Below are 144,179 nucleotides of genomic sequence, written 5' to 3'. Positions count from 1 at the left end.
ATTAATCAATCAATCAACTAATCATTTCGGCGGTACTTGTATAAACTGTCGGGTAGGTTTTGTGTGCAAAAATCCTAATTTATAAAGTGTAAGAACTAAAGCTGTCAAATAATTGTAGTGAAGTAAAAAGTACAATATTTCCCTCTGAGATGTAGCGGAGTGGAAGTATAAAGTGGCGTGAAAAGAAAAGACTCAAGTAAAGTACCTCAAATTTGTACTAAAGTACAGTACTTGAGTAAGTGTAGTTACTTTCCACCACTGTCAGGCTAAACAGGGTTAGATGAGGAGACAGAGCTGCTGTGTTGTTGTCCCCGAGTCAGATAGTAGTTGAATTAATTTAATCAATTAAAAACAGCTTGCCTAATTTGTTTTAAGTGGCTGAGAAAGGGATTTGCAGGATTTGATGCATCAAGATAATGTAGATAATACCTTGCAAGTTGTCAAGATAAGAAGGAAATAAAACGATCTGTGATAACGAGGCGAGAGAGGAGACAGCACGGAGGCGATGAGAGGGACTACATGCATCAGTGAAGGAGCGAGACGGACGGTGAAAGACAGGAGACGAGGCAAACCGAGAGACAAAGAGGAAGAGAGACAGAGACGGCAGCGCCAGCCATAACAGATGTTTCCATCGTTTCTGCTCCGAGCTGCTCAGTCTGCTCCAACCAGCCCTCTGGCAGCGCCTCGCTTTGAGACAGCATGTTCGGGTGCTGCGTTAGAGCCAGAAGTGTCTGTGGATTTCTATCCATGTCCTTATTTTACTATCCTTCTGAGGGCCATTTGAGTTTTATGTAAACCAACAAGAGAGGGCATTTTGGCAAAGTGGGGTCATTTGTGTCAGTCCATCTTCCCCTTCAAGCAGCTCGATCAGGGCTGGAGCTGGAGTTTAGGGTTAAAGTAATAATCTATTGCATTTGCATGTAAATTAATCAGTTGTGTTACTTTTTGATCTCTGACATAATAGCGGTTGATCCTGCGCCCTTCACAACGGCAGGGTATTTTCACCTCTACAGCCATCCTGTTGTTTGTGTACTGAAACCCAACTTTGCAACTGGTGTACCTGTATCACCTTTTTTGGTGCATAAATTCAACAGAAAAAGTCAAATCTTGTGTTTAAATGCCCAAAACAATGAAGGAATGAGAGTTTACATTGCGGAAATATTGTTAAAAATCAAAATTAGAATTAGAAAAATCAGAGTCAAATCATTTTGTGCGCCTGTAAATACTGTATATTGAGTAGAACATGTGAACAGTGAATATAACAGTGAATAACATGATCACAGATCAGAGTAGAAGGAAATAAAACTGACAATACACATAAAATAAAAGCATAATCCTGAGTAAGCGAATGGAAGTTTAGTGCCTTGCTTAAAAGCACTGTGACAGCAGTTGTTGGTAACAGTAACAGACAAATCAACCCGCTCCTAGCAGGATACAGTGAACCTCTCCAGCAACAGTTTAATCACATTTTTACAGATTCTCATTGCTGTAAATAAATGCATTTCTTTTATGCTAATTATCAGATCATTACAATGTGACATATTGTTTTGTGAATTAGTGACTCTCATTGTTTTTTCTCGCTTAAGTCGTAACAAGCCAAACATGCTATTAACTAAACAAAGGCCGTGCTGTGACCAATCAACTGCTGACTCGAATATCTCGGCTCTCAAAATTCACCTTCACGATGGTTTTAAGACACAATTTATGTGCAAATAATTTTCTAAATTCTCTGACAAAAATATTTCAACTGCACTTGCACAGTTGCAAGTATTGTCCGATCACCTTTCTAGTGTAAATCAATCAAAACTTGAACAGAAATGTACACGCATCTATTTGTGAAGAGACTGCTGCTTATTCAGCATGCTCAGGTGTTTGTGCAAGAGATTAAATGTTGTGCAGTGTCAGTGGGAGAGAGTAAAGGCTCAGGATGCGGGCAGGATTAACCCTTTTGAAGCTCTAATATGCATGTTTTATTTTAACATGAAGAACATAGTTTAATTGAGCTTACTCTGCATACATATTCACTCTGTGTTCCTAACGTGAAGTCGAATTGCCCCTGGGTGGAGCTGGGGGCACTGTGGGTAAAAGCAGACTGGTTCCAAAAACACAAAGCAGGAAATTAATTTCTTGTGACATTAACTTCATCTCTAATTTGGTGTCAGTAGTGTGCACAGAAACAACAGCCACAGAGCGGCACAGATTCAGTCTTTGTACTGTTTCTCCTCATCTCTGTCTGCTCTTGGTTCCTTGGATAACTAGCATAAGGCTGTCTGCCGTGAGTGCAGATCTTCAACGCCATTAGCATCACGTCACGGGCATTGACTTCCGTCTTTACCACGGTTGCACAAAGCCTTGCTGAAATGTTTCAGTTTTGAGGTGGGCATGGCAAGCTGTCTTACAAATATATAATAAAGGGCTCTATTTTTGTGAACCCGGCGATGCAGCGCAGATCGCAGTCAAGTCCGCCCTGCCCAGAAAGAAAGGATACATTATCACACATTATGGGCGTGCTGCGACACTCGTGGCCAATCACATTCGCCACTTTCACGCAGTCGCTGCCCGGTAAGAACGGATGGACTACACTGATCTACACCGTCAATAAAAACAATGTTTTTACATGAGCACGGAGGCTTCTGTAGTTAATTAGCAACAGTCGGGTACTGGCTGCACACAAATTTAACCAGCAGATCTGGCGAGCGTACTTTCGGCTTAGACAGTGGACAGTATGACTCCAATTAGAGCCTGCAGATGGAACAGATTTAAAGGGACTAATTAATGTAATGAATTGCAATGTATTAATTATTAATAAATGTATTATTAACTATTTTAATAGGTTTCTTGCATAGTAAGTTTTATTTTTATTTGCCAAATAGCATTACATTGCGGGTTCTGTTAATACAGGATTATTGTAATGTGGACACATTTTTGCAAACGGCCATTTTTTTTAATGCACTACCTCCTTTCTGGATTTTTTGTCAAAAGGTCCACTTACCAATACTTAAGTCAAAAAATCTACATTTACACACCAGGACACTCTCTGTGCATACCTGTGCCTTCTGCAGACTTTATGGTGTAAATACAATACATATCTATTTTAATTAAATATAGTATGGATGACAACAGACAAGGCGAAGCAATATTTAAGTGGGATATCGTAGAAAAGGTTTCAGTCGTAGTCGTCTGGACGCTGTTTTCAGAATCAAGACGCTTCGGCTCCCATCCGGAAGTCATTCTCAATTGTGAAAATGGTCTGAGAACTCAGAAATTTAAGCTACTCTGTGTTACATAAGCCCCGCCCTCAGGGAGGAGTCTACCTGAGTGTCTGCTGTTTACCTGCCTAGTTTCACCTGAAACTGACCTAATAGTTTCCATGATGGCCCAGTAATCAGTAATCAGGCCTATTGTTTTCTGGCTGCACCTCTCTCATCACTGTTAAGTACCTGATTAGCATGTGATTGGCTTGACCACCGTGCTAATACACTGTGATAGACTTTGGGCAGATTGAATCTCAGACCACCATTTCTGTTCAAAGAGGGGTTTTTTTTTTTTTCACAAAAATGGCTTCTTTGACTTCTTTGGTTTGTAGCTTTTAGATGCAAACGCACGGCGCTCTGTAATCCCGAGCTAGCGTGTCGTCTGTGCTGATGAAGTCTTTTGTGAAGTGGCTGTTTGGTCTCACCTGTGTACCGTTCTTTGCAGTTTTCCTCACTGCATTGAAATGAGTAAACTACATTTCTCTGTTTTTGTGTGGGCATCTTATATAAGTGGGATAAACAATAAAATGGACCCTGAATAAGGAACTTGTATAATATGTCTTATAAATATGGGTTTTAAGATAAATATTTTAAGCTGGAGAAGAATGATATTTTATCTCTACAGGGAGAAAATGGTTCATATGGTTAAACATGACTGGGCAAATGCGATCTATAGTAAACCAAAGCTGCGCACTTATTGTGAAATTAAATATGATTGAAAAAGGTTTATTTATGCTGAGATTAGAGCCGGTAAACTGTCTCTTCGATTTGAAGCGGGTCAGTGCACTGTTTTGGAAGAAGTAGTCAAATTTGTCCAGCGAGATCTGGGAGAAATATAGAATGAGTATCATTTATATTTTGAATGTCCTTTTTGTTATCTTTTGTTTGATGACATAAAGGATACATGTGAGTTGACGGATATGATGGTTGAAATGGTTGTTTGAAAAAGCGACCTTCACCTTGTCGCTTTAGTGATTTGTGACTGTAAACGATGATGTATTGTAAAGGCAGCTTACAATCCCATGAGGGACGGGCAATGAGATGGCAAGACACTTCAGTAAAATCCAATTCAATGTAGAATACATAATGGTCATTTTTATATAAACGCTGCATTTGCGTACTTAACATAGCTACAGTTTTAGTAATGTATAACTAATTAAACAACAGACGCAGTTAGTCACATAACAACAAACAGTCACACGTTTTTCACCCCGTGGCATCTGCAGAGCTGCTAACTGAAACATGATGTCTTCAGCAGCATTGAGTGTCTCCAATTTTCTGTTTTCATTTTAGAAAATGACACAGTGCACTTTGGTTGCACATTGAGTGTGCAGTTAACAGGTAAACACCCCAATAATGAGCATTCTTCCCTCCACCGGCTTAATGAACATTGCAGAGTGGAAGACAGACACATTTGTTAACGGAGTGATGGCATATGTCTGATATGTTTTTGCTTTGAACAACCTGTTTATTTTTAATTGATGTAACAGGCTGTGTTATGCATGAAATGAGTTGTGCACAAACACGGGGCACTGTGCATCCCCGAGCCTCGCTATCCATTCTGTTGGCGTCTCACAAATTAAAGCCATATCTGCTCTTTCCTCCTTCAGACGCTGCTGCTGTCAGACTTGTAATTCATTCAGTCTTAATCTTGTATTATTATGCTAATAATAAGCAATCAAAAACATTTCAACGGTAAATTGAACATGGAGAGTATTTCAATAGCAAACAATGTAACAGTGAACAGCAAATTTGGTAGCGCTGAGCTTGGGGAAACATTTGGCATGGCTGTTTCATGTTTTAAATACCACAAAGCCACAAGCTTTAAGCAGTTTTCGGTGTTGACAACATTCAGAAATGTTGATCCATGTGGCTGATCCTCAGCTTTACCAAGGAGGCTGCAAAGTTGCTCAAATTAGTGGAAGTGAAGTGAACTGTTATACCTGATATTCTCACCCAGAGAAGAGAAAGTAGTTGGGTGTTTAACCCGGCGCCATGTCATCTGTTACTGGACACGTTGTTGTTGCTGTTATCTAACCACTAGGTCATCCTGTTACCATGCAATGTATTTGTGTATGAAATATTTACTTTTATGGTAAATGTCTATAGGGCTATTACTATAGCAGGCTGACAAAAAGACAAATATTTAAAAAAGGAACATTCCAGGTATTTTGCATGCTGCACACTATGTTTGCAAAGCCCATTTACTTCAAATGACATGTACTTTACATTAGAAGTAAACATTTTGCAAATCATATAGGCCGTAACTGTATTTCATTTATTTTTGACAATACTCTTCCTGCCTTTCCAAGCAGCCATTGGTTTCCATTTATTTCTATACGTTATGAAAATAAACTTGCAGACTCTGCTAACTGCTGCAGCATTTTAATTTTTATATACCCCATGTGCAAAGTAAAAAGGGGTTTGCTGGAGGGTTTGGGGATGATGGGCAATGTGCATTTCCCGTTTCGTTGTTCATGTTGTCTCATTTCCACACAAATGTAATTAACATTCAAGGAGGTAGTCTATAGCTTGCAAAAACCCTGTTATGGTCCTTAAAGCGTGATTCAGCTTGTGTGGTTTTCCCACAAACTCCTCCAGTCTTCTGTGATTCTCCAGAGTGAGATTTCAGTTAACTTGATTCAACCTCAAAATCCTCAACCAGAGACCCAGTCTGTCTCTCAGTTTGCAAAAATTAGCCCTTGCTTACAGCTCTGTAAACAGAGCCAGAGCTAGTAAGGTCAGTGATATTATTAGCAACTCGCTGACATTTGGTTCCTATGACAAGAAACAGCAACAGCTGAAATCAACCAAAGAACAAGTTAGCCAGATATCCAGCAACATAGGACAACAAAACATCACAATAAGGCCCAGTTATGGATAAAAATAAGGGATGCCAATTAAATAAAGAACGCACTTATAATAAGGAACTTGCATCTGAACAAAGCTGCCATTGCTCAAACATCAATCAAGATTTTGTTCCTGCATGAATAGTGCATGAGCAAATGACCTCTCTGCTGTTACTGCACCACCATCAGGGGAAAGCACAAACCTCTGCTGCAAAGATCTGGGTGGAGGTCAGTGACCACGACACTAGATCACCTCATTCTGTGACTAAAGCACAATCCAACCGGTCCAGCTGGACTGTGACGGTACTGGGCAACTCCTGCATAACAGTGTAAACATAAAGCAAGACATTTATTTGAAATAGAGCATGCATATATATATATATATATATATACACAGCTGCTTCCCTTAGGAGAACTGCATTTGAGAAGTAATAAGAGAACAGATGCAAAACACTTGTTTTTCCTTGTAAGCATTGCACTTTAGCAAAAAATCACAAGTCACAAGAAAATATCAATGTTTAAAGCTGCTCTAATCAATATTTTTTTATAATAACAATGGATTAAATGACCATGTATAATGTGAGAGAGGTCACTTAAACTGAAGATATTTGTTCAGGAGTTGGTAGAGACCAAACACAGCTAAAAGAGAACGCTAACGTTTCTATGTATCGCTGGAAGAACACTTTATAGGTGATAATGTCTCAGTGTTGTGTTTACAGGTTGTTTTGCTGCCCCCAAGAGGCCAAATCTGGGATGTATGCTTATATGTTCATATGTTGAATGTGATGGGGGGGCATCCCAAAATAAATTCATAGCCTACGACAAGTTGATACATTAAAATAACAGAAATGTTATTTTCCATTTTCAGCATTAGGAAATTTGAAAAAAGATGAATCTAGTAGTCAAATAAAGCTGTCAGTCTTTAGCGGACAAATGTAAACAAAACACTGAAGATGAAATGCTGCTAAATTATTTACTATATAAATAATGTACTTTAATATACGATACTGTGCAATAAAGAGACTATGGCAGGCGTTTTGTGTCTATGTGATAGGCTTGTTGACTCCTGTTTTCTTCTGAATGTCAAACTGAAAGCATTGTGACACATAGCCGTCTCACCTAGTCTGTCACAGATATATATATATAAAAACTTTCACTATCCATTCACGTAACTTGCCCTTTTTTAAGAATCGGTCTCACATCCCATCCTAAAAGACAAATTAGGCTCAGTCCACATCCCCGTCTCACCCTCCTTCCCTCTGCGTCTCCCCACCAACTCTTTTTTCACAGCTCATCAAACCTAATCACTCTGGCGGCTTCCAGTTTTGTTAAAGAATTACAGAGTTGTGGGGCTGTAAAAACCTCTCTCCCAGATGTTCAGTTCACATGACTAGAGAAAGACAGTGGTGCTTGTGAGGTGATTGGGAGGGCGGCGCAGACTGGTACCAACTAATTAAAGAAACTCCCAGAATCCACTGGGTTTTTTTTTTTTTTGTTTGTTTTTGTTTTTCCTGGCTGGCTGAGGCAAAGCCGTGTGACCCGTAAAGAGAATGAGGCAAGTGACCCGCGAAAGACCACAGGAAATAGAGTCTGCGAGGACGGAGAAAAGAATGAGGGAGAGAGACAGACGGAGATGACAGAAACAGAAGTAGAGAGAAAAATGAAAAGGTGAGTGGGTGCGAGACAGAGAATGGGAAATTGAAGGAGGGAACGAGCGAGAAAGGCAGAGAATTAGCAGGACACAATAGTAATAATGACAGGTCACGCACTCGTGGGTGGAGATTTGTAGAGAGGGATGAGAAACAAGTAATGACTTTGGTCTGGGCTTTATTACACTGGTGGCATGAGGTCTTGTGCTGGCGTGGTCAGCGCTACACTCCGTTTAATGCAAGAGTTGGCGACCAACGCACTGACACTGGCTGAAAACTGCACTTCATCTATAATAAAGAAAGACTAAAGAAAACGCAAATAAAGGAAATGAAAAATGCAGTTTGACAGTAACAAGTAAAGTTGTTGTGGTGTATATTGTGGGTGCATACATCTGCCCAGAGATTTAAAAAAAAATAATAATGATGCATATTATGTATATTATTTAAAAGAGAGTGGGGTGAATGAAAATATACATTATAAGGTTATTTTACAAGAGCTCTAAACACAGCACCACACAGTGCTTCCCACAGGATTTCGTGAGACTGTAGTGGGTGGACCTCGGACCCTCTGTTGTATATTTTCAGGTTAAATGCATCAATCTGGTGCACTTTGAGAGCAAAATTAACTATATTAAAAAATAAAAACACACACACACAGGTTGTAGTTTTTCACGTTACACTTAAGACATTAGCAAGAAAAAGTGAAACTGATAAAGTAAGCACGATGTCCTGAAGTAATCCTTCACATTTCTGTGAGTGATTGCACCGTGTGCCATAAAAAAAACAATCATCACAAAATAACATCGGTATCTTTATCTTATCCATACTCTTATCGGCCCGGTTCTTTGTCCATACCGGTTCCTTTTTATTACTAAAGAATTGGGTTGTTTTTTGTTTTTTTTATTATTTTAAAAAAAGAATAAATTCAGAACAGGATTAGAATTGATTTATATTTTAAATATAACTAAATATTGTTTCTAGAGCAGCAACAGTGAAGTTCATAGCAGCAAAGTCGCCATAGACACTAACTAATATCTCACTGGAAACAAATCTAAAATGTCAGTAAAATAGCCAAATATTTCATATCAAAATATGAAGATCACAGCCAGTATCAGTCCTTCCTCCTCCCTCTGCTGCCGCTGTGATCACGCTTGTAGAGAGAGGACGGGCGGGTTTGTCTCGGCCAGTAGCGAGCCGCCACAGTCTAGATAATTAACGGGAAACACTGCCACAACACAATCAGGTACTTCCTGCTTATTTTTCCTAACTTGTTACATTACATTTATCCAAAGCAACTTGCAATAAGTGCATTTCAACCATGTGGATACAACCCAAATATTGCAAGAATCACGCAGTTCATCAAATACGCTGAACTGCTTCAAGTGCTGCATTTAGAAACAATAAGAGATGGAGAAAGAGCTTTTCTTTACGGGCCAAAGTGCAGTAAACAGATGAGTTTTCAGCCTGTGACGGAAGACGTGTAGAGTTTCTGCTGTCCCGATGTCAACAGGGAGCTCGTTCATTTACATCTTCATTATTAGTCCTAGTATTTATAAGTAAATAACCAGCTAAATTTTGAGCCCCTGATGGTAATTTGCAGCAGGTTTCTTAAAATACTCCGTACCGTCAGAGTGTACAGCTATGCTAGCAGCTCTGTGAGGCTGTACTGCACAGCGCTAACATCATCTTAGTTTAGCGTGTTAGCTTGCCAAAATGTACTAATTAGCACAAAAAATTAACTAGAGCTGAGCACGATGCAAATGTCCTTACCATTGCAGGTGTTTGGTCAGAAACCAAAGTGTCGGACACGTTAACATGTCGACCTGATGGCGGCGCTAGATGGAAAGTCAGAGGATCAGCAGAGTGATTACAGTTCATCCTTAGGGGAGCATGAACGATGAAGCACGTTTCATCTTAATCCATCCAATAGCTGTTGAGATATTTTAGTCTGGACCAAAGTGGTGGACCGACTGACCGTCATGACCACAGAGCCATGCCGCTGGGTAAAAATACAGTGCCGGGTTTAGACCACTTTGTAATCTCAAAAATTTCTGAATAGAAAAACGGAAAAAACAATTACCTTAACAAAAGGCGACAAAAAGAAAAATGGAGCCAAAAAAAAAAAAAGCCACTTTCCGTGTCCACGGGAAGGAGTGAAAGGGTCAGAGCCATTTAGAAATACATACGTACAAACATGTGGAATATCCCTCTGGTTTTCATGAAATTTAGAAATCAATTTAGCCACAAAACAATACATACAATATAATCATTTACGATATTATTTGATTATATTTATTGAATAAGCACTTTTGCACAGGCCTAATGTCACCTGTGTATGTCTGGTCATTTATAATAACTGATGGGAGATCATGGGTGATTTTATTCCTGTGCAAATCTGCCATGTCTCTAATTTGTGAAGGACATTTCCCACTGCATGCTGATGATGAAGTCCCCCCAGTGAAACTAATCCCCTGGGAATCAAACTCTAATTTCAGATGTAGTTTGTTTTTGGCCGTGTAATTTATTTATTTTCCCCTAGATGAACGTCTCGATGGAGTGCAGGCGGCAGCAGGATCTATGCAGACTGATTTTTAATAAACATTTTAGTGCAAAATGTAGGTTTCGCTGTTTCTGAAATTGACAAATTGTGAAATGTTTTACCATGCATCATTTTATGAAGCACCACGGGGATTTTAAGTCAGGGATTGAGAGGTAACTCTCAAATGAGGTCCACACATAATTCTGGTCTGGTTTAAGTCTCATGTTTATTTTGAATGTTATTGCAATAAAAATCGTATTTGTCCCTTTGTGGCTCAACCGAGCCAACCCAAATGACTCTGGAGCATGTTCAGTCCAGTAAAAGCACTTTAAAATGGGAGAAATGCTTGTATCTGAGGCTGTATGATAATAAAATGTCACTTATTCAGTCTGATTCAACATTACTGCCCCCCTGGCCTAACACTTAGCCTCTAGCTATGCATCAGCATTCATAATGAGGCACACTAAGGCAACCGTTTGCTCGTCACAGCTAAGTGCCTGGGAATGCGCTAGGTCAGTTTTATTTTACTGCCCTTATGCTTTGTCCATCTGACAAATACGCACAGGCAAGCACGAATACATGCATAAACTTGCATAGACAGTTACTCACACACTTTTATTACACTTGTGAGAGCTTTACACAGACTTAATTTCATTTCCTTAACTTTAACTTTAAAACCTAACCAATAAATTCCTTGCTCGTAAAACTAAAAAATTATGTCCATCCTACAAGACCCATACAAAGGAGGGATGCATTTCTTGGTTCTCTCCATTATTGTTGGAACATTTGGACCCTAAAATAAAGGAAATATTGCCTTTTCTCTTTCCCTTCCCTCATCTCTCTCCAGCCACCCTCCCTCTCAACACATAAACAGATAAAAACGCCATAAATTCACACAGCTCTCCGCAAATGAAGACATAGCCCGCTGCTCCTGCTTGCATTTGTTAAATATTAACAACATTTTGGATCACATATACAGAATCACAATAGCTGCAACAATAGCAAAAAAATAAATAAATAGCAAAACACACATTTTTTAAATAACCTCCAAAACGCATTAGAGGTTAGTTTCTGAAAGCACAATGTGGCCAGTAAATACCAGCGGTGGTTGCCAAATGTTGGTGATTGAAATGAGCAACTAACAGCACACCTGCTGGGGAGATTTCTGCACTGACACCGCAGACGCTGTCGTTGTTTGAAGGCTCTACCGCTGTAGCTTTTCTGGCTAATTCTCAAAATGGAGATCTTCAAGGGCCCACTCGGTCCTTAGGACATTATTATTTTAATGCTGCTCTGAGCAGGGGCGGCGCTAGACTCTCAGCGCAGAGGGAGCGTTCTCGAAGGAGGGGGGGGGGCCCTTCTGATAAAAGTCATTTTACTGTAAAATAGCTGATATATGCACAAGTTGTCACTTATTGAGCCAAGCAAGCCTACGTCTAAGAAAACACACAGCGAAGCCGCTTTGTTTCAGCACAGAAGACCGATTAACAAAACGGTCCGGCACCGCCGCCGACAGGCTGACAGACCGCCAGGCGCTCTGTCTCAGTACCACGTCTTTCCTACATGGGGATAACTTTAACATAAACATAAAATAGACGCGGCGGTCTACACCACTATACAAGACTGCTATTTAAATATAAGCCGTATAAAACCACAAAAAGAGGACAAAACAATGACCAACGATAAATGAAGTCTATGGACACCGTGGAGGCAACAAGTATTACTATAAACTCCACAGCCAGTGCAGCCACAAACATACACACACACATATATATATATATATATATATATATATATATATATATATATATATATATATATATATATATACACATTTATATTCTTCCAACTTTGCACTGCAACTGCTGCACAACAAATTTCCCTCTGGATAAATTAAGCTCCATCTTATCTTTTCTAACCTTAAAGCAAAGGAGAGGCTGAACCTACGATGCTAAGCTCTAGTTCAACTTCTTTGCTTTCTCAAAGCTTTATATATATATATATATATATATATATATATATATATATATATATATATACACATACATATATAAAAATAAGAGCAGTCCACTCTGCCTCTCTAAAAAGAGCTTTTAGCAGGTCTGCAGCACTATACAAGGCCTGTTCATATAAAATACACAGTCTACAGGTAGTGGCACAGACAGGTGAAGAGATGCGGTGAATGTGCACATTCTGACTGATTCCTTCATAACCAAAATGTGAGTTTAAAAAGAGTAATTATGGATGTTTCACTCACCAACTGCTGTCCCTGCTCAGCCTGCTGTAAGCCTAGCTTAGTGTAGGCTAACGTTAGTCCGCTTCCACCATCCTCCAAAACAATCCGGGTTAACGAGCTTCGTATCACGCCCCCCCCCCCCATTTTTAAAGACTTCGTACTCCTCTTCTTCATGGTGGCAAACCTGCCAACCACTTTGTCTTCGTCAGTGTTTATTTCCAGCTCAACACGCAGCAGCATTTTAGCGCCTAGCTAGATTTTCAATAAAAGAAAACACGGCACACGCGAGCGGATCAAACCGAGGCTTAGAGCCAAAATATAACACAGTGACGGCCAACATTTCCCAGCATGCCTAGTGCTGGATGAGTAGTCTGTTAAATTTGCTGTTTTATGTTTCGAAATGCAAATGTTACTTTTTGTTAGTGTTTGTAATGTGTCTGCTTAGAAGATGGTGGTTTATGTTGGTAGTTGTCACTTTGGTGCTGTGTAATATTTTGTAACCATTAGTGAGGTGGCTGTAACATTTCCTGACACGAGCTGTTTTATTAAAACTACAAGTTCCAGAATTCCAAACTTGCTAGAATTTCCATAAACGGCCATTTTGACCGTTAGAATCCAAACTCTATAATCTCTAATGATAAATTACCCAAATGGGAGATTAATGCATTTATTGTGTTAGGATATCTTTTAAAAAAAACAATTAACACCAAAACATACATTTAAAAAAAGTTTAATTATACATTTATCAATATTCATATCATCGCATATATAGTAAACCGTAATTATTGCATAAGCTTTATTCACACCAGTGTCACCGACTCCCGCTTTGCCTTCGGCCCGTCGGTGATGCCCACGCTTGTGCGCAATAAAACAATAGAATAGCGCGAAATTCACTGCGGTCAATGTGAGCGTGTATGGCCGAAATAGGTGAAAATGATCATATTTTCTTTGCCTTTTGTGTAATTTATATAAAACCTATTGTAAATATAAAATACAAACACTTTTAGGAAAAGTCAGGTACCAGCAAGATTGTATTTTTTTTATTCAACAAAGTTATTGCACATATACTTTTCAAAACGGTCGAAATGACCGTCGTGGCCGTTCTAGTGTTAAAGCGGTAGGTTAAATTAGGTAAATATTTACATTGTAATCCAATCAAAGAGTACAGTGCGTTGTAGGGATGCTATTAAAACCCACAGCACTCCACATTAGACAGACAGCAACAATAAAAGTTGACGTTAGCTAGCATCAGTGTTAGCGTAGTGTTGACCTAACCGGTGACAACACATTAGTTAAGGTTTTAATGACTACGACTGCTGGTAGTTGTTGTTTATTTATCTAACAAATTTATATAAACCACAACTGCTACAAGTTCCATTGGCTCCATGTTTGTTTTGACATTAAAATATTGTGGAAAACATACGTGCGTCAGTGCATTTGTCTAATTCTGCGTCTTCCTCAAAGGTAGATGTAGTTAGATGTGTGAATCAAACTGAAACTAAACAACAGAGGTCAGCGCTGAGGTCGAAATTACACATCAGACTTTTACCTGATGAGTCAGGGCCTTCTCAGGTTTAATAAAATATAATAACACACAATGCTATACATGTCATGTGATGATGTTAAATAATGCTAGTAAAGAAAACTGAATGTAGCATTTTCACATTTACACATTGAGTATTATGGGAATTAACTAAACTTCCTCAGCTACCACACGTAATCACTGCTCTCTGTCTGTCACACACACGCTGACGCACAAACCGAGCTGACAGTACCATAAGCTACCAAAGCTATTTGTCATTTTCACACATTTGTCATTTATGCATCTTTGCCAATTTATCACTCCTGCTGTACTTTACACTTCAGCGGCTGTTACACTGGAACGATTCTTCACCCGCGAATACTTGAAGCAGTTCCTGTTTAGTCTGCAGCCATCTTATACATACATGCTACTGAGAAGCTCCTCTGTGCTGCATTCAAAACCACTGTCAGGTCAAACGTTTCAAGTTTAAACTACACAATGTTGGAATAGCACAAGATCCGGTTGTAAAAGTGGACCTCAAACCTGTAGCTGAGGTGTGTGAACAGAAGAAATGGGAGACGTTGTTTGTGTTGCTTAAATGAGAGCTCTGTGTGTGTGTGTGTGTGTGTGTGTGTGTGTGTCCGCCTGTGGATTTGTGCACCCACTGAATAAACGTGGGTTTCTGGATGCATCTGTGTGTGAAGGTAGGGGTGTGTGTACGTGTCTCTCTGTGCATAACAGTGGAACAGAAGAGCTGCCATCTGGTAAAGCCTCCCACCTGCTCACACTTTGGTGGTCCGCCATTGCGTGTGTGTGTGTGTGTGTGTCTGGGTGTGTGTATGTGTGAGGTAGGTAGCATCCTGGTGGTCTCCTAAATCCCTGGATCTGCCTCGGTCTGATTGAGCAGAGGCATGTGTGAGCCCATGTGCGACAAGTGTCAGAAAACTGTATGCAATGGCTTATTCTGTAAATTCCATTAATCGCAGCATCCGACTGTTGTGGAACCACCACCCACGTCAGATCACAGTTTAGCAGGAGGAGGTCATGGTCGCTGCATGGTTTTTGCTCTGAGCTTCGTACTCTCGTGCACACATCCGCAAACATCCAGTTACATAATTATGGCTGATGCACCTGTCTAAGATTTTAAACATCACAATCTGCGGTAGTGGGTTGGTGGTGTTGTCCAGGGAACTGCTGATATCGCTTTATCTGCTTCTCAGTGAGTGACACTTTCAGAGGTTTCAGAACAAAGTCACTGTCAAAATAAAGACACTGTAGTGAACCTACGTTTATTTTTTTATTACAACAGCACCAAACCATCCACATCATGAATCTGTGACTGTACCTGGTTTTGCACCGTGCTAGCTTTCCAGTGTGCTTGCTGTGGATTTCTTTCACAGTGCAAACTACTTTGTCGGAGTGCAATGGCAACTTCTTGAAGTACGAGAACCAGCAGTACACAGCAGTGTCTCTCAGGAACACAGATTCCCACCTGGAAGCTGTCTAGTACCGTCATCGTCTGACCCGTTCAGGGTTAAGGCGGCGGTAACAACGAAAGAGGGCCAATATTTATCCTGCTGGGCTGGGGATTAAACCCGCAACCTTCCGGGTCTGCTGAATACGTGTTGAAGTACAAACACCAATTATTTTAAAATGAGGCTAATGTTATCTCTCATAACTCACAGAGATGCTTTTAAGCATCCTATCCACCAGGTTGTAGCTTAAAATAGAGGAAATCGTTAGCTTTATGACACGCTTAATATAGCAAATTTTGCTAACTAGCATCATAAGCTGTCATAGTTTGAAGCTGATGGCGCTCCAACACTGTTTCTCTTCACCGATCTGTTTGTTCTCTAGTGAAGAGGCGTGTAATTCAGGGGGCTCAGATACAGTAAAGTCAGCTCGCTGTAGTTTCTGTGGTTGCCATGGTCACACAGCGAGCGGCGGCAGTAAGCTGAAAAAGTTGAACCATCAAAAACTCTGAATACGAGCTGTGCACGTTGACGAGAGCGGCAGCCGCCCTCCCTCTCCGTGTTTACAATGCGATGTGATGGGGCGAGCAACCACTCGCTGTCTGAAAGCAGCTTCACAGTACAAGTTCATGAGAAATGTTTGAAAACACAACTGGCACCTCTGACTTTGACTAATTCAACTCAGTCTCAAAATGTTGTGAAATGGCCACAAACTGAAATGCAGATAAAAAATAAATAAATTAAAAAATAACAAGGAAGACAAGCTTTCCATGCACGACGTGTTTAACACGTAAAAATATTACCTAACAGTAATTAAAACAACTATTTTCCACAAACAGAAAACATTACAAGTGTTACTAACATCACAAGCTAGTAATTAAATGCGGGTCACTGGAGGTGAAAGTAAATGTATTTGTCCTGCTCTTTCATCCTCAACACTTTCACATATTAGCTCAGTGTCAGTCTGCAGTCTGGCTCTGTCTCCATGGAATCATTTTGTGTTGAGAAACCATGTTTGTTTTAGCGCACCGAGCACAGCATTGCATTAAATGCAAAACAAACAACCAAAGCCCAGTTGGTTAAAAAATTCGAACTGCTCCCCGTCGCTGGTTGTGAATATTTCTAAATGCTAAGTGAAAATGGCCAACTGTCAGACAGGCCTGTAATGACTTGCTTGCTTCTTTCATTAACTGTCACTTTAGATTGTCAAGAATGATTCCTCTGACAGAACGTGCAGGTCAGATTAATGCGCAACTCAAGCAAACAGCCCAATAAAAGTCCTTCTGATATCATCGCTTTGTGCTGCTTATGTGATAAGATTCTTTTTGTGCTATCCGCCATAATCTCCACTCTACTGCAATAAAAGGGATTTTATTTTATGGCTGAATTGTGTTTATGCGGTTATGGTATACTTCCTGTGGTGTAAGTGTTATGGTGTCGTAAATGATGCACATCTTAGCCCTGCAGTCGGAAACACAAACAAGAAAAAAGGGGGGGATAAAGAGATAGACGGCATCATAAAGAGAAAAAGGAAAACAAACGGGGGGAGAGGCTTACGGAGAGATCAGAGGGGGAGAACGAGAGAGAGATGGATGGATAGAGAAAGAGAGGAACGAGAGGCAGGGTGATCATGACAGCAAGATACACAGGAAGAGGGGGGATGTTCAGTAGCCGCTGACCAAATGATTCATGACAAGTTAGCTCAGCACACAGACCTCTGGGGTCACCCAGGAAGATAATGGGGGAGGGAAAGGGGGGAGACGGAGACAGAGCAGAACAAAAGGAAAGAGAAATGAGAATGTGATCAGAGGAGAAAGATGGATTACCAGAGAGAGGGAGAAAATGTGAAGCAGTCGTCAGTACAAATATGGCTCAGCTGTTACAGTTTCGAGGTCACTCGGGGAAAAGCACCAGAACAGGGGGACAGCAGGTCCGTGTGTGCGAGTTAATGGAAACACTGCATTCAGAATAATCTTTGCCTTGCTAGCGGCATGGCTCCTGGGATCGCAGTGTCGGTCGGTTGGTCTGTCCGACGGTTGTTCCACCCCTTTGGTCCAGACTCAAGTACTTCAACAAGTACTGGATGGCCCTCCCCAGAATGAACTTTAATCATTTGGAGGATCCTCTTCTCCTCTAGCGCCATCATCAGGTCAAAATTTTAATTTGTCCAATCGTTTATGACCATATGTCTCAGAAACTAACGACATTCCCATCAGCCTCAGCTGTGCTATGTGTTAAGTGCTTATTAGCAAATGTTAGCATGCTAACTTGCTAAACTAGGATGGTAAACATGGTAAACATTATACCTGCTAAACATCAGCATGTTAGCATTTTCATTGTGAGCATTTAGCTCAAAGCACCGCTGTGCCTACGTTCAGCCTCACAGAGCTGCCAGCAGCGCTGCAGCCTCTTAGTCGTGTTTATTCATGAAATTAAAATCACTTATAAACTGCAGCAATTACTCAGATTTTAGAGGAAGAATTGATTGCATGACTGCAAATAAAACTGATGATTTAAATGTTTCCCCAGCCTTTTATCCCAGAATTTAAACATAATCAGACAATAATATGACAAATACATATGAAAACTAAATTATTACTTTGATGTCTTCAGTTTTTGTGATAACGTTTGCTATATATTTGGACTTACATACTGAACCACATTTCCCAAGTGTCCCTGCATGAGAACATACAGTCATTATAAGCTTGAGATGCCCTTTTGTCAGTGATGGTGTAGTGATAATAATAATAAAGCTTGGCTTTAAATATTTGGATGTGACAGTGTGCACACCATTCCTTCATGCATATTTTAGCACACCCTTAGCGAACTGAGTTTAGGTGCTTTTCACTGAGAGAGTCTGAAACAAAGACGTCCAGAGAGAGAAATGAATGGTATGTGAAGAAGCCGTGACAGATAGAAATGATGTGAGAAGAAGAGAGCGAGAGAGAGACATACACCGAAAGACAGAGCGAGGGAGGCGCCCCGACTCATCACAGAGCCCATTATCTCTGTGGAAGGAAATTGGAGTTGTGTGAAGGAGAACACACAACAGTACAGGGGGAGAAAACATCAGATCCTGCCGCTGAATGCCACCTCCCCATGTGTTGGTGGTTAACAACGACAGGTCAAGGAGAGGGTCAGTACAAACATGCCATTAGGAGGAGATAGGCAGGTTGTTTTAACAGCTAATCATCCCTCATCTCGGTCGTACTGAGAGCCAGACTGGCTGCGGTGGCATTTCCAGAGCTGCATGGTGACTGCTGCGGCTGTGTTTCACTGCACTTTGCAGAGATCACTACTATCATCCTGTGAAAAAGGAAAATATGGACTCATTCTTCACTGAGAAATCTAGCATTTAATAAAAGTGACACATGCACTGGAAAAATTATTTGCAGCTAAAATATTAGGGCGGGGCTTAAGCAACACAGAGTAGCTTATATTTCTGAGTTCTCAGACCATTTTCACAATTGAGAACGACTTCCTGGTGGGAGCCGAAACGTCTGGATTCTGAAAACAGCGTCCAGATGACTAAGACTGAAACCTTTTCTACGATAGCACAAATATTAATTAATGGTAGTGGGTTACTTATCTTCCAGTGACACCAAGATTATTAGCTGCAATTTTATTTTATCCACCAAAAAAAAGTTAGAATTAGAAATTCACGTCTTCTGTTTTAGGTATGCCACTGACATGGCTCTAAGGTGTGGCAACGTCTGTCTGTCTGTCCCAGACTGGAACATCTCAGCAACTACTGGACGGGTTGCGATGACATTTTGTAAAGACAATCTACCTGAGGAGGAACTGTAATCACTTTGATGACTAGTGCCATTATCAGGTCAAAATCCCATCAGCCTCAGCTGGCCTATACTTTGTTTATTGCTAATAAGCACACGTTACTAGCCTGGCATCGCAGAACCTCTCAGTTTATTTTCGATTTCCAAGGGGCGTTATCAGCAGGCGCAGACCAAAATGCCTCAGGACGCAATTGGATAGACCTACAACCAATCAGAGCAGCGAAACGTGTTATGCGTGACTTTTCAAATCTGCACCGGTGACGCTCCTCTGTCAGTCATCATATCGAACCTGCCCCGTATTAGACAAACGGCTGTGATTGGCCTGACAAGATCCAGGACGGGTGGAAATCTGTCTGAATGGGAGGGGGGGCAGCCTATGGCGTGAGTAGGAGACACCTTCAGAAACGATGTAATGTCACTTAAAAGTGGGGTTAGGTTTAGGGGAAAAAACACACTTTAGGCAGTGGGAAGTCATGTGACATGCAACGTAACTTTGAAGTCAACGTTAACTTTTGGTTTCACGCGGGGCACGAACCCCGGTCTCCTGGGTGCTGCTGTTGATTTTTTAAATATATTTTTCAATGCTTTGAGCATGACAACCTTAATTCCATTTAACTCCATTGTAATGGGGTGGATGTAATGGGTGCTCTCGCGGTGTTACGGCACAGTTCACGGTCACCAGCGATAGCAGACAGAGCCGATGTACGCTGAGTCACTTTACAATAAACGGTGTTGTTGACTGTTGTTATAAATATGTTTTGAACCGCTAAGAGTACTGTGTAAAGGGACTGTTATGGTGACAAAATACAGTGTAAACATTTGTTTGGGTCGTAGATAATACTGTGACGCTGAAAAGCAGCGTCATAGTATTATCTACGCTCACAGTTCAGCTCACACGTCTAAGCACAGGAAGTAACTCGTTCTTTGTGACGGATAAGAGAGCGCATACTCACAACTTCGCTCAGTCAAATGAAACAGGCTACCTGTTGTTGTCTGTTTACGTCATATTCGTTACAGCAGCAGCGGACGAAGATGTGGTTAAAGAAACTATCTGACTTGCTTTGAAGTTGAAGTGTGTCCTCCTGCAATCAAATATGTACGTTTCTCCCTCAGTCTCAAATTCCCACATCTGTCCCTCCAGCGTTGTTTTGATCTGCTGTCGTAATCAGTTTGACATTGTTTCTTTCAGCTGTGAGTTTATTTTATGCATTGTTTGCCCGCTGCTGCTGCTGGATGCGTTTTAGATAAAACACGGCTATGCCCTCTCTCTCTCTCTCTCTCTCTCTCTCTCTCTAGAGAGAGAGTCTTTGTTTCTGATAGACAGTGAGAAGCTGTGGCAGTTCAGTCTGTGGTGACACTATGCAATGGATTTTGAATGGGCTATATTTTCAACAGCTAAAGCCAGTTAAAAACACATCTGCTGGATGATGATGATGATGGTGATGATGGTGATGATAATACCTGGCTCCATTTTGTTGTGTGGTGGTATATATTTTAGTTTTTGTAGCGTAACTGGCCAGTCACAGGTAACAGCAGTGAAGTTTTAAGTAATCCAAAACAACAACAGTACATTTCAGGGTTCAGTGTCATTCTGCACTCACTGTGTTGTACCAAGGGTTAGCAGTCATACCAGGCAGAGATGAGCCATTTTATGTACATATTTATATATTTGATGTATTTAAATGAGACATATTCTTACTGCTTAACACGTATGAGCTGATTGTCACGAACTGTGGTCTTGTTTTCTATTTTAAATCTTAGTGATGCAGAAACTGTTGCACGTGCTTTTATCTCCTCACGCCTCGATTACTGTAACGGCCTGTTCACTCGTCTTAATCTAAAAACTCTGACAGACTGCAGACTGTACAGGACTCAGCTGCTCGGCTGTAAACCAGGACCGAGAGCTGCGACCACGTCACACCTGGTTCAGCCTCTTTACATCGGCTCCCTGTTGGTTTCAGGACTGATTTTAAGATCTTGTTGATTACTTTTAAGGCTCTTCATGGCTCCAGACTATATTTTAGACCTTGTAATCCCTCATGAACCTTCACGTAGTCTGAGCTCTTCGGGCAGGGGTCTCCTGTCTGTTCCTGAGTCCAGGATGGAAACTAAGGGGGACAGAGCTTTTGCCATCAGGGCCCCGAGGCTCTGGAACAACCTGCCCGAAGACATCAGGCTGTCTGAGTCAGAGTCTTCTTTAAGTCTCGTCTCAAAACACATTTTTATCTGAAAGCAGATCCTGATTTTACCTGAACTGTTTATTTTATTGCTTTTGTGTATTTTATTTCTTTATATTTCGTCATTCACTGTGGTGTTTCATGTCTCTTGTTGTGAAGCACTTTGTACTTTGTTTTATAAGTGCTCTATAAATAAAGTTTCATTGTTATTATTATTATTGTTAATGCTGCGTCATGTTTCAGAGCTGCTTGTCTCACCTGTCTGTCCTCTGCACCGACGGGGCGCTTGTTTTGCTCTCCACAGGCTGACAGTGGACAAGAGGACAGAGATCCGTTTCAACAAAAGAAAACACTGTATTTACCGCATAAAGGCGGCATACAGACCTGTGCAAAGTCTGCACAAATGTGTAACTCCATTACTAAAAATCATCGATTCAGATTATTTGCATCGAAGTCTCGTTCAATCCATATCACTACTCTACTATACAGCACACTGTGTTTCGCACGGACGGTTCTTACTGTCGCTGACGCTGTGTGATGGTGGGATTTTGACAAAAAGGAGGAAGAGAGGAAACAGAGAGGGGGGAAGAGACAGGAAGTGTCTCTGCTTCAGCATCCAGTCCGCAGAGCGACCCGACACACGGGGGATGGAGGCAGGTGGAGGCAGGTGGAGGCAGGTGGAGGCTGGTGGAGGCTGGTGGAGGCTGCATGTAACGGCTAGTTAACGACGAAAATCAGTGTGGTGGCTAGTTATGACGTCCCTGAGTTGTTAACCACAGAAAATAAAAGTGAAAGCCTGAGCTTCATTCATGTTATTGTTTCTGCCTCCAACAGAAGCCGCGAAGAAGACAGTGAGGGCTTCCTGTACTCCTGAGCTGTAGTCCGACTCAAACTTGTAGTTCTCAAACTTAAGTATATAAACCTTTTTTTTAAAAGCAAAAGCTGTTTGTTTTCTTTAAAACCCAGAACTTAAACGCACTAAATGGGTTTAGTTTGGGTTAGTATGTAATTTTAGCAATAAAAATGTTGATTTTTCTAAAAAGGAAACCAATTAGTTATTCATTTTAAGAGACCTGTCTTATTTTCTCTTTTGCATATTTACTATTGCTCTTTAATAAAGCAAAAGTATTTCTTATCCGATTACTCGATTCATCGATGGAATAATCGGTAGAATACTCGATTGCTAAAATAATCGCTAGCTGCAGCCCTGCTGACGTACAGATAACATCTCGCTCTCACGGCTAGACGCTTTGTCCCTTTTTTCCATATAGAGCCAATTTTTTTAATTAATTGCTTTCGGACTATTTAAAGAAATGTGATATTTTTTTTCTGCACCATTAATTTGCTATGGCCAGATATGATGAGCAGCTCCTACTAAACTCTAGCTGAGGTGAAGTCATGCAGTCACATCAGGATACTAAGGTATATACATGTATAGATATGTATATATTTGTATATGTATCACTAGAAGCGCATTCATGGTCCGTTGTAAAGGTTTCTGTGTGGTGTGTTGTAGCTGAGCTAATGTCAGTACGTGAGTTAGCCGTGGCCCTGCAGTTTATAAAATCCATCAAGGGAAAGAGTGCAGTCCGGTGGTGCTTCTACAGTCATTGCAAGCACAAGTCCGAACCACTGCGCCGAAACTGAGTAGAGGGTTAGCAAAAAACTAGAGTCACCTTTGCAGCTACGGCGCCGACCCGTTCTGGCCACTAGCTGACAAACACGTTAGTATTTGTACTGCTGGAGTCACTCGGTGGACGTGGGTTTCACAGGTGGGGGCGTCACCTGCCTCCAGATCAGCCAATAGCAAAATTCAATTTCAATAGCCGGGTTTCAACCAGTAGAGGGCGGTCGCTCTGCATATTGATAACACAATGTGTAGAATTCAAATACTTTGCACTGAAATGTCAAGATTTGGACCTGAATCCAGCAACAACACTACTAAATACCCACATGCATCGGTTTTCAGCTGAAAAAAGTAGTTTGGGGGTTTAGTTACACTTTAAGCTCTAAATACAGTGCAGTTAGCGGCGGGTCCATGCGTTGTGTTTGCTGCCACTGAAGAGGGATAAATGTCGTTCACGTATGCTGTCGTTTTCCGGCCGCCGCTTATCAGGCTCGCTAATGCTAACGCAGCCAGTAGCTACGAACAAAAACAACTCCTCCTGCTTTGTATTCACAATTTCACTCTCCTCCTCCATGTTTTCTCGTCACTCCCTTCTTCTGCGGCTGTTGGCAAACCAGCTTAGAGGTGCATTACCGCCACCAGCTGTCGCTCTCACGTCACCTTGCGAAGCAGCTGGATTTGCAAGATTGTGAGTTCACGGAAGAATCGCGATATCACGCGAGAATCCAGCGCTGATAGGGAACCGAATCTCATGGCTCCTTTCTGAGAGCAGGTTCTTTCGGCTCTTCATTTAGTGCCACTTCTGCTGGTCGCTGCCCAAGTTACTTTCTTATTTGTTGCAAGAAATAAATATGCAACATTCTTCATCTGCAATACATTGAAATATTGATAGTTAAAAAGTGGGAAATGTCAAGAATAACTAATAGCTGTAACAAAAATAACACCCTACTAATGAAATGGTACGGTCAATAAATAATTACAGGACTCTCAGACGGAAGCTGACTCGTTCACGACCGACACTTCACTCGCTGCCCCGAATGTATAGCAGAGACACCGAGGCAGAGCTCCAGCGGTGGAAACGGTATAAGTCTCTACTGGTTGACGCATTTCTACCGTCGCACGGTCATATCGCCCAGCCCCACACCACAGTTTGGTAATCGGCTGAACCAAACTTTCAAATCCAAGCAGACTAAGAAGCTGATTGAGAAAATGTGTTTTGTGTGCAGAGCCTTTTACTGTTCACCTCCTCCTGCGAGGCCAGCAGGACGGGGGGGGGGGACGACACTGTGTCATGGAACAGAAACTCTCGGTGAAAACAGAGTCGTGCTTCCCCCAAGAATCATAATTGGTAGTGCACCTTTATTAGGCGGCAGGGATGTTTGTGAACTTTCTCACCCTGCTCTGCAGTGGAGTGTGGTCCAGCCAGCTGAGCCCATTAGCCTTTCTGAAATAGAAGAGTGAAGTTCTGCCAGAAGGAACTGGCCAAGTAAGACCAGATGCAGACTAATGAACTGGATCTCACTACCTATAATATATATATATATATATATTATCACACATTACAGCAACCTTCTTCTGCAATTCTATGCATGAAACTGTTGTTATTGATTCACAATTGAAAGCAACAGAGCAGTCTGGCTAAAAGTGTTTGTGAATTTTGTGTACACCCAGTTAGGAGCCGCAACACTTGCCAGTTAATACCTATTTTGAACATGGCCATTTCTTTTTCTATAAATGTATTTTTGACCCTCATCAGATAAACAGCAAACTGTATCAGTACATTTTATTGCCTCTGTTTAAGCCTGTTGCTCTTTATTCGGTAGCACAATTTAGCCTGAATAGGCTTATTTTATTAGATTTGGCAATTACTGTGCGTGCTTGACGATAAAAGACGTTGATTTGCAAAAAGAAAATGCTTGCAGCTTTTTGTCAGAGCTGTCATATAGAGCGATCATGCAGCTGTGGCCTCTCTGAACCGCTGTGCTTATGTGTAAAGAGACACCTCAAAACTAACAGGTCTGAGGATGTCTTGAATTCAAACATTGTGATCTACAATACGCTTCTGTAAACATTTGCAAAGGCAGGATGTTGTTAAAGAGATGCATTCTTGGCTGTGGCTCGTGATGTTCAGCACCACTGCATCAGAGCAGCAGGGCGAGGGTTAGATTTGTTTCTGTGCTGTTTGTTAACGCATGCTGAGGCCTGATACAAAATTCAAAGTTGCCAGAGTGATTTGAATGGTAAGTGGAATGACTCCGAGGGTTGGGGAGTGTGATGATGCACGACCCGGAGATGACTTCAGGGGAAGTGAGCTTGTTCCTGGGAAGCACCGGAGCAGATATAAGAGACCACAGCGTGTGTTTACACAGCGGCCTGCGTCCCTCGGTGAAATCTCTCCCTCTCCATCTCCGTCCCCGTTGGCCTCCGGATGAGCCGACGTCCATCAAAGAGAACCGTCGAGGCTGTAAAAGATTTTCCGCCCTGTCTTTCTCTGCCCCCTTTCAAATCAAGGGTGTCGTGTCTAGGAGACAGTTTGTCAACAAACACAGATGGTGTGAAGGGAGCGATGGGGCGGAACAGGAAAAGGTACTGGTTTCAAAAGTAAGGAAAGAAGAAGAGAAGGCAGATAAATACAGGAAGGAGGAGATGTTTTGGGAAAGGACAGACATGGAGGAGAAAGAAACAAGGAATATATTGTAGCAGAAGGGACATTTTAACGAATTGAAGGATAGGCAATATATGGTAAAGAGAACAGATGTGCGGAGGCTATGAAATTATTTTCAGATCTGATTCTAAAGAGTTCACAGATGATTAGCTGGACGGAAGCTTCCCTTCAGGCCACGGCACAAATCTTTTGATTTTAATAATATCCCTCCACACTTCAGCTCCCCCGTCAGACTCAGCACTTAACACCATTTGACAAAAGCTAAAGCAGAATGGTGATTTTTGAATGTTGTGTTTATTTCAAAATCAGCCTTTTACTTTGCAAGTTAGCAACAAGAAATAACAAAAGTTAAGCCCACTGAATATCTGCACGTTGACATTTCTGACCCTTCCAGATAAAAGCAGAAGTTATCTCTGAGGTTTGGGGCAGTCCGTTTAGCACAATAAATGAAAATCACAGAAATAAGAGTGAAACGATTTGCCGTTATCAAAATGTAAAATCTGGAGCTGATGAATAGATGTCGAGGTGTTTGTTCTTGGAAATGAGAAACGACATCAGAACAGTTTTCTGATAATTTGCTAGTATTTGATCTTTGGTCAAAAGCTGCTGAAGATAATCCTCAACCACAGTGATAACATGTAATCTCTGAAACTATTATTGGCCTCAAAGAACCGTTTCAACACATTGTGGCAGCGGCACATACCCCCCAGGGCGAAACAGACTTTAAAGAAACTTTAACACCCAGCTAATTGAGTTGTAAACATATACTGCTATATTACATGTGAAAACAAATCTGGCTAGCCCAGATTTGCCGTTTAAAAAGAGACTTTTAGCACACACAACACAGAGTGGATGTGTTTGTTGTGTGGAAAGAAACAAAGAATGAGTAGTATAAAAACGTGTCAGTCCATTAACATTAAGGCAAAAGTTCAACATTTTAGGACACATGCTTATTTACCGAGAGACGGTTGAGAAGATCGATACCACTAGCTTAGCTTAGCACAAAGACTGGAAACAAAGGGAAAGAGCTAGCCTGGCTCTGGAGACAAAATCCACCTACCAGCACCTCTACAGGCTCTGGCTGTCAAACTCGTGAACACTGGAACAGTGAGGCGTTGGCGTGCTGTTTGCTGTCTTATTTGTCATTATTATGCTTGGTGTAAGAGCTGCTGCTTCTCATCATAGTCTCTGTGCATAACAGAAATCCTCACATCACCAGGCCTAACACTGTGTTGTCATGAGTCATAAGAGCGGCCTCTCTTGTCTCTGTCTAGTGCAGGCTCTGTTTGTATCTGCATATCACTGATTGTATTTTCACTGCTTTTATTCTTAATGTCTGTGCTTTCAACTATTGCCTGACTACAGATGAAAATGAGCCTTTCTGGCATGTTTTCAGAAATATTATTAATATGCACTGTCCCTGTCAAGTAAAGTAATAAACTACACCAAAGCTAAAGCTCACTAATTAACGTGTTATATCTCGTTTGTTTATTTAATACAAAATACAAAGCATAAAAACTTCAATTCGCCATTTTACCAGGGGACTATTTCCTGGCTCTGAGCTAGGGCTGCACTATTAATAATTAAATTTAAAAATATTATCGAAATTGCAATGTGGCCAAGTGCAATATCCAAATTCAGAAGCTGCAGTTTTTTACCTACAGGGACGTGCATGAAGGGACGTGCATGAAGGGACGTGCATGAAGGATGTAGGCATGATGGGGAATACAATGAAGCATTCCTGTAAGATTTCACGCTCAGTGGTTTTTACTTCTCACCGGACCGTTTGACTCAAGTGTAATAACGAGAAACAGGTTGAAAGTGATTTTCCAAATTGCTTTTTTTTACTCTTGACCACTCAAGTGGGTAGCTAGTCAGTTAGGCTAACATGTGGAAAGATCAGTTAAATATAAAACCAAAGATGCAGCTGCTAAGTCTGCCTTATGAAATCAGTTACCGCTGTTGGTTCACTATTAAATACCACACCAACAGCCCTCAACACACACACACACACACAGTATACTGTATGTAATCATCCCAATAACACATCCTTGGCAGAAGGATTGGGTAAAGGACTATTTCTGAGAAAAACTAGGAAATTGTGAAGAATAAACCAATCCACCTACATCCTATGTTTACTTACATGAAGCATTATACTGCGTAAACTGAATACACTTTAGTTTTTGTATAATACATAATTCATTTCCTTCCTAAAAAGAGAGCGAACACACTCGGATTCTTTATAGATATTTCTTTGTATACTATGTTGTGGTTGAGGTTCAGTATTCTGCAGGAGCTCATGTAACCACCCTTTGTGCTGGGCTAGTAAACTAGAGTGAAGGCTTATACACATTTTTTCATCTCCTCTAACAAGGATGCCAGTTTCCGTGTGTGTGGGTGTGTGTCTGAGGGTGTAATTAGTTTGGTATATGGGTTATCAAATGGGCACCTCCCATCACAGATGTTTCGTTAAATTAAACCCACGGCACCTCCCGAAGGCTCAGCAGTATATCCTGGTAAACCAGAACCACATCGCTGCCACTTAACTGGCACTTGGACTTACACTGTGGTGTAATTACAGTTGATGAGTCTCACTGAGGGGGGAGTTGCAATGCCACGCTACAACGTGTCTTCAAATGTTTTTAATCATGGTAACTGACCCTGTATAGGCTTGAAAGTTTGTAGTTTCCTTATTTATAGAAAATCAGCTGCGGTCAGCTTGTTAAAAAAAAAAACGAACAAAATAAAATGTCAAATCAAATCAGATGTCTATAGAAAGTTATCAAACCACTCTGCAGCTCTGTGGTCCATATGTTCCGTTCATATTCTTGCCAAAATATGACTGAAAACCTTTTTTTATCACTCCCACTGTGAGCTAACAACAACCAGAAGCTGTGTATTTTTCCGCTGTATTCAACTGACAGGTGCGGTGGCAGACTGGTTGACAGTGTGAAGCGCACGGACAAATCCCATTTCACTTGTAGCGATCCGTCTGTATACAAATAAAAGTCTGTTGCCCAGGTGTGAATCTGCATGTCAAACATTTCAATTTCCATTCCATGTAAGTTATGTCATGTTATTTTATATCTCTGTGTGACATTTTCTGCAAACGGTCACTGAGGAAAAAAAGTATGAAGCGATAACTAATCTTCATCTTTATATACTGAAGTCCATCGTGATATCTGAGCAAAACAAATCCCTGAAGAAAACCCAGGAAACCAATAACTGTTCCAAGTCCGCAGACAGCTGGCACTGTGCACCACATCAGTTGTTGGCATTGCTTGACTCATCAGGGACGCACTGTTTGGAAAATGTACATTTCTCTGTCCGGTGCAGCACATCCCTGCGCCTCGTCCTCACGTGTTGAAGGAATCGTTTGACATTTCGTGAAATAGTTATTTGCTTTCTTGCTGAAAGTTAGATGAGAAGATCAATATCACTCTCATATGTATTCGATAAATATACGACTACAGACAGCAGCCCGTTAGCTTAGCTTAGCATAGCATAAAGACTGAAAACAGGGAAACAGCTAGCCGGGATCTGTGCAAAGGTAACAAAATCTGTCTACCAGAACCTCTAAAGCACGTTATCTTAAATGCTTAATAATTACAAAGACCAAAGTGTAAAAACAACAAGTTGCAGTTTTTTTTGGGGGGGGGGGATGGGCTGGTGGAAACAGCTAGCCTTGCCCTGTCTGAAGATAAGGAAGGTGCTGGACTATTTCTTGGCCAGGAGTCCAGGAAACCTCATGTGACGAGTAGCCTTCAGGTCTTTATGATAAGCTAGGCTTATATTTGCGGTCCAGATATGAGAGTGATACTGAGCTTCTCATCCAGGGCTGGGTCGATTCAGCGACATAATCAATTGCGGAAATACGTCGATTTGCATATCGTGCGTTGAAGCGTTGCAATGGAGTATGGCTGCAAGGGAGGTTTGGGCTCTGTGTCCGCAGCCGAGTGCCTGCTTTCCCCTACGTGGACGCAAAGCACGGATTCCCCCGGAGGACAATCACAATCTCCGCTCGCTCCACCCCTCCTGAGCTGTCTACTGACAGTCGCACACCGACGTAAACGGGAGACGCTCTGCGTTTCCCTGCAGAGCGTCTCCCGTTTACGTCGGCCTGCTTATGCCGTCGTTTAGTAAAAGCTTGTCAGTGCTCGTGTTGGTGGTGACGTCATTCGGTGCCACGCTGGTTTCGATCGATTCGATCGGCACGCGGCTCAGCTGCTGCTGCTGTGAAGGCACAGGAGCAGATTAAAGTAGCTTAACACTAAAATAAGGTGGAGGATTAAGTAGAACAACTAGAAATAGGGTAAAATATTAATTTATTCTTTCAAATATTATAATATTTTCAATAGACAAATGCAGAATAATGCACTGCAGTACATACTTTGTTTTTAAGAGAAATGATTGAATATTAATGAGAATAAGTTTTTGATATTTATTTTGGGTAAATTAATTGTAGTAATAAAAATAATCTTTAGAATAATCGATAAATTAGTCGTTAGATTAATCGATTATCCAAAGAAATTGTTAGATTAATCGGTGCAGCCTAACTATTCTCATCTCAACTCTCAGCAACAAGAAATATATAAATAAATATTTGCCATAATATTTACTATTAAAAAAATCTAAAAAATCAAACAATTGCTTTAAGTGGAAGGAGCAAATGTGTGAGAAAGATACGATGTGTGATTTGTGAAGTGAAAAGAAGCTCTAGTGATGATGTGTTAGACAAACGTACAAGGATTTACAGCGTTACAAACACAGGGAAGACGTGTGAAGTGGATCTGCTTTGTGATTTAGGTTCATGTATCTGATGTGTTTTGATATAAAAACGTACTTTAAGGTTTGCATCCCGCAAGACAACCTACATGTTAGTCCTTTTACAAGCCAGCCAGTACACGCAAGAGCGAGAACCTCACCATGGGACGCGTGAATCAAAACTCTGCAGCAGCTGAGGGAGAGTGTGTGGGTGTTGTGGGGTTGATACCAAGAGGCAAGCAACAAAGACTGAGACAGAGAGACAGGGCAGGATCTGTCCTACTCTGCTCTGCAGACAGAAACGAGAGAGCTCGACAGACAGACAGACAGACAGTGACAGACGAGTCGAGGGGGTTGGAGGCTGAACAGGCAAAAATGAGCAATCTATCTGCTCTGCAGCAGCTGCTTAACATCTGCTGTGTGCCAATCAGAGCCCTGGGAACACGAGTGCTGCAGAGCAGACGAGGAGGAAGTGGGAGAAGAAGAATGCTTGAAGGCGCCTGATGAGAATGTGAGAGGGATGGAGGGTCGGAGAGAGATGGAAAGACACAAGTAGAAGAGAGGAAGAGAGAGTGTTGGAAAGTAAGGGATATTGTGAATGAGAAGAGAGAGGGAGAAAAATATTATTGAGAGTGTCGCAAAGGGGGAGAGAGAAGACTTGATGATGAGAGAGGATAATTCTCCAGAGCAGTAAACTTAATTAAAGATTTTTTTTTTTTCCGGCAGACTGACGTTGAACACTTTAGTGAATGAGAGGAGAGAAGAGGAGTGAAGTGAGGGGGAATGGGCAGGAGGCCCAGAAAGATAAAAAAGTAAAGAGAGAGAGAGATACAGAGCCAAAAAAAAGTTTAAAAGACTATGAAAAGTGTAGGTGACAAGTGAGCGCGTAATTCTGTGGATTAAAGAGACGACAGAGCAGAGAGGTGTGGCGAATTGGGGTGATGAAGTTACATGATGTGTTCATGTGGCGTTCAAGACACATGCAAGGTGTGTAGAGTTGTACAACACAGCTAACACAGGTATACAGTCCTATCACGTCTGTATTTCACCACAGTACGTTGTTAAAATAAAAGTAAAAACCAAGGCATCAACAGTAAGACAGCTGGAGAATTTAACTCCCTTTCACAAGTTTTGCCTTTGAGATTGTCCAACCTGGAATTTTCTCTTCTGTTCTCCGAGTTATTTGAATCGGGTAAATACTGGCTTACATTAGCTGCTACAAATGATGTCGATGTTACGCAGCCCCGTAGTTGCCGTGTTGGAGTTGTCAAATACTTTTGCGTTCCCTCGTAGGAGTCGTGTCACCATGCTTTCTCCCCCGCAGAGCTCTGCCAGTGCACGTAATGCACGGCCTTCTTGTTCTTTACTTTCACCTTACTTTTCCTACCTGTAATCTCAAAGGATAGACTCACCACCCAGTGGACACCCCCAACTGTGCCCTGTACGTTGTGTCATTGGTGTAAACAGCTGAAGCTAAATTCATCCTAACTTTATAACCTAATTAGGACTTTTGAATTAAGCTCTAATCCCAGTAGCAAGGCAGCCTGTCCTGTGTCTGATACACTGAATCTACTTACTAAAAAAACACATGGAACACAACTTTGCAATGCAATTCAGAACCGATGTGTGCAATCAAAGATTTCTGAGGCTGTAGTTTGTGGAGCACGAGTTTGTGTGTTTTATAGTTTACAATGTTTTGTCTCCCACTATATTTACGGGCGGCGGTTGGGGCCAAATAAAGAAGTTACAATATTCTTCTAATGTATTAGTTCATGTAATGAAGCCTTCTATAAGGTGTGTGTGTCCCTGACGCCTCGCTCCCTGATTAGGCAAGAAAAGAATGCTAAAATGTGTCTGACATTGAGAGAGCAAACAGTATGTAAATAACGGTTATGATCTCTGTGGGTGGTGCATAAAGCAGGGTGAGAAAAATAAACATCAACTTCACAGCAACACGCCCTCCTCCACCGTCGCACACAGACAGCCTCCCTCTGCCTGTCATTAAACAAGCAGAAAAACTTGGAAGCAGTCGTGCACATTTTCTGTAATGCGTATCAACGGTGGTAATCGCTTTAACTGTGACACGACTGATATTTCCATATGGACTCCAGATTTTATGCAAAGCAGCAAGAGTTTTGGCTTCATGCAACATCTAGATACAAAAGTAATACAAAAACAGTATGAAGCACCTTTTTATGTTCGAGCATTGCAGGGTTCAGGTTAGGTTATATTTGAAGTCCTGAGCGCAGTGACAGTAAACAGCTGTTTGCAAAATGTTCATCTTGGCCATCTCCAGAGCGATTCATGATTCATGATTCATGATTCATGATTCATGATTCATGATTCATGTCAGTGCTGGTGTTGTCGTGGATCTGGGGCCCGTATCATGAAGCGGGCTTAGCCAGCTATCTTTGGGCTTGACTCACAACGCTGGCTCACCTTTAACCGGGTTAGATCACCGTGGTAACCTATGCAGCACAGCTAACCTGCAGGTTAACTTCAGAGGATCAGATCACATCAGATTTGTCAACAACCTAACAAGTGACCAATCATCCTCCAGACAGGATCCTGACAGAGAGGAAAGGTTCTGAGTTTACAATAAAGTGACAGGTAACAAAGAACAATAGTTTTAATAGATCGGGAGAATCGCTTTGCTGTTCGAGGCTTTTCATGTGTCCACTCTGGTTTTAAAACAGAGCTTCTAACAAACACAGTTTACTACACTAAATACATAAAGACGATTAACGACGGCCAGCCTGATGAACAAAATCTGCTGACACTGATGAATCTGTTTGATGCAGTGTTTGATTAGCTTCACAGCCTTTTGTTATTTGATTTGCAAATCTGTCACCACACAGCAGAAGCTTGTGTTTGTACAGTGGCAACCTTCTTGATAGTTAAAGCTGAAGACAAACTCTTCAAAATCTGCAGTGCACCTTGTGGTGTTTCAGAGCAGAGATCGTTTCAGGATCACAGAATCTAATTTTACATCAACTTTCATTTAACATAAGAAACTGACATCAAATGTGTCCTTTCAGTCGGTGAAGTCAGGACGTGTGAAGAAGGTGTTGTGAGACTATGGAGGAGCAAAATGACAAAGAAACAGAGTAAACGTCTCTGAGGAGCCTGAGATAGAAGCTTTCCGAGTGCTCGGGGAACATCGGGCCCAGCGCTGCCCACCACAGGGCAATAAAGACTCTCAGTCTCCGTGTCACATCAGTAAATATTTGCAACACCAAATACATTTGGAGAGAAACATAATTTATGTTTTTTGTCAGCGTAATGAGGTTTTTGAACGTGTTCGCCATGCTGCAAAATGTTTATAGTGAACATATTTGCAAAGTGCTGCCTGAAACTGTATTTCATTTGTTTCCCCAACAGTATCCACTCTTGCAATGCACTATCTGCTCGTAGCATCTAAAGCATGATGTAATTTTTTTAGTTGGTGGTCTTGGTTTAATAGTGAAAAATTTGAGGGCTTTTGGTGCCTAAACCTAACCACCAATGGGACTCAGGATGTGGCCTCCGATGTCCGAAGTCCTGAGCTTTTTGACCACACTGTCAGAACGACTTACTTTGATCTAGCTCAAACAAGTTGAGGCAACATTTTCCAGCCATTTTCTGTAAGTTTGGTGAACTTCTTGATATCTTGACTTGGGCGAACTCAACAATATGCAGTAACCGTAAGACTACAGACTGAGTGCAGAGTCACAGAGTTCAACTTTTGTTAAAGTTAGCATGTGAATTACATCAGACTTGATTAAATTGAGCAAAATTTGCTGTAATTTGGTTGCATCAACTGTAATAGTCATTTATTTTACGTTTTTACACAATCAATTTTATTTTAAAAGGTTGTATTTGAAACATATCCTTTTAGAGCGAATTCCCCATTGGACCTGGGTGGAACTGTTATGGAAACTTGGTGATGCAGCTATCTCCTCGCTGGACTCTTTAGTTAGATTCTATAACTCAGTGTGTTTTGTCACTGAAGGTTTCTTGCGTCAGACTTGACCAGACAAAATGCAGTAGTTAAAGCATCAGAAATATCCAAGGGCTTCATCTAGTCCCCCGACAAGTAACAGGCTGTGAACAGGAAAAGTAGGTCGCTTGTGATTTCTGTAGAGTATATTTTGGTGTGTTTTCAGTCAACCTTCCTTACAACACCATACCGTAGGCGTCTCCTTCTTCTGATATTCTCTGTTTAATTTTGGGGGCCAATCCAACAGAGGAAAAGTCACTTTTTTAGGAGTTACAGAAACTGGACTGGTGGGAGGCATGCCATTTCTCAGGTTTGAAATTATAGTGAAATTACTTTTACCTACATCAGTTTTTAATGAGTATTAGAGGGGAAAAAAAGCATTTTCTTCAAAATCTAATAACCTAAATGAAGCCATATATCTGAATAACCATTTTGGTGACTCTGAGGGACCGGCAGTTGCAAGACTGGCACGTTGTTCTTCTTAATTGGGGAAACTCCAGATTTTAATTAGGCAAAGTATTGCTAGGCTTGCACAATGTCTCCTCACCTGTGAGTCTAATTACATGATGTCTTGCTCCAGGCAGCGTTTAACTTAAACACAGAACGCAGGGGGGTATATTAACAAATAGAGTCAAGATCACTCCATTTTGGCATAATACTTTATGTAAAAGGTGTTCAGGTCGCTTCCCACTACAGGAACAATACAGAGTCTCGTAGAAATAGGATAAAGGCAACAGGAATAGGTGCATGAATGAAGACGATAGACGAATCTGCCGAGCTCATGTTTCATTTGCTCTGGCAGCTGCATCTGGACCCCCTCCCATTCAAACAGATTTCCACCCGTCCTACATTCGGTCGGGCCAATCACAACCGTTTATCTAACATGGGTGTGGGGTTTTTTTATACGATGACTGACAGGGGAGCCTCACCGGTACTGATTGGAAGTCACATGTCACACATTTTGCTGCTCTGATTGGTTGATACAGCGCAAGGCACCAGGCTCACGAAACTCAGATCAAACTGCCAAACTGGGCGGTGCTGATCAGATACGAATCCAGATTCTGTTACTGCACTGCAACTATTCCCCGCCTCAAATGTTTTCAGAAACACATTTTAGTGTACTGTTTAGCTGGAATATGACAACGTTTGTGACCAGGTCGGCATTTTTTTTCCTGCTCGGAAACGGACCAAGCACCGGCCCAACTTGCACGTGTCGCTCAGCATGTTTCATTACTCCGATTGGTTGTAGGTCTATCCAATTACATCCAGAGGCATTTTGGTCTGCGCCCGTTGATAACGCCCTTGGAAATGAATTGAGAGGTTCCAGATTAATAGGCATTTGCGAATTAGTCTGGCGATGTCAGGCTAGTGTTTTATAAAGTCACCCCAAAAAAAACCACAACTCGCGATTCCGTTTTCACAGCAGGAGGCGAGCGGCGTGCGGAGGAGGCTTGTTGTTAATGATGTAGCCTATCGAAAGTGTCGAAACCAACCAGCGTGTTCACTGTTGCTTTACCTGGTCTGTGCTTGTAAAATATCCACCATGTCTTCTGATGCAATACCAGTTAACGTCTCTCTGTGTGTGTGTGTGTGTGTGCAGAGCGTGTGTGATTGTAGACCACACGCGAGAGGCAGAGCGAGGGGAAAGTAACATTTTCTATAAAATATTATAAATTAAAAAGAAACTACAATTTGATAAACAAACATAAAGTGGAAGCCCTTGAATGAGGCAACCACACTAACAAAATGGGCTAAAATAGATATAAAGCAACAAAATGATGTTTCTTACTGTCTTTCATCAGTGACATTTAAATGTCAAAAACATTTAAATTAAACAATTTTGAGATCTTGACACTGCTTGATGATATATGACCACACCATAAATATCGTCTTGCTGTAACAGAATCAGTTCAGTTCTCCTGAGATATTTAGTTTATGCTGCAGCAAATGGAGCCTCAAAATGTTTATTTACAACCCCATCTTAAACTGTATTTCACAACTGCTGTCATAGATATTTTGAAAGCAAAACAGGCATATTTATGGACCACCACCACCACAAAACCAAATTGCGACATTGGTTTATTTCGCTATTTGGAATGCTTACACAGACGCCCTTCATTATCTCACCAAGATTAAGCTGATTGTTCTAAAAACCCACCTCTCCGCTGATTTCCAAAGATTTAACTCACTTGGCGTGTGTGCTGCAGTGATAATCTTTGCATTCCCTAAATGTCCACTTTTTGAAAGGAGTTCTGCATGTATGTCGGTCTCAGGATGCTCGGAGAGTATTCACACCAGCAAACGTCTCATTTCCATCAAGGTCAGAGGAGGGCAGAAACGTAGAGCCAAAGACAAACCCATGCTTTCCCTGAAGTTTTCTCCAACTGTTGTCGAGTTCTTCCAGGGCTAGGGGCCATTCAGAGAGTTTTTCGTCGACACATGCCAGCATCTCTTGATGCCGTGCCAGCATCGCTTAGCCCCAGCCTGGCTGTGACATTCCTCCTGGCAGAACAAAGCTGCGACTCGGGCGAGATTTTCAAACATTTCTCAAAGCCCCGATGAGCAAAATTATGGCTAATTAGTCACCAGGCTGCCATGGTTTATTAGGAGTGACAATGACACTCTATAGCTGACAGCACACGTCTCTCTCTCTCACTTCTCTTACTCTCCGTGTACATCTCTTGCTCTATCCGTCACTCGCTGCCATCAGCAATGACATTACAGAAATGGAAGACATTATTGAAATAAATAATTCACCATCACATCTGTTATCTATTCACAGTAAACATTCCTCTCATCAGCATTTTGATGTGTACGCCTTATCTGTCAGCGCCTTTGACAGCGTGATAATTCTGTGCACAGCAGCCATTCAGATGTGTACGTTTTCTGTGCATTTCAACTCTCCAAAGCTTTTTAGCATGCTGTGTTCGCCAGTTGGCCTGTATGCTGCTTGACCTACATTTGGACTGGTTCAGACTAGAATTCCTCTCACAAGTGAGAAGAGAGAGAAAGAGAGAGAGAGAGTCATTGGGAGTTAATAGTGGAGTTGAAATCAAGACTGCTTTATTTAATTTCCAATATGGGTTTTTGTTCAGTTTGTTGGGTCAATGCCAACAGTCCATACTAAGAGTAATTGCAAAATGAGCAATAAAACTTCTGCCTTTGCAAATGTAGTGCTGATGCAGTTTCTTTCCCCTGTTTCTTTGGCCTCTTGTGAGCAGCGGGAACAAGCTGTAAACACAACACTGACACATCATTACCTTTTAAGTTGATGTGGCGAATGTGTTAGCAAACAGTTGCCTATTCACACACCAAGCAGATGTGGAGCAGCATTAGCATTCATTTATTTGGAGTCGGGTTTCTGGCCACATGGCAAATGTAAGTCTGATATTCACTCGCTCTGTTTTTGGTCTCTACCAGCTCCCAGCGCTGGAATGGTAATCTGTTATACTGGGCATTTTTCCGGTGGGCACCTTGGGGCTGATATAATTTACATTTTTAATATTAAAAATAAAAAAGGTATTGCTACTGACCAGCCCATAAAGCAGGGGCAGCGGCCCATTGGTTCATTTTCTATAATGATTCTAGGCTGGCCCAATCACATCTCTTACTGTGCTCTCTGTTTCTTGGGCCAGATGCCCAAAAATGTAAGATTCTAGATGTTAATGCTGCAACAATGCTGCATGTACAACAATAGACAGAGGAGCAGCAGAGGAGCAGGCAGAGGAGCAGGCAGAGGAGCAGCAGAGGAGCAGGCAGAGGATCAGCAGAGGAGCAGCAGAGGAGCAGGCAGAGGAGCAGCAGAGGTGCAGCAGAGGTGCAGGCAGAGGAGCAGCAGAGGAGCAGCAGAGGAGCAGGCAGATGAGCAGCAGAGGAGCAGGCAGAGGAGCAGCAGAGGAGCAGCAGAGGAGCAGGCAGAGGAGCAGCAGAGGTGCAGCAGAGGTGCAGGCAGAGGTGCAGGCAGAGGAGCAGCAGAGGAGCAGGCAGAGGAGCAGCAGAGGTGCAGCAGAGGAGCAGGCAGAGGAGCAGGCAGAGGAGCAGGCAGAGGATCAGCAGAGGAGCAGCAGAGGAGCAGGCAGAGGAGCAGGCAGAGGAGCAGCAGAGGTGCAGGCAGAGGTGCAGGCAGAGGTGCAGGCAGAGGAGCAGCAGAGGAGCAGGCAGAGGTGCAGGCAGAGGAGCAGCAGAGGAGCAGGCAGAGGATCAGCAGAGGAGCAGCAGAGGAGCAGGCAGAGGATCAGCAGAGGAGCAGCCAGAGGAGCAGGCAGAGGAGCAGCAGAGGAGCAGGCAGAGGATCAGCAGAGGAGCAGCAGAGGTGCAGGCAGAGGAGCAGCAGAGGTGCAGGCAGAGGAGCAGCAGAGGAGCAGCAGAGGAGCAGCAGAGGTGCAGGCAGAGGAGCAGCAGAGGAGCAGCAGAGGAGCAGGCAGAGGAGCAGCAGAGGAGCAGGCAGAGGAGCAGGCGTGTGACAGGGAAGCCGAGGTACAGAGTGAGCAGGAGTAGCATGCAGGGAAACAGGGACTCCCAGGGAGGTAGTGTGCGCGCCACGCCACGATGACAATAATGAATGCTGATGAATTAATGAGGATGATGATAAGATAACATAATCGTAACGCTATCATAAAGTGAGACCGATAGCTGCTGCCGGTGCTCACTCGGTAAGTCAATGCCAAATAGCGTAGCAAAAGATATTTGGCACTGTTTTTGTAGCCTAGCATAGTTCCGTAATGCTGTCGCACCTTCGGCTGACTATTCTAATGTTAACTAGCTAACGTTAGCGTTGGCTAAGCAGTGAGTGACCTGGTCCTGGAAATGGAAACAAGTTATCCATATACATAGATGGAGAGCTAACGTTATTCAAATTAACGCCAAGACCATCATAAAACCAAAAAATGTAAAATATAAATGTCTCTGTTTTGGTTTCTGATTTTTTTCTCCAAGGAGAACACACGTCATGTGATTTACAGATTAGATATGTATGCTGAAGCAGGGAATTGAATTTCAGGACAAACTGTAATAATGTAATTCTGTGGACTGAACAAACAATGCTAAACTAGGCCACAGAGTTAAAGGTCAAACTGAAACCAGTCAACATTGTTAGAAAACTTAACTCAAGACAAATTCCTGTGTTGCAATGACATTATGTATTTTAGAAGCTGCTAGTGTCAAAGGGAAATTCCAGTTTCCATAGTTTTCACCACTGTTACCATTGTAATATACTGTAAGTACCCATTTTTTTTTATATCATTGTTACAAACTTTTTATTTTGAAATATTCCAAATGTTGTATGCCCGCCAGGATGTGTACTCCCTTCGTATCTCTCCCTGCCTGTCTTTCTCACTCTTCTGTCCCCCTCTCGCCCCTCACTTTCGTCCTCCAGGCCCTTATAAAAACCATATTAGTTGGATGTGAGCAGCAGCAACAGCCTTTGGCGACATGTGTGGGGCTAAGGGACCTTAATTAAGAGGCCCATTTATAGTTCCTCTTGCTGGAATGGCAAAGCTGCAGCTTTCGGTTTTGACACAGCTCTGTCTGTCTATTTGAGTCATTGTCTGTCTTTCCCCATCTGTCCTTCTGTCTCCATATTGTTCTGGAGGGCCTGACTGACCTTATGAGTGGCTGTAATGAGGAGGAGAGCAGGGTCTAGACTGAATGATATACTGTTGCAGAATAAGAGTTATACTGAGCTTCAAAAGGGAAATTCACATGCCACTAAAACTGTGGCAGCAGAAATAGTCATGATAATAACAACAGGCAACAACAGGAGAGGGTTTGGAAAGTTTGGTATGAAGTGATCATGACTGGTTGAGTTGATAAGCTTGTGGCTGTTGTGTGAGTCTGAAGTCACAGCTCATGCTTTCTGGGGACTGAAATTCAAAAGGCGCTAAAAATAAAAGACAGGCTTAAGATCTCAGGTATCAAGCTCCTCTCCTGTGGAACCAGGTCCCAGTTTGGGTTCGGGAGGCAGACACCATCTCCACATTTAAGAGCAGGCTTAAGACTTTCCTCTGTGATAAAGCTTATAGTTAGGGCTGGCTCAGGTGAGTCCTGAACCATCCCTTAGTTATGCTGCTATAGGGCTAGACTGTCGGGAGACTTCCCATGATGCACCTCTTTCCTCTCTCCTCCTCTCCCTCTCCATCTGTATGCATTTTTATCCCATTACTGCATGCTACTAACTCGACATCTTCTCTCTCCCGTAGTTTTGTGCTTTCTCGTCTCTCTCCTCTCTCCTTCTGTCGCTTTCAGCAGGTATTTCTGCCTCCGGAGCTGCAGAGTCTGGATCTGTGGTTGTGGGCCACCTGCTGCCCCCGTGTTCCTGCAGAGTCTGGATCTGTGGTTGCGGGCCACCTGCTGCCCCCGTGTTCCTGCAGAGTCTGGATCTGTGGTTGCGGGCCACCTGCTGCCCCCGTGTTCCTGCAGAGTCTGGATCTGTGGTTGTGGGCCACCTGCTGCCCCCCGTGTTCCTGCAGAGTCTGGATCTGTGGTTGTGGGCCGCCTGCTGCCCCAGTGTTCCTGCTCGACAACTGCTGCTACAGTTGTTATTATTAGTCTTATTACTGTTATTATCATTATTTTTGCTATCACTATTATTATGACTTTATTCATATTAATATTACCACTACCATTACATTATTATTTTAAAATTCTAGGTGGAATTTGCATTGTGCTTCTCTCTCTCTCTCTCTGATGGCCGCTGGCCTGAGTCTGGTTCTGCCCGAAGTTTCTGCCTCTTAAAGGAAGTTTTTCCTTGCCACTGTGGCCAAGTGCTTGCTCATGGTGGGATTTGTTGGGTCTCTGTAATTAATATTTTAAAGAGTACGGTCTAGACCTGCTCTATAGAAAAAGCGCAATGAGATAACTTCTGTTGTGAACTGGCGCTATATAAATAAAACTGAATTGAACTGAAGGAGGAATGAGCCAAACACTTGTAATTTGTTGTATTATTTTACTGTGGCTGTTTGATAATTTTTAAGTTCAAAGTCAAAGTTGCTTGAAATGGATTTATTGAGCTGCTGCATTGTGCAACAGGCAGGGTGACACTCCTAACAGGTTATCATGCCATCACAGACATATTGTTCACATATTATCACATTATTATCACATTCATGCTTAATTTAGTGTCTGCAATTTTGAATTAAATATCTCAACAACTGGATTGCCATAAAATTTGGTTCAGACATTCATGTTCCCCTCAGGAAGAACTGTAATAACTTTGGTGATACTCTGACGTTTCATTAGATTAGATTAGATTAAACTTTATTGTCATTACACATGTACAAAGTACAAGGCAACGAAATGCAGTTTAGGTCTAAGCAGAAGTGCAATAAGCAAGTGAAGGATATAAAGTGTGAGCATAAATGCAGGATAGAGCAGTATTATGAAAATATTTTACAAGTGGTGCTATGGACATTATATACAGATGGCATTACTATAAACAGAAGTATACTGATGGATATGTACAGCAATGAATTGGACTGGGTAGAACAGCAGTGCAATGAATATTAAGTAGTGCAAATTATGGAAATAGTTAACAGTGCAGTAGATGAGTTATTGCAGTATTCAGTACATAGTACTGGAGTGCAAATGATGCAGTGTATGTATAAATAGATAGTCCAGTAGTGAAGTCAAGAGAACATATAATATGTAATGAACTGCAACCATCATTTCAAAAGGGGGATTTTACTTTCGTCATCCATAAACAGAATTTCATGTAGTCATACTATTTGATCTTTATATTATTTATTCTGTTAGTGCAGGTCCTAAGAAACAAGTGTCTTTTTGTGTTCAAAGACTGCAGACGTATAGACTGGGCGATATGGCAAAAAGTATGATCATGATAATTTTTTCCCCCCATATTGATCAATAGCAACATTTATCATGATATATAATTTGATAATGCTGCCAGTTTGAAGAGTATCGTGATAAACATGAACCCTGAAGAAACCAGAGGGTTCATTAGTTAAACTTTAGAATATGGTGGGGTATTTCACATAATTTCAGAGCTCACATTTCATACATTGTCAATTGATTGTATTTTAGTTTAGTATTTGGGTGAAGTATGGATTAAAGTTGCCTTGTGTGAAACAGAAGGCAGAGGCACTGAGGCATCTCACTCTTTTTTGACATTCACGTTAGGCTTGCCGCAGTAGACGGTGTTACCGGTGTTACAGTGTTACACCAATTACCTTACTTGCCCATCGTTGTTTTGCTTTTTTAAAATAGAAATAAAAATCATTTAGTTTATTTTCGCTTGTCAGCGCAAACATTCACCAAATAAAAAAAGTCTAATTTGTAAAATACTAAACGTGTTAACAATACTTAGTGGGACTATAGAGCTACAATTATAAACTAAGAGTGTCATTCTGACTTCGCCAGTAGCCTTTCAGCAGCGGTCTATAGCTATCTAACGGTTAATTAGTAACTAGTAACGGTTTCTTTATTTGTGATGCATTTGCAAAGAAACATTACAAAGCCAGCCTGTTAAACTCGGCCAGCTTGTGCTGCATCCACAACGCCTGCTTAGCTCCGTTTTCATAGCCTAGCCTATTAGATGAGCCTCTGCATGCACTGCAACTTTTCCTCAGAATGGATGTTTCCATTTGCTCGGCACAAGTAAGTAAATGAAATCATTCAAAACACAAACTACTTGTGTTCATTCGCCTATAAGTTATTGCTTAATGCCGAGCTAATTAAAACCTACTACATCCATGGTATCGCCTAACACTGCTTAGCTAGATGTTCGGCTGACTGCTGCATAATAATCTGAACATTACGTTACATAACCTTTGAAACGACCCACAACTTCACCGTGCGTGTGCACGCATTGTCGTAGGTGAGCTCCAGTACTTATAACAAATAGCACTACACATCTGTAAACTTTGTGTGAGGAAGGTGGCAGCATCTGGAAGCAACGCCTCTAATCTACACACACACACCTTCAAGCACACCACGAGAGTGAGGCTGCCAAAACGCTACACATATCGAGTGACGAATATCGTTTCTTGTAAAATGTCTGGTGTAATTGGTGTAAAGTTTATACATTGGTGGGAAAATGTCCTTATCGTGGCATCCCTAACTCACATGTACAGTATATGGAATTTAATATGTGTCATGTTATGATTCATGGGATGATGCATGGTGTCCTCAGGCACGTACAGTACAAACTATTCAAATATACAAACATGACTGAGGATGTAGTGAACAGCATATGAATTATACTAATAGCATAATGTGTATCACAATAATTTAAATGATGGAGGGTACTGTATATCCTTGGGTAGTCCCATATGTTTGCTTAAATGGGAAACAGAGAATGGAAACTCGAGTTATGACACTGACATGGATAATAAAATGTTACCATCACTGCTTTTTAATCATACACAGTATGAAATTTAATTATGAAGTTTAATGATTTATATGCTGTTCAGGGCATCCTGGGGAGTGTCTTCTTCATCCTCGGCTTGAGAGCCGGTCTGTCCTATATGATAACACCAGAATGTTGAGATAATTACATTTCTTATTTGTATTTCAGCTTGAAATCATATTAAATATATAGTTCCACAGAGACATGTCTAACCCTTCACATCCAGATCCTCACGTAGCCATTCTTTATCCCAGTTATTGAAACTCATGAACCTCACATGTGCACATTTGAATAAATCTTAGGTTTATATGACACATACATATTATTCCACACACGTAAGGGTAGCTACATTTGTATCAATGAACAAACACCACAGTTATTCATAGTCAGAAACAAAGGGTGGCAAGGATAACAAATTAGCATGGCATTACAAATATACTTAAAGGGAAATTGCATAGAATTTCAGCATTCACATGTTTTATTCAGCATGCCTCGGGGCAGTGCGGTTTGTTTATGTGAGCGAGCGTTACTGTTCCCCATAGAAACAGATAATGAAAGAGAAAGAGAGGCTGGGGAAGAGCCATGGAATTAGAAAATGTAGTAATGAAGTGTGAACAATTTGATGACTAATGCACAAGTTCAAGGAAGTTAAGTAATTTGATTGGTGTTAGAAATATGTTTAACCTCACATAACGTAAAATAATGGAGCTCACATAATACATATTGTTTGGAAATTAGGTCTGTATGAGACCTTGGGGTGAAAGTCTCAAGCTGGCGTGGTGGTTAAATATGGCCTGTAACAAGACCTGGTCAAGCCCGTCACATATATCACCTGTAATATACTGACTGTTTGACAGGGGGACCAGAAGAAGATGGCGCCGGGTCCTGGAAGTTTCGTATCACTGTACTGCTTCGTAGACTCTAGGATCAAGACTCTCAATAATCTGTGACGCTGATTATTGTTTAATGTTGCTTTGGTGTGAAAGAAAGAATATTTCAGGTTTCTTTGCCCTGGTTCAAGACACTGAATCCCTACCACTTAGAGTATTGCATCTCTGCAGCTGACTTTGGGTAGAGGCACGTAAGACGTGTCTTCATTACCAATATGGAAGAAAAAAAAGTTTCATGTCTAAGTGCATCTTGATACCATAAAGTGTGTGACACAATTTGAGTCTGTATACGATGGTAAAGCCATAGCATTAACCCCATTATCTTGACCATAAGTTATTAAAATGAGACAAGCTTTGTGCTACAACATGTCGACACGAAATAAAAGCCTCCACTTCTAATCCACAGTAACTCAGGATAATTCCTAAATCAGCAAGCTGCTAAGACTAATGAATGGACGAGTTAAAGACCCAGCGCCCATCCAATGAAGCTAAATATTACAGTTATCTCGGTATGTAATGTATGGAATAGAATATGAAACCAACAGCTCTGGGAGTAGATAGAGGGAAGATGGAGAACAGAATCTGCTGCTGAGTCTATTAGCAATTAAGAATCCCAATCTCCCTCCATTCTCCTTGAACTGTATTGGACAGCAGAGACTGTATCTCAGCATTCAATTGGTCACTGTCAGGACACTGTGAGCCTGACTGTCCAACTGAAATCAGGATGGTGCTCAATATAATGGATTCCTATTGGTTTCTGCCGGCTAGACAAATGACATTGGAGAGGGGAGAGAAATGGCTTATTGATGACTGTTTGAAATTGTGGAGTGTGAAGCCAGCCATGGTCTCTCTCTCTCATGCACACACACACACACACACACACACACACACACACACACACACACACACACACACACAGAGTTTTGGAACTTGTGAGGACATTTAATTGACTTGCATTCATTCTTTCGAGGCTTAACCCCACCCAAGAACTAGCCTTAACCCTAAAATAAATGGTTAACCTTGTGGACACAAGCCTTTTGTTCCCTATAAAGTTGCATATTGTATTGTATATTATTAGTTTTGGTACTGATCGGCAGACTTGGGCAGTGGGTGGGTATCTCTGGGTCAGCCCTGGAGTGGTTTTCCTCCTACCTCAGTTGCTGTTGGTAACTATGCATCCTCATCTGAAACTCTGTATTGTGGTGTTCCCCAAGGTTCCGTTCTGGGACCTATTCTGTTTGCCTCGTATATGCTTCCCTTCGGCAGATAATAAGGAGTTTTAAAGGTATCTCCTATCACTGCTATACACATCCTATTCAATTATGCACCCCGTTTAACCCTTAAAATGTAGCTAAATTGTTTGTTTTACATAAATGCCTAAACTCTATAAAAAATTGTAATGTAGATATTTTCCTACAGCTCAACAAGTTATGGAAGCTCTCAATTCTCTTAGATTTGTTCCTGTTTTTTCCAGCTGAGAAATATTGTTAAACTCAGGTACACCGTGTCTCAAGCTGCGATTATTCACCCTGTCATCCCATGTAGACTATTGTAACTGCCTCTCAAAACCTCCCTGGATCGTTTGCAAGTGGTCTAAAATGCTGCTGCTAAGCTTTTGACCAGGTCATCAAAAAGGTCTCATGTGACACCAGTCCTGATTAGTCTTCACTGGCTCCTCATTAAATTCAGAATTCAGTTCAAGGTTCTTGTGATCACCTAGAGAGCTCTGCATAGCCAGGCACCTGCCTACATTACTGAAACCTGATGTTACCATTAAGGTGTTTCATTCATCATTCATTCGTTTAACTATATTTTAATTGATTTATTTTGATTATGAAGCACTTTGTGACATTCTGCTCTTGAAATGTGCTATATAAATAAACTAAATTACTTACACGATGTGAAATGTCAGCGCGATCCTATAATGTGGTTCATTCTAGCAGGCTACATGCACACAATAAACACAGATGAGTACACAGATATGATTTTATATAAATCTTTCAAAAGCATGCAAGCAAAACATTTGTACTATACTTTTCAAGTATAATATCAAGCATGAATGTTGAATATTGTCCTGCCTTGTAAATAACTGATAAACAGGATCATAAACCACAGTATAGATACAGTATAAATTGATATACAAATCTTTTTTAAAAATATATTTTTTCAAATGATCGTGTTTATACGTCATCCTGAAACTAAACATTTCATTCCTTGAAAACATTTTATTGTTAGGTTTGTGCAGAGACCCACCAGAAATAAGCCTATAACCCATCATAGAGGTGCAGAAAAATAGATATTATCTTACACTGAGATATACCTCATATTTGAATTCCATACATTCAGAACAGACGTAATCAGAACTGCCATCCCACAGTTACCACTATAGAAAAGTAATAATAAAAACTGATGTTCTGTCTTCCTTTCTTATAGTACTGGGAAAGTGTTATGTATTGAGGTTTTCTTCAGAACTTGTCTTATATAAGAGACCCAGACAGGCTGATTGAAAATTGCCAAAAATACAGTGTGTTTTTATTGCATTGGCCAAACACTAGGATACACTGAATACGCTGAGTGCAGACTTTATTTCTCAGCCTCAAAACAACAGGGTTTCCACCAGCACAGGCACATCCACAAACAGACAGAGATGTGAGTTTTTAACAAATAAACTTATCAGTCCTCAAAAAGCAATATGACGACAAGAAACAAAAATAATCCACCCAAAGGAAATACCTCAAACCATATAGCTAAGATGATTTCGATACAAGCAGTCTAAAACTGCAAAAACAGTCCAAATACAACAATAATTTCTAAAAGCAATATAAAAAGTTTTAGTTCTAGTCAGACACAAAGCAAAGTAAAGCCGTGAGGCAAAGCAAAGATGCAAAGCCCGAACCCTACCATACTCCAAACCTGGTGAGCTACATCTGGGTCACAATATCAGATGTTCACGTTACAGCAGCGATTTCAACACAAGCAGAAACCCAGCTACTACATACGCCATCGTACCTGCAAGTGATTACTGAGGGCACCGAAAACGCAGTGCAGGCAGCGCAGCACACAGGAACATGTCTGAAACTGATTTTAACTTAACGACTTGAATGAACTGAACCAAACAACAGCGTCATGCTACAGCTACACAACCAGGGGAATGAACACAGACACCAGCAGCAGCAGTGCAAGAGGAAGATCAGAGCTTCTTTGGGAAGTCTTAATTTCCTGTATTGAAGTTTTATGATTTAACATAAGTTAATATTTTATAATTTTTGGTCGGATGATACAGTAAGTATCTCGCATAAATGATAAATACTAAAGTATTTGGTGTTTGGTATGATTTGGAACTTATCCTGACCAAACTTTAACCTGTCCTTTTTTTATTATCGTTAAGAAAAGCACCTTAGAGGTTGTGCAGGACTGACATTTTTTATAATAATCAGTTTGTCTGTCTTTGAATGCATGTGCTTGCTTTTCTTTGTCATGTCACTTTGTCATGTGTTGTCTGCTTCTTTAGTGTCATAGTGGCTTTACAGAACGACCTCAGGTTCATCGCAGTTTCGGAGTAGACGACTCATCCAGTTAAGTGACGATTGCTGGGAAAGAAACTTTCATTTTCACTGCCTCAAGGTGAAAAGTTGCACGCTGCAGCCCTTAAAAGGCTGGCTTATCCTTCAAGCTGCAGGTTGCTTTAGCCGAGGAGGTACTTGAGCCTGTCTTCATTGACACATTCCATATATTGCTCCTAATGAAAACGAAATCCAAAACTCCACCGCCTTATTTGTGAAGTGCTGTTGTCAGATCTCATGGCCTTGCACTCTGATGGAGCTGCAGCATTTCTAACTAATGAGTCAAGTCAGGCCCGCTGGAGCCTGTAAGCTCTCCCCAGGCTTCTGTGCTTGTATGTAATTTGCGCTGTAAACATCTCCCCATTGCTCTTGACCTTTAACACTCCAGCTGGGCTGAAGAAAATACTGCCAAGCAGAAACCATCAGCCTGCCAATTATGTTCTGACTTATACAACCGTTAATATCTGGATAAGTTCTGAGAAAGTATATTTTCTTTTGGTAGCTGAATTGCTAAGTGAGGTCTTTACAGTGTTAGATGATAAATATGTTTTCATTTAATTTCTTCTCACCAACGCTCATGCAAGGGAGAGCTACTGTAAACAGTGTTGTATTTGTTTTTGATTGCATTGGTCTATCAGTATATTTTAGATTTGACTAATATGATTATGAGTGAAACATCTGTAAAAGTGCTTCTCAATAGCATTGACATTCTATTCCACTCTATTTTAGTCATTTTTCATGTGGTTCATATGAGTTGTAATTGTAAAATTACGTTAAATTGTTACATAAGGGATAATGTACAGCGAGCCGGTCATTATTCACCCTGCTGGGGTTCATTTCGCAATAATGACACGGATACTTACTACACAAATCAATAATTTGACACCAAATATTGATTTAAAAATTATTTTAAAAAGTTTTTTCGCCACAGGACTTCTTTCTTGCGGATTGCCGTAATTGACCAATCAGAATCGAGTATTCAACAAAGCCTTGTAATAACATTAATTTTAACATTGCTGCTCAAACACAGACATTTTCTGTGACTTTCTGAAACTGACATCACGCCCACTTCACACCTGACTGGGTTTGAACTTCTCTCACAGTTTCTCACTCTTCACACAATGTAAAATAATCTAAACTCAAACGTCCAACTTCAAGCTTTCAATGTGCCTCTCATGCCTTAATTTTAACCCTGAACACCGCTTACAACATAAACAAGACTGAGCGACAGTCGTCCTAGCAGCTCTGAGGATGTTCTTAGACGCAGTGGTTCTTTGAGCTAAATGCTAACATCAGCATGCTAACACGCTCACAATGACAATGTTAACATGCTGATATTTAGCAGGTATAATGTTCACCATGTTCACCGTCTTAGTTTAACGTGTTAGCATGCTAATATTTGCTAATTAGCACCAATCACAAAGAACAGCCGAGGCTGATGGGAATGCCATTAGTTTTGCAGGTATTTGGTCATAAACCAAAGTACTGCACAAATTAACATTTGGACCTGATGATGGTGCTAGATGAAAAGTCAGAGGATCAGCAGAGTTTAGGATTCATCATCAGGGAGCCATGAACCAAAGAACTAAAAGAAGAAACTTAAAATCAATTCAGAAAGACACTTCATACTTTATGGGGTGTAAATATGTTGACACTGTGATAAATGAGATTCTCTGATGCTGGTGTGGTGTTTTTTGGCTCTTCACCCATGAGAGAGAAGGACGAATAAAAGACCTTGGCAAGAGCAGAAGACAGCTTTACTTTCTTTTGTTCCTTTTCTAACACTGCTTTACACTACATCTGTCTTCCACAGGCCTCTCCTCTTCCTTCTTTCCTTATTCTTCATTTCCCTTCTCTCTCTTCCCCTTCCTCTGCTCCTTTCATCTGTCCCCTCTGCACCGCTGCAATATGGCAAATCTCTCCCCCCCCAAAATAATTTCTCTTCTCCACAAACCTCCTCTCTTCTCCTTCCTCCTCCGCTCCTCTTCTCGTCTCATTTTGCCTCTTCCTGGCTCGACTCCTCTGATCCTGAACCCGTAGGGGGCTAACACAACCTTTGATATCAGCTCCTCTCTGTTTGACATGACTCCTTGGGGGAATGAGCGTACCCATACAGAGAGAGAGAGGAAGAAGAAGAAGAAGAAGAAGAAGAAGAAGAAGAGGGACACGAAGATCCCACTGATACTTTAAACGCCACTGTCTTTGAAAGAAATGACTTGGTCTCTGTATCTCAGTGCCCAAGGCGAGAAATGTAGCAACATGACATGACACATAGGTCACACTGCTTCAACTGGCAATATGTGTTCAGAGCAGATGAACAGAACCCGGAAAAACTCGCTATTGGAGAGAGAAGGTAGTGACAGAATGACGGATACACTTCTGTAAGAATCGTCCAATTACACTTATGCTTGTTTTCTTTGGTTCAAACCACCATAAAATGTGGCTCATATAAGTTACTCTGACATTTAATATTAAACTAGCATTTGCAAACAAACGTCACACTTGCTCATAAGGAGCTAATTTACTGGACTGTCATCTCTTTGCATAAAATTTTGGCAGCAGCCGGAACCCAACGACAATTCGCTGTAAGCTGTGTTGAGGTTTCCAATCTTGCACAACTGATAACGGTGACAAGTTTCCCATCAAGATTGTTAGTAATTTGTGAAACAATACGGGTACTTAATTTCAGACAGAGGTAGACAAAAGTGGCTGTCACTGGCTGATTTTATCAGCCTTTGCTAGCTAGCTAATCAAGCTATAGTTAGCTCCATGAGTAAATTCTGTCTCTGGCTGACTTAATGTTCTTAATGTATTCAGATTACTTGTTTTAAAACGAGAATCTTGTAAAAGGAGTCATTTGATGGCTAGATTTAAAAAAAGAACAAACTGAAAATGTAGGAAGAAGGAAAAATGTAGGACAAGACGATTATTTTGTTCTAACATAACCCTGTTTGGCTGCTTAGCTTAAATACTTGCTCGTATTTTCAAAATATTATGTTTTAATTTTGAGGCTTTTAGGAAGACTAACTGATGTGTTAAGCACCAGTAACTATCTTGGATAATACATTTGATTGCTGGAGTATGAATACAACAAAAGGACATAGCTGCTAACTTTAGCCGAAACTCTGATAGCATCCTGGACCGGCTGTAACTTTAGCGAAACCTTGATTGGTGACATAAAGAAATTCCTGAAATGAACGTCAGTCAGGCTGCAGTTTGTTCTCAGCTCACTTGAATGATTAGGCTGTTGACTGTCAGATACTAAAGTCCATTATTAAAATGTCCCTGAAACTTGTTAACCTTAACACGAATGAAGGGGTTCTTTAAGGAACCTTAGGAATCTAAACTTAATCCAAGCACATTTGATGATGGTTTTGTCACGTTCAGTTCAAAAGAGGACCCAAATGCAGGACTCAGGCAGGCAGGTTGAAGAACGAAAGACGAGTTTATTCTTTATTTAAACGGCAACACAGCGTAGAGCGGCTGAGAAGTCCAGGTAAGCAGTCCAAAAAAAGACCAACCCAAAAAATAACAGGAGACCGACAAAGGTAAAGCCACACAGGAAAATACAGGACTGACGCTAACACGCTCAACTGGTGGGGACAAACGCAGGACACGTGGTCCAACGACTCAGGTAGGGGAGACAACGAGACACAGGTGAAACCAGTAGACACAGGTGAAAACAATGAAAGCAATCAAAGACAGGAAGCAAAACTACCAGACACAAGAGGGAGGGAGAACGTTACAAAATAAAACAGGAAATAACAGGACAAAAACCCAGAACCATGACAGGTTTAGGAACATGGGTTTACCTGCATTACTGATAAAAATATACCTTTTACAACTTGGTTTTAATTGTTGTTTGTTGTTAGTTTGTGCATTAAAGACCGGCCAATTAATCTGGGAGTAAAAGCAGGTTCTAATCTTGTGTTTTATTGATTACTGACTACCATTAACATCTGGATCCCAGATTATGCATTTAAAGAGTGCATGTACTCCTTTAAGGTTAGTTACATGAGGAACCTGCAAGTCTTCTTTTCTTCCCCACAATCTTATCCAAATAATTTTAGTTTTAACATGCAATCCCCTCAGCTCTACAGAGCATTTTATCATCTTTCAGCTCATTGTTTTGGTTTTTGTCAGCCTGTGAAATCAGCTGTCATCTACAGGCAGATATTTTAAGCAAAAAAGCTCTGATAAACCAAGTGTATGCTGCCTGCCCAACCCCCACCTGGATGTCAACTTAATGCAGCTTTAAGTAACAACACAGTATAGCTGAAGGGTGGAGCGATGTCCAACACAGCATCACACCACTTTACCTCAGGTGTGTTTCTGCTGAATGACAGCCAAGTAAACCATCAGTCAGTGCTTTTAGGGTTGAGAAGGTAGTGTGAGGAAACTTACTCTGCTCAATGAGAAAGTTACATCATTCAGATAAATTACAAACAGGACACGTTTCGAAAGGTCAGTGTTACCTGATAACACAATTAGTTTCATGACGTAAGTGAGCAAACTGACCTCAATGTCAATGTCGGAGCAACACTTCTGTCCTTGACACAAGAAGATAGCATTTTATCTCAGATATATTATCACTCCCTGAAAAACAAATACACACACATATAAAATATCCAAGTAAGAATGGTTTTGGTGATACACAGGTCGAAATATGTGTAAGCATCTAGGTTAAAACGTTTTTAGACACGTAGATTACATGTAACTGCTACATTTCATTGTGTAGACAGGACCTGTTTCTGCTCAGTGAAATAGTCATCGACATGCTGTTAAAACAACATGTGCATGTTACATGTACGCTGCACCTAAATCGTTTATAGCCATGCTTGTGATTTTGCAATAAGACACCTTCAGACAGCCGCAGTATTACCATGTTGGTTATTTGATTTTATCCATGCGCACAAAATCTTCTGCATTAGACCAAAAAAGGGCAAAACATTGTAGTACGAAGAGTTCTGCATGGGTCTGAAGCGTGAGCGCCACCAAGTTTTACAGCTGAACTTCAGTTTTTTCGTCCTGACGAGTACAGCTCAGCCGGTGAATAACCTGCTGCTTTAAGTTACCATCTCATCCATTACGATGATTAACTTGTGAACATAAAGACAATAAGCAGCAATAAGTTCGCCTGCCATCAGTGTCACATGTTATACGCCTCTCCTCAGTGATAAAGCAGACCTTAAACCTCAAACAGTCACAGTGGTAAATGGACTGTACTTGTTTAGCGCCTTTCTAGTCTTCTGACCACTCAAAGCGCTTTACACTACATGTCATTCACCCCATTCACACATTCATACACTGATGGCAGGTGCCAACTGCTCATCAGCACGAAGAAGGAACTAGCTCATTCACACACATCGAAGGCACAGCCTTTGGGAGCAATTTGGGGTTCAGTTCAAGGACGCGTCCGGTTAGAGGGCGACCCGCTCTACCTCTAAGCCACAGCCGCCCCAGTGATAAAGCAGTAAGACATCAGATCACATGTTCTGACAGAAATGAGCTGCAATCTGTGAATAATTTTATCTCATAAAATGGCTGCCACACACACACCAACACATAAGCAAAGGGGTCGGAGAACAGACGAAACTGAGGTTTGACTGACTCCTCATTAAACCAGCTAAGCTACTCCAGGCATTGTTGCAAAAGATTGTAAAACTTAATTCCTATCAGACACGAGCATTACCATCTTATCTGTTGTCTTGAGCAAACGTTGGCTTAATCCCTCCCACACCTCTCGGGACAAGAGAGGAAATAAAGACCAGTACACAAGCACATACACACAGAAAAGAAAAAACAACACAGCACAGTCAAACACTGTTAACACAAAGAAATGCAAGGGCACACACACACACACAAATACATGCATGTATGAAAACAAAAACACAAGTTAATAGGTCTTGACTGGCACGTGCAACACATAAACAGTCGATGTCACACATACATTTTGGCACAAAAACACACACACTTCCTCCCTGTCTGGCAGAGCAATGTGTTACTTGGCATTCTGCAAATGTCAGAAGGATAGTGTTCACAAATTCAGCCAGGCACCTGGGAGATTACATTTTATCAACATACAAATGAGCACTGCTTCATACTACACTGGGCACTGTGACAGAATACTAACCATGGCTGAGATGATAGGAAAATGGCTGTGACATTGAATTGTGGTGCCCCTGTGTGTGTGTGTGTGTGTGGGTGTAGTATTAAACCAGTAGTGCTGTGATGTGGATGTTTGTTGCCTGCAGAGTCAATGTAGCTGAATATGAAAGTCCTGAGACCTCAGATTGAGCTCACATGGCTGCAGGACAACACATATTATTAAACTAATCTTAACACTTGAAATACAGTAGCATAGCAAACTACCGACCTCTAACAAAGCCAGGCTAGTCAGTGCTGAGTGTTAATCTTATGAAGACAACAACCAAGACCACACTAACCCTGACCAAGTGCTGTGAGTGCTGTCACTGCCCGGCTCTTAGGCTGGGACAAAAACGGGAGACACATGGGTATACTAAACAACACAGGACAAAATAATCCCGATTGTAGGGAATGGATGAGTTAAAATGCGCTGCGTGGATGTTGTGCTGTCAAAACAAAGAAAAGAAAAGCAACAATGCAGAGGTGTGTGGTGAGAGGAGACCTGCCCAAGGACTGGCTGCTGCTCTGGCTGATATGCACGGGGCACACGGGGCCCAGGTGCGTCCCATGCCGCTGATTAACCTGCCAATAGGTCTGCAGCCCCGGAGACACAGAGCACAGCAACAGCAGAGCGACCCAAGCAGCGGGGCCGTCACAGTGCCTGAACACAGCCGTAAAAATGTCCTTTTCCAGACCAACAAGAAGGCGAAAGCTGAAAAATATTTTCTGTTGTTGAGATATTTGGTAACCATTGTGCTGTTAAACATGGCGCTTCCAGGGCAACTGAAAACACACCACATGACACACCTCAAACAGTTTTAATAAAATCTTCAGTTGCTGCTTTTTTAGCCACACGAGCTGCACGGCTCTCAGGATGGCTCTGTCGGTCCAGCACTTTGGATCAGGCTGAGATTTCTCAACAACTACTGGATGGATTGCAATGAAGTTTTGTGAAGATGCTCATGGTCCCCAGAGGAAGAATCCTATAGACCGGGAACAGGATACTGTAAGGTTGTTTTTACATGATATTAGATATTGATCCGACCTAACTTTGAAAAGACATAACCCTGACATCGGGATGTGGGCGTGTCCTGTCTCCGCTTGCTAGTCAAGTTGTTGGGAAGAGACTTCTTGCATCTCAAGTGCTCAGAAGGCGGAACAGCTGGAGAGCAGACTCAGAAACGAGCGCGTGCGTGATCAGGATTGCACACTAAAATCTGATTCTGCTCTTAACGTTCGGAGTAGCGTTCGGAATTAGTTTTGTGCTCTCGCAAATCTTTTGTCGTCAGTGTACTTCAGTGGACATGAGGGGAAAATTCAAGCGGTCAATGAGGAAAGGAAGTACGGGAAGAGGAGGGAGAGGAAGTAATAATATTTGCTCATGGAACTGTTGTGAAGGTGTGAAAGTTAATCGATTGATGTTAGTAACGATGACTGCAGTACGAGCTCAGAGAGACACTGATCCCCAGAGGCTTTTTCCTGCGCGCCGCGGTGTCATGTTTGAACCACTGAGCAACTCATGAAGCAAGATGAGATATTGATGTTACTATGAGCTATTTCACAGGTATCAATATGTGATTTATTCTTTTCTGTCATACACTTCAAATATCTTTCTGTATGTGTATGTGTGTTTGTGTGGGCTATTTATTTTCCCATCAATATGCAAAGTATTAAGAAGTGCATACAGTGCCTCTCATGTCATTTGATTGCAAATGATTGCTTTCACAACAGAGGATGCAGTGATATGACGGAGGGAAAAAGAAGCTCTGCATCTTTCTTCTTAAATCTGCTTCCCCTATGTGCGCGGCATGTCTGTATGTATTGTTCTGCATGTATGATGAGTGATACGCCATAATAATGTAAAAGAGAGGTCAGTCCGATTGTCAGGATGGCAAAACAGAAAAGGAGATGAACAGAGTCAATGAGAGATGAGGAGAACAAATATAGACAAACATCCTCGCAAGATGTATAGATAGATTATTATGAGCCGAGAGCCAGAAGGAAATGTCATTTGTTTTAAAGCATATCTGATTTAATTGCTGTTTCTTCTCTCTCTGCATTTCCCAAACCTAATGAGGTCCAACTCCGCGGAGGTGAAAAGGGTGACAGAAGCAAAAATGCAGATCCAGCTGATCATTTTATTCTGTTCAGTTCTAAAGGTTAAAAATACCCCGACATGTAGACGTGCACTATGTTTTAGACTGACGTTTAACCCTTCAGATGCCTTCAAAAGTGCTGCAGAAAACTGTATCTCTGTGTGCACATGTGTGACTTGTGTACTATAGACGTCATTGCAAGATGGTGTCCTAAAAAACAACAGAGACACGAAAAATCTTTCCTTCACAACAAAAACACTTCCAGTCCTTTAATTTTCCTTCATCCACACACACACACGCGCACACGCGCACACACGGGCGCACACATCAAAATGATGGGTTTGAAGAAGACAGGTAGAAACTTGTCAATAGCTGCAGCAGTTTGGATGAAAAAAGAGGAGAGAAAAAGAAGCATTTCAGTAAAACCAGACAAGAACTCATTATGTGGTTTACAAAAGCAATAGAGGGGTGGGTGGGCTGGATGAGAGGGGGGGGGGAGTTAGAGGGAGAGAGAGAGAGAGACAGAAAGAGATGGGAGAGAGAGACTATTCACACCCCTCTGTTGGAGGATGCAAGGTCGAGAACACTCAGCGTGACAAGATGAGTGATTGGAGAGGAGTTTAAAGTAGAATCTGTTCCAATCTGAAAGAGCTGGGAATCAGACAAGTGTGGCGTCTTTGAGTGTGTCTGTCCGCACATCACAGGAAGATAGACAGATCTGGACCACCGGACAGACAGACGGACAAACAGCCACAGCCACATATACAGCCAGATAATAAGAAATAGTTAAGCCAGATTCTTCAAAATGTGGTCAGTTAGGCTGCTCTACAGGAATGCCTTTAGTGGTATTTGGTGCAGGAAGGAAGCATCATTTTTACCCAATTTACACAACTAGATTTTCTGAACTGGACTGAGTATTTTAACTTTGTTGATAAAATGAAACCTAGTTGGGTGAGGCGAACGGGGAGATGCATGTTGAAACGTTCTCAAGGCGTGAATCGCACCTTAAGGCCCTGATCAACACACATCACAATGCACATGCGGTCGTACCACACTGGATGTCTGCTTACACAGATTTGCGCAGTCGCCACATACAGTCCACACAGTCTAGATTGTGGGCTGCCCAGACCCTCACAGACATGGGCATCATATCGCAGCTGTGCAGATATGGAAGATGGTGCGTTCAGTCACGGCAACAAAAATGGTGAATTTTGTTTCATGTTTGCTCCTCAGTGTTTTTCTTTTACAGGTAAGAAGAAAAACAAGTAGGTGTTTTGTCGAGGTTTAGTTCGGTATTTGACAGACCATGAATGTCCTTGTTTTGGTTTATGGTGTCAAGGACGACATGAGATGAAAGTAGGTAGTGGCAAATGTCTTTATTTATTCACGTATTAACCCTTAGAAACAAAGATGGGTAAAAAAAATGATCCAGCTGGTCTGTATTCCTTTTTCATTTCCCCCTACAGATTTAGCTCTTTTACTATTTCAGAAAGTAAGTTCTTGTATCATTACACCAACTTTCCATAAGTGGGTCAAAACTGACCCATATGCATTGCCTGTGGAACATTATAGGAACCATTACCAGTTGTTTCTGTCATGTATACGCAGCATTTTTACTTTGAACCACATCCCAACTGCCCTTCACCAGCATCACCATTTTGCTACTTTATTTCACACAGCAAGGCCGTTTACATACGTACATTTGATAAATGTATTATCTATATTTTTGTTCAGAAAGAAATGCTATCACTAAATTGATAGCTGTTTACACATTGATTACAGTTTAAGATGATCAGCTATTACAGCCATATTAGCCTACTTTATAGCTATATAACATTCTTGTACAGTAGTTGTTGTGGATGTATTGACATAACTAAATAGCTCTGTAGCTTAGCTACGTAGCTTAGTAGCTAGGTAATATATTTTAAAGAGACAGACTACAATATTTGGTAGTTTAATAAATTGATGATAGGTATACCTTTAATAACCCAATGTATTGATTGATAGATTCAGATTTACAATTATTCACATGTATATATTGATGTGCCATTTAAGAAATACTCCTGATTTTGTATTTATTTCTAGTTTTGGCACAGCTGAAGTAGCTCACAGCTGCTGGATGAAGAACCGGTGATGGAGTTATGGGGACATCTCGGGTGAAGACGCAGACTGTCACTGAATAATCACAGCCTTTCCTCGGCTGACTGAGGAGCATGTCAGACCTCACGTGACTAATTGACTCGAAAGCTGCCCCCAACCATCCACACAGTTCACTGAAGCAAAGGGAAGGTGTTTTGTGCCAGAGGGGAGAAGCAAACAGGGTCAAGTGGAAATGATGTGTGATCTGCCCGAGTAAACATGACCATGAAGTTAATGATGTAAAGTAGAATCCTGGTCGTTTATTTGAAATGCGAATGTTTCTTACTGTCTCTTACTCCTGAAAAATAAATATTACAAAACGTCAAATAATCATTTTGTGCAAAATTCTGATGATAGATATCTATTATCAGAATGACGATAATGAGACGAGACGATTTGAAGTGAAGAAATGCTAATGCTTCTGAAAAACAGCGCTGACTCGGAGCATCCCTCTGTTGCTGCATGGTGATGACCAAAACAAAAGCTTTTTTGTTAAAAACAAAGCGCAGTCTTTATCTTCAGAAATATAATAGCTAATATAAAAAGTTCACATACGCCATTACAATTCCTACGTCCAGTATTGAGACATTTCTTTCTGAAATGCTACACAGTTCACTATATTGTAACAGATAATGTATTGTAAGGCAAACTGTGTCTCTGAGCTATCTGGTGAGCCCGTCTTCCTTTTAAAGCTTGCGACTGGCCTTGTTTTGTCTTTTTAATTGTAAGCACAAATCCCCAAAACCAAAAGTCTGATGCCTCAATTCCAAAGAACTCCATTATTGTACAAAAAACCCCCCAAAAATCAAAACTAAAACACATATAAGAGCAACACTACTGTGCTGGGTGACATATTCCATGTTCATTACATTAAACATGGACGATGTATATTCCATCTCTGGAGAGTAACTCTGTGTAGGGTAGACATCACTGCACAATATTATGTTTACTCTGCTGAGTAGAATAAACTGCACTGGCCGTGTTCACTGTAATGAAGGAGTATTTCATTGTGGACAGTTTTGAAAGTCCTCATGATTGTACGGATAATAGCCAGGCTGCAAGAGACAAGCTGAATTGTTTTCTGAATGACTTTCCCTGGGATGGATAGTTAATTTATTTTCAATTTAAAGCCATCAGAGTCCATGTGGTCACCTTTTTAGCACAGACCCAGCACGCTCCACCACATGGGCTGCCGTTGCATGTGGACCATGTGGACACCGAGGGTTTTAATCAACCGTCCCTGCTAAAACAACTATAACAGGGAAGTCTGTGTGACTGGGGCTATACCGTTTCCTCAAACAATGCGCTGCACATCTGTCAAAAGGTACAATCTTCTATCTTTCACAAGATCAATTAAAAAAAGAGAGTGAGTCCGCTGAAATTACAGTACATCTTATAAAATCTGTCACAACTCCAGAGAGAACTAATACTCTATCAGAGGGCTGACTCAAGAAAAAAACTATATATTTTTTTATTCCAGTTTCTCACTGCGGGAAATGTGCCCTGTTATTAAAGGTTTCTTGTCAAACCGACAGTGTGATGTGATTATGTGCTTTGTATTGTATGTAACAAATCTAAAAAATGGTATAAAATCAGGGCTGAATCAGAGTTAAGAACTTGAATTGAAACTTATAATAAATATAGTTACACCAACATTTGAAACTGTTGTTTAAAAAAAAAACAAACAATAGGCACAAGGAGGAATAATTAATAACTTATCACAGCTGCAGAAAATCAGTCTCTTTTCTTTTTCTGTGTATGTAAAGGAGGATTTGACAGGATTGAAGCCATGGAAAAAAATCCGACCTTTCCCATGAGACTGACTAAAAAATCTTATAAATACATTATTAAGTCGTATACAGTACATTCCCAAAGATCAGAATGAAATTAATAATATTGTTCTTTTTTTTTTTGCATTCTCTGTTATACTTTGTAGCACCCATAGCCCACATCTGACAACCAGAACACAAAGGTAATTCAATCGAAAGAGCTGTTTCAAGAACGGCGACAGAACCGGTGAGTGAACAACACCGCTTCAATGTGCCTGCATGTCCTTTATCTTTGGTTTTCTTCTTCCCTAAAACAGGATCAAGTCATCCAGGCTTGTAACTGTGTGGCGTTACAAGAGAATGGTTTTTAACTTCTAAAATTACCACTCCAATAAAATCTGTCAGGATAAAAAAAGTGAATATTTTGCACGCCAATTGTGCAGTGACTATTGATCCTGTGGGGTTTCTATTCTGAGAAGTTCTCCTATTCGTGTATTTATCAAGTATCCTTCTGCTATTCTGAGAGGTTTCATAGAGTACCCGCCCTGGCCTCTCAGTCCCAAGTGTCCTTCATAAACCTTGCACTTCTAATTCAGCCTTTGTAAACTGTAACAAAGAGCTGTCACCACTTCTTGTGTGCAAAGAACATAAGAGGACTCGTGATCTGGGCTTAACTATTTGTAGTCTCAATTTTACCTCACATTCTGGAGAAAAAGACTCAGTGATGGGCTGTTCCTGCAGGATACACACAAAATGGCACTACAAATCATTTTAGCAACTTCGCCGTGATAGATTAAGCTTGTCTGGTACTTTGAAGGCGACTGATTAGGCCATCTAGAATGCAAACTCAGCACATCTATAATCTTCCAGAATCCCCAATCAGATTTTCAGCACATTTGAGATGAGAATGCTGTCTATGGTAAGTGGCAGATAACTCGTCTACAGGGTAAGGGCAAGATATCATGAATATAAAATATGAGATCCAATAAAAAATAGCCTTTTACTAGACTAGGGTGTGTTGACTCATCCCCCTTTACCTCTGAAACCACTGAGTCACGAGTTGTCTCAATCAAACCAAAATCAATCCTCCATTAATCTTTGTCATCACTATGATCCATTCATCCATTTTAGCAACTAGTGAAGACATCACTAGATGAATACATTCATCATCGCCTCCCCTACATCCAAATTAAACTCTGTCATGAATTATCACAGAGGTACAACAGAGCTGGCAAATTGTTTACATCTAATCAATAGTATGCAATGTGTGGAAAGACAGATGGAGCTGAGAGAGTGTTTTCACTGAGTAGCCTTTTTAATGGGCAGAGCTTTCAAACTGAATTGTTCAACTAGTCATTCAACAGCAGAATAATTTGGTACAAAAAGGACAGCAGTACGCCCGCTCCAGTGAGTCCAAAGACCATAGATGGTTGCCAGGCAGCAAGCCGTCTAGGGAGGTAAAACCTCTTGTGGACTTCAGACAGATTAATTTATCAATTCAAGGCTAAGTGGGAGCGGTAGAAAAGTGACAGTGATCAAAAACCTCATCCATAAACATCAGTCAGGTTTTGAGTGGTGAGTATGACAGGATTTGACATTTTCCATAGACGGAGAACTCCTAACAGAACCAGCAAGTGTAGTTAAATCAGATACATGAATGAAGAAGGTTGATTTATTATTATTTTTTTAATCGCACCAGTTGGTTTTATTATGACAATGCACACTTGAAAAGCAAAAAAGCCTTGGCATCCTGCAAAAACCAACAATATTATGATAATACGAGTCACTCGCTTGAGCCTGCATCGACCAGTCAGTGAGCAGACTGCGCCTTACATTATTATTGCAAAGGGTCACTTTCAGTTGAAACTCATTAGCAAACACAAGGACATAAAAATAAAATTTGTGATTACATAAAATATCGGTCATTCCATCTTTGTATAGTGGGAGATACATTTTGATATGCAAACACACAATAAAATAAAACACTTGAAATATGTGACCCATGACAAAAAAGAAAGTGTACATAATTGAATCATAATTGAACTTCTAGGCTAAGATTTTACAAATCACAGAAGACTAATCATTAATCATGTTTTCTTTTAATAATCAAACATTTTGAGGTTGTATCAAAAACTTTGTAAAAAAAAATTTGAAGGAGATTTTCATTAACCATTTTTCAGTGAGCTAATTACTGGAAATTCAAGGTTCTTTCTCCCTTTCGAATCTCTGCCTCAATCTCAGCCACAATCGTCTCTTCTGTGACCTCTAAAATGTGAATATCTGTACAATCCCATCTGGGAGAGTCTCCATGGCACACAACGTTTCTCTGACTGGAGAGAAGAACTGCCTCATTACATAAAAAAATAATTATCCCTGGTCCAAAATAAACTGAAGGGGTCCTTTTCCGGTTTACGTACATTTTGGAGGTACTGTTTGTAGAAAAGGGCGGAAATGGCATTTCACTTTTACCGTAGTTTTGTCAACCTCGAGTAACACTGTCGCCAAATTGAGGTCAAATTGCATGAACTGAAATCTGCATAAAACTATACATTTTGCATCCAAATCCACACTAAACTCTGCATTTACAAGTTAGTTAGATAATCTCTTTCGTAATAAAAACAGTAGTTCGTGTTTTCTCACATTAACCTCACCCCACCCAGTTTTTCTTGTTGCTTAAACCTTATTGAGCCTGTTAGATCTCCTGAGGGGATAAGGGCAACTGAGTGGAAGGTGGGATTTTCATCTAATGGACTGTAATTGACATATTGTTATATCAAAACAGGACTATAAAGAGCTCCTGCAGGTTATTTTAGCAAGGCAGTCCCTTTCTTCCACCACCAAAAAAAATATAACACAATCTATCAGAACATCTTCCAGATATACAGTGAATTTTAAAACCAATGAAACAAACAAATTATTTATTATTCATTTCTAAATCTTTTTTTAGGCTACCTTGTTATTCTCATCTTTACTAGACATTGTGAATAAGGATAGAAACAGACAACTAGTGTTAAAAGGCAAACCGTATTGAATCTGAACAAACACACCCACTCATTCACACGCACACACACACACCTCGGCCTCCCATTCTCTTGTGTCGTCTGCAGGGGTGATTTGAGATCCTTGTAATAGCTTTTCTCATATTCAGAGAATCTCACTCTCCTTATTAAAAACACGAGTTGTTGCCTGCAGTGGTCTGATGGCAGTTCACTGTCTCCTCGTATTATTTAAAAGCAAGACAAAAGAAGAGTTGTTAGGCAAACGATTCAGTCCAGAAAAAAAAAAAGAATAATAACCTCGGGATAATGATGAAAAACTAAATAAAAGCCAGTATATTAAATCAACAGAGGAAAAAAAATGAAATGCTGGGAAGGGAGAACATCTCTCCCAATCGTCGCTTCTGACCAACTGGTCGATCGGAAAGCCAATGTGACGAGAATTTGTTTGTCTTAGGCCACTGTAGTAGCTGGGCTACCACTAAAACAGTAGTCCCTCCCAGCTGTTTCAGCCAATCATCCCATCTACCTACTGAAAAACCCCACCCAACTCATTACTCCCCCACCCAAACCAAAGTCCCCTGTAGCTGTTTTGTACTTTAGCACCTCTTGTCATCTCTCCCCGTAAATGTCCAGACAAACAAACACCAGAATGGAAACCGTCACAGTTCTTCAGGCATCCACTCCCTCCACCCTATGAGGGGAGGGTTAAAAAAGTCTTAGGGTGGCACGTAGGGTGGTGGAGATCTGTAGGGAGTCATGTTCTTGGGACGGGAGCCCTTGCCCTCCATGGGAGTGGTGAAGGGAGGTGGTGGCTGGTAGGGAGGCGCGTTGGGGTCCTCGTCTCGCAGAGCTGTGTACTCCCCCAGCAACTCCTGGTTCAGAGGAGTGGTCTCTGGCGTGGCCATATTGGGGTACTCAGGGGGTGGAAGCGGGGGCTTCTCTTCCTGTAGAATCAAGGGCATACTGGAAGATGGAGGCGGCTTAGAGTCATCGAGTTCATCTGCAAAGATAATCGGCACACCTTTTTTGATGAAGGTGGCCTGGTCCTCGATGGTCAACTTGCCCTTTCGTTTCTTCCGGTAGCAGATCATTGCTATGATACCTGCTATTAACAAGATTGCCGCAACCACCACGGCGGGAATGACTGTGTGGAGATAGACATCATCTGTGCTCTGCCGGCCTGTTCCCAGAGCTGGAGTGACTGCTGGAGGTTCTGGTATATCAATCTCTCCTGGTGGGATGAAGGAATATGTTCTGCAGCTTGCTCTTCCCTTGACCATGACGTCCAGTGGTCTGAATTCAGGTTCCATAGAGTACCTGAAGGTCTGCGAGGGTTTTCCATCAGCATTGGCGAGTGTCCTGCTCATGGCTGTGAGCTGTTCCTTTGGACATGGGTGCTGCTGGAGGCTAGTGTTCGTCCACTCCACCACAATGGACCCTTTGCTGATATTTCTTAGACTGACTGTACTGCTGTTGCGGTCCCCTAGTGCATATGCCAGCTTCTTGACCAGAAGGATCTTCTTGTGGATGTCATTTGTTATTGAACGTGGCTCACCATCGAATCGGGCAGTGAAGATCACAGGGGTTTTGTCATTTAAGGGCCAGCGGTTTACGCGGACCTCAAAAGCATCAATTGCATTCAGGCCACCTTTGTCAGTTGCCTGCATGAAGTATTCATGTTTTCCCACATGTTGGACATCAGGCAGGCCATAGAGAAGTTGGCTGGTGGTGTTGAACTGGATCCAGGAGCCCTCTCCAACCACTTCATTGTGGTTTTGTCTCAAAGTTAGACGCAGCTTGTCTGTTGTGCCATCCTCTTTATCAAAGAATGTATCAGATGGGATCTTAACCTCAAAATAGGTGCCCACCAATGCACTGACCTGGTCGATGGGGTTACGCAAGACAGGCTTCTCATTGTATGGATCCGGGATGACGGCAGGTGATGGTGTGGTGCGCCTGGATGGTTTGGCTGTGGAGGTCTTTGGCTCTCTGGGCACCGGTGTGGTTTTGGGTCTCTTAGGTTTCTTGGTAGGTCTTCTAGTAGGTGTGGGTGGTGTGGCAGTGGCCTCCACATAAGTAGGCCTGGTCATGGTTGGTTGGATAGGAATGGTGCTGGTGGTCTCCATTACCCTTGTAGGTTGAGGGGGTCCTAGGGTTGGGGTGTGGGCAATAGGGTCACGGACTCTGATTGTAGGCTTGACTGGTAGGGGAACGGGGCCTCTAACTGGCGGAGCAGAGCTTTCAGTTGGTGCAGCAATAGAGGGAGAGGAGAGCGTTGGGATAATCCTCACTGGAGGCTCCACTACAGTTGTTGGAGGAAGCACTGCCAGAACAGGTGTTGGAGTGTTGTTTAATTGGCGCCTCACCCTCTTAGGGACATGGGGTTTCTTGTTGGCAATGTGCCATCCCACCACAGGGTAGCCCAGCTTGGCTGACATTGTGCCTTCCTTTGCAGGACCCTGGACACTGTTGATATTTGGGACTGTGCTCTGCTCCAGCGAGCAGCCGAGCTTCCAGGACAAAAGAACGCCATTCTCCACCACCTGGGGAGATGTCGAGAATTGTTAATTTAATTATCCATCTAATAATATGATATGTTAAATTATTCACTGCAAGCAAATACTTACTTATTCACAAAACCATATAGTCATGTGCTTATTAGCATTCATTCTCATTTATCATTCACTCACTCGCTTGCACATTCACTCACCTTTTTGGCATTTCCAGGCCCAGCCATAAATGCAGACATGTCGAACAGCCTGTTGTTGACCACAGGGAGTATCTTCATGTGCTGGAGCCCCACCCCAGAGAAGCTCCTCATGTTATCCAGGAGCTCCACCCTCTGTTCCGAACTCATCTTGGTCAAATCTGCGTCCAGGATCACTGTCAGCACTGTGACTGGTTCCTCGTTGCCACACATGAATGGCTGGACATCATTTTCAGCGGAGGCTTGGTTGGATGCCAGCTGGGCCGAATCTGCGTCCAAATGATCTTCAGGGTGTACCTCAATGGAAAACACCTCTGAAGAAGAGGAGGCTTTTGTGTGGTTGGAGATGGATACCGAGATGTAATGGACACCTTTGTCCTCCTCCAAAGGTAGACCCTGCAGGATTCTGCTGTTGGCATCCCAGTGCAGCCAGGCAGGGAGGGAATCCTTGCTCATCTCCGTGATCTGAAAGATAAACAAAACAAAAAATGAATTGACAGATGTTTTAATTTACATACTAGGAGACATGATTAATCACCAATAAGTTAAATATAATCACAAATAAACTTAAGCTTATTTGATTTGATGGGATGAAAAATGTATAATGAACGTTGATATTTATCTGTAAGCAACATGTTGTAAACATTATGTCTGATCTACAAGCAAATGGTTTAAAGAACATAAATGTGAATGAAAAAAAACCCCGGAAAGTGAAGGCCTCATAGCCATTAAAAGCTTTCAGAAGTAGAACATTTGGTAACTCTGAAAAAGTGTATGCTCGCTTATGAAACAGGTAATGTACTTGGCAGTTTCCTGGAAAAAATATTGATGCAGTCTAGATAAAAAAAACAACAAAACAATTTCACAAATAAAACTTCAACAAAGTTTTTTGTCCAGTACACAACAATTTAAGAGATTTAAGGGCAGCTGCTTTTATTAGGTAGGCTGTGGTATGTACCAATGAAACTCTGCTTTTTTTTTTATGGCATTTGGCTTCATCTTTTGTAGATGTCACCCTCACAGTTTGTATTTCTCATGTAATCTTTTTGTCTAAATGTAACTGACCTGTTATTGATGCAAGTTGTGCTTTATTTTAAAATCTTTAACAGGGAGTGATGGAGAAATAAAGGGTTGAGGTGCATGCTAAAAATGACATGAACATGATTTATTGCTGTGGCTGTGCAACATGGTATGCACTGGCATCCACTAAGCCCTATTCCTTACACACAAACACACATACAGACACACTGAAATACAGTGCTCTGAATTGTAATTTAAACCCGACTAAAATTAAAATAACTTGGCCAATTATACGACTGGGGACGTCCCAATGGCAGGAGGCTGATGGAGAGAAATGGATCACAGGGGAGTGACAATGCATCTACACACATAAATCCCAAAACAAGAACAAATGCATCCTGTGCTCCCCAGCCCCTACAAGTTAATTCTGCGGCTAATAAATCCTGGTTGATAAATTATGTAGAGGCAGTGCTCCCTAGACACATCATTAATGCTCTAACCAGCACATAGGCAGCGCCGGGGGAAAACACACACACACATAAACACACACAGACAAGGGCACACCCAGACACACATATTCTCAAGCATGCAGACATACACAAAAATGGACACACACATACAAGACCCTAGACAGAGACACAAGGCTAGACATAAAAACCTGTATGTGCATTTTCCCCTCAGAAATACAGTACACATGTGGCCACCCAGATAAAATAAAATGTGCACACACATACACACCCACCTTGCCAGGAGCTGGGCTTTTAACAATATCCCCTCATGGACAATTCCTTTAAAACCCCCCCCCCCACCGGCGAAGGGTCCACACTGCCTCCAGCCTCTGCCCTTTTTCGCAGAAATACTTGCATCTCCTTCTTTTTCCAGAAGCAGAGGAAACAGCGAAGGAACATAGTGGAAATAAGCTATTTTATTTATGTCATCCGGCTTTTTCTTTTTGCCGTGCCTCATTCATTCATCATATTCAGTTCCCTCTCTTGTTCCTCGTTCCTTTCCCTCTTTCTTCTTTTGACACGTAGCACGTATCCCTGCTTTCCTCTTTTCTGCCGTCATTATTTCAAAATGTCAAACTCAAACTGTGACAGTCCTTTTCATTGGTAGATAAAAGCTAATTTCCGAGGTGGTGACGTAGGAAGATGTCATAATCATTGGCCAAGATTATGAAATCCAACTTGAAAATTATTACTGCAGGAAACACAAATATCATTTAGAATTCAATCCTCCTGGATAATTGTAGATTGCAGGAAAACATGCAGGACCGTTACAACTGACAGTTTAGTTCCACAACATCAATCTTTTCTATTTTCTTTCCAACAGGAAAGAATGTCCACTGCTGGCAACGGAGATATCCAAAAAATAACTGAAAGTGTTGATGGCATATATTTGCCTGAAAAGGAAAACAAGAAACAAAAATACTTATGTCTTCAAATGTAGGCTCCTCGAGCGATGTTTGATTTAATTTGTCACAGAGTTCCACAGCCTCAAAACTTCAAACCAAGTGCCTCTTGACATGGCATTGCAAATTAAATCACAAAGAGACGATGAAGGACAAGTGAGTTGCCAGGCAGTAATCTCATCCTAACTGTCATAATTACTCTGTAAATTACTAAATTGCATCCTGAAAACACAAGGACGATCGCTTCCTTATCTGTTGCCAATTAAATATGGATAAGAGGAAAAAAAATAGGTGACACTTTATTAAATTTTTCCGGTACTTTGGTCAGAAGAGGAGAAAATATCCCAGGCTTCCAACAAACTAATCATCTGTACCACATGTTATGACATTTGGTGAATATGGGGCAATTTCTTAATGACAGGGCAAAGACAAAAACAAGCTGCTGTTTAAATCCCTCCTCGAAAATGTATGCAGACGCACTGAACAAGGAATGGTCTTCTCTCCATCAACTGCTCGTCCTGACCTGAGTAACACAAAGACCGTGGCTGTACAGGACCAAAAGCAATCTTCTTCAAGTCAGTGTTCCTGACTCGGTAAGTGTTAAAACAAAAACACAATAGTGCCTTTTAAACTCCTACATGAACCCAGCAGAGAGCTTGTAGTTTCCCGCCTCCCTAAAAGAACATGAAAAATACATCAAATTCCCCAAAATGTCAAGAAAAATGTGTCATATCTTTTCCTGGCACAAGGCTTCAGAGCAAGAGAGCTTGATTTTTGGTCCTAAAGGTTATCGTGTGCTCTCACAGACTCCTCTAGCCTCCCTTTCCCTCCCATACAACACACACCACTGGCAAGGTTACTGCCGAAGCCCTTCTCAAACAGCCAGGGAAAACCCTGCGTTTTGGAAGATTTATCTGGAGAAGCACAGAGGGCCAGGCAGCAAGAACGAACGAGACTAAACTATTTTCTGGGAAGCTGCTAAGGTGGTGGCAAGGGCAACTTAGGGCAAAGACACAACATCTAGCAGCAACAATCAAAGCTAATTTGCCGAGCAGTATGACAACCTTTCAAAGCACCAGTTATGTGCCTTGCTCAAAGACCTCTCGACAGGGAAATCACGTCCCATTAACCTCCAGGAAGATTCCAACCCTGACCAGTTTTAAGCAATATGGCTTTTGAGGGGGTACACAATTACTTTAAGCACCATGTACAATGAATGTTAATGTTGGTGGCATTAAAACCCCCAGCCACTAACAGATAAAAGCCTTTTGGATGATTTAAAGAATGAATCACTGACACGAGTAAAGAGGTCTGAGCGCGGCTGTCACCCCCAGTGCGAGTGCAGCAACAGGCCACATCCGTTTTGCCCCTCCAACCCCGCGACTTAAAAGACTGGTAATTAAAACGAAATGAATGATAATCTCATCAAAGTGAGGGGTTGTTTGATCATTTTTCTCATTTTTTTCTCACTCACACATTCACACACGTCGGCCATAAAGCCACCGTGACTATCAGCACCATAAGCGATATTGACGGGCACCGTGGTGCAACAAACTCGGGTGAGAATGTATTTGAAGTCTATATGAGCGACAGGCATGAACCGCTAGGAGACATTATCGCATATCACTGGCATCATCCTTATTTCTCTCTGCATCGCTGGCGTCTCTCCCTCTGCCGTCTCAGCTATTCTGTTTAGAGTTACAGTAGCTGCAGTTTGAAGTGAGACGGCACGACAGCCAGGACAAAAAGTGAAAGCCAGACTGCAAAGCAGCCTCAGTGCTGACGGTTAATGTTATTGATTGTGAGTCAAATGTCAAAGCAGTATCTATAGAGTGGAGACGTCGTGTTTTTTACTACCGTGAAATCCAGTTTGAAAGTTTTATTTTGCGATATCCTCTGTGTTCTTCAACACAGAAATACAGAAGTCTTCTGCTTAATTAACAAGTGCTTAATTAGTTCAACTTCATTTCTGAGAAATCCATTTTTATTCTGTCGGTTTGTAATGGCTAATGTGTCTTATTTCTGCCGTGAGACCAGTGGTGAAGTGTAACTACCGTCATTACATTTACTCAAGTACTGCACTTAAGAGTGATTTAGAGGTACCTGTACTTTACTTGAGTATTTCCATTTTATGCTACTTTATACTTGTACTCTACAGTTCAGAGGCAAATATTGCACTACATTTATCTGACAGCTATAGTTACTTTACAGATTCACATTTTATATGCAAAATATATAATAAGGTTATAAAAAACAATTAATAGTTTTTAGTTAATTGTTTAAACTACCCAGTAGTCTGTAAAGTAGTCCTGCTACAACATTAAAACAGGAGCCTTGCTGCCGCATGAAGTACATTTTGATGATTATACTTCCAAACTAGTACTCAAGTAAAACTTTGAATGTGTGACTTTTACTTGTAAGGGAATATTTTTGCAGTGTGGTACAGTATTGCTACTTTTACCAAACTGGATGATCTGTGTACTGCATGAGAGCTGATATTGCTATAGACAAAAAAAGGAAAGAAAAGAAACTGTAGTCGCTAAATTCATCCAAAACTGCTCAATGTATTATCACATTTCTACAAAGTGGAATCTTTAGGTTCTGCCCGCCGTTAGCAGTGTAGGCAGCAGAAGTTTAAGCCTACCGACTGGAAGTTTCTTACTGGAATGCTCCTTAAAGTATATGTCTAACTGCTTTGTACCTTTCCCTTGTTTTTAATCAAAGAACCAGATATTTCCCAAAGCAGCTGCTAATCTTTTTTAGCGATGATTCAACCGGGAGAGTTTCATGCCCATGCAGGTCTTGAAAGTGCTCCAACTGCCATTCATTTAACAGCGTCTATGCCGAAAATGAATGAGACATGCAATCACAGAGCTCTTTTGAGAAGAGAAAGCTTGAAGAGTGGGAGAAAGAGACAGAGAGTGAAAGACAGTCATATAGACTGGGATATTGACAAAGACAGAGAGGCAGAATTAGGGATGGAGAGGAAGAAAGAGAGAGGTCAAGCAAGAAGAATGATAGAGAGAAACAGAGATATTACGAGGAGGCGTCGAGTCTCTCGGTGCTCGGGGAAAGAAAGCAGCTCATTGTTGCGGAAAGAGGAGAACATGGAGAAAGGAGGCCATTGTTAGCGTTGACCCGCTTGACAGCTCGGCAGATAAGCCTCATATTTTGGAGGAGGTGAGGGAGGAGGAGAAGGAGAAGAGGAGGTGCAGCCTGGGCATGCCATGATATGATGACTTGAAGTAAAAGGAATGAGAGGAAGGAAAACATGAAGGGGGCACGGAGATAAGGAAGAGGAAAGGAGGATGCATGGAAGTTGGGACAGATGGAAAGAGGGAGGGAATGACGGACATGGAGGGAGGGAAGATGAAATGAGAATGATGGAGGAAAAAGCAGGGGAAGTGAGAGATAATGTGAAGAGGGGAGGTGAGAAGTGGAGCGAGACCGAGAGTTACCCAGCGCGGGGCGAGCGAGAACGAGGCTGCATACAGAGAGAGAGGGGGGGGGAGGCCAGAAAGCAAAACCTACAGAGAGAGAAAGAGGGCGTAGGGGGAACTGCTGGCATAGTCAAGTGTTTCCAGTGGAAAATGTGAAGCGAAGAGGAGGGATGGATGGATGGATGGATGGAAGAGCTATAGAACAAGGGGGTGGGTGGGTTGGGTGGCCAACAGGCAGATGGATGTTTACGAGGGGAAATCCATCTTACAGCCCATTTTCTACCGTTAAAAATTCATTCGTAGCCTAGGACCACAGCAGGCACATTCACACTCTTTATCAGTGCAATCGAGGAAGGGGAAATATATGAGCAGGGAGCGCTGCGAGCCCTGCAACTCTGAACCGCCAGCGTGTTCACAAAAACAACAACAACAACCACGTTTTAAAATGGAAACCTTTTAGAGATTAGAAAATGAGCTCTGGATGAGATTTGATTTGATTCATGCAAATTCACGTTAACTCACTGCATCAGCCGCGCTTTATCCCAACAATAAAACACACAACAAAACTAGAACCTTCCTTTAAAACCAGCGCTCCGATTAAAGGGTCAGTTCACCCCAACTACAAAAAACCTCTTCACACTTACCTCAAGTGCTCATGCAGATTTTGTTTTGTTCTTTTTAGATATCCACAACATAGAAAACACAATTACATATATCTAATTGGATAATATTGGCTGTCACTCTAGAGATATGTTAAGAAAATATGTTATTTTGCAATCTGGGTGAACTCCCCCTTTAGGAGCAACAGGAACTTACACGTTAATTTATAATCCAAACAATATCTACCATGCAGTTATTATATATTACCTACAGTGTAAAGCATAATTTAATTATGCATTAATGGCACCATAAAACCTACAGTGCATATCCAAAACTCTGCACACTTCCAGTTCAAGTCCAAAATAAAAGCACAACAGTAGAACTCGTCTTATGAGATAGTGACTGGATAGTATTAAAGTTGAATGGAAATGCATATTCCCCGAGACCAAATACGTTCCAGGAAAAATATACCCTTTCTATTAAAAGGCCGTATTGTAGGACGGTGCGGTGTCAGACATCCACAGGAATCAGTTGCATGAGGAAGAAATTATGGGCTGCGGGACTTTAAGACACAGAGTCATTAAAATGTTTGGGACTGCTGCGCACTAAAAGAGAAAACTTTGCTCACAATCACAGATATTCACTCGAGGAAACGACTCCCGATACACCGGGGAGAGCGAACAATCACGTGCGTGTGCGTGCATTAATTCACACGCGTGCACACACACACACACACACACACTCTGAACCACAAATACACCCCTATTACAGAGCCATTAAAGTGTAATGATGGAGAGGGCTTTTAGCTATAAAACCTGTCTTAAAGTAGGTTCTCTCTCTCTCTCCGTCTACTGCGCGCACACACACACACACACACACACACACACACTTGTACTTCTAAACTTGTGAGGATTCTCATTGACATAATGCATTCCCCAACCTTAATGTAAACCTAATTCTGAACCCTCAAACAGCCCTTTGAAGGTCTGTCGAAAAGTGAGGACCGGCCAAAACGTCTAAAACTCAAATTGGTCCTCACAAAGATGTAAGTACAAGTACACACACACACACACACACACACACACACACACACACACACACACACACACACACACACACACACTGTGGTAAACCTGGTTGCCAAAGCCTGCAGCAAAACTCATAAAGCTCTCCCCCATTCTTCTTCTACGTCTCTCTACCTCTCTCTCTCTGTCGTGGCTGCTAACAATGAAAGGCTGCTCAGGAGCCAACAGAAGCTGGCCATTGTTCGATTCCAGCTGTGTGGGTGAGAAATTGAGAGAGAAGTGTGTGTGTGTGTGTGTGTGTGTGTGTGTGTGTGTCATGCTGACCACGCAAGAGCAAAAAAAGAAATCTTGAGTGTGAATGTGTGAAGGCAAAACACAGGGAGGCAGCGCATGTGAGAGAAGAGGACAATGATTGTAGAAAAGTGTGTGTGTGTGTGTGTGTGTGTGTGTGTGTGTGTGTGTGTGTGTGTGTGTGTGTGTTTTGTTCTGACAAGGACAACTGGAAGGCAAGTGAGGAGACGAGCACACAGCTTGCTGCCTATGCAGCAGTCGTCCAAGGAGCGGTCTTGGCTTAGCAAACACAACGCTACCTCACTTCCTGCTGTGCTACGCTGGACGCTGGGAGTAAGAAAAATAAAGCAGAGTGTAAACAAAGTCCTGGGGAGACAGATGTGTGTGTGTGAGTGTGTGTGAAAGAGAGAGAGAGAGAGGAGAGGAAGTGAGCTGGAAGGGCCCAGAGATACTGAAAGATAGCGTGAACGACACACTGTATATACTGTATCTACATATGTGTGTGCGTGTGTGTATATTTGTACGACCCCTGCTTGGAACAATAACACTGAGCGTGTGTGTGTGTGTGTGTGTGTGTGTTATCTCCGTGTCAGCGTGGTGTGGCTCGTTTTCCGCAGACTCTCAGCTTCAGCTCTGACTAATGCTGCAGCTCCACCAGAATTACTCACTATTATCAGCACACACACACACACACACACACCAAATATCCTCACCAGTAGAAAATGTTCTACTGTATTTTTGCTCTTACTAACAGCATGTACACACAGGTACACACACCTACATACCCACACAGCTGTTGCCCACACAAACGCAATTTCATTTCCTAAGCATAGAGACTGGTGCAAATTTCTACAAGTCATCCGTCCGTTAGAACAAATCGGTCTGTTCTCTAAATTCGTCCTCTGTAGTGAGAGAAGCTGCAGCGCACAGACAAACCAAGATCTCCAGCAAACAGCAAACGAAGGAGTGACAGTTCTCCTCTGCTGTCATCAGTGTGTGTTTCTGTTCTGTAACAGACCAAAGTAGGGTTGCAAATAACGATTGTTTAAATTATTGATTATTATGACGATCATTTTCTCGATTATTGTCATTGACTTACGGTCCATCACTGACCTGCCTTTGTTCAACGCCAAACTTATTTAGAATAGCTTTAACACTTCTCTTTATCTTAATGTTGTAACGTGCTCTGCTGACCTGTTTGAACTTTTATAATTATTTGTTATTATCATTATTATTTTTTTATCTTGTTCTTAATGTTGTACAGCACTTTGGTTCAGTTTCGGTTGTTGGAAGGTGCTATAGAAATAAAGTTTGATTGATTGATTGATTGATTAATTCATTGTTTGATCTGTAAAACTGTGAAAAATGCCCGTCCCAATGTCCTGCAGTCCAACGTGTCCTATCAACAGTCCAAAACCAAGAGAACGTTTAGTTTACTGTCACATAAAACTAAGAAACGCAGCAAATCTTCAGAACTGAGAAGCTGAAGTGACGTAATGTTTGAATACTTTTACACAAAACGATTGATTGCTTATCAAAATGGTTGCAGATTAAGAAGAATCACAATCCCTTTACATTTTACTGTAACTGCAAAGTCAATGTACACAGACTTGTCTTGGTGCGGAGACACGTCAGCAGCTCCCTGACGTACTTTTCTTAAAAAAAACGACAGGACCTCGCGGAAGGTGAAGTAAGAGAAAACTGCACACTCAGCGCTAAATGTCGTATACTTCTGTATGAGCAGCGGAGTACAGTGTGATGCACGAGACAGCGTTGTGAGAAGCAAGACGAGTAGAAAAATATAGAGCTGCGGGCCAAATCAGAACACTGTTAAATCCATTGTGACACAGCGACAACGGGGGAAAAATGGAGACAATTAAGCACACTTCATCCAGAGTGAAGTTACCATCATTTCTTCTGAGATGCGAATAAAAAGAACTCAACTACAATTCAGTGTACTCCTCCTCACGACGAGATGTTTGGCAGACTGACTTTCCCTCCAACTGTAACCTGACAGAGTGAGTGCATCCTTTAAGAATCATTTCTCCTCCTCATGAACAGCTCCGCCAAGCTTTCGTTTGTCCCTAGGTCAGCAATTATCCCCTTTTTCTTTGATGCTGCGTGAATAAAACATTAGCTGTCTTGAGATATAGTTGCTCAGGGATAATGAGAGACATGATATAGACGGGGCCTTTTTTTTTTTTTTTTTTCTTGAAGTGGAGGAGATGCATGCAGGGCTGCTGCTGAAGAGGAGATGGAGGCCGGTCACTCTGAACAAAATCAATGCAGTTCGAGGTGAATAACGTGGAGAGTTTCATTCCAGACTGAGATTTAAAGGCTTTGAACCTCACGACTCCTGTAAGAACAATTATACTGTACAAAAATAGCTTGATGCTGTGTTGAACGCAGCTGTGTAGCTTCACTCGTGTGTTCAGCCTGGCACTCTGTGTATTGTTACGCCGGTGATGATCAACAAACCGCCCCGTGTAGAACTGCCTTAATAGGCCAATCTATAATCGCAGCGTCCAGCATCTAAATATAATCTGCTACTGTAACCTTCACACACCAAATATGGCTTGGCTCACTAAGCCTGGATAACCAATGAAAGCAGCCGGCTGCGCTGCAACTCCACCTCCCCTTTGGGTGACAACCAAGCATGCTGGAGGATACTGGCCAGTCCAAAACCTGTGGTTGCTAGGCTACCAAAGGACACACCACAACAACATCAGGAGGCTTCCTCTGCAGTGGTGAACGGACACAAGAAGTATCTACTTTTACTCTCTTTTTGGAAACTTAAACCTCCGAATTAGCTCCTTTTTTCCCTCCTTCCTCTTTCTTACTTTTCTTTTGCAGGTTAGGGAGTCAAACAGTGGCAGTTTGGCAGTAATTATGTGTGCTAAAGGTCAAATGGAAATTATTCCCTGAAATCCAACACTGACATGAAGCCATCAACAGCGAAATAGCCTTCTACCATTTACAGAAGGGAATGTTTTTCAGTGGGAGTGTATCAAATACACAACCCTGAGCTAAAACTAAGAAACACCAAATTATGAATGAATTTATGGGAGCATATAATTTGGAACACATGAATCAAAAAGCCTGCTGTATGTTTAATTACATAGCAACATGGCCACCACCGTTCTGGTGCCAGTAAACCGATCGCAGCATGCTAGCTTACAGCTAGGGTGACTCATATGTTCTGGTGTGTGTGTGTTTTATCTTTGGGCTGCCTCCTCCCTCCTGCTCTCTTAATACCAGTTTTCCACTGCTACCCTGCCAGCTAACAGCTATGGAGCTACAGGGGCTTACAGGGCCAGCCTCTCTGTGAAAAGCTTTGTTTTCTTCATGCAGGACAGCAGAGAGGCAGATGATAAAGAGTGACAACAATACTTTCAGAGCCTTGAGAATCTGAATGGAAAGTTTTGAAAAAGGTTTTGGAAGCTAAACTGCAAAGTAAACAGAAAGAGAGAGAAATAACAGAAGGATAGCTGTGGTTTTAAAAAAAGGACAGAGTTTTGTAAAAGGAGAAAAATATAGAGAAGAGAAAGAAGGAAAAATAATTGTTGCTCGTGTTGCAGAAAAAATAGAAAAATATGCCTGTGTTGCAAGCTAATCTGCAGGATCTGAAAAGAGAGACAGAAAGGAAGAGGGACAGTGATAAAAAGAAAGAGGGAGGGGGGGGATCACAGGACGCTGGATATTTAACAAGATGCCATGAAGACAGTGAACGACACAAAAAGAGAGGAGGAGACGATGATGAATTGAGAGGAGAGGGAAGGACGCAGCGAGGAGGAGAAGAGAAAGTTAGTTTTCCCACCAAAATGCCCCCGGGGGGAACGGCCCTTTACAACAGCAAGCTACTGTCTCCATTCATCAAGAGGGGAGCGAATTCAAACAGCCAGTCAATGCGTTCTGACAACCACACACACACACACACACTTTCTCTCTGTGCACACACAGCAGCACTTTCCCCACCAATATGCATATATGTATGTATGAGCTTATTCTTTGTACTGACGCTCTCTTGTCATGTTTCCTTCACTTCAGAGGACCTTACCCTAACCTTAAACCAAGTCTCGCCCCTAAAATGTTAGGATTTACGTTGTGGGGACTTGCGTTTTGTCCCCACAACATTAGTAAAAAAACACTGACAGACGCCGTCTCCTCTCTGTGGGATCTCAGGCGGTTCAGAGCAGAGGGAGACCAGCGTTTTACCAAATAAACTGGTATCCAGGGCTTTGCTTTGAGGTGATATGCTACACATGCGAAAACACAGAGAAACATCCACATTATACACTGCCGGACTTGTCTTTTTCCGAGAACTAAAGTACAAAAGAAATTTCAGCTAGCGTCAGTTATTTCCTAAAATGAAAGCTGGGAAAAAAATTAATGAAGGGGGTAAGCTTGCCTGCCAGCCAGCCCACCAGCCAATCAGCTAATTACGCTGGTAATTTTGGTAATGAGGCTATAGAGAGTGCTCATCTGTTGGCCAGAAACTCCGTTCTCGCGGCCACTTCCATTAATAACAGTAGACGATACAACCACCGCAGGGTCTTTCAATCCCAGCAGCACCTGCATGCAGATGCTGCAGTCGCAGAGGTCCCACCTTTTCAACTGCGGCCATTGCCATGAATTATCGCTGCGCGGCCGTCACTCTGCCCCCGGAGAGGACCCGGCTAGAAAAATCAAAAACCGTTTCCTTTCCAGCTCTGTAGTTGGAGCACAGCTTCCAAACCTTTCCATTTATTCCAGGGCTAAAAAATATAAAATCATTCATTTTAAAAAACGCTCAGACAAGGTTAACTGGCCACACAGCTTCTCACCGAGGAAACGGCACTGCAAATCAAATTAGAAAACTTGTCTCGATCAAAGAGAACACGAACTCATTTGCATGAACTGTTTCAGTGAAAAGCAACACCTTAATGTTATTTGACACAGCAGCGTGTCTTAGCACTGTGTTCACATACAGGCCTACACTTACACTTTTAGTGACACAATGTGCCAGAATGGACTGAAGCACAAATGTTTATATTCACGAAACAGTCAGCGTCATCACAAGTGACAGCCAATGCAGCATTAGCTCACTAATAGCAAATTCAAGGACCCATAATCTGGAGCATCTAAACCGTGAGGGCTTGGTTCTGCTTTGTGTTTTACAAACCAGAACATCTTGGATATAGGTCAAAGGTAATGGCAGCATCGGGACAGCCAATCACACTTTTTATTTCCCCGATACTGATACAGATGCTTAAACTCAGGTATCGAGGGATCCTGAGAACTGATCCGATACTTTCTTCAGTTTAAAACGTGTATACCTCAGTGTGTAGAACTGATTGGGATTGTTGTTTATGTGTAAATTAACAATGCTTTAATTATCATTGCCAATATGATACAATATGTTCAAGTTTTGGTGTCAGTATCAAAATGATTGGATGTATTTTCCTACAAAAGCCCTTTTTCAAGTCTTTGTCAATAACGTTTATCCAGAAGCAGCTTTACAAGAACATTGCCAAAATAAATCAGTCCAAAAATGTGCAAAATTAGACTGTTTCATTTGGGAATTATCTGATCAAATAAGTAAACGATACCACGAGTATGACCAGACATTTGATGCCCAACTGCCGTACTTGACAGTTCTCGATACCTCAAACATATTGAGGTTCGTTTCCCAGCCCTACAAAGTCTGTAAAATCACAACTGTGTAATGACATCGAATAAGAAAAAGCATTTAAGATCCATCACATTTGGCCAATACATCACTAATTCACACATGACCCCTTAATAAAGAAATACTGTCAGATTAACCTTAAAATGTATAATAAAATAATATGTATTTGTAAGATCATATACCGTATTTCCTGTCTCTGTTTTGAGGTTTGTTAAATCACCCTGTGACCTCTTTAAAACCTCCTTCTCCCCCTTTGAGGTTGATGTCCTGCCCACCCGGCTGAGACTCCACAGCTCTACGCTATGTGAATGGATAATCGGTGGTGTATCCACTGACGGGGCCCAGGCTGCTCAGCAAAAGGTGAATGGGCAGGCGGGCTGTCACGGAGCTAGAGACCTCTCACACTCTGGCAGATTTTCATAAGAAAAGGCCATTAGTATGGGTGCAACGCCAAGCACAAAAATTGATTTGGCCTTTCGCTCCACAAGCTTGAGCGCCGACCTTCGAAATACCTGAAGGGGGACTCACATCTAAAGAGAAGGGGAAGGACGGCAGAGGCAGGGGAAAGTGGTGAAATTTGTAATGGAGGGGAAGGGAAAGCAGCGGTAAAATTAGAAATGGAGGGGGGAAGTAAACAAACTCTGAAGTAGATATTGGGCTGACAGTCCAAGAGCAAAGTAGGAAGGAGGTGTGGAGTCTTTCACGAGGACAGCTCCACAGTACTAAGTTTGGATCACATTGTCTAGATCTAATCTATGACCTTTCATTTACAGGAAAGTAGATTTTCCCCAAAAGGTGATCCTGCCGCTTCTGAGGAATGATCTCGATCTCTGTTCATGCCTCTTTTCATCTCTCTGCTTCCTTTTCTGTATCTCTCTCAAATCCACCTCGAGCCTGTCCTCTGTCTCTCCTCTCTCTTCATTGTTCCTGTCCTACCACTTTGCCCATTTTTTTGGCTTCTTTGCCCACGCTGTCAACTCCTATTGGCTCTAATAGGGGGCTCCCAGATTACAGTGTGACAGATATAATCAGGTTAGGAAGAACGGCTTTTGCCTGTGGAGCAAATGGAGAAGGGGGAGGAAAGACAGAGGAAGAAGTGAAAATGGTTTTGGAAAGGGTGAGAGGAAGATGAGTAGCAGGATTAAAAAGAAGAAGAAAGGGGCGAAAGGAAGAGGAGGAGGTGAGGAGCATGACTGCAGACAGATCAGAAGGAAAAGAGGAATCAAGAGTAAAAGATGGAGGAGAAAAAAGGGCAAGGAACACAGAAAAAAGAAGAAGTGACGAGATGTGATGACAAGGGAAGACAGGAGAGGAAAGGAGGTGTGAGGAGAGGACAGACGAGTGGATCAGAGAAAGTGGGAAAGAAAAAGAAAGGAGTAATTAATCAGAGAGAACACAGAGGAGTGCCAAAACCGAAAGAACGGACTCACAAAATAATGGCTACATTATAAAAACTAACCTCCACAGCCATGTTTTATTTAAATCTCCACAAGCTTAGATAAGCCAGGCAGCTGACCCGACGGGTTTTGTATCAACTGTCACATGAAATATACATCATATCCCTTTAAATACCCAGACACACACACAGCGCCTGTTGAGTGCAAGCAAGCCACATCGAGTCAGCCCCAATCAGCTGAAATTCTGCAAATAGCCTTGTTCAGTCATCTGTCAACTGTATAAAAACATTAAGATTAATAAAAAATTGAGCAGCAATTCTCACTGAAAATTAAACATTCTACCATTTGGAAATACACCAAATAACTGCTGCTGCAAAAACACGACATAACTAAAGTATTTAGTTTCTATCCATTCCTGTTCAAAAACCTCTGCCCTTAGAGTTTGATTGTGTGTCAGCGAGCTGGGTTTCATTAGGGCAGTTAAAAGTATGAATGCATTTTCATGCTGCTCATCACTGGGGAACTTGATGGATATGATCTGATGTGATGTGACAGGGGAGCAAGGGAGGAAAGGATGTGGAGAGAGAGATAGGACTTAAAAGCAAAAGAGGGATGGAGGCAGGGGGAGAGGAGAGGAAGCAAGTGATAGGATATGAAAGGCTGGAATGCGATGGATGCAGATAAAGGGGGAAAGAGAGGAAGGGGAGGAGGTGAGAAGATAGGGGTTTTAAAAGTGAACATAAGGATGGAGGGAGGGGGAACGAGAGAAGACAGGATTAACTGTGTAATAAGAAAAAAAGAAGAAAGAGGGGAAGGAATGGATGAACAGCAGGATGGATAGATAGCAAGGTAAGCGCGATGGCTGGTTAGAGATGGAGATGATGCGAGGAAGGTGATGGACAGGAAGGAAGGGAGTATTCAATATTAAAGGTTTAGCCTGCAGGAGTGAGAGAGGGGGGCAGGGTGGGGGCTGAGAGAAACAACATCAGGTGTGAAAGTATAGTAAGTATATGTAGCCAAAGTTACAGAGGGGGTGGAGGGAAACAGATGGAGGAGGATGAGTTCAGTTTGTTAGTAAGTAAGTCTGAGTGTAAAAGGAGAAGAGGAGGTGGAAAAGGTGGGATTAGGCCGAGGAAGGCGAGAAAGAGAAGAGAAGATGGAAGCAAGGAGAGAGGGAAGAGACAGACAGCGAGTTGGAAGAGAGGGAGGGCAATGCTACTAAAGCCTCCAGTTCGTATATGAGGCTACATATATTACAGAAAATTGGCCATTGTGGAAAATGCAGTGCAATTAAAAAAGGGCATATTGCTCCAAATGGCTTCAGACGCGCTGCCTCAGGGCAGGTTGTGAGCAACGGCACACGGCCGCATCATTTCAGTGACATGTTTTTTAGGGAAATGGCTCCTCTCTGGTTGTTCTCGGAGCTCATCTGCAGTCAACCCACTCACCGAAGCTGAAGCAACGGTACCCCGGCCGACGCCCCGACTGCACATACGTGTTTATAAATGTGTCATAACCTCACGTGTGCTGGTGACCTTTACCCTGATGCATCTTTAACAGCTTAAAATACTTAACAATGTCAATACTTCATGACTTGTCCGTGATTTATACTGACAGGACTTTTTATCCCCAAAATATCTATTTGGGTTTCTGTTATTGGAGTTTTATAAGCTTGTTCATAAGAGGAGTAACAGGAAGTTAGACTTCGCTGAGGTCTAATTGAGCCCAAACATACAGTAAGTAATGTCACTCTGTAGGACACTACAGTATATTTCTGTGTTTGTTAACTTTTTGGCAAACAAAATGAATATATATTTGTCCGTGCAGAGACCATATGCAACATGAAATGTTTCCTTATTTGGTGTAATCACAATGCTTTATGCTCATTTCAGTGTTTTGTCACCTTCATCAAATATACAAGCCCAGTTTGTGTCAGAGGGAAGAGTCCAAGGAAAAAGTGGGTTGATTTTGCAGTTATTATTATTAATTTTAACCCCTTAACAAGGGTTAATGTGAAAAAAAAGGACAGTCAAATGAACTAAAACAAAATGAATGAAAAAACAGTGATGCTGGGACTCACCTTGACAATGTCTCCCAGGTAAACGTCCTCCATCTTGTTTGGCACCTTCATCTGGAAGAGCCGACCCACCACCGCTGAGGAGTCTGGGAAGGCAGTGGATGCAGCCGCGTTCTGCTGAGTTGCCACAGTCTCACCGGTCTCTACGGCAACGGCCTCCATCTTCCCGATACCGTCCGCCACTTCCTGGAAGTCCGGAAGGAAGGAAGAGTGCATGGAGGCCTCCAGCTCGCTTCTTCTGCCTACCCCCTCGCCTTCTCCACCCGCTTCCATTAGCACCATCTCGCCCAGTACATCGATCTCCACCTCTGCACAGACCGGCGGAGGGAGCCTGCCCACTACGGCGAGAAGCAAGCCCAGTAGCAAGGCTCTAGTCCTGGGTAGTCTCACATCGAGGCCCCTGCTCGCTCCGAGGCATCCCAAACTTAGTTTATTGCGCATTCTTTGCCTTTTGTCGGCCTGTCACTGATGCAGAAAAAAAAATAAAAGGGAGGATGTCCGAGCGGGAGGGGGGGACTTAAGGGGGAGCATGCACCCCCAACAGATAGAGCAAATCCCTCCTTTCAAATCTGCCTCCCTCCCTCCCTCTCCTTCTCCGCCCACTCTTCTGCCGAAAAGCTCTGCTGCTTGCCTGGCGCCGGGCAAGAATCTTCCCTCTTTCTTCTGTTCCGCCTCCTCCTCCTCTTTTGTCCTCTTTTTCCCCCTCCCTTGGCTTTATTCTTCCTCTTCCCCTCGGTCTTTTGTGCTCACCCCCTCAGAGGTTTAGGAGTCCCATTGTGCCGAGCACCTTTGAGATCTGTGAGGAGACAGACGAGAGAGAGAAAGACAGAAGACATGGTTAGGGGAGATGCTTTCAGAGCAGGGGGGGACATCCAGCTTCTAACCACTCGATACTCAGTCTCGTCACAACCTAAACACCTCAACATAAAGCCGCTCGCACTGAATCAAAAGTCAATCCTCTTGATAAGTTCAGCCCCTTAAACTGATTCGTGCCACGCAAATCTCATTGTCGATAGAAATCCATCATGACGGGGGGGGAGTAATCTGATTAGTTCTTACAACAATTCTTGCTCTCACTTTCACCCTCTCTCCTCTCACAAGATCCCACTTCTTTTTTTAAATTGCTTATTGGTGGGTTATTCAGTGACTTCAGACCGGAGAATGAAAGAGCCAGAGGGAAAAGAGTGAGAGAGACAGACACGGTGAAAGAGATGTGACGGAGAGAGTTAGATGGATAGATGGAGGGGGAGAGTGAAGGGGATATATGGTGGGACCTTGGATTAGACAACAATGCTGAACCAGTCAAAGCTTTCTTGGAACCGCTAATGAATGCATGCCTTCTCTATTGTGAGAGGGGTCAAACTGAGTGTGTGTGTGTAGGTGTGTGTGTGTTGGTGTGCGAGCTAATGTGTGTGTGTTTGTTTCCATTGTCGGTGTGGAGGGCTGAACTCAGGGGTTTGTTATTCATACAGCTCTTTCATGGAGGAGAGGATCCCCTCCTGCGCGAGTGTGTGTGTGTGTGTGTGTGTGTGTGTGTCGCGACACAAATGATTTCCCCCGAGGGCTTTCGTTAGAGAGAAAGAGATAGACAGAAAGTACGAAAGAAAAAGAGGGAAAGAGAGAGACCCCCGCTGTGACTCCATTTTGCCCCGTAGCAGAAGCCGCTGGAGAAAGTGAAATCACCGCAGGAATCCCCCGGCAACAACAACACAAGGCCTCCCAGGTAGCTTTTGACCAACTAAAAGGACTCTTTGTTGCTGCTGCCTCGTCCTTGCCATGCATCACCTTTGGACAAAACTTTGTTTTTAATCACGAGCGGGACCGTGTAGGTTCCCCGCTGTTAAAGCTTTTATCCAGAGAGTCAACTTCAGGAGGCAGAGTAAAACAGCGTCGACTCAAATTCTTCAAGTTTCTAATTTTTTACCTTTTTTAGTTATGTGAAAGTCAAGGCTGTTACACTCTGAAATGTATTTTTCATTGATGGCACCTTGGAATTATTTCTGCTCACTATGTGGAGCGTTAAAGTTTTGCCAAGCCCTCTTGAAAGTAGTCCAAGATGGCTGCCAGGGATAAACTTCATCCCTTTCATGTAGGCTACCTTCAACTGCATTGCCGGGGGCAACATCCCTCCTATTTCCCCTTTCCCCTTATTACTTTCTCACTGTTGTTCAGTCTGTCATCTGTTTCTCTTTCTTTTTAATTCTTTTGTTTATTCATTCATTGCTTCTCGCTGTCTCTCTTGGTCTCAGGATGTCTCTTAGTTTTCCTTTTTGTCTTGTCTACCTTGCACAGCTTTCTTTTTCCAAACCGTTTTCATGCTTCTTCCTGCAGCTCTCCCTCCTCCCTGTTCCTGCAGAGGCTGAAGGTACACCACACCTTCTCTCTCAAATCTCCAAAACTTTCAAGGCCTTCTTGTTTTCCTCTTCTCCACTCACTCACCACATAAAAAAACACAGCCTGTCAGTTCATCTCGTGACAACAGGGCCGGCGACGGTGGGGAGTGTCGCTATGAGAGGGCCGGCTGAACTGCCTGTGCTGCTGGATAAAGAAGAGAAAGAGGGACACGCACAGACGGAGAGGTGAGGAGGAGGAGACGAGAAATCTTCTCCTCGGAGCGGGACAGAAAGCTGTCATTACCTCGACATCTACAACGCCGCCCCCAAACACACTCCACACACCTCCAGCGGTCACTCTGGCACAGACGGAGAGGTTGTTGAGGTAGGAGGCCGAGGACATTTAGGACAGGGCGGAGTGGAAAAGAGAGGGAGAGAGACAAAGACTGGAGAGGAACTGCCAGGCAGAAAGACCGTTTTCTGTTTCTTTATCAGAATATTGAATGAGTGTGTGTGTGTGTGTGTGTGTCCAGCTCTGGTGCAGTCCACTAACACTGCCCACGGCTAAAAGTTGACCATTTAGCCCGAGGACGCTGGGGCCAGTTGGGGGGAGCCTTGTGTTGCGTGTGTTTGTGGGTGTATCGGCTGAAACTAGTTCACCGGGAGCCATGGCGACACCTTTGTTCCGAACAGGCACTTGACGACGTCTGTGTGACTCTCTTCCTATTGGCCGGGGTCTTTCGGAGCCTCTCACTGCCCTGCAATTACTTAACCAGTAAGTGCTGAGATCTGTGGTGTCGAGGAACGATTGTCCCGAAGACTTTCCCACACGTTGATCACGTTTAGGCCGTGCGGGCAGGAAGGAAATCAAAAGCCACTCAAATCTTAGCTTGGCATTTATTTTGGGTGCTGAGATGAACCAAACTATTACACAAAGATAAGCATCTCTTTGGAAATAGAGGGTGACTTTACTTTATGACGACAGTCTTTTTTAGGAGCCGCACTGACCCCAATCCTCTGATTTATTGATGTTGGTCAAACAGTCACATTGTGTTTGAATCAGGAGCAACTTACAAAGAAATCCAGGTAAGCCGAGCAGTGTGTTCAAAAACAAATCTTCTTATAATTGGCTTCATGTTGTATTTGCTTCACAAAACCTGGGATAATTAAATGGGTGTACTCGTCAGACTAATAGAGTGGGCTTCCGACTAAATACAAAGGTAGCGTGCTCAATAGACAGCTTGAAAGCAGCTGAATGGAAAACAAAGTCCTTAACACTTTTGCAGCACGGTTTTATGATTTCAAAAGTCAATGTTACGCTAAAGCCTTTTTGTTTATGTGAGCTGATGAGAAAAAATGAATCCCGGAGGTTAATTTATCTTTTCTAAAACCATAAGTGCTGCGCCGCTAAAAGCAATGAAGCAATGCTGTGCAAAACAACCTAAAGGTAATGGAAGTGTAATGACAGCAGACTAGTTAAGAACATGGGGTATTTCCAAGTGAGACGTCACATCAAATCCACTTTGAAAAGGTACTGAATCCAAGACTGTTATATGTTGGTTTATTAGACAACTATCCAACAAGGTTTCACGATGTCCTTTATATGGGCTTCAACTAGTTTGTTTCTTGCCTCAGCTTTAGTAGAATATGTACAGTATATACCAGTGGTTGCACAAAAGTCTCTTTACTTTTTCAGACGTTCTTTTTTTCTTGTACATTTACGTATAAGTGGAATTCTTCTGGCGTTCGAATAAAAACAATCTGAGAAGGAAGAATCACTCTTCCGCCTTTACAACACAATATGTATTCGGGTCGTATACATAGAGGCACTAGGCATAAGTGTTTTCGGTGGTCACACGCCAGAATGGTTAGAAACCACTGGTACATACTCTGCATTTAAAAGAACAACAACAAACCTCCCATCAGTCTTTTGAGTTTTCAGCCCTTTCCAAGCTGTTTCCGACTGGTTCGAACATGCAGTAATACAAATACATACAGTATGCTGTTTTGAAAAGTACCACAAATATGTATTATACTCAGCTAGACTCACTGATAACTTAAACAGTATACTTTCTTATTGAGACTGTGCTCTAGCTGCTGCTCAGTGATAAAAATAAACATCCAGAGATGCCCCCCCCCCCCATCTCCACTATCAGGTTGCGAGCACATCTTTATAAATAAACAGTTAACTGGACACTTGCGTGCTTTAGCCGCCTCTCTTCCTCTGTGGGGGATTGAATGGGGCTTGGACGAGGAAGTGGGGGAGAGGGCGGAGGAGAGATGATGGCCGTGGGGGAGTAACAGAGGAAGGGGCTGGAGATTTGGGGATGAGACACAAGGCTAAAAGGAGAGAGAGAATGGGAGATCCGAGACATGATCACTTGTTATCAGTTACATAGCACAATGTGAAAACTGCTCTGTGAAATCTATAGTTAGCAAAGTGCAGATGCATTTCCTATTTTGTGTTAATAACAGGGAGGATGCCGCGCCCCGTTCATCCTCCGACTGCCTCGTGTCCAAAGATAGCTGAAGTGCGTTTTATGCCTCGTTACCCTCCAACATTTACAGCTTACAGAATGTCTTGACAATTGGCAGCAGTGATACCATAGCCTTTTCATCGTGGGGTAATAATCTGTACTGGCTCTGGTGCGCTACTCTCTATCTCTGAATGATACGAAACAATAATCATTCAAATGATTAGTTCATTAATCATTTAGCCTATCAACTGAAAATGAACAATCAACAACAGTTTTAATTAGTTTTTAATCATTTAAGTCATTATCAAGCAAAATGTCAAACGTTTTCTGTTTTGACTCTTTGAAATGTCAGGAGCTGCTGTTTTGTATCATGTAAATTGATATAAATGGATATATATTGGTCAGGTCATTTCAGAAAACTTGTAATACGCATTTTTCAATGTTTTCTGACTAAGCTGCTGAGATATCTGAAGCACCAACAAAAAGCTCAAATTACCTCCAGAGCCTGTGATCTTTCACTACAGACTATACCCCCATAACACCCGTCACCTCCCCGAGTCTGCGCTCTTTCTGTTCCTTTTTTTGTTTGGGTGGGGGGATGAAGAAGACATCCTGGGTGGTATCATGAGATGTGAGAGACACATTAATGGAGGATGGGGTGAGGAGGAGGGAGGTAAAATTCCTGGAAAGACTTTGATTGCTTCCCATGGGGGAGAAAAAAAAAGCTGCACCCAAGGTAGGAGGGAATTCAGGTATCACACACACACACACACACACACACACACACACACACACACACACACACACACACACACACACACAGTTTCCGACTCAACAAGGTGAGTACGCTATATGGATTTTGCATTTACTCAGCAGAAGGTAAGCAGCACGGAGTCCAACAACCTAGAAAGCTGTAGCGAGCTGTAGAGCACCCGAAAGACCAAAGACCAGGGACACACAGACACTGGGAGGACAAACCATCCTAACACTAAATTCATTATTGGTTTAGTAAACGTTAATATATTACACACGTTATATATGCTTGACAAAACCCCTAAAATACTATATTAATTGTTCATTTACTGCTTTCAGCCTCTGACATCTGAAGACATCCCCTTGGACTGTGGGAAACTGTGAGGGACATTCTCCACCGCCGGACACTTTATAGACCAACTGATCGATTAACTGATTGAAAATAAGAGGCAGATTAATCCATGATGAAAATAATTGTTAATTGCAGCCCTAATACTAACATATGCAGGTCAAAAATTGGATTGGTTGTCTAATTTTCACGTCGTTACGTTACGTTACGTTAACAAAAGCTTGAAAAAGAAAGAACTCATTTCGTAGTAATTTATGAATTTGTTGTAAACATGAAGGTCTGAAAATCTGGTTAAGTCATGTGAACTAGTATTTATTTTTCGCACTTCTTGCAGTATCAGTGAGCAATGTTCACTGTGGATCTGATTTCTATACACTTGCGGTGGCTTGTAAGCCCGTTTGGTCCACGCATATTTGTCTGCACGGCACAATAACAAAAGATCATCATTATCAATTGTTACGGTCGGACAGCAATGATAAAGTTTTTAAATAATAAAGCACTGCAACTACTAACTTTATTACCCATGTTACCCACTTTCAACAGCTTCCATACACAAATACACAAGTAGCACAGTGTAATGGCCCTTTCAGACACAAGGCGACAACAGCACCGCTGCGCTCTGGACCCCGTTACTGCCAACGGCCTGTGCCGCGCCACGACGGCTTTGTGCCGCGCCACGACGGCTTTGTGCCGCGCCACGACGGCTTTGTGCCGCGTCGAGCAAAGCGTGTGCGAACTTTGCAAAACGGAGGAAAAGCTAATATTACGTGTGTCTGAATTCCCCGTTGCAGAACAAGTCTACGCTTGTATCGAGACCTCGGGGGGAAAGCCCAAACACGTTTCCAACCAAGGTGGCATATCAGGTGTGTTTAAACAGGTCGCTTATAGGTGGGCAATATGTGATAAACATAGCTTAGGTTTGTTATATGGTTATGTTATATGGCACGGGACTGATGCATCTTTGCTACAAAATGGCGTAGTCCCGCTAGAAGTTTTGAAAACTCTGTCCTCGGCGACTTCCCCGAACACCTAATCAGATGTGCGCTGAAACCCCGGTGGCAAGCTGGTGGCTCAAATGGCTTCCTGTCTGGAAGGGCCTTAACAGTCTAAAACTGTGAGGAAATTCACTGGAATGAGGACACAGAAACGCCACTGAGCGGCCAATTACAGGAAAGAAATTCCCCCAATGGTAGCAAATCAGAGAGATCTTGTCAAGGACGAAACATTGGCACTTCAGTGGCACTTTAAAGTCCACTCTTCTGTTATTCCCTGCTTCAATCTCCATTCACTCCACATTCTCTCGCTTTCTTCCTCCCTCTCACCTCCTGTCACCTTTCAATCCCCCAAAGTCACAGCTGATGCCTCTATTATTGGCACAGACAGGACGAGAGCGGCCTGAGAAACAGGAGGGAGGGGGAGGGGGAGAGAGTTTCTAAAATCAGACATTCCTGAGGAAGCTCCCAGACTGACAGGTGACACTGACGCGTGCAGGACGCAAGCATTACACACACACACACACACACACACACACTCCTGCAAATCTGCATGCTAATGAAGCAAATTGACCAAACACAAAATATATTTTTTGGCAGAGCCGCAGTGCCTCTGCATTATGAGCAGTGGATAGATTATTTGCATTGCAGCCATGGAGCAGAACTCCGGATTACAATACGGTTTACCTTTACAATAAGATTTAGATATTTAGCGCGGAGATTAGGCACATTTGAGGTATTTAGCCGGCTCTCTCATCCTGAGTGGTTTGCAATGTGTAAATAGCAGAGTGGGATTATGCTTCCGGTGTGAGGATATAAGAAGTCTGCATTGTTCTTTCATGGTGTGTGTGGGAGAGAGAGGGAGAGAGAGAGGATGCGTGTCTTTGTGATCATTTAGAAGTCATTACTGGCTACTTGTGGATGAATTTCAGAACAGCAGCATCGGGGCGTAAAACTGTTCAACTGTGACCTCGACGACTGAACAATCTGCGAGAACCCATGCTAACTTAAAAAAGTTCAATATATTCAAAGGAATCCGAATTCCTCATAATTACATTTGCAATTCACTCGGCCGCAGTCGGAACAAGACCAGATCCAGCTACAGTACAGTCCACGCCCAGAAACGCAAATCCACCATCCGGTCTGGGGCCGGTACGCTGTTAGCTGCTACCAAGGCAGGCGGATGGGCCATATGTGTGAACATAAGGCAGCGAGGACAGGGTCTGTGGGGCTCGCCAACACTGAACCAGCTCAGCCTGAAACGCTCCCAACGACCCGGTGAATTATAAACCATGTTCAGAGAGGGGGGGAGGAGGGGAGGAGGAGGGGAGGAGGAGGAGGAGGAGGAGGGGAGGGGAGAGGAGAGGAGGGGAGAGAGGAGGAGGAGGAGGAGGAGGAGGAGAGGGGAGAGGAGAGGAGGAGGAGAGGAGGGGGAGGAGAGGAGGGGGGGAGGAGGAGGGGAGGAGGGGAGGAGAGGAGGAGAGGAGAGGAGGGGGAGGAGGAGAGGAGGGGGGAGGAGGAGGAGAGAGAGAGAGGAGGGGAGAGGAGGGGAGAGGAGGGAGGGGAGGGAGAGGAGGAGAGGGAGAGGAGAGGGAGGGAGAGGAGGGGGAGAGGAGAGGAGGGGAGGGAGAGAGGAGAGGAGGGGAGAGGAGGGGAGAGAGGAGGAGGGGGAGAGGAGAGGAGGAGAGGAGAGGAGGGAGGGGAGGAGAGGAGAGGAGAGGAGGGGAGGGAGAGGAGAGGAGGGAGAGGAGAGGAGGAGGAGGAGGAGAGGAGGAGGAGAGGGAGGAGGAGAGAGGGGAGGAGGAGGAGGGGAGGGAGAGGAGGGAGGAGAGGAGGAGGAGAGGAGAGGAGGGGGAGGAGAGAGAGAGGGGAGGAGGAGAGAGGAGGAGGAGAGGGGAGGAGGAGGAGGAGGGGAGGGAGGGGGAGAGGAGGGAGAGGAGAGAGGAGAGGAGGAGAGAGAGAGGAGAGAGGAGGGGGAGGAGGAGGGGAGGAGAGAGAGGAGAGGTGAGGAGGAGAAGAGAACAGATTACAGAGAGTCTAATGAAATGATAATTTCATGTTAAGTGGAACTCCATTTTCTCTCACACTTTGTGAGCTGAGAAAAACATCCACGCACCGCTCCAACGAGTTCTGAATCCAACGCAAATTAACAACTTATTAATTCCACAAAAAAAAAAAAAAATCAAATCAAATCAAATCAAATCTTGACTCATGACACAGAAGAGATCAGAACAAAAGAGTCAGGACTAGAACAACAAACATGGACGCTACGGAGGTGAAAAGAAACCCTGCCTTAAAAACACAGAATCCTGAGAAATTATGAAAACAACAACTACAAATCCAGCTGACAGAAATAACGGCTCCCGGGGGACCGTCCCGGCCGCTCCTCGGTCGCACCGCCTTTGATATAGGAGTCGCTAAAACCTGCGTGTGACAGACAGCTGGAAGCAGATGTGAACCTGCCTCATAAAACACAGAGTTCTGGGAAAAACCAGAGCAGCGGAAAAACACGACAGAAGGACAAGAAAACACCAAACGTCCCCTCGCGCCAGACTCCTGGGTGGGGTTCGTTCGGGGCTCAGATGTTAAATGTGACCTATCTCGAAACTAATACCACACATCGGGGTGTAACATCCACTTTGGGAAGTGCAGATGTCCGTTCCCGCCGGATGCCGGGAGGCACAGATGTATGTGCATATGTATCCGAAATCTGAGCCCGTGAAAAAGGGGACGGCGACACGATTCACGGCTGCCGTGAAATTAATGTGCGATTCACGGGGGTTTCTAATGGAACGCCAAGCCAAAAAAAAATAAAAAATCACATAATCATAACACAAATTACATTCGTTGTTTGCGTTTTATGACTTATTTCCAGTGTCATCGGTTCCATTCTGCTTCAGTAAAGGTATGCTAGCAAAAAAAGGCTGAAGAAGACCGAACCCGAACTAAGGAATGCAGCAGAGGATCGTCCGGGGAAAGTGACGGAAGGCCCGCGGTCCAGGCGTGGATGCCCTTCTGAACTCCAGATGTACACGGCACGGCAGGGAAACTGCGACCTGGCAAACTGTAGGTGGGGCGGCTTTTCCGGACCTCCCAGCGTTCCCAAAACACCCCGGGAAGCTTTGTATTCTAGAGTTACACAGGCGACCTGCGGCGACCGGGACGCCTTTTATTATCTCCAAAAACAAGATCTTTATCTACCAAATAATCTTTTCATCGAAAACAAGATTGTTTTACTACAAAAGGACCGTCCACCGGCTAGTTAGCGAGGCACAGAGACATTCAAAATATCCTCCTCTTTGTTGTTTCAACTGTGATATTCGAAAAGAAATCAAACCAAAAAATGAACTTCCGCCGAGATGAAAGCAACAACAACAACAACATCCTGCCGTTTGAAAATATTGTTCATATTGATGTGTAAGTTTTAGTTTCCTGCCGGTGTAATGCGTTTGCAAAGCCTTTTGTCCCCCACGGCGCTCAGCGTGCTTTAAGTTCCTTGAAATGAGGATTTAATTTGAGGCGAAGCAAAAAAAATAAATAAATAAAATGAAAATGAAACCAGCGGGGCAGAATCATGGGAATTGCAGTTCTTTTGCAAACGCAGCCAAACACACGTCCACTTTGATTAGAGTTGTGTTTTGGAACGTCGAAGCATCAGCGCTTTCGCTCGCTCGCTTATAAGGCTCATAGGCTTTCGAGAGAGAGAGAGAGAGAGAGAGAGAGAGAGAGAGAGAGAGAGAGAGAGAGAGAGAGAGAGAGAGAGAGAGAGAGAGAGAGAGAGAGAGAGAGAGACAGAGAGAGAGACAGAGAGAGACAGAGAGAGAGAGACAGAGAGAGAGAGACAGAGAGAGACAGAGAGAGACAGAGAGAGAGAGAGAGAGAGAGAGAGAGAGAGAGAGAGAGAGAGAGAGAGACAGAGAGAGAGAGAGACAGAGAGAGACAGAGAGAGAGAGAGAGAGAGAGAGAGAGAGAGAGAGAGAGAGAGAGAGAGAGAGAGAGAGAGAGAGAGAGAGAGAGAGACAGAGAGAGAGAGACAGAGAGAGACAGAGAGAGAGAGACAGAGAGAGAGAGAGAGAGAGAGAGAGAGAGAGAGAGAGAGAGAGAGAGAGAGAGAGAGAGAGAGAGAGAGAGAGAGAGAGAGAGAGAGAGAGAGAGAGAGAGAGAGAGAGAGAGAGAGAGAGAGAGAGAGAGAGAGAGAGAGAGAGAGAGAGAGAGAGAGAGAGAGAGAGAGAGAGAGAGAGGGAGAGAGAGAGACAGAGAGAGAGAGACAGAGAGAGACAGAGAGAGAGAGAGAGAGAGAGAGAGAGAGAGAGAGAGAGAGAGAGAGAGAGAGAGAGAGAGAGAGAGAGAGAGAGAGACAGAGAGAGAGAGAGACAGAGAGAGACAGAGAGAGAGAGAGAGAGAGAGAGACAGAGAGAGAGAGAGAGAGAGAGAGAGAGAGAGAGAGAGAGAGAGAGAGAGAGAGAGAGAGAGAGAGAGAGAGAGAGAGAGAGAGAGAGAGAGAGAGAGAGAGGGAGAGAGAGACAGAGAGAGAGAGACAGAGAGAGACAGAGAGAGAGAGACAGAGAGAGACAGAGAGAGAGAGAGAGAGAGAGAGAGAGAGAGAGAGAGAGAGAGAGAGAGAGAGAGAGAGAGAGAGAGAGAGAGAGAGAGAGAGAGAGAGGGAGAGAGAGAGAGGCTGTATGTGTGTGAAGGCTAACAGCTCATAAGGGGAAAGTGCCGTGATGCTTTGTGCATCTCAGTAGGCTAATTATAACACTGCAACCGCTGCAAAAATGAAACATGAAAGAATTAACAATCACGAAGAGAGAGATGGAGAGAGATGGAGAGAGAGATGGAGTGACGGGAAAGAGACGGAGAGAAATAGGAAAAGCGAGAGAAAAAACAGAGGAGGAGGAGGAAATACAATTATTGTTAAAGAATGTGTAGGTAGCAGGAGTAATTACATTTCACTCCAATTAGACTGCTGAAGTTGTGTTTTCTCTCTCTCTCTCTCTTTGTGTGTGTGTTGGTGTGTGTGTGTGTGTTGGTGTGTGTGTTGGTGTGTGTGTGTGTGTGTGTGTGTGTGTTGGTGTGTGTGTGTGTGTGTGTGTCTGTCTTGCTAACTCCTCAATCTGTTTCTTATGTGATAGCAGCCAAGTGCTTTAGATAAAAACACTAAGGACTGAAACACGTTTTTTTTTTTTTTTTTTTTTTTTTTTTTTTAACCAACAGAGTGAGGACATTTTTGGAAAGTGGGGACATTTTGGCCGGTCCTCACAACTTCAAAGGGCCGTTTGAAGGTTGAGACTTGGTTTTAAGGGTTAGCTTAGCGTTAGGTTATGTTGAGGGTGAGGGGGAGGGAATGCATTATGTCAATGGCGGCCCTCGCAAAGCTAGAAGTACAAGGATGTGTGTGTGTGTGTGTGGCCTAGTCCTACTGGGACCACCAGCTAAAACTTGAGACACACTGACAGCTGGGGTCAGCTGGTCGTGTGTGTGTGTGTGTGTGTTTGAATGAGTGTGTGTGTGGTGTGAGACGGACAGCTGGGGGACAGTTGCAAGTGTGACAGAAAACGACAGCCGGGCAACACGAGACCTTCTATATGCTCCACCACACACACACACACACACACACACACACACACACACACACACACACACACACACACACACACGCCCTTACACAGCACTGCAGACTTGCTAATCTGTGCCCTTTAATCCGAGGGTGCGCTTCAAGCCATGAACTTTCCCTCCCAGGTGTCGTCCAATTCCCTCCAAATGTGCCCTGCTTCCCTTCGCTCCGACAGCTCTGATGGGGGTAAATAACCTGACAGGGGCTATTTTTAGACTCCGACTTAAATACAGTCAGTGGTTAAAGACAGTCGTGGTGAAGTAAAACTCTCTCTCCTGTGTCGGAGTTCACACGAGAAAGTCATTTAAAAAAAAAAAAAGAAGAAGCTACATTGTTTTGGACAAATCGTCTGACCTTCCCTCATCATTTCACAGCTATTTTTGAGTCAGCTGATGCACTTCATTTTTATATTATGAATCGTTTTAGAAGAGTAGGTGTTTACAAAATGGGGATAGGCGTCTCATTTGAGATTAAACAGTTAAACTCAGTGCCGCATATTCATCAAAAGTATCCGTTAACGTTTCCATCCCAAATGTCATAAAGACTGCTATGTATTTGACAGATGAATGCATTCTAGACTATTTCAGATTTCAGAGTAGCTATGAACTCTTTATTTGCTGAATCCTTTGGATGGAGATGTTTGCTGGATGTAAAACACTTTTTCCTTCACAGATTCTTTAAATTAGTTTCCCCTCGTTAAAAACGGTGATGTCTGATGGTTCACTTGACCGATCACTCGAGCTTTTGGCAAACAGACGGAAGCCTCGTCAGCACAGCGGCACAGCTGGCAGACGGACATCTAAAAGACTTCACACATTGAGATGCCATGACCACATATGTGATTTAACAACAGTTTAACATATTTAACAGGAAGGGGGCGATTTTGTGAGACTTCTTCCTTTTTGGTTCTAAACAAGATGGGATTGCAAATATATTCTGGGCTTACAAACCCAAAAACCGGCAGCTGAGCCCTTTTCCAGGAGCCTCAGGTGTTCTGAGTTGGATTTAGCTCTCTGCCGGCCCTGGCGAGCTCCATTTAGCTCCATAATGCAAACGCATCTCTCGTCTCCTCTAAGATAAACAGGACTAATCCGGGTCGGCCATGTGCAGGTACAGTTCTGATAATACAGTTCAGACTGCAGTGACCTGGATGCCGCGACAACCACAAGCGACGGCGCCTGCATGCACTCGTTTGTATGTGTGCACTGTTGGTTTTCTTGAGTAAATCCTTGCTCGCCGCCCGCCCCTTCACGTTACGTCTGGTGACATGTATCTGTGTGTTGTGTGTGCCAGTGTAGGTCTATGGATTTGTGTCCCTGAGTGTGTGTGTCTGTGTGATGACTTTGCAGCGATAGCCATCTCCTCCCATCCCCTGGTGATGCAGGTCATCAATTCTCATCTCTGCGTCTCCTATCTGGCTAACACCAGCGAGTTATAAATACACAACCAGGCACCGGGCAGGATCGGCCGATAAGCCGGTCAGGAAGTTACAGAAACAGTCAGCCAGCTACAGTAAAACCAGCCTGCAAGCGTTCATTCGAACCCTAGGATTGGTTTAGTTTTATTTACAGGCTTTTAGCAGAGACACGACATGTGTACGCCAGACATGCCATACAGTGTTATTACCAGAATAAGTTGGACTACTAAAATGTGCCATCAGTTTGCATGCGAGTTGTAATACACATGTTTTAAGGCAATTTAAAAAAACAAACAAACAGTTGTCTGTATGTCCACAAGTTTTCAACACAGAGCAAACGTGTGCAATGATGGGTAGAGGACAGTGTCAGGGGGGGCAGGAATATCCATATTAATGGATTTTGACACCTATTATTATTAGTCTTTGTCTTACTTTGTACTCCTTAAACTACAGCTCCCATAATGCTTTAGAGAATGTAAACAGAAAGTATGATGTTGCCATGGATTCAGTGAGTTAGCGGTTTGTTTAGCCTGTATTTGCAGCCAGCAGCTCCTGTCTGCAGTGGACCCGTGGACGGACAGACAGCCGTCTCTGGATCACTGTGAGACTGAAGGAGACTCAGAAACCTGAACCTGGTTCTCAGGCAGGTTCTGGAGATAAGGATATCCTCGGAAAGCGTACTGTAAGTCACACTGATTTTCTTATTTTTTTGCGATTTATTATTTTCTACCCAAATACATGTCCAGCATTTTATCTATACAGCAAGTTGGCAACACACACACACAGTATATATAAACATATATATACACAGACACATTTACGTATGAATCTAAAAATGTCTGTGTTCAGATTTGACTTTGAGTTATGACTTCGAGAAGTAATACGATCTTTTAACGCAAACGGCGTCAGAGGGTTGAGTCGTGTCAATCAGGAATCTACTTTTCAGCCAGTCCTCCACCATCTTAGTACCAGCAGTCAACAGATCAGTAATCAATACAGCAATTATTTATTTATTCAGCCAGCTAGGAAGCCATATCACTCACACAGTAGGCCAGTCAGCCTGTCAGCTTGTAAACAACTCATTCACTCAATCAGTCCGTCGCACGTTTAGTGTTGCTGAGTTATTCATGAATCCAGCCAGTTGTACTGTCGGTGATACAGCCAGGCAGCAAGCCGTTCACTCCCCCGGTATTTCACATCCTCTGCCAGTCAGTCCGGTTTTTTTTTTTTTACCCAGAAAGCACATAATTCACTCCAGCTAGCCGGCCATTCAGCCAGTCAGTATCTCGGCTCTACCTTTGTCCCCCCTCCCTCTCCATCCACCTCTAAGTCCCTCCACGGTCATTGCAGATGTCTCAGCTCCGAGGCTCCATTCTTTATCTCTATGATAATAGCAGGCCGTGGCTGAAAGCCTAACGGACTGAGCAATGTGACCTCCAACTCACTGGCAGGGTTTTAAAAAGGTACCGCTGCTCGGGTTTTTCGCCGGGCTAAAGACGTCCCCCATCTGCTAAATTTATCACAGTCAAACAGAGCGAGACAGCGAGCGTCGCTCCTGCGTCCAGCAGCCTCACCGAGCTGAGATTTATCACTAGGTTTTATTTTTTCACCTCTGCGCTGAATGTTACTTAATGCTCCGCTGGAAAGGGATTTAGGTAAATGCCACATGAAATCAAACTTGAAACCCCTCTAAACTGTTGCAAATGAAAACACAAGAGAGAACATTGGGGTTAGTGACTGTTGGAGCGTCTGGATTATTTCTTTGCTAGTGACAGAAACGCACCATCGGCAATGATATGGCAACAACTGCATGTTGTTAACACTGGACCAGAGGGTTAGAAGAGGTTCGAATAAATGGTGATTGGAATATTACGGCTTATTTGTCTCTGACAGAACAAATACAATGTCTGTTATTATAAAATGAGCACATTTCGCTGCAAAAGGAGCGCAGGTCCTACAGCCCAGAAGCAGAGAAACCGTTTGTGAGGGAAAGATTTTGTATTTGTGATACACGGGTCATTTAGTTCATTATTCTATGCCCACCTAGACTTTGGTCTTTGGTTCACGTCAACAACTACAGCCTTCATGCACTTTGTTGTGTGAAGTGCAAAACAGCATCTTTAAATGGTAACTGGTCACATTCAAATGTGATATTCTTTGCAGACTCACAAGCTGTTTTGATTTGGGAGCACTGTGCAGCAGAAGGTTGTGTCAAGGCGTCTAAAAAGACGCACACTTTGACAATCAAACTGATAATATTCAAGTGAACGGAAAAAGAGGGCGTGTGAGCGAGCGGGGGGGGGGGGGGAGAGAGAGCTGGAGCCTGAATATCTGGGGTTTCAGATGCTCATCAGAGGAACATGTAGAGACAGAGGAAGAGAGTGTGTGAGAGGAAACCGGTGGAGGAAGGCGGAGTTTGTACTGTGCAAGGAAGCAGCTGAAGGCCCATCTATATTCAATCAACACTATCGTCGGCCAGTCGGATAAAGTCGAGGACGGGGGAAAGATAAGGAGAAAAGGAGCGCGTGGGGACGCGGGGGAGAGATTTATGAACGACAGCGAGACCTGTGGAAGCCGGGAAAGATACGAAAGAAAGAAGAACGGGCGGAAAAAGGAGGGCAGTTTAATTTCAGGTGACAGACGCCAAACAGAGAGGGCTGGACAACGTCAGCATGTCAACGTGCTCACAATGACGATATTAACATGTGGATGTTCAGCAGCTGTAATGTCTACCGCGTTCTCCGTCTCAGTGTAGCGTGTTAGCATTAGAGCTAGGCCGACAGTAGCTTAATGCAGATGCACCAGTGTGTATATGTCAGCTGATGAGTAACAAGAACGGCAGACGAGAAACGCCAAACAAGGTTTGAGGTCATTGGAAACAGTGTCACCTTCACATAGTTTGTGGATTTTTACTCTGTAAAACGTCTCGCTCAGTTTCCATCTGGGTCACAGCTCTTTAAAAAACTAATCTAAGGGACCCGTATCAAGACTGTTTATGTTATGTGTTTATGTCAAATAAATAAATAACTACTATCGGCCGATATATTTTAACTCCCGAATATTGATATCCACATCGGTATCAGTTGGGCTGTAGTTAGCATGCTTACATTGCTAATTAGCCCTAAACACAAAGCACAGCTAACAACCATAAAAATGTTTTACAAGAATCTGGTCATAAACTAAAGTGACAAAGTGACATTTTGATCTGATGACGGCATTACAGGGAAAGTCACTGGGATTCATTCTCTGTGAACCTGTTGTCGATGAAGTTCAATGGATACAGTTATTACAATTCATCCTGTGGGGACTGTAATTATATATATATATATATATATATATATATATATTTGCCATCGAGCAGGCACGAGTGGCTAAAAAGAGATACATGTGGATGTTTATTGATATTGATATTATTTACCTCCATTACTGCTGTGCAATATCTTAATAATCTCAATAAGCTAGACAGTACATGCACCACTACTTATTACTTATATTATTACATTGTATTATTACACTGTATTATCATCATCAACCGGTAAACCCACTTGGTACTTCACACTTAGTTTATCTTAAACTTATACCCACCTGGTACTTCATTTATTTTCTGACCTGTATTATAGTGTATTTTATTGTTTGCTAGTACTTCCTCCTGTGTGCACTGACGTGACAGTGAGCTGCTGTAACAAAGAGTTTCCCTTCGGGGATCAATAAAGGATTTCTGATTCTGATTGTGGACGATACATGTAGGTGGGGTGAGATAGCGCTTCCTGCCTGTCCAGGCAGAGCACACGAGTCAAACTGTGAAACCAGAAGAGAGACAGTCAGAGACAGTGGGAAAGGATCTGTGTGAGAGGGAGGGGTTGGTGTGTCCCGTTAATCTGCAGTAGCAGCAGAGGGATTCAAAGCATCAGGAGACACACGCACACACACACATATGTACATTCAGCACACAAACACACAGTCTTGTGTCTTGAGGGACTGTAGGCGGCAGCCACACACTTTCAAACACACTGCTGCACCGCGCGATAGCTAGCTCGCTCTGTCTTTGCTGCTCTCCCTGCCCTAATGACTTTCTCTCTGCCTCCGCTCTCTCTCCCGGGTAAGTGGGCGAGTCTTTTAAAGTGCAGTCCTGTACCTTCTGATAGCACGGAGCAAACAATGGACGTATTGGCTATGCTAGTGAGTCTGCTAGCATCTCAGAATAACAACGAAGCCGAGGGAGGATGCTATGGATGAATTACCGCACTTCAAAGAAGAGTTTACTGGCCTCTCTCTCTCTCTCCTCTGTAAACAAACAGAGCAGACCTTCCTCTCTTTTGTCTTTACTTGAACATTTTCGTTTCTTTCCCAAGGATTTGCTTTTCAGTTCTGTACGGGGGGGGGGGGCTAACAACTTTAGATCTGCTGTTCATATTGAAATTGGCAGTGCTTTATCAGCGTCTGCATGGCTGGCAAGTACAATTAGATTTGGTCATGCAGCAACAAGGAAAGAAAGAAAAAGTAAATCACTAGAAATGACAGCCACACCCAATTCTCACTAAAAAGATCAGAAAGCTGAGAAACAAAAAGGATTTTACTTGACTTTACCACGAGGCTGCGAGGGGTTGAGCCTCTCCTGAACGTTCAGACAGAATTCACATCATTCCTGCCGAGCTGGGCTGATTACAGGCCGGGCTCTGCAGAGGCTAAACACCTGGTTTGAGGTGAACTTCAAGAGAAGCTGTGGCTCCGCAGCAAATCCACCTGATGTCTCAGGACTTAAACGCAGAGCAGATGATGGCAGAGCGCCTTCGGCTGCTCGAGCGAGGCCGCTTTCTTCTCGCTCTTTCATATTTCTCATTTTGGAGGTTATGAAACTTTTTGTGGTTTTATTGTCGTTTTATTATCCAGATTTCTGCTGTTTCTGGTGTTAAAAGATGCTGTAAAATGACTTAAAGCACATTATCTATTGACTGTTCATACATTAATATTTAAAAGGGGCAAAAGCCTCTAAATGTTAATATCCTGAAAGCGAGAACTCATCAAATGTAAAGACATTCAGGGTAAATCAGGCTTTATTTAACACGTGCCGCCCATGAAAGACGTCTGTGGGCCCCCCAGGCCATCCTACAGAAAATCCCATTTCCCCGACACCCTCGATGACTAACGTTCTTACAGAAAGCAGAGCTGGAAACCGCCCAGAACCGATATTGAGATTTGAAGCTACATGTCACATCAGAACCAGGAGGAAGTGGAAGCTGCGGCGGGGAACATTCGATATGTTAGCTTTTACCAGTGGGAGCGAGACTTTCAAAAACATACCCTAAAAAAAAAACAACAATGTAAAATCAATAAATCGGAACTTCTGCCGTCTAGAATTTCTTTGAACCAGAGATGAAACCTCGTATCATTGGCGAGTCCCGCTGCTGTTAAGAGGACAGTTTGGACGTCACTCTTGAGTTCTGACTTTACCTCCAGTGAAAGTGAACATATTTCAACGACAGAAAAGGTTGCAGAACATTATTTTTTAAACGCTATCTAATAATAAACTTTAGATGATTCTTATTTTTGATAAACAGCTTTAAACTGTTCAGTGAGACGCGAGGCTTCGATGGGACGACAGGAGTTGTGCTGCTGGATTCGGGTGTGTACTCCATCTGCATCACTGTCCATTTGCCCTTGAAGATTATTGCTTTATTAAATTACGGCAACTATGTAATCAATACCCCCGCTGAGGTCCAGAGCTGCAAATGGAGGTCAAAGTGAACACTTGAAGGACGTTTGGGAACAGTAAGCTGCTCTGTCGCTCCATTTCTCCAACCTTCGCTCACCTGTCCTCCTCTGCCCAGTGTCCTGCTGTCACTCCCTCGCTTTCTATTAACCCAATTTCTCTCTCACCCATCTCCCCCCTTTCTCCCCGTCTCTGTGTATTTCTGCAGTCTCCAGCCCGATCAATCAAGCCGTCACATCCCACTACTACATCCCATCGCTCCCAAATTCCTCCTCTGCCCCAGCCTGCACACACACACACACACACACACACACACACTCACAGCTATGGCGTCTCCAGGACGTGAATCATCAGAGCACATTGGCAGACGGCAGCTCTCGTCCGTTTGAATGACTGCCCATCATAAAAGACGGATTGACGGATGAATGGGCGGGGTGAATAAATGGCTTGATGGGTGGATGAGTGTGTGGATAGATGGGTGGGTGGATGAATAGAGGGATAAATGGGTGGATGAATGGGTGACTCATGACATCCTGATCCGTTACACAAATCTGCAAATAGGCTTGGAGATGAGCATTCATGACACATTTCCCCGAGTGTTGACTTCCTGGTGCATCATCTGCACCGGGTGAAGCCGTCCTGTAACGGAGCGCATCAGACTCTGACGGGTTGTTTAACCCTGCGCGGAGACGCTGACGGCTGCTGCTCGTCACATAAGCTGGACTTCAAAGTCTTTTCATTCGCAGGAAAGTTTGTTTTCAGAGTTGATCTTTCTGAATCTGCTGAGTTACAAACAAGTATCAGTTCATTTCATTGATTTGGGAAATGAAAAGTACATTATATTATGAAAGAATCAATACACACTCCAAAGTAATTTTTAACGCTTTGAGTGCTAAAAACGATTAGGCTAGTCAAAATTATTGATAACTGATTGATCATTAAAGAAGTCTATGAAGAACTCACTGGTTTCAGCTGCGCTGTATTTCTCTGTTTTATATGACTGGAAACAGAATATGGTTTAGTTTTGGACTGATGGGCAGTTAGAACAACTATTTTGGGAAGTTGTGATGGATGGTTTTCAAAGTTTTTCTGACATTTTGTTCACTTAACGATTAGCTGCTTCATTGAAAAACTAACTGACTGACTAATTGAGTATTTTAATTACTGTCAATTAGTTTTTAAATTAGCCGTTAAACAGAATAACAGTCACTTGAAAATACTATTCTGATACATCCAACTAGAGCTGAAACGATTTTTCTGTCAATTAACTGACAGAAAAATTATCTGTAACAATTTTTATAATCAATTAATCATTTTTAAAGGAAAAAAATGCGTGAAAGTCTCTGGTTTCAGCTTCTCAGATGTGAACATTTTGTGGTTTTCTACGCTAATAAACTGAATATGTTTGGGGTTTGGACTGTGATTGACATTTTTCACAACCAAACGATTGATTAATCAAGAAAATAATCAGCAAATTAATCGATAATGAAAGTAATTGTTTAGTTGCAGCCCTCACTATTTAACTGCCTTGTGTGAACAGTGCAGCCAGGCCTTAAGATCAACAACAAACGCAGTGCTTATATCATGTTTTCCATAAATAACTGAGTTAAAACAGAAATCTGTAACTAAATCGAAATGCCTTTTCCTCAATCTGTCGCCGCTCGCTGTTGCTGGAATGTGTCGCTATTTGCAAAACCTGTTGACTCGTCCAGACTTGTAGAAGGTGTGTAACCTAAAGCCTTTACTCCCGTTTCTCTCAGATTATGTAGTTTGTGTGTGAGTGTGTGTGTGTGTGTGTGTGTTGACATGCACCACCTGATGTACATTTGTATGCCCCTGCTTGTGCGAGTGTGTGACTGTGTGTTTGACTCCATGCCAGGAACAATGTCATCTATTGAGAATCCAACCTAGAGCACGCACACGCACACGCACACACACACACACACACACGGTGGGCTGGTGTGAAGTCGACCTGCTGGTGTTTGACTGTTAGATTTAACATGTCAGGTTCTCTCAAGTCTCATTTCCTTGGTCTGCTGTATTTGCCTCCCACCAACGTTTAAAAGCTCCCAGCCAGGTGGAAGGGCCAAGCTGTTTGCCTGAGTCAACACAACACACACACACACACGCGCACACACACACACACACACACACACACACAACACACACACACACGTGTAGAAAGAGGCAGATGAAACAACGTCCTTTTAAAATGTAAGGCTTGCTTTTAGCTTGAGTTGGCCTCTGAAGTGCCATTTCTTTGGTTCTCGAGTCTCTTTCGGCTCTCTGAGTTCCTCTGCAGTTATCAATTTTTAATAGTAAAGCATGCAAACCGTCTCAAAAGCAGTAACACCGCGTGTCAGATGAGATGTTTCCTTCTTTCCTCGCTGCTCTTGGTGTGAACACCTCATGCCAGATAAGCCAAAACAAGCACTCGGCGTTGTATTTGAATGTGTCTCACTATCTAAGGCATCTTCAAGCCAAGAGAGGAAAACCAATATTATTCAAATATCTGTGAAGGTCTGCACTTTTATCTCGGCCTGAATGAACATAACTACTTTAAAAATACTTGTTAAAGACCCCGCCCGCCCCCCATTCAGCAAACCAGACGGGTCTCCATGGTTACTGCACCAGTAGGCTTTGACATGCTGTGGCTGTTCTGGCTGTCGTGGTGAAGCAGAATGCCTTTATGGACGACCAGGCAACACGCCTCTACATGTGGGTCTGTTTCCATCGCTTGACAAGAACTAAATATACATCATTATAAAGCAACTTGAGAATGGAAATGCTGCACTCAGTCTTTTCTTTTACTGTTGCTGCTGCTGCCAGACATGTCAAACAAGGACTGTGGTGGAATTCCTTCATGTTTTATTGGACAGACCCAAATGTTTTGTCATTTGGAGACATCAAGTCTAGCAAACCGCAACGACACACAGGCTTTTCAGGCTTCATTTGATCATTTCACATGCAGCCTGTTCGGATCACACGGCCACATCTTAATGGTAAAGTCAGACTGCGTGTTAAACGTGTCACAGCACGTAGCTGCTGCGTTGGTAGTGAAGTCGAATCACAATTAGGTCTTCTCGCGGCATTAAGGGTTCTGGCGTGGCAGTGGAATTCCTCCACGGTTGACCGGGCAACTGAGAGCGCCATTTGGCTCCATGTCCAGACGGCTAACCAGCCAAAACAAGGGGGCTAATAAAACTGTCCACTGATAAGCAGTTAATGCCCCAGAACTAATGACTGCACTGCCACCCCGTTTTCTCTCTCCCAAATCAGTGGTGTGACACACACACACACACACACACACACACACACACACACACACACAGAGCTGTGATATTTGCTTCTTACACAGTTGTAAGTGCTGTGACTCGACAACAGAGGAAAGATAATGAGGAGCAAAAGGAAGCAGAAACAGGAATTCTGGGAACTCGGTGGAGGCTGTGTGGCTAGAAATTTAAAGACTAAAGTTTTAAAATGAAAGGAACACTAACGTTCATCAGAAGGAAAACGGAAAAGCTTACAAAGAGGGAACTGTGTCAAGATATTACTGAAATATCTGAAAGTTGTTAAAACAATCATAAAACATCCTCAACAAAGATGGAGGCAGTGCTGTGTCCTACAGCAGAGGTGCCAACAGCCACTCAAAAAAAACCCCAACGTGTTCAAATAAAAAGTGTGAAAGGCCACAGGTACCACCGCGGAGATGAGTGCACCAGAACAAGAACAATTCCCTCACCCACCTGAGCTCCGGCACTAAAATGGCCTCTGTATCGGTGACCTGCAGGCCTGAGCAGTTAGCTACACCGATGGCTCATAAAGGCCCGGCCAGCTTGCTGCGCACAGCTATGTCAGCCGCAACTACACGGGAAACTGCCACTAGGAGCGACACCTAACAGCTCCAAACTTTAAAAGAAAGTATTATTTCATTTGTGTCGTTTGGCGTCTGGCTGCCAGAAATGTACCGATACTGGTGTGCTGCTGGATATGAGTTTCCAAAAATCAGCACATCTGAGGACATGCTGATGATGCAGCATATCAGATATTTATTGTCAGGTCAATTTACAACACTGAGTCCCATTACAAACTCTTGCATGATGTTGCTTTCGTCGTGTTAGAATCAATTCTTTCTGATCGCTGATTTGCTTCTGCGTAATGATGATTTTACAAAAGCAGGAAATCTGCTGTGACAAATATATTCCGTCTGAAATGATTTTCTCTGAACACGCAGCACATTTTCCAGCGCTGATAAGAGACAATTTGGGTGACGATTATTTAAAGTTGGCAGGTGTTGATTGGTGTGTTGTTTGTTCACTCACAGGACCGACATGGCTCCAGGTCAGTGTTAGATTAACTCTGATGGGTGTGAACTCTCATGAACACTGACACAGCACAATATTTTACACTCTGACTTTTTTAAACTGTCATGGTTAAATTAAGTCCAATACAAATTCTTTTGTGCAAACTTAACTTGTCACCTGCACATCAGGACTACAACTGAAATACACCTCTGACTTTTTCCCTGTTACCTCTGATTGCTATAATTGTAAATGCTGTTGATTCTACAGCACTGTTGAGCTCTCTGTGACGCCGCCTGGCTCCCAACAGGTGAGTGAAAACAGCAGCTGGAGACTCCTCTGCAGAGCGGGGGAAAAACAACATAAGCTCTGACAGACTGACAAGATCCGCACTGAACACTGCAGCCCAGAGGAAATGTATTATAGAGAATTACAGCTCGTGACAGGAGCTATTGTAGATTGCAATCAAAAAAAAAAAAAAAAAAGCAGCACAGCCTAAATGTTCGGCAAACAGTCACAGCGAAGGTGCTGAAGCAGTGAGCGGTTCTGAGGCCATTGACTCATCCGCAGTACATTACGGATGTCTGGGCCCCGGAGAGCAAACCAGCAGGCTGTCTGTTTGGTTACACGTTTTTATTGGCCTCTATTTTAAACCATATTGAAACCATGACAACAGCAAAAAAGACCAACTTCAGCTCTCTGTCCGAAACGCACTCCCTATTTACACTCGCAGACCCTCTGAATCTGCTAGCCAACGCCGTCAACCAACGCTGTTATCTCAGCCTGAGAATAGCCCGGTCCCACACCTTCTAAAGCCTCTTTAAAACATCCTATGGCTGTTTTATTTTCGAGTTCTGACAAATGCGCCGTATGTGCATCGACAAGTGGTGTTTCAGTCATGGCAAGAGCATGACTCACAGCGACAGAATCGTAGCCAACTGTAGGCAGAGAAGCGCTGCTGATGCCTCATCTCCCTTATTTTAGCCCAGAAGGGCTGAGGGAGGCGGAGAGACAGAGGGAGAAAGTGCCTAAAGGATCTAAATCTCATCTCCCAATGTGACAAAGTTGGCTTTTTCCACAACATGCTCACATTTTTACCTTCTTCCCAAAGCTTTCGAAAAAGGAAGAGAAAAAAAAAAAAACCCTGATCTCCTGACTCCTGATCTGAGCCGAAAGAAGAATCCTTATTTCCACTTGTACCTAAAGTTTGAAAAGCAGGGGGCCAAAGATTAGACTTATCCTGTGGAGGATACACAGGGCGTTTCATAACAGAGGAACTCTATCCTATTTTGGATGATATTGATTTCTGAAATAGGCGGTAGCTCAGACGTAGACAGAAGAAACCCGCAGGCGGGGGGAGAAGGAGGAGTGTGTCTGGAGAATATGTTTGACTCCAATCTGCCGCTGCCTTTTGACGAAAATCTTGTTTGCCAAGATGGAAATGGGATAAAAGCAAAGCTGTTGTTGGATAATAAAAAAAAAAAAACCCCCATGCATTTCCAAGAAGTGAAAAAAAAGAAAACCAGCCTTGTTAGCGCAGTGATTAGCGGTGTGTTAAAAAAAATGTAACTCCGATTTTTTTAAGGCCATGTGTGACTGAGCACTTACATGATGTGAGTCTCAAACATTTTCATTCAGAACACAAGATGTATTTGTGGACCATGCACTTCCTGGAACTGCTGTTTCAGGAGTAACGAGAATGACATAGTTCTTTGAATTTCTGCAGCAAGTCTGTCCTGCGCTTCTCGGGGCCGTCTCGGGTCAGAAGTTACTCAGCACATTAAACATTATGTAAGCTTCAAGTGGGGGGAAAAAAGCAAAGACAAAAACCAAAGCGGCCTTCCAGGGTTTCCTTGCTTTTTGTTTGTCTCCTCCAACACGCAGCGGGCCAAACACAAAGCGCGTTACATCTCGTGCAGCAGTGTTCAATACCTATTGAGCTGATCATCGCCTTGAAAAGCTGCTCTGTTGGGAGAGGTAATTTAAACCTCTTAAGCCAAGAAGCACACCTTTTCACTGAAGACTGAGGCGTCTTTCAGAGGCGAGCTCTGCTGGTGTTGACTCTTTGATACATAAGTTCACACACACACAAACACGAGCACAGGAAACTACACAGGCACAATACACACACTCGCAAATGCACACTGTTTACTGAACCCTCAGCACAGGTTAGCACAAAGATCTCTTCTGTAAAAAAACGGCAGAAAACATAATGAAAAACACCGAAAACTCCGAACTGGACCTCTGTTTTCATTGCAAAGGGAGAGCGCTCGACATACAGAGCATTTCTCACCTCTTTGTGTTGTTACAGCTCTCCTGCTACAGTGCAGGGTGACGAGGTGCTGCACAAACAAATCCAGTCAAAGACACAAACAGAGTGTGTGTGTGTGTGTGTGTGTGTGTGTGTGTGTGTCTGCTCCTCATCAAAAAAGACAAGATGAGGTTATTTACTGCAACTGCCTGGGACACTAATCTGTTTTTAATCCTTTTTTTCATCCGGGGAAAGTCGACCGAACATGTTTGCCCTTTTCCAGCAAAACCCAGCTTCATAGGGTCTTGCTGGAAAAAAAAGGGGGGGGGGGGGTTAGTATATGCCTTGCTTTAGGGAACTGTGACATCTGTATACACACACACACACTATGTGGTGCACACACCTAAGACACACACCTAAGTGAACAAAGTAACAGCACGGCGTAGAAACAAACACACACGCACGCTTCGTCGTCGGTGGAAGCAAACACTGGTCTCCGTGTGGAGGATTAAAGACAGCTTGTCTACAAAACACACCAGTCCTATCAACATGACGTCTGTTTACACACACACACACACAAGCAAGTGTGCTCAGCTGCAGGTCTGCCTGATTTACGTCACTAAGGACTGAACAGAAGAGAATCGAACAGGATCCAGGGTGGTGCACGGAGGAGGTATTGATTTACATCCATTGGGGGGTAGCAGGGAAATAGGTGGACCTCTAGGTCTCCACTGTGGACTTCAGACAGAATAATGGCACCCATGGGACCACTCAAAACCGTCCAAATTGCCCATCACTGAACAGGCGAGTCCTTTAATTCATTTAGGGCCTGCGGGACAGAGCAGCCAAGTATTCTGAACAATCCAATGACGGAGATCGCTAAAAGATGCGTTTAAAAACACGGGGAGCTTCACGTGTCAGCCTGCTGCTACACGCTCCGGACAGCAGTCACACGTGGACTGAACACAGCCAACAGGCTAACCCTCCCCCCCCTGTAGTCAAGCCAGAACACAAGCCTCGGCCTCCCTGATGGAAAACAAGCTCGCATACTAAACCTACTGGTTCCAGTGCGACCATTATGGGTTTTATGCAGCACGACAAGGACACGTTCATTTCATATTAAGGACACTGAAAGTCCCATGTAGCACTGCGAGGTTACAAACTCCATACAGAGGGATATTCACGTGTCATAACATCTATTTCTGTCACTGTGCTGAACACAGGAGGCCTGCTGAGTATAAACACACGCTAAAGCAACGGAAGTGCGTTTCTATAGTCAGCTCCACACACTCAATAAACAGCCTTACTCAGCTTTCTGTAGCTAGTTTTCTTTCTGAGACTTCATCCTTTCCTTTCACACAGCAGCAGCCCCCCCCCCCTTTTCTTTTTTGTCTCGTCCCTCGGTCAAAGGAGGCATGCCCAGACCGCGGCAGGCTGTCAAACGTCTCCATGGCAAAGCATACGTGAGCGGAATCACGACGAGGTGGGCGCAAACACCCTCCGGTGCGCGCGCCCTTCACCTCTGAGGAGGCCGGCTGTTTTTACCCGCAGCGCGGAGGCTCCGGCTCGGAGCCCGGCTCGGAGCCCGGCTCGGAGCGGGGGTTTGTGGCGCTCATTACCGGACCTTAACGCTCACGGTGAGGTCTGCGTGCCCGGCACCGGACGCGTTCCCCCCGCATCTGATACACTGTAACCAACTTCAGCTCCGGTTGGCGCACGGCAGCGCACACGCAGGCGCGCACGCACGCAACAGCACGAGCGACACCAGAGGAGAGAGCCGGTAGCTTATCAAGAACAATGAGGTCACTAACTCACCGCTGGGGTCTCAGCCACACTTGGAGTCCACATTACGGGGACTTCTGGTGGATTTCAAGTCTCAGGGGACACTGTCCCTCCACAGTACGCCGGAAATAAACCCAGAGACCGAGTGCACCGGCCTCTGACATACAGTCAGAAACGATAAAGAGGCCCTTCTCTCTCTCTCTCAGCCGGTCCTGGTCTGGCTTTAAAATGCACCTGTTCGGGTTTGAAGCCAGAGGAATGAGCCCGGTGGGCTTCAGGCGGCTTCAGCTGTCCAAACGCCGGGCACCGGAGGCGGGTAGGAAACAGCGAAGGAGACAAGTAAAGGAGGTGAGGAAGGAGGGCGCAGGGCGGAGAGCGGCCGGTGAAAGCGGTAGCTGGGATAAGTAGCCCAGCGAGCCAGCTAATAACACAGCGACTGCCTAAAAATATCCTCGACCCCGGAGCCGTGCCGCCGCCGCCTCAAGTCCCGGCGGACAGCCCACAAACCCCGCGCGGCGAACCCGGATGTATTATCAAACGCACCGAAACAGAAACATTTCCAACAGTAGCCGTAAAGACTCGCTTTTATTCCCCCTCCTTCAACGTCTGCCCCGGTCCGACGGGCACTTTCTCTTTCCAGCCACAGACGGAAGATAAGCGCCACAGACCGGGCACACGGAGACACACGGCACAGCACACGACAATAAAGAGCCATGATTTTAAAAGAAACTGACCGTCAAATCTCCTCCAGGGGTAAATCCCTCCCCGTTATTCGGGCTAAATCCTCCTTTCCTTCCTTCCTTCTTCCTCCGCACGGTGGAAAGGGGAGCGTGGTGGCGACAGGGGAGCCTGCTCGTCCTGCTTCCTTTTTCCACACAGTCGAGCGGACAAATATAGGCTTGCTGCTCGGTGTCAGGTCTCCTCTTCTCGCGGCTCTCTCTCTCTCCCCCCCCCCCTGGCTGGCGACAGGCTGGCTCCGGTGGTCCAAAGTTAGTAGTCGCAGCGGAAGGTGGAAGCCTAATTCACAGTAAAAAAAAAATAAAATATATAACCAGCACCGTATGGAGTAGTGCCCGGACTTGAAATAATTAAACCACCAGAAAAATCCTAAAGTGGAACAGAAAAAAACATGTCAATGTGTTTAAAAAAAAAAAAAAAAAAAAAAAAAAGGTTGAGAAATGTCTCGCTGAGTGGTGAGAATAATTCAAAACACATTTTCTGTAGAGGTGAAATCACTGCGGGGCCACAGAGCCCAGTGGCCGGGCTGGAGAGCTCGCTGCTGTCGCACCTCAAGCCTCCACGACCGAACACGTCCCGCACTCCCGAGGTCCTCAACACAAATGTCCGCTGCCGAGCCTGAAGGATGAATTTCCACCCGGAGGAGGAGTGGAGAGAGAGAGAGAGAGAGAGGGCAGTGCCTTGCATTCTCTGAATTACTCCACCCCCAAACTGCCTGCCCCCTCTCCCTTTCTTTTTCCAATCCCACCACCTCTCTGTCATCCACCGCAGGCTCGTCTCCCATATTCTCCCTTCTTTCATCCACTGTCTCTCTCTCTCTCTCTCTCTCTCTCTCTCTTTATGTTCTTCCATTCCCGTAGTCGATTTGTGTCTTTAAAAGCCACGCGCCCTAATCATGAGCAAATAAATCAATATGTTTACTCAACGCCTCCTCCATGGAGTTATGATGATGACATTGATCCGGGGCGTGAATGATCATCATGTAGGTTTTTATCAATATCTGTGCATTGCAGTGGAGCGGGCTCTCTTATTTATGGCAACAGTGAATTGCACTAAATCAGATCAATCATCTTATTGGTGCAAAGACTAAACAAGATCAAGTTAGATCTGATGAGTTAGACTGATGCCGCTCTGAAACTGACGCTGCACTCATCATGAAGAACCAGAATATTTGGCATTTAACTGACCAAAATCAAAGTGATTCAGCTCACATTTTAGCCACTATTTTCCAATGTGACTCTCTCTCCAGATAGCCAGACAAAAAGATGGCGGCGGCGCTTTTTTTGTGCTACCAAAAAGAAAGAAAACAGCCTTTCAGATACGTCTTTGTGAGGTAAAAGCCTTATTTGTTTGCCTGACTTAGCATGTCGTTGCTCATATTGACTTTATGGACACAGCGACAGCACCGAGAGTGGTTTTATATGCGCTTGTGCATTTCAGCACTGTGTGAAATAAGCCTTGATTCGATATAAAAGCTCAACTAAGTGTTCTATGAATTCATAAAATCATTCTTTGTCTGAGGTAAAAGCTTCACGTCCTTTGTCTTGTAATGGCTTTCTGGTCATTTCACCTCTCGAGACCGAAACCGTAACCTCGTGCTAGCGGCCACGAGCAAAACACAGAATTTTGATTTGGTAAGTTTGCCAAGAATTGTGACCAAGCATAGTTTTTAACAAGTTGTTGCTCCATCAAAGCGCATAATGTTACTCCACACTGATGTCACTCTGCTGGGCCTCACCGCGAGCGGAGAGTCGGAGTCAAAGCCTCGAGCCGAGGCCTGAGAGGAAAACAAAGGCCAAACAGTAAGACAGCGCCACATCGCCACCGGCCGTTAATTCACAGTTAGACGCGAGATTTAGGCTTGAATCCAAACACTGGATTTCTATTGGACGTGCTGCCAAACAGAGCGCAGGGAATCCTGGCGCACAGCTATGACATCATCGCCGCCATAAAGCCGAGAGCGCAACGCTGCTCGACGTCGTTCCGGTGCAACCTCAGACGCTCAGCGTTGAACTTTTATTTTCCTAGGGCAGTTACAACTCGCTGGACGAGCGACGCACTGCGCTGTGTTTGCGGAAACACTTTTTGGATCCCGATCGTTAGACTCCACACAACAATGTTCTGATTTACTGTTTTCTTCACGGAGAAAAGGCCCCGCTTTCTCCTCGCTTTCTGCCCACTACAGTCGACTGCTGCCCCCAAAGGAACAGCTTCGCAGACAGCGCGGCCTCGGCTCCGTCGGTATCCGAGCTTGAGCGGATTTCACTGGATAGCCCCAAACGGACTGACGCATTAAATCTCTATCACTGACAATCCTAGCACGTTAGCATTCTAACATATGGTAATTAGCGCTAAACACAATGCACATTGTATTTGCATTGGTCAAATTAAAATGTCGTCCCGATGATGGCGCTAGATGAACAGTCAGAGGATCAGCAGAGTCGTTAGTGTTCATCCCCAGGGAACCATGAATGTCTGAACCAAATTTCATGCCAATCCCTCGAATAGAAGTTGAGATATTTGGGTCTGGACCAAAGGTGGGCCGACCAACAGACAGACCTACGTTGCCATCGATGCCACTAAAAATAGAGGATGACTTTAGCATTCAGAGTGAAAGCCACCGTGACCGAACACACAGAGAAAAGAGTGCCTGCCCTAAATCTAATCAATGCTAAATGTAAAGAGAACAATCTTCAGTTGCTACTTTTACTGAGTTAGGAATTCACGTAACTACATTTTAATACTTTAAATGCGTTCTGAACACTTAACTACAGCTAGACTGAAATTTAAATGAAACTGAAAAAACTAATTCATATTAATCGAGATTCTGATAGAAACTCTTGATTGTTTACATCAGCATTTCAGTAGCGCACACACTGGCACAAAGATAAAACTGCTCACAGTCATCACAGGAAACAGGTCAGAGGTCAGAGGACTATCTGTGATCTCCAACTGCACCGAACATAACGGACTACCAGGCCGTTCCTGCTCAGTGCAGCATCCAGGCACCGCTCAGACATCTTAGCGCAGGGCAAAGACTAGCTGCTGGGGGAGGTATTCATTGCTCCTAACATCTTCAGACAGGCCAGGCTTTACTGAGGAGGGTGGTGTTTCAATATTCATGACGGTACATGACAGAAGCTTCGATGAGAGGAGAAGTAGGAGTAAACCAACGCCACGGAGGGAGACAGGAGAGCCAGGAGAGCCAGAGGGAGGGAGGGAGGGGGAGAAGAGGTGGAAGTGATATTGAGTCTGACAAAGACATAGAAAGTGTGCGAGCTGGAGAGGGAGCGACTGAGAAAGAAGGTATGATACTACTACGACCTGCCAAAAAATATATAGAGAGCAAGACAAGACAAGAGTGTATATATGTTGTGCAGTGGAGTATTTTCCCACTACAAAGTCACATTACAAAGGTTTGTTTTAATGAGATCCTTAATAGTCTTCAACACAAAAACAGGACATCATGTTTGTTTATGTTATGGCCATCTTTAAATGATTTCATTTCTGAGAGCTCGTGTTTTTTTTTCCACATCAGTTTGGCCAGTGGCTCTAAATACTACGATACCCATGAGCCTCAGCTGCTGTTGCTAAGGAGAAGAAGCCCGTCAGAGGCGTAACTTAGAGATGTAGCAAATAAAAAAGGTTTCATTGTTGCGAAAAAACAGCGTCATAGTTGCCAAATTCATCCAGAATTGACCCAGAATCCAAAACCCAACTGATTTCTTTTGAGCTGATTTCAGACAAGAACGTCAGTGGTGGACGATTCCGCCAAATCCTGGATTATGTTCAATGACGACATTTTGACGGCCAATGCCAACGATTTTACAATCCTTGCTTTCTGCAATCTCTGCGCACGGCAACTACAGTATGTTTGCGTTAGGGAAATATCGTGGTTATGGAAAATAAAATGTGGTTTAGGTATGGTTAGGGTTAGGGAAGGATCACAGTTCTGTGATGGGAGGTGAAGTCCAGTCTCCTGCATCAAAGTTGGACGTGCTACATGCCCATCCACCACCCTGACCTCCACGCCCTAAAGCTGCTTACAACTTCTGAAACCTTCTCCCCCTGCACCTTTCCAACAAACTGACAATCCGCCATGTGCGTCCCCTTCGCGCGGTGATTGGCCAGCTGTGTGGAGGTCAGACAGTAAGCAGAGTCTTCTCTCACAAGCTCTCTTTTCTCATTTCACACAACTATTTCTGTCACTTTTCAGGTGTACAGATGAGTGCATCACTATGAATGCCTTCCAGGAGAGACAGTCTGCAAACGTGTGTTATCCCCATATTTAAACGACTGTCACCTCTCACCGCTCTCTCTCTCTGTGCCGGCTGGCTCTTAACCACACCTTCAAGTTTAAGAAAAACTCAACACTTTGGCCTTCTGACGTAGTCGGATGACACGTTGTGTGAACTAGCTCTTTTCTAGCATAACCCAGCCCACATAGGGCCCATCATGTCCTGCCCTGGCACTGTACGCTGTCACTGGATGTAAATTGTGAGATGCTCGATGATTGGATTCTTCTTGGGATTCGTACTTGACTTCTGTTCTGAAGTTTTTATGTACACATAAACATATTTTCTAATACAGCTGCTCATCTTTTGTACTGACGATTCAACCGGGAGAGTTTCCAGGAGTGTTGGAAGTGCTCCAAACGTCACCTAACATTGTCTATGCACAAAATGAGTGGGACGTTTACTCCTTGAGCTCCGGACGCTTAAAATAACTTCCCCCCACCACCCCCCACCCCCCACCCATGCAACTCTACAGAATGAAAGACAAAAGGCAGGTTGTGCAGTATTGTATGAGGAGAAGCTGGCAGCATTAAGACACACAAACACAAGGGACAGAGGTAGGACATGTGACATTACAATATAACTCAAAGACATCCACATGCATGCACATATTGACGGGGGTGGGGGGGTGGGGGTAAATCTCTCCAGCTGTACAGCTCTTCGCCTCCCAGTATGAATGCAGGGAGGTGTCAGGCGAGCTGGGGCCCATCCGTGCGGCTGTATCTAATGAAAAGTGACAACTCCCTTCTCCCGGAGAGCCTTCCTGTTTTGCTAGGCTTCAAATCCTATTTGCTTGTCCCCCCCCCCCCACCTCCTCCTCCTCCCACACTATCACCACCACTCTCTGTCTCTCGCCTCTCATCTTCCTCTCACTTTTCTAATGAGTGTTCCGCACTTTCTGGAAAATATGTTGCCAATATGGTCTTATTATATTTTAAATATTGTAATTGTGCCCCAGCGAAAGGGAAAGAGAGGGAGGGAAGATGGATTTTAAATATGTAATAATCTGAAATACTGTAGGCAGTGACGAGATGCTGAATGGCAGATGTTTAGGGCGAGAAAGCAGAAGCAGAGAGATGGTCTGACAGTATAATTTGAAAGATAGCAAGTATATTGATTATTGAATGGCAGGTAACAAGAGCGTGTCAGTCAGATTACCTGATGAGCATGTGATAGGAAAACTTCGCACTTTACTCAGTCAATCTACAAGAAAGATAAACTGCTGCTCTGATATGACGACTCTCCATCTTCGGCGGGCGTTTATAAGTCAATGAAGCAAAATAGCTTTCGTATGAGACGGCTCGGGGATCCTGCTGTGCATAAACCCACTTGTTTTGTGTCAGCTTTTATACTCACGATTGTCTGTGCAGCACCAGCATGTCTGCGTTCATAGACACCACTGTTTCACATGTGATGTTTGTCATGTATAAAAAGCGCTGTCCATGTGTGTGCGTATGAAAGTACGACTGTAAGTCCTTGGTGTAAGAGTGTTTGTGTGTTTTCCACTCCTGTGCCTATTAGGGCAGTCAGCTAAATTGGCAGTGCGCGGTACAGTATGTGGGTTAGGGTGCCGTCCTCCTTGTTAATATTTCATCTCAGCGCTGGCAGAAAGAAATGGGGCAGAGAAACACAGAAGGCCTAATATGGCGAAGACACTCGTAAGGTGGGGGATGTGTGTTTTTCTGACTGTAGTGTGCCTGTTCTGCTTCTGTTGTTGCGATACAGCCTTGCATGTATGACAGAGGCTACCGCACTGCCGTTGTGTGTCTTTTCAGTACATATGTGTCTGTGTTTGCATGCATACAGTACACACACATGCTCCTGTCCTACAGCTATGATCATGTTAGTCATGTATGTGCAAGTAAAGCTTTCTGTACTTAGCGATAATAATGTTAATTGATCCCGGAGGGCGCCGTTAATACACAGTCATACTTTCATACGCACATGAATGTACAGTATCAGAATCAGAATCAGAATCAGAAATCCTTTATTGACCCCCGAAGGGAAACTCTTTGTTACAGCAGCTCGTCTTTACGTCAGTGCACACAGGAGAAAGTGCTAGAAAACGATATAATACACTATAAACACTATAAAACAGGTCAGAAAATAAATTTAGTACCAGGTGGGTATAAGTATAAGATAAAATAAGTGTCAAGTACCAAGTGGGTTTGGGGTTGATGATGATAATACAGTATAATAATACAATGTAACAGAATAAGTAATAAGTAATAAGCAGAGGTGCATGTACTGTCGAGTTAAGTGTAGCTTATTGAGATTATTAAGATATTGCACAGCAGTAATGGAGGTATATAATACCAATATCAATAAATAAGAAAAACTAACATAGGAAAATATTGCACGGGAGTAATACACAGAATATTGCAGAGATGTTAATGATCAGTGTCCAGTTTAGTGACTTCGGGTCATACAGACTGACACTTAGAGGGAGGAGTTAAAGAGTCTGATGGCCACAGGCAGGAATGACTTCCTGTGGCGCTCTGTGGTGCATTGTGGGGGGATGAGTCTTCCGCTGAAGGCGCTCCTTTGCTTGACCAGCACGTCATGGAGCGGGTGGGTATGGGTATGGAGTATGTGAATTATAAAGGTCTGTAGGTGGAAGCAATGGTTGCTGGCACTTCTCACACAATCCACTTAATTTATTAATTTATTTATTTACTCCAAACAAACAAAACACATAACTTTTCCTTAGGAAACACCAACTACATACTGAGTTCAGCTTGTTCAAAATATTCCCTGCACTTGCTGTTGGTTGTTGTATGTAAGCAAGAGCAGCAAAAACAGATATTTCAAGACAGAAATTCTCCATTCTTCATTTCTGTGTTTATTTCCAGTGTTGGGTGATGATAATTGCAGTAATCAGTGAGAACAGTTATCATTTCGTCAGTGTGACTGGTGCGAAATCACAGGATTAAAATGATGGTTGACTTAAACCTGAATACACATCATGAAAAACATAACTTGGCAATTTCCCAGTTTTGTCTTTAATTAGATTTGAAGCATTAAGCTGTCACAACAGCCACCGCCACAGTGTCCCGACAATATTACAGTGACCCCAGAATTATCACGTAAGAGAGGAGTTCTTTAAAGTGGAATAAGAGAAATGAAAGCCAAGGGGAGAGGTAGAAAGGATTTTGTTAAGTTCAAGATATAAGAGAATATTATAGCCAGTAGAGGAGGAAGATATGGGAGAGGGGATATGATTCAGCGGGGACAAGGGGACGTGAGGCACTTCTCGAAGAGATGAGTTTTCAGCCTGTGGTGGGAGATAACTGATGTTCTGACTGGAGCAGGCCTGCAGGTACCACACCGAGCCCTCGTGGCCTTTGCAGCCTTTTCAAAACTCACTCATGCGATCTGAATTACTACTGTCAAAAAATCTGGCTATTTTCCTCTTTAAGATATGCGGTCATTACCCGAGAGCAGAGATATTAAACTCTGCATTTTTATGTCTGGCTTAGTCGCACAGGTCTTCAACGGTCCTGTAGGCCACGGCTGTACACTGCAGCCTCAGCAGCTATCATGAGCTATCATTAGCGTGTCATGCAAACAAAGAGGAAGCTTAACAGCAATTTGTCTTATTTGATGTAGCAAGCCATGTCTGGAAAGTCAAATGATGACATTATTTTTGGTTGACAGACTGGCAGCAAGAGGACTAATGAGGGACTAAGTGATGACACAATCTGAGACTTCAAAGAGAAACTTAGCTCTGTCTTATAGATGTGATAAAATGATATTCCTGCGACTAATTGTCATGACCGGCCGTCACGCTGCAGTCAGGCAGATGTGCTCATAGTTCTAGTGTCACGCAGAATTGCTGGTTTATCGCAGACCTTTTTTTCTTACAACCAGAATAAAATATGGTTATTAATTTGATTTTGGTACTGCCCTTGTGTGTTTTGGAATCATTTTGTGTTTTTATTAACATCATTATTTTGAAATCATGAACTATTTGGCATCCTAGAGGATCACGTGAATTTGAACTCTCAACTGTACATTTCAAATCTTTTCATTTTATAGAGGTTTTACTTCACATTCATAAATGCAAATGTACAAGTAAAAAGTCAACCTTCTTGGTTTTCACAAAGGAGGTCAAACAGTACATTAACTCATTTTGTTTTTCTATGAATCCAAAGGCAGTTTAAATTATTGATACTTTTATATGAATTGTAACTGCCCCTGGCTGACAGTCGCCGATTTGTCTTCTGTAAACCATACAATGAATGCTTTGTTTTTGGTTGTTTTGTGGTGCAAGGTATTTGTTCTTCGTCTATGTCAATGAACCCCTCCTTTTTGTAGTTGAACTGTTCTGGTGATCTTCCTCCAGTCCAATGACATGAATCTAAGTTAGCCCTGTGATACAGAGGAGACTTATCCAGGGTTTAAATGCCCACTTCCTGCTGGGAGATTCTCTAACTATGTCGTTTCATTCACTGAAAATTTGGAGTCTCAAATCCCAGTGAACTGCTGAAAGTCGCGGGAATAACGTACGGGATGTGGGATTTCTGGATTTAGCGTGAGGAGCATTTAACACACGAGGAGATCGGTTCCATGTGTTAGACCTCATCTGCCAATCTCTGCAGCTGCCACCAAGCATGAAAATGCAGAGAGATGATTCTTCCTCCTGACATTATCAGCACACAGTGTGTCTTCCTGCAGGTACAGTACTGTAAGTTTTCCTACAGTATGTGTGTATGCATCTGTGTGGCGCGCTCTTACACATACAGATATACCTCACAAATAGTCATTTCAAAAACTTGTAACTCAATTTAGCCTAAAATCAGCCATTTTTAGCTTCCCCATGCCTTTTTTAATTTGTCTAATTAGCTTTTGGTCATAAGTCCTCCAAATCAAATACCTACATCAAATACATCATTTGTAATTGCCCTTCAGAGCGCCACAAACACTTTGTGATCTGACGCCGCCATCGGCAGGACGACGTCACTTCAGTGTCTTCCAAAACTTAACTTTGGATTTGACACTACAATGATTAACCCTGCAATAACTGATTCTGACGTATCATCACTGTTTAAGTTGATATGTTGAACTCGTTAGAAAACAGCAGCTTATTTCCGCCTCCAGCAGCTACGGAGCGACACGACGCTTCATCAGGAGGCGTGTCTGCGTCTCCTGATGGACGTCAGTCCAGTCTTCTCTCTGTCCGCTCTGTGTTTGGTCTCCAGCAGCTGCTGAGGGAAACATCTGGCCATAAAAGTGTAGCCAAGATGAGTCAGTCAGCGCTCTCCAGTAAATAACCCCTGATATTTTTCATGAAGGTAAACTGAAGGCTCCCAGCCGCCATGACAGCTGTCCTTGTCCTTGCTTGTCAGCAGCTATGTATATTAGCATTGTGCTTATGATATTGTAGTTATTGTCCTTGCACTGATGCCAACAATACGAACACCTGCTTGTGGTAAATGAACTGAATATATTTCTGAAAAGGTCTTTTGAGACTGTTTCTGTGTAAGTTACTAACATGTCATCAAGAAAACAAATCATATTATTTAAGTCACTCTGTCTCTATGCCACTAGACTTTATGTCTGTGCTCAGACCTGTAAGAAATACCAGGCTGTGCTGAGGCACGAACTGGGATATACATGTCATACCACCCTGTCGGGGACTTATCTTGTAAAACAGATAACTATCTAGGCAGTGGTCTTTTGCAACAAACAGGGGTCCCGTGGTCTAATTAGCAAATTAAAGACCCAGAGAGCAAGCACAGTTTGACAGATGAGACAATAGCTATAAATGTCACTGGTTAATGCCCCCACCCTGTTCCCCAGCTCTCAGCATGCACACAAACACACACACACACACACACACACACACAGAGGCAGTAACGTACGTGGAGGCATTCCAGTATGTACACAGAAACAAAGAGAAGGATTCCCACACACAAGAATGCACAAACACTTTTTAAACACCTGTTGCATGATCAATAACCATTTGTAGATGCAGTAGGCTCCCAGATCCCTAACCTAATTACAGCCCGTATAGAGACTATTGGAGAGTTGGTCTCATCTTTGTGTGTGTGTATAAACATACACAAACACACTGTCTCCTTTTATCCTGCTCTCTTACATACCAATGAGCAAATATGTTTGCCTATGCTCACTTGTATTTGTGCATATATATATATATATATATATATATATATATATATATATATATATATATGAATGCATAGAAGTATAAATATAGCATAGATGTGTGTGTTGTGTGTGTGTTTCTGCTCCTCTCTCTCTCCTCGGGCCACAGGGCCAGGTCACTAAGGTATTCAATGAATTACAGAGGAACATGCAAAGTCACGCCATTGATCCATTGTTCCAAGCGAGGAGGGGTCCTATCTAAAATCACCCCCCTCAGGCAATATTGGCTGGAGGAATGTGAAAACAGAAGACGTCTGCTTTGGTACTTCAGGGCACACATTGATCACCCGGACAGAGAGGGACAGTTCTTTGGGAAAATACTGGCGACATAATTGATCTTAACTCACGGTCTGTCATTAAGTGCTAAAGTTAATTAGGTGAGATTCTCGTGTCGTGGTGGTGCCATGCAGAGGAGTGGCATCTTGCACCACATACCTTGAAATGTTTGCCTTTTCTCTCTTGATTTTATCTACATTTTTAAGCTGTGTTCACTGAATGTCCCAGATTCTCTGTTCTCTGTATTAAAAATCCAACTTGTCTCGACTTAAAGTTAGCTGACAAAGTCCTTGTACAGTTTTGTGACAAATTGGCAGCAGAAATGATTTACCAGTTGTGAAAATACTCTTAGAAAATGGAAAGTAAGAGCAAACCAAACCAACAGATGTTTCATTTTTAAAGTTTGAAACTCAGTCAACAGGAAACTTTTTTTTTCTCAATCCCTACATGCATCTGCTTTCATAACAAAAGGCCTGCAATGATCACCCAAGTAAAGCAGAAAGGTTCTGTAATCAAGCTGAATGTATGCAATCTAATGTATTCTGTTGGCTGTCTTATAGCAAGTAGCATTTAAAGTTAATTACGTGAAACCCCCCAAGAGGGTGTGGTGTTAAAAGTTTTCGATAGAAGAAACTTTTTAGATCACTAACTGCAGAGTAAGTAAAGTTGTATAAAGTGACTTTTACGCGCCCGTGTCACTCTGTGAGAAGTTCTTTTAGTGCCATGATGCTCAGAAAGTTTTCTTTTTACGTAATTATTAGATTTTTTAAATGTAGCTAGTGGTCACCAAATCATCTACTTCACTCGTTTGCAGGTGAATGTAATCGCCGTGTGTTCCCTGTGATGGTAACAGGGGGACCGATGGCTCGGAAACCCTTCCACTGCCTCGGTGGCCTCTCACAGCCGAAAGCACAGAGTTCATGCAGAAACTAATAACTGGTGACCCAATTACAATGAAGACAGACAATAAAAAAGTCTGGTCTGAAACGCTGTGCCGCAGGCAAGAAACACTGGTGGTATTTTTAGATAAGAATATCCAAAGACAGAAGAGACAAAACCCTTAAGCAAGGAAGTGGAAGCTTCAGAAAACCAGAGTTCATCTGTTCATTCGTGTGATTTATTCGTTTGGATTCCAGTCAGTGAAGTAATTCATTCATTCACTGTGTCATTAATCCACAATGTCACGCAGTCAAAATGTTATTCACCAATCCATCTATTGCTGATAAGTTTGAATACATATTTACACTTTATGTGCACCTAAATGAGTCCGATCAGGGTGATAAACAAGAGCACACTGTGGCATAAAGTTACATGAGTTCTGTGAACTTAAGTCGTCCAATTTCAGTCACCTCTCCTCACTGCAACCGGCAATGTGTGAAATTGCCTAATTCAGCTTTAAAAGCAGAATGCCTCTTTTTATGGATCCTCTTAACAAAACACTTTCTGGGAGCCATTTAAACAACAGGCAGGGCTGTGTCTGTCCAGTGTACGTACTGCAGCTCAGTGGGCTGAGCGCGATTAGGTTCATTCTTACTTGGGGTGTGTAACAAAGGAGTTGGAGACTCATTCCACTGCGCGTGGATCCTTATCTGCACATGTGCATGCAGATAAAGCACCATATACCCTCGTCTTCCTTCCATCTCTGGGAGAAAGGGAGAACAATCTCCTGAATTGTTGAGGTGTGGGCTGCAGCAAAGCAGAAGGGGAATAACAAGTTGCCGCTCGCTCACAGCATTAATGCAAATACTATTTACATGAAATGCAAGTGTTGAAGGAACGTATTTTAATAACTAAAACTATTTGATTTAATGCACCACAGAATGCAGTGAATAAAAGGATTATTTGCATACAGTCCAAGAGTGTGTATTAACTTCTTTGCTCCATTCCCGTCAACACACTTACAGAGGGACTTTCCAGAATTAAGGAGTGGGCTAAATGACCCATTCTTACCCATGGGAAGTAAACAGTGGCTGAACCGGCTCCTTCGTGATACAACATGCCCTGCTGAGAATAAAAGAAAAGGCTTCTGTGAGTCACTGCCATGTTTGTGTTTGTCCTGGATGGTTTGACTGAGATGAGCGCTCATATGGGACAAGCCTACTGCTGAGAATCACCACAATGTGAAATTTAAGGGCCCGCGTCTCTTGAAATGTAAAGAAAAAGCAGTGAGCTTTAGGCATCATCAGTGTTTCATTAGCGACTTTACAACCATTGCTTGCTGCAAAGTGAATAGCCTGTCTGTCTGCCCAACACAAGGACAGACATCACAGTGTGTTTCTTTGCTCTTTCACAAACAGTGTGCGAAATTAGATTTTAACGATATGACGATAAGGATAATCAGATGCCACACACGTCTCTGGTGAGGTCAGATGTCTATGTCTAAAATATGCAGGTGTTGAATTCTTTTATATATGTGCACAATGCTTCTGTTGTAAGTGTGTAGTATTTAGGTAAGCCTGCACACATGCTGCAAATGCACAAACCCAAACTGGTAAAAACACATCTCAAAAACTCAAGGATATCTTTCAAAACAGGAGTCGATAATATATTGTTTAAACACGGCTTAAGAATTGATTTAAGGATTGATTTTAGGACATAAAGTGCTTTGTCACCTTTCACAGAAGAATCTGAACAGAAGATCAGCACCATCCGCTGCACTCAAGTCACTGTTTACAGTCATCATTTTCTCTTTTTTACCCTCCATTTACAGAGATGCTTCGAGAAAGAAGCACATTCATCCATTCGGCCATTGATTGGATCACCCACACAGTCCGTTTTCTTTTCCCTCTTTGATTCATGAACAGACTTAAACATCAATACTGAGTAAAACCGAACCTGCGAACATACTGTACATCTTCACATAGCACAAACAGGCTTAAGTATATGAGGTAAGGCTTAACCAGATATATTCTGTGCATGCAGTGTTTTCTTTCTTGGTGGGTGATGATGCTGTGTAGAACTAAAAATCCCTGCACATACGATGAACACTTGGCTGCTTAGCTGAACCTTTCTCTAAAATAGACCTTGCTACATCAGCCACATCGATGTTTTATGGCTCGACAGGTCAGATAATAACACTAACAACGTCAGAATCTCAAGGTCGGTCGTCTCACGTTGGAGAAAACTGGTTATTTAATGTCACTCAGCAGTTTCTGCTCAAGTAGTGAAAGATCTGCCGATGACACACGGATGTCTCAGGTGTCTTACATCATCTTAGTTTAGCGCGTTAGCATGCTAACATTTGCTAATTAGCACTAACACAAAGTACAGCTGAGGCTGATGGGAACTTCAGTTTATCAGGTATTTGGTTGTAAATGACAAATAGAAAATCTGACTTGATAATTGCGCTGGATGGAAACCGAAGGGATCACCAACAGCTGCTGAGAAGTTTCAGTCTTGGCTAATAACACATTCGTGAGCTGAACGTTTGCAACTTTTGACTTCATTGTCACGAACACTGACGCGCAGTTTCTTTTGAGTAAATCCAATGTACACCATCCCGGTGCTGTAAGTGCACCGACTGTGTATTAATCCACAGGTGCAAACAGTCCCCAACAAACGCACCATTTCCTCCTGTTTGACCACCAAAGACTGGATGTCTCTGAGTTTCCTCCAGCTGAACCCTGACAAAACACAAGCTCTTTTAACTGGACCTGATAACTTTGCCACTGCAGTTGATCAGCTGATCTGTTTTCTTCAGAAATAATCGCTAAAATCAGATGTAACCCATTTATAGGCAAGCCTTTTTATAAATCTGCATCCCCGTCTTATGTTTTGGTTCGTTTTAGTTTTGGTTTTGTGCTGTGCTTGATATTGTAATTTTTCTTTCTTTATTTACTCATTTATTTTTGTCTTGTGTGTGTTTGTGTGTGTGTGTGTGTGTGAAGCACGTTGTAACTCTTTTAATAAAGTGCTATATAATTAAAGCTTTACTTACTTTGCCTTTGCTAGAATGTCTTTAAGTGAGCTCTCTAAGACAAATTCCAGTCAACCATGCTGATGTGGCAATAAAGTCTTGATTCATGAAACTACAGTGACCAGCTGTTTTATAAAAACTATATATTTGTGATTTATTTGTGATTTACGTTTCATTAGGAATGAATGGACAGACAGGGTATAACATTGCATTGCAGTGATTACATAATATATATATATATATATATATATATATATATATATATATATATATATATATCTCATGAAGAAATATCTAAAGGCCCTTTAAACCAAAGCAGTTTTGTTTGGGTTTTTTCTTTTTAAAGAGGGTGGGACTCAGTTTGAAAAAGATGATGTCACATACTTCTGTGCACCAATCACAATTTAGCAACATTTGAATCAGAGATCTGATGACAGTTGGTGGCTCGTTTGGTTTCTGTCAATCAAATGTGATCAGACCACACCCACACAGTCCTTTTTGGCTGCCAAACTCTCCATTCTCTCTGTTTTTACTTTGGTTGTTGTTCATTTACTGATGAATAAGAAATACTTTAGATTTAAACCACATTTTCAGGGGCTTTAAATGGTAAATGGCCGCGTTAATATATTTTAAGGTAAATTAAATGTTTCTTGCCTTCTTGCTGGAACTGAAATGATCTGAACGTATAAATAAGGATAAACAGAATATTTATCCATCCATTATAGTATAGTGAACACTCACAGTTGATGCGATGTGTCACAAATAAAGGACGCCATACTGAACATGTAACAATTCTGTTATTTACAACAGACCGCAGTATACGCCTTCAGGGTGATGACCTTGGTTCACCCTTGATGCACTTTCAGCCTCAGGAGGTAAATTCTACCTAATGATGAATCCCGCTCTCCATAGCTCCAGGTAGAGCTGACATTACACTGAAATTCAGTACTGCCATACTGAAAGCTGAAAGGACAGAGCCGCTGATGATCGCCATTCTTCTCTCCTGAAAAACGATACTGGAGAATCACACACACACACACACACACACACACACACACACACACACACTAACACCAGACACTCCTGTGTGTTTCACTAGATTCTCATCAATGGGTTTGTCGCAGCAGTGACACTCAATATGAGAACAGATAACATGCACGCAGACTCACAGTCTACACATATAGACTGGCTGATTGAATGACTACATGGCCAACTAACTAATGTGACTGTATTGATCACAGTAGAGACAGGAGGGAATATTACGGCAGGAAGCGGCATTTCACTTTTTTCCTTCTGTCCTTCACATCCATTTATTCAAATGTCCAATATGTCCCTCTTCCCTCTCCCCGTCGCTGTTTTTGTATCTCTATTGTATCTCGCTGTCACACACACACACACACACACACACCATCTTCCCTGGAGGCTGGGTTGGGTGGATCAATGAGACTGGCCCCTGCCTGTGTGTGTGTGTGTGTGTGTGTGTGTGTGTGTGTGTGTACATGTGCACTGATCAATGGTGATTACCTGAAACCCTCTGCTCTTTGTAATTGCCAAGTGAGGAGTGACTGGCACTGTGCCACGGGCCACTGCCATCAGCAATGCTCACACACACACACACACACACACACACACAGGTCTGCTCCACGGCTGGGAGTTTATGGCTGGTTGACTTCCATTGTTATTTTGGACATGATGATGTACATGTGCACGCTTGACTGAATACTAACTTGATGAAAATGAACACACACAGCTATTCGAAACAGATGACAGATGACAGGTGATCTTCTTTCATACCTGCACCCCCCCCAAACCCCTCCCCCCTTCTCCCCGTTTGTTTTAACACTCACAAATACTGTATGGACCCTAAGCAGCTGTGCGCCTCTGTCTGCATCTTCTACGATCTAACACCTTCTTTTGTTCTCTCTTTCATTATGCCATGAAACAAAGTGAGATGCCAAACATTACTTCGTCTACCTCCCGCTCTGTCTGTGTTTATCCCTCCTTCTCATTATGAACTAAGCCATGTTGTAGTTACAGCTCTCCGTGTAGTCACAGACCAAAGGCAACAATCTGGAGGTCACTTACAGCCAATCCTCTTACACTTCCCCCCAATCCCTGTTTAGCAGCTTGACTGCTTAAGCCCGGGCCACTTTGCATGAGCGTTCCCTGGCAGCGAACAACGCCACCATCGCTGTTTCTTCCACAGCATTTCTTTATTTTAGTGGCGAGCGAGGCTAATTATGGTGTTTGGTTTCAGATCCATCTTTCAGTTCTTAGTTTGATTTCAGTTCTGGTTGGAACATTGCTTGGATGCTAAAGCATGCAGTCCCTGTTTGGCCAGAAGTGTTGTTGTGTGAAGGCCTTGGTTTAGGGAGGGAATTGAATTATTAAATTGTAAAAACAACAACAACAACAAAAATCCTTCTATGTTCAAATTCATTTTCACACTTTAAAATGAAGGTTTGCAGCTTGGCTCGGCTAACACGTATCAAGAGCTTTATCTTTTTTTAAACAACAGAGCACTGTTTTCTATTAAAATCTCATTATTTGGCCAGTAGCACCACGCTGTACTCACCAAGATTTGAACATTGAAGAGACAGCAGATTTTAGGTGGATTAAGTCCAATTTGAACCTAACATGAAAAGAACTTATTTGGAGATATCAACAAAGATGAAAACAAGTTGGGAACCGTTAATGTTTTAGGCCTGCAAAACCTACTGAGACAACATACTTTGTTAAGTGCGGGATCTGGAACAGGACCTGGCGTGCAGAACTGATGTTTCAGATAAGTTCAGTAAGAGAAGCATACGTCAAGGAGCTGATCAATTATAGAAACTGGTTATACAGTTAGATCTGGAGGGAAAGACTCTAAACATGTCTGCAGCAACAAGGATTCTGCTGGGAGAACTAACCCCCCCTCCATGTGTTCATATATGCGTAAGTGTGACCAGAGGAATGTGCAGGTATGTACGAAATAAAAATAATGATAAATACATTAAAGAAATATAGAAATTTTAAACACAGGAAAAAGAAAACACATATGTTTGTGCACATACACGCACATATGTATATAAAATAAAATAAAACTAATATTAGTAACGGAAACTTGGGTTTCAGTGCAGCCAGGGAGGCCTCGGCCAGGGAGGGCCAGTGCGGGACACCCTGTTTGTTTTCATTTCTTTTCCTTGTATTTAGTTTTCTTATCTTTATCTTACAGGTGGCATTGCCTTGGGCCACCCCCAGATCCATTAGGACGGAGCTGGTCCATCGCAGGTCATTCCCAGCGTCGCACAACGGGCTTCCCCCCCCAGACCCTCCGGGAGCGAGCCAGCCATTGGACGTTACCTGTCAGCTTGTAGCCAAACAGCTGATGAAAGAGCCAATGATGGTGAAGCATGAATAAGCAGCTGATGCCAATCAGTTATTGCGAGCGTAACTTCACTGCTCAGCCTGAACTAGTGCTAAGCTCCATTTGTGTCGGACTAAATGAAGTATTTTTGTTGAGCAGTCCACTTTAGCTTCATAGGACTCATTGGATTGGTTTTAAAGCCATAGCTGGGCACTCGTGTCCACGGTCTCTACATCAATGGTGGTGAGTGGAATGTTGATCCACAACAGTAAGACTCTGGTTGTAAAATGGCATTATTTGTCCTATAACACATAAAGGCTTTGGAATTGGCTATACATTAACCAAAACCTATTATCCCACTTAAATCAGCACAGTCACATAGAATTGCACTGCATCTAACAGCTGCTAGATATTAATGACAAGGAATGGTGTCCTTTATCAGAAAAAGAGTCAGCGGCTTGGCAGGAGAAGAAGCCAGAAGGACATCCAGCCAATTTTAAGTCCCTTTGAGATGGGGTCAGACTTATTGTTCCGGTCGTGCTGACCTGCAGCCCAAAGGATTGATCCTGTGGGGTGAAGGGGCAGCGCGTGATGTCTCCGAGTTTACTCTGACTTCTCTGACTCTGAGACCACGTCTACTGTGCAGAATGTGAGAGAGTGAGATGTATTAAAGCTTATCTTTTGTAAAGATGCTTTTGTAGAGTTTAACTTTAATTCCAAAGCAAACTAAATAAAGCTAAACTGAATTAAGCATGTCTGCAACATACCACCAGTTGAATCAGAGCGAGCGAGCGAGCGAGAGAGAGACTGCTTAGACACTGCTTTCCAAACACCAATCAGAGGAAACCAAATTATAACGCAATGTAAAAAAAGATCTGGACCACTGGACAGAAGAAACTAACAGCCAAAGCGGATCAGAAAGTTATCTGAGCCTAAAGAGAGATGATGAACTGGCAGAATGTCTCTCTGCTGTCAGAGACAGACAGCAGAGAGACAGATCCTGACCGAGTGCAGGCTCAGTGTCCACAGACTGGACATCGATACAGGAAGACACAGACAATCCTGGCAGCCAGAAGAAAACAACATGTGGTCGCTGTTGGACAGGTGAGGTGAGACAGGTGAGGTGAGACAGAGACGCTCGTCCTCCTGCAGTGTACAACATTCAGGGAAATAAGCAACGTTTACTTTAACGAGTTCAGCGCTGTGAGCTCAGATTTCAGAGAGCTAAATGAGCTCAACGTTAAAAACACTCCGAGGAGAAGGAGACCGGGCCGATCCTGCTGATCAATATATCAGCATGCCACAACCTGAGGGGCAGTGAATGACCCCCCCCACCCCACACACACACACACACTGCAGTGTTTAGTTTTCACTTATTTGTATTTTAACTGCAAGTCTACAATTTGTATTATTATCCCATCTTACTCATCTGTATATATTTTAACAGCACATTTCTTCTGTTTATGTACATGTTTTTCTTTCACACTTGCTTTGGCGATGGTAACGTCTGTTTCCCGTGCCAGTAAAGCCAACTGAATTGAAGTGAACTGTAGAGAGGAGTCACAGTTCCCATAGGCAGCAGAGCTGGCAAGGTTACGCTCAGAATGTAATCTGGCACAGACGGGTGTTTTTCTGCCTCAAACTGCAGTCAGAAATGTGATCTATGGGATTACTCTGTGCAAACGTGGTAATGCAATCACTTCTCTTTCCCTCTCTGTTGGGTCATTTCTCCAAAATTCCTACAACCGGCGTCGACAACATGTGATTATTTTGCTGAAAACATAATTGAGGGAGGGAATGCTAGGATTCGTCAACTGATGTAGAAAAGAAAAGTCTAAGGGCCATGTCATTAATTTTCCATCTGAACCCTCGCATTCTAACACTGGGTGTGTACACATCTGAGGTCCCGTGACTTTGGATTCAGCCAGATCATTTTAGCTGAAGCTAACGCACCACAAAGACAAGCACGTAGATGAAAATGAACGGAGGTCACTGTTGGAATGAGGCGTGCATTCAGGGCTCCTCTTGGATTGTTAACGTTATGCGTAAAAATGAACTTCACCAATTTAGATCCGCTAACTAGCTGCCATTAGCAGCTAACATATGCTAGCCAAATTATAAACCAAAAAACCACAACAAATGGTCATTATTCCTCTGTTAGTCATGCGTGGTTAGGTTAGAGAAGCACTGAGTAGTCAGCAGCGCTCTTATTGCTGTTGGCTTTGGTTGTTTCTTTCAAGTTCTCATTGAGCCAGCAGTGCTGACAGCCAGCTAATAGCCGGCGGCCAGCTGCCGGCTGATCATGTACCTGTGAGACTTGGAGCAGGGAGCGGGCTCCCAGGTAGCAGGCTGCTGTGGCTGTGTGTGACAGCCAGCATGGGGCTTAAAAATCTCTTCACAAATAACCTGAAAGAAAGGCCGTTCTCCAGCGGCAGACTGTTGCCTCGCAGCCACATGAGGACGTTGAAAGGTGGGATCCCAGAAAAATCTAAAATAAAGGTTTTCTTGGTTGGATTCTTTTGTAGAAATGTCTTTCTGCACTCTAAAAAGTAGAAATAATATTAAATATTGCTGAAAGGGTTCAAACCCGCAACCTCTGCGTTACCAAACGTACTTCTTAGCCAGCTGAGGTAACATGGCTCTGCGATCTGCATCAGCTCTTCCACAGAGAATAATACAGTAGCCTACAGTATATGTTTTAGGATGTTGACATGCAGTGGAGCATGTTATTCTCACAGCAGTGTGACTGGTGAGAACACACTGAAGGGAAAAATATTTACTCCAACTGTATTGATGCTGAAACCTCAGCCACATCGGACCACATTGATAAATTACACCAGATTTATGTATTGATTCAGTGTATCAGTAAATAGCATAATCTAATTAGAAGAAGCTGTGTGTCTGTGATAAACTAATGGCTGCATCACATGTCACCTGGCCTTGATATTGTTATGTATTAATATAATTTATGTATGTGTGTACATGCTCATGTGACCGTGTGTGTGTCTATGATTAAGATGTCACCTTTTATGACACACGCACACACACACACACACACACACACACACACACACACACACAATTGATTAACAATAACAGGACATCAGCATGTATTAGCTCTAGGTGATAGACACTGATTCATGTGCCAGTAGATTGGAAAAAATAGACATTTGTAGCCTCTTAATAGCATGGAATTAACTCTTATCAGATATATAAATCAAACCAGACTATAACTCACATTATCAAGCAGCATGTTTCCCTAGTCAGGATGGTACTTTAGGATTGGCTGTGATGGATTTAAAGGGTTATCACACGTATCACACATGCCATAAAAGTGCATTACTTTCAGTCAGGTGAAACTTTTAAGAATGTTGTTTTCGAGCCAAACTCGAGCGATATCCAACACCTAATTAGATCTATCATAGTGTCCACATTAAGGGCGTGTAATAATGGAGCTGTCTGTTGGCTGAACCTGCAGGTTTGAATCAAGTGCTTTAACTGAAGTAAACTTGATTCTGATCTCAATGTTTGGAACAGAAAATCTGACTGTTTTGACTTCTAGTTAACAGATGCTGCTTATTTAAAAATCCCATTTTCTGGAGTGCCTCCAAAAGGGATTGAGACTTAGTCAAGAGCGACTCCAGGCAGACAATAGCAGAAATGTTTTTCCGAACTCAAAATTAACACACATCAGACTTGTAGCCCAACTGCAGGAACTTGGCTATAAATAAATGTCAATAAATGAAAGTGGAGGACAAACAGGCAGAGATGGGTAACATCCAGTGGTGGCCAAAGGAATATCAACACAAACCTACAGGATACGTCGTTGTTAACCAAAATCAGTCAGGTTTACAATGAGTTAGAAACAAGTTTGTTACTGTAACAGTTTGTTACTTGTGTTTCCATGTTTTTCACCCCTCATGATGACAACTGCAGTCTGGGTGACATAAGAACACACATTAAAAGGAACAGTTCGACATTTTGTATAATACGAATATTTGCTTTCAGGTTAGATAAGGTTCAACGTATCCTCATGCAATGGTTCGTAGATATCTTACAAAAAGTAATGCACCATTTTTCGTGCATAATCCCACAAATGTCCAGCAACAGGCGTCCCGGACCTTCGTCGTTACGGTAACAATAAACACGTGGTTAACGTTGTGAAACAGTCGTAGTTTGGTTAGGTTTAGGAAAAGCTCACGGTTACGGTTAAAATAAGTAAGTTACGTTAGTAAATCACAGTAAGTCACGTGACGTAAACACGTAAATCAGGTGAAGTAAATCACGTGACTTAACTTAAAATAATATATCTTTGATAATAGTTGTATTTTTTTAATGAGCAAACAAATAAAGAAACAAATCGATACTACAGTCATGTCTGTACAATAAATATGAAGCTACAGCCAGGAGTTAGCCAGGAGTTGACTTAGCTTAGCATAAAGACTGAAAACAGGGGGAAGCAGCTAGCCTGGCTCTGTCTGGAGGAAACCAAATCTGCTTTACCGTACTGTACAGACTTTGGGAGTATTTTGTTTCATCAGTGTCATCAATACATTTTTTACACTTTAGTAATAATGTGGGATGTTTTTGAGGTTTCTGACACTTCAGAAACCTGAGTTTTTGCAACAGGTCCTATATAAAGGCAGAGTCTCCACTCAGACTGCCACGCTAACTCAAAATCAGAAACCAGATACCAGACTGCAAACAAAAAGATTTTCACATAAACATAGTATTAAGTTTATTTCTTCTTAGTTATTATGATCACATAGTGAATAATAGGTACAGACTTCTGTTAGATGACCAGGAGTTATTAATCTACAGCAAATTTTCTTTCAAAGGAAAATAAAAATAAAAGTAAGACTTTATGCACCTTTGCATATTAATAATGTTTTTTTTATATTATTTATTTCTATGTGTCATTCAGGCTACCTGTTGACAATGTACAAATTACATTTAATCAAGTAAAGCAATGAAAAATAAAAGTTGCAAAAAGAAGAAACATGTGAAAGAAGAAGCTCATGATAACAGGATGTGTGAAGGCAGCAGGATATATTTTATACATGCAGATTAAGAAGCTGAAAGGGGAGCTGGTCTACAAAGATGTGTTTGCAGTTGCACCTTTGAAGAAGCAACAGATGTGCGCTGGCGCAGACCCTGAGGCTTCACATTCCAGAGCTGTGGGCCAGCAGCACTGAAAGCCCTGTCATCCATGGAGCAAAGCCTGCAGTGAGGAGTGGAGAGCAGATGGGCAGGGGTGTGTAGGGATGGAGAAGAGTGAATATGTAGGGAGGGCCATGCTGTGCAGGGATTTGAAGACAAGGAGAAGGACTTAGGAGTGAATGCTGCGTTGAACTGAGAGCCGGTGCTGGAGGAAAGAGGTGATGTGCCACGAGGCATACAGACAACTGTCACAACTGAATTCTGGACATATTGTGATCTATTCAACCCCCAAATACCAACTAAAAGGAAAAGAGCGTGACAGTACTAAATTGAGCGCGTTATGTCAGTGGTGACACTGTGATTAAAAGACTCAGTGGCCAATGAGTAAATGATGCAAGGTCCTAAAATCCACACTGTTTGTTTTAGGAAATTTTCAATTGTCCAAATGCAAATGATGAGAAACGTTTTTGACAGAATGCAAGCAAGCAAAGTTTATTCATATAGCACCTTTCACAGACACCAGTCACAAAGTGCTTCACAGTCAAAAGAATTAAATCAAATAAAATCCAACAGAATACAAATAAATAAAACACCAGATAAAATATACAAGGGGAACAGACACAAGTTAAAACAAAAAATACCACATGCTACCTAAATGCCTGTCTGAACAGATTTTAAAAAGGTCCAGTGTGGAACATTTAGGAGGAGCTACTGGCAGAAATGGAATAAAATATTTATAAGTATGTTTTCATTAGTGTATAATCGCCTGAAAATAAGAATCGTTGTGTTTTCATTACCTTAGAATAAGCTGTTTTTATCTGCATAGGCAACGGGTCACCTTCCACGGAGGTCACCGTGTTGCAACGCCATGTTTCTACGAGGTACACTCAGCAAACCCTGGGTACAGGACCTAAGAGCTCGGCTCGTGGCGTGGGGGAGCAGAAGGTCCATGATGTGCACCAAAATATTAAAATGATTTCTAACAATTGACAGGAAGCCAGTGTAGAGAGGTTAAAATCGATGTAATAAGTGACCATTTGCTGGGTCGTGTTAAGAGTCTAGCAGCAGCATTTTGGACGGTTTGTAAACAGTGTAAGGAAGATTTATTAAGGCAGGTAGAAAGAGAATTACAGTATGTGTGTACAAATGTGATGAGATAAAAGCATGTATTAGCATCTCCATTTAATTTCTTGACACAACTGACCAGAGTTGGCTATGATTATTAGGTGAAAGAAACATGATCAAAACTCAGGGATTGGTCAAAAATCACACCAAGATTACGCAGACTAGACGGAGAACATGAGGATAAGGCACCAATGTTCTGCCTGATTGCTGAGTGAAGGTTTTCAGGAGCAATAATCAGTTTTATCTGTATTTGACTGCAAAAAATGATCATTGCCACCCAGTTCCTAATTGCATTTAACAGTTGTTCAGCACAGAAAATGTATGAGACTTATCAGGTTAAAATGAAAAATACAACTGGATGTCATCAGCGTACAAATGACAGATGTTGCTAAAACTACTAATAATCTGTCCTGGTGGCAGCATGTATATGGAGAATAAAATGGGTCCCAAGACTGATCCATGGGGGACACCACATGGCAAAGCGGCAGTGTCCGACACAAGTTCACAGAGACTGACAAAGTCCTATCTGTGAGACAGGAGGATGCATGTGCAATGCAGTCCCAGAAATGCCCACCTGGTAATTTAGCCTGTGGATTAGAATGTGGTGGTCTGAAACTGAACAATCATCAGCATCTGCAGCCATTGAACATAATTTTTAACAGCTCGCTGTCTACTGGCTGCGTCCCTGATTTCTTTAAAACAGCTTGTGTCCAGCCAGTCTTAAAAAAACCTGGGCTTGATCCCACCCTCCTGGATAACTACCGCCCAATATCCAAATTGCCTTTTATTTCGAAGATTCTCGAAAAACTTGTATCTAAGCAGCTCCTTGCTGCTGTGGAAAACAATAATACCTTTGAAAAGTTCCAATCTGGCTTTCGTCAACACCACAGCACTGAGACAGCCCTTCTCAAAGTCACTAATGACCTTTTAATGAATGCAGACGCAGGCATGTGTTCAATTCTTGTGCTGTTGGACATAAGTGCTGCCTTTGATACAATTGATCATGGCATTCTTTTAGACAGACTGAGGCACTGGGTGGGCATATCTGGAACTGCACTAGACTGGTTCGCATCTTATTTGTCCAATAGGAAATTCTGTGTTAGCATTAATAACTTCAAGTCATCCTTTTCCCATATCAAGTATGGTGTGCCTCAAGGTTCAATTCTGGGACCAATATTGTTCTCCTTATACATGCTTCCCTTGGGTGATGTAATCCGCAGACATGGTATTTCTTTTCATTGTTATGCGGATGACACACAGTTGTACCTCCCTGTCAAGCCCACTGACCTTAGTATGCTGAGTTCTCTGCAGGACTGCCTGTCTGACATAAAAAATTGGATGTCGATAAATTTTCTTCAGCTCAACTCAAATAAAACTGAAATCCTTGTTATTGGGCCCCAACACATCACTAAACAAATACTGCCATCTACTGGTAACCTGTCACAACATATCAAGCCTGTTGCACGAAATCTTGGTGTCCTGTTTGATAGCAATTTATGTTTTGAGCAACATATCACTAAGCTTGTCCAATCATGTTTCTATCACCTCAGAAATATTGCAAAAATACGATCTATTTTAAATCTTAGTGATGCAGAAACTGTTGTGCATGCTTTTATCTCCTCACGCCTTGATTATTGTAACAGCCTGTTCACTTGTCTTAATCAAAAGCTCTGACACGACTGCAGACTGTACAAAACTCAGCTGCTAGGCTGTTAACCAGGACCAAGAAGTATGACCACATAACACCTGTTTTAGCCTCTTTACACTGGCTCCCTGTTGGTTTTAGGATTGATTTTAAGATCTTGTTGATTACTTTTAAGGCTCTTCATGGCCTGGCCCCAGATTATATTTTAGACCTTGTAATCCCTTATGAACCTTCACGTAGTTTGAGATCTTCGGGCAGGGGTCTCCTGTCTGTTCCTGAGTCAAGGATGAAAACTAAGGGGACAGAGCTTTTGCTATCAGGGCCCCGAGGCTCTGGAACAACTTGCCCGAAGAAATTAGGTTGTCTGAGTCAGTGTCTTCGTTTAAATCTCGTCTCAAAACACATTTTTATCTGAAAGCATATCCTGATTTTACGTGAACTGGCTGTTTATTTTACTGTTTATTTTATTGCTTTTCTGTATTTCATGTGTTTTATTTCTTTATATTTCGTCATTCACTGTGTTATTTTATTTTTCTTGTTGTGAAGCACTTTGTACTTTGTTTTGATAAGTGCTCTATAAATAAAGTTTTATTATTATTATTATTATTATTTGAGACCTTAAGGAGGGACTGGACGAGGGTGAGGTGTTTGCCCTAACATTTACAACCTTATCTATAAAATAATTAAAGTTACTGCAGTCACTGTCAGAGAAGATTGGTAGGTTATCAATGCTGTGAGAGACAATATAGTTTACAATATTTCTGTCAAACCCTATAGAGAAACTGACAGCCGCAGTCTCATTTATGTGTGTCTCGTATGGCAAGAATGCTGAGACTCAAATGTGTAGCAAATGTCAAATAAAATACATTTGTGGTCACTGGCACATAAATCCTTAGAGCCAACAAATGCAATATCTATACCATGTGTAAAACAGGTCCAGAGTGAATGCCAAGGTTTGAATGTGTTGGTAGAAAGTAGATGGAGGGATTTCATAATGATATTTTCAAATACTATTAATTTCAGAATGTGAATCAGCTCAGCAGTAATGTGGACACATACTTGACTGATAACACACAGCTAAGAGAACAAATTTACAAGATGATGTAGATACATACGTGTAGTAGGCGACACCCGTGTGGTTTAATATCACAGGTCCCAGAATTCTTGGGGGATGACAAAATCCTTGAGCAGCTACTTAGTCAGAAATTCAGTAGAAGAGCAGCTGGTGTATCTGTTTGCAGTGCAGCCAAACAAACTTGCGTTGTTTTAATAAAGAAGTCCGTCAATAATCTGCCTTTTTCCATCATGCCATGAGCAACCGCCATCTGATTTCATGCTGCACACGATGCTAGTAGTTTCCCACACAACAGCAGGACACAGTAAAAGGAGTCAGCCATGTTGCTGAGGAGTTGCAGGTGTGCAGCTGCAGCTCTTCATTTAACAGCTCACTGTGGCTGCTGCTGACTGTTCCTGCAATATTTAAAACTGATCCACTGTCAAAAAATACCCCAAATGACCGATCCAGGTCAGTGCTAACCTTGGTGACAAATACATTGTGTTTCCTGTGACTGCCAAAAGCCCCCATTTTCCGGTTGAAGATGTTGTGTTAGCATTAGCAGTAACTTAATCTGAGCTCTGAGCTAAAATGAATTATACATTAAAGAGTTACAATGTTGTCACCTATGTATTTCTTAAATATATATTCATTTTCTGCCTACTTTTCATGCATTTGTTTATATAATAATCATTTGTGGGTTTTGTGAAGTTACTCAAAAAAGCAATCAATCTCTTGTCTACTTAGATTGTTTTTAATTATTCTTTATTCCAGTTCTTAATTACACCACTGTGAATAAAACTTTTCAGGTAGCTCAAATGTTTGCAGTATAAGTATTTTCTGAGAGCCATTATACCCTTGAGCATGTTCTCTACTGTGATTATTGGTACTTGCGTGATGTGGCTAGGTGCAAAGCGCAGCCTAATCAGTGATAAATGCCCTCCTGGTTGTTATTGCTATACATGAGCCCATGCCTCTCCCTGCACTCATTAACAAGCCATTGTGCCGAGGCCAGGTTCAGGAGGTGGTTTGATAATTGACAACAGTTCAGTCTAGATTAAAAACTAAAGAGAGAATGGAACCTGATTATCTTGTCCTCCTCCCTGTTTTGCAATCTCAGCACCATTACTTCTCCACTCGTGTCACAACCTTTGTGTGTCACCTTCAAAAATAATGAACTATTTTAACACGTTTGTAACTGTATGTGTATTTAGGGTGCATGTGTGCATGATGTGTGTATGTGTGGGTGTGTGTGTGTGAGAGACATCGATCTGATCGATGTCTGATGTCACATACTGAGCTTATTTTTCTGTGTGCTGGGTGGTAATGTCATAGTGATGGTGGCCATTTTGTGCCCTCCTCTTCTTTGACCCGTGAAGAGACAGAAAGGCATCTTGGGACCTCTGACTTTCTGTCTGCTGACTGGAAACACGACAACAGACAGTGAAGAAAAGAACAGTCACCTCACTTCACTCTTGTCACCTTTGTGTGTCTTTCAGAAGTGTATTTTTAGATTAGCAGAGGGAATTTGCTTATAAATCTGGGATGGGTTCATTTTTCAACTGTGTCTGGTATATATGAGAAATGGTATATGTGGTATAACTATACAAAACTTTAGGACATTTATCAGAAATCAGAAATCCTTTATTGATCCCCGAAGGGAAACTCTTTGTTACAGCAGCTCGTCTTTACGTCAGTGCACACAGGAGGAAGTACTAGCAAACAATATGATGCACTATAAAAACAGGTCAGAAAGTAAATGAAGTACCAGGTGGGTTTACCGGTTGATGCTGATAATACAGTATAATAATACAATGTAACAAATAAGTAATAAGCAGAGGTGCAGTACTGTCGAGAGTAATAGAGGTATATGATATCAATCACAATAAATAAGAAAAACTAACATGGGAAAACTAATATTGCACGGGAGTAGTACACAGAATATTGCACAAATTATTATTATTAATTAGCTCAATATTATGATAGAAACAGGTAACAGGGTAAGTTTAAAAAAAAAAAATTTATATTTCCGTATGTGCTAAAGACTTCCGACACCTGCACCGCAGAGAGCTTTCCGACAGGCAGCATCTCTGCCTGCTTTGGGAGCAGCACGAAGAGGGACTACCTGGCCCGGCAGAGGGTGGTGCGGTCAGCTGAACGCACCGGCCGATGTCAACTCTCGGCCCTACAAGACGTTTACAGCAGGAGGTGCAGAACGAGGGCTGAGAGGATCATCAGAGACCAACAACAGGCTCTTCTCTCTGCTGTGGTCAGGGAGGTGTTACTGCTGCCTCAAGGCCAAAACACAGAGGAAGAGGAGGTGTTTCTTCCCTCAGGCCATCTGGGTCCTGAACCAGTGACTTTCACTTCACCTACATAATTTATAACCCATAATTATAATCCATCCACCTCCCACACACTGCATGTGGTATATGTAGCGGTTGTATTGTTTAAATTTTCTGAAACTCATCCATGGTCACACTGTTTCACTGATACGTACGGATATATTGTTTGTTTCTTCTGTAAAATATTTTATTTGGTTTATTTTATTCCATAGTATTATATTTTATTCTATTTTTTTTTTTTTTACTTTTTGTTAGTTGCTTTCTGGGGCTTGCTAAATAAATTTCACTACACGTTGTGTTGTGTATGATTGTGTATGTGACAAATAAATACATGATTTAATTTGAGAAGTTGAACTTCACTCCAGTGGGTTTGTATTTTTAAATTCTGTCAGATCCAGAGAATTTTAAACATTAACTCTGTGCTTGACAAACCAGGACATAACATGTAGATTTTTTTATTTCTAAAAAGACAACAGTGTTTATCCAGCAAACACAATGACAGCGATCACAGTGATTACACATAATGTACAAAATGTAATTAAATGTATAATGATATGAAGAATGAAAGCAGAACACATACTGCACCATTTGGAGGTTTATACAGCATCTTAAGTTCTTATGTGCTCAGCATGGGTCGCTCCATTGGGAATCAAACCTCTGACCCTGTGAGTGTTAGTGCCTTGCTCTACCCACGGAGGCTACGCAGAACTGCAAGAAACAGCCAGATCATTTTAATAGAGGCTCCTGCATTTCCACCCACACTGCAACGGCACGGAGCACAACAACGAGCACAGAAAATAAAAGCAACTCCTAAATGAGATGTGTTTTTGAATATAAAGGTCATATTGTTTGTGTCACTGTTGTTGTTCAGCGGCAGCCTTGCTTTCAAGAAGCTATCAACGTGAAGGTAATAAAGGCTCCTGCGGAATTATCTGTCCCCTGATTATCAACGGCGAGCAGGAAGGCCAAATAAAGCTATCTTTGTGTGTGTGTATGTGTGTGTGTGTTTGTAAGTAGCTGGCTGAGAGTCCAAGTGACTTATCATTGAGTGTTTGTGTGCGTATGAGCAGTAGCAAGATCAGAGACTAATAATATCTTAGCAGAGATAGGTTTTCGCTGGCAGCAGGAAGGAGCCTTGAGATAACATATCTGTAGCAGTAGGCTATATGGTTAATGGGTGACAAATCCATGTGGTGTAAAGTGCTAAAGAGCTTCAGTGCAGCACATGCATGCATACACAAACACACCAAGTGTGAGACTTTTACACTGGGTGCACCTGTAGGCACCCAAAGATACCACGACACATACGCACAGGTACGTACACACCACTGCGAACACAGGAAGAACTGCTCTGATGCTTTACTTAAATAAAAGCACCAACACAGCCATGTAAAAAATACTCCATTACTCCACAGTATTCAAGTCACGTGTCCAAAATTTTACTTACGTAAAACTAAAGAAGTATTATTAGCAAAATGTACTTAAAGTATCAAAAGTAAAAGTACTCATTATGCATAAAAGTGGACCCCGTGAGTGCCATATTATTACGAGTTTCTAAATACTGATGCATCAATTCATAAGTAGTGTTTTACTGTTGTAGCTGCTGGAGGTGGAGCTAGTTTAGTCCAGTGGTTCCCAACCTAGGGGTCGGGCCCCGCCAAAGGGTCACCAGATAAATCTGAGGGGTCGTGAGATGATCAATGGGAGAGGAAAGAAGAACAAACGAAGTTCTGATACACAAATCTGTCTTCATTTTGGAATATTCTCTCTGCTGTGTAATATTGGAGAGTTTTACGTCTTTGGGCCTCGGACAGTCACTGAAATGAAACCATGTGAGAAGTTTAGAGGGAAATGTCTCTTTGGTGGAGGTGCTAACAGCTTATAGTAAAGACATCCGAAACATGACAAAGGGCCCCGACTATACACAGATTTCACCAGACAAAAAGGTCGGAAAGCTCTGGTTTAATTGCATTTGTTCTTAAGCTTATCATGTCTTTCTTTATGTAAAATCTTAATCTGAAAAGTAACTAGTAACTACAGCCGTCAGATAAATCTAGTGTAGTAAAAAGTGAAGTAGAAGATAAAAAGAAATACTCATGTGAAGTACAGGTACCCCAAAAATGTACTTAAGTACAGTACCGGAGTAAAAGTACTTAGTTGCTTTCCAACACTGGGATATGCAGGCAAATGGATATACCTACGTCTACAGAACTACAACATATAAGCATCAAACACACACACACACACACACACACACACACACACACACACACACACGTCTGCATTTTCACAGAGTTGGGTAAACGCATTGGGAGCTGCTCCGAGTACTTTGCGCCATCGCTCCAGTCGGTGCAGCGGAGCAAGGCTGTCTAAAATTAACTGATAGAGGTTATCTAGACAAGCTGATTATCTTTGTTAAGGCGCCAAGGACTCTGGCAAACCCCAACAAGCAACTCCTCACTGATTTCCACATTTAAAAGTCAAATACAGAGCTAAAGCTTGCACAAGCTAGCAGTAGGGATTCATTAGGGACTTATCGACAGCATACACAACACTGGCCAAAACCATTAGGCATAATAAAGTCAAGGAGAGGCAGAGTGGCTCTAGGCCAGCCTGTTATACTGGTAACCATTACAGCACCCTGCATCTACACTCCATTAGTGAGGCCGTGGCTAAAGTGGCTTGGTCTTTCTCAGGAGCAGTGAGACCGGAGCAGCTTTTAGCAACATGTGCATATTTATACGCGGCTCGTGTTTCCACTTTCATTCATCACATACTGCCGTGTCCTTTTCAGTGTCATACACCAACATACTGCTGTTGGTCTGGTGTACTTTCATGCAATAAACTTCCACATTCTTTCTATACTGATACTATTTTGTGGTTTTGAAATGCTCTAATACATAATTGTCTCCTTTGTTGGCTGTATCTGTTTACAGATTCCCCATCTGTTACAAAGCAATTATTAGAGTTTCATCTCGTCTTTTCTCTTCTCACGCTTGGCA

At 42.6% G+C, this 144,179-nt stretch overlaps 1 protein-coding gene across 4 annotated transcripts; it reads right to left on the bottom strand.

Annotated features, from left to right (window-relative positions):
- Window positions 1-62,159: 62,159 nt before the first annotated feature.
- dag1 (dystroglycan 1) lies at window positions 62,160-112,552 on the bottom strand. Of its 4 annotated transcripts, none has more exons than XM_044219767.1 (5): window positions 112,395-112,552; window positions 111,841-112,123; window positions 83,131-83,923; window positions 66,202-66,663; window positions 62,160-66,034 (listed from the first exon to the last, which is right to left on the bottom strand). In XM_044219767.1, exons 3-5 carry the CDS (start codon window positions 83,566-83,568, stop codon window positions 64,208-64,210), a joined length of 2,727 nt encoding a protein of 908 aa, XP_044075702.1. In that variant the 5' UTR covers window positions 83,569-83,923; window positions 111,841-112,123; window positions 112,395-112,552; the 3' UTR covers window positions 62,160-64,207. The 4 variants fall into 4 exon arrangements, with proteins under 4 accessions (XP_044075702.1, XP_044075695.1, XP_044075686.1 ...); XM_044219760.1 differs by having other exon boundaries at window positions 112,320-112,533; XM_044219751.1 differs by having other exon boundaries at window positions 111,841-112,533.
- Between the last annotated feature and the right edge of the window lie 31,627 nt (window positions 112,553-144,179).

The sequence above is a fragment of the Siniperca chuatsi genome, linkage group LG2 (assembly GCF_020085105.1).
Source record: "Siniperca chuatsi isolate FFG_IHB_CAS linkage group LG2, ASM2008510v1, whole genome shotgun sequence".
NCBI lineage: Eukaryota > Metazoa > Chordata > Actinopteri > Centrarchiformes > Sinipercidae > Siniperca > Siniperca chuatsi.
Note: the sequence above shows the minus strand (reverse complement) of the source record. Positions and strands in the feature narration are given on the sequence as shown.

Excerpts from the sequence above, each read along its gene's own strand:
- dag1 (XM_044219767.1), bottom strand. The coding sequence starts at position 83,568 with ATGCGCAATAAACTAAGTTTGGGATGCCTCGGAGCGAGCAGGGGCCTC. Across the intron at positions 66,664-83,130 it reads ACCTGGGAGACATTGTCAAG|ATCACGGAGATGAGCAAGGA; the intron begins GTGAGTCCCAGC and ends TTTATCTTTCAG. Across the intron at positions 66,035-66,201 it reads GGCCTGGAAATGCCAAAAAG|GTGGTGGAGAATGGCGTTCT; the intron begins GTGAGTGAATGT and ends ACATCTCCCCAG.